We start from the raw sequence: 134,805 nt of genomic DNA on the forward strand, positions 1-134,805 counted from the left end.
GCAGTCAGCATCACGATCAGTTTTAGAACATTTCATCACCCTAGAAAGCAACCCCATCGCCATGAGCAGTCACCCCCCTCCCCCTCCCCAGCCCGACAACCACGAACCCACTGTCTGTCCCTGTGCATCTGCCTGTTTTGGATGTTTCCCATCAATGGAATCACACACGGTGTGTCCTTCTGTATCTGGCTTCTCTCACTGAGCATCGTGTTCTCAGGGTCCATCCACGTGGTAGCAAGGTCAGGGCTTCACCCCTTTTCCTGGCTGAGTGACGTTCCCATGTGTGGAGGGACCACATTTTCTTTATTCATTCACCCACTGATGGGCATTCGGGCTGTTCCACTTTTTGGCTGCTGTGCTGCTGTGAACATTGCAGTGGAAGTTTCTGTATGGACGTGAGTTTTCAGTTCTCTGCAGCACACACCTAGGACTGGCATTGCTGGGTCAGGTGGTCACTCTGTTTAACGTTTTGAGGAGCGGCTGCACCATTTCACCTCCTCACCAGTCCTGCCCAGGGTTCCACTTCCTCCTCTTGTTATTTTCTGCCCTTCTGATGAGGGCCATCGTGGTGGGTGTGAAGTGATGTCTCACTGTGGTTTCTGCCTGCCTTCCCCTGAGCATCTTCTCATGTGCTAATGTTATTTGCATGTCTTCTTTGGAGAAATGTGTTTTCAGATCCTTTGTCCATTTTTGTTTGTTTGTTTGTTTTTGCGGTACTTGGGCCTCTCACTGTTGTGGCCTCTCCCGTTGCGGAGCACAGGCTCTGGACGCGCAGGCTCAGCGGCCATGGCTCATGGGCCCAGCCACTCCAAGGCATGTGGGACCTTCCCAGACCGGGGCACGAACCCGTGTCCCCTGCATCGGCAGGCGGACTCTCAACCACTGCGCCACCAGGGAAGCCCTGTCCATTTTTTAATTGGGTTATTTGTCCTTTTTAAGAGTTGAGTTAAGGGACTTCCCTGGTGGTCCAGTGGTTAAGACTCTGCGCTCCCAATGCAGGGGGGCCGGGTTCCATCCCTGGTCAGGGAACTAGATCTCGCATTCCACAACTAAGAGCACACATGCGACAATGAAGATCCCGCAAGCCGCAATAAAAAAAAAAAGATCCTGCACGCCGCAACAAAGACCTCACGCACGGCAACAAAAATCCCCATGCCGGAGCCAAATAAATAAAAAAATTTTTTTTAACTTGAGTTAAAAAAAAAGTTGAGTTGTAAGTGTTCTTTATATATTCTAGATACAAGTCCCTTATCAGATACATGATTTACCAGTATTTTCTCCCATTCCTTGGGTTGTCTTTTCACTTTCTTCTCTGAAGCACAAAAGTTTTTAATTTTGATGAATTCCAATTTATCTGATTTTTTGTTGCTGTTGCTTGTGCTTTTGGTGACATATGTAAGATACCATTGCCTAGTCCAAGGTCACAAAGACTGCATACCCTGGTTTTGTTTGAAAGTATTTTGTCCTTTTTAGAAGTATTTGTTGTAAAACACAGGGACCTCATTGTAGGTGTTCCAGCCAAATACAGGACGGCCAGTTACATTTGAATCAGGTAAATGGTGATACTTTCCTTGCAAAACTGTGTTCAAACACTGCACGGGACACTTACACTAAGAAATTACTCATTCTCTGCCTCAAACTCAAACTTAACTGCTGTCCAGCTATTTTTATTTGCTAAATCTGGCAGCCTCACCCCAGGGGACACATCCCACCTGTTCACAGGGATCCCCATCGCCTCCCTCGATTCTTTTTTTTTTTTTTTTTTTAGGCTCTGGATGCGCAGGCTCAGCAGCCATGGCTCACGGGCCCAGCCGCTCCGCGGCATGTGGGATCTTCCCAGACCGGGGCACGAACCCGTGTCCCCTGCATCGGCAGGCGGACTCTCAACCACTGAGCCACCAGGGAAGCCCCCCCTCGATTCTTTTTAAATTTTTTGCACTATGGCAAACTACACATAAGTTGAGAAATTTACACTTCGAGCGTAAAGTTAAGGTCTTAACTCAAACTAGGAAGGACAGCTGGCCCCCGCCCGGTCTCGCAGGCCCCGCCTCGTTTCCTAGCAACAAAGCCTCGCCCCTGACCGCAGCGCGTGGCCCCCCGGGGTGGTCACGTGGCGCCGCCCATTCGCCTTCCGTAGCGCGAGTCAGCCGGGTCCGCGCGTGCGTACATGCGTTCGCGCGCGTGCGCAGGTGGTGGCCGACTCACCGTGCGCGCCCCCCCGCGACGCCGCCTGCGTGCGCGCGCCCGGCGGCTGTCCGGTTCTTATAGTGCCGCGAGCTGCGGTTGCGCGGGGACGGCGGGACGGCGGGACAGCGGGACATGGCGGCTGTGAGGCTCGTGGTGCTGGGACTCGTGCTGCTGAGCGCTCAGGGCGGCTTCGTGGCAGGTAAGGACCTTGGGGTGAGGGCGCGAAGCCTGCTGGTGGTCTGGCCTGGCTGGGGGCGGCCCGCTCTCTGCTCCAGGGGAGACCCCAGCCCGGGCGAGAGGGAGGAGAACCCGGCCGGTGGAGGGAGACCCAGCCCGGGGGGTGGGGAGGGAGACTCCGAGCTGAAGCCGAATTGCGCGAGGCAGCTTAGGAGGGACTTTCCTGCTCGGAGTGCTTGGGCGGGGGCCGCAGGGGAGCCCCCGGGCGCCCAGGCCCTGGCTGTCATCCAGGAGGTGGGCTATTATTCTCACGGGGCGCGGGCACCCAGGCACGTGACGGCCCCTGAGCCGGGTCGGCTTTCCGGCCGGAGGGATTGTCCTTCTTCCCGGGATTTAGGTCCCGTGTCTCGCTCTGGCTCTGCACTTGTCCCTGGAGTCGCCCGAACACTTAAACCCTTGTGGGGAGGCATACACTCTGCTTCCTTCGTTTTTGTCTGATTTCGGGGCCCAGAAGAAGGTGGAGGCTGGTCCACTCTCCTGTTTTTACAGAGATGGAAACAGAGGCCCCGGCCGGGAGGGGAGGTGTTCTAAGGTCACCGTGAGCTCTCCGGCTCAGAGCAGGAACTGTGGGGGGGGACTGTTTTTACAGACTCTCAAACGGATCTCCTCACGGGAGGGGCAGCCTGTTGGGTGGGCAGACGTGGTTTAGAGAATGCTCACAGCAAAATGGGTTAAGGCGTGCTTTTCTGGGAGAAAGCAGGGCAGCCTCTCTTTTGCCTGAAAGTGAGATTTTTTTTCCTGTATGGAGTACGACTTCCCGTTTGGTTCTGGGTTAACGATTTATAGTGACCAGCGTGTAGAGAACAAAGTGCAGACCAGCAGGGTCTGGGGCTCTTCCCCCAAGGGAGGGAGGAGCAGGTGGGCTCTGAGGGGGGTGGCAGCTGCCCTAGGGCATGGGAGGGGCTGCCCCTTAGAGAAGCTTCACCGGCTTACTGCTGACCTACTTTTAGATCTCTGTTCGCCTCTTTCTTTTGCCTCCTAATCAAAACGGCCATTTATTCACCGCCCTCTGGACAAGGCCCCTAGCAGGCAAGGTGAGTGCCTGGCAGCTTGAGCCCTTTAGACGCAGCCCTTGCTAGCCAGCGGGGAAGGAGGGCCCTCGGTGTTCTGCTGGGGGCACAGCTCCGATGCATCACCCTTGTCTGTGGGGTTGCTCTTACACACTCCCACCACGTGGGTGTGTGCAGTGGGTGGTCCTGGTTTATTTACGCTGAGTCTGAATACCCCTGGGGCTGTATCTGTGCCTTGTTCTCCTTTTTCACTTTCCACCTTTCCCAGGGACTCTGGGAAAGACCTGAAAGTCTGGGTCACCCGTCCTTTTTCTGCCTGGGGTGAGTGAGTTCGTGGCTGTGTTTGCCTTTCCTGGCCAGGTCGGCTCTCCAGAAACCTGCCTCAGGGGACTCTGCTGGAGCACGTGTCTTCGGCGCCCCCATCGCCTGAGGCCCCAGGATGGTCCTCCTGCTGGGAGAGCCCTGCTCTCCAGGCTGTGCAGGGCCCTGTGGTCCTGGCGGGGCTGGTGGGCAGGCACGGGCTTGCTAGCTGGGTCCCTCTCTGAGCCTCGGGTGAGGGGCCGGAGCCCCCGTCCCGCAGGATTAGAGGGGTGAGCAGCCCGGAGTTGGCCTCCCAGAGGCGGTCTCTCCTGGCCACCGCCTCGTCCCGAGAGCTCCCCCCAGGATGTGTACCCGAGGCCTGCCTGGCCCTGCGCCCCGCCCGGCCCGGCTGCCGAGTGGGCACAGAGGAGGGGTGGCTGTTTTTAGATGAAGGTGACTTTACTTGAGAACATGGGTTGCGGTCACATGGTCGGGAAGGAGGGTCAGGCACTCTCGGGTTCCCGGGGCTCTGCGAGGACCTGCCTGTGCACGGCCGGGGCCCCTGTGAGTTCTTGGGGTGCTGCCCCGGGCCTCCTGGGCACTGGGCGTGGCTGGGGGTTCTGGAGGGTGGGCTTTTCACCCTTTTTCCGTCACCGCACCCTGAGGAGCATTTTGAGGCATTCTTTCTAATGGCCCTGTCCCAGTGATCTGTCAGTGTCACAGATGTTACATCCCCTGTGGCAGCAGTCTCTGTGGTGGCCCTGGGGGCCACAACCCGGCACCCCCCTTGGAGTGACCTGGCCTGTTGAGGATGGGTGACCGGCATGTGGCAGGTCACTGGGGCGGATGGGCTGGCTCCCTTGCTGCATGTGTCCCTCTGGCCAGGACAGGGGTGTCGGCCTGTGGGGCCTCAGGCAGGGAGGGCTCTCCTGGGCGAGGCTGGCCAGCCCCTTGGCCTCTGCAGACACCTGGGAGGGGTGGAGCTGGGGCCCACCTCTGCCCCTCTCTGAGAGTTGAGGCTCCGCCCTGCTGCCGCCTGGAGGAGACCTGCGGGCATTCCTCTCTCCTCCAGGAGGCAGGGTGGGGCCTGGGTAAGACCTGCCTGAGCACCCCTGTCCAAGGCTCTAGGGTGCAGAGGCAGGCCCTGTTTGGGCGAAGCGCCGCCTCTGGCCTCACTTCCTGCCCTGACTCACCTCCCAGCTCTGTACGGAGCTGCTGGTTCTGCCGTCTTGGGAAATCTTGATGGAGAAATGCGGGTTTCCAGAGGCCTTTGGTGAAAGTGACGCAGAGGTCCAGCCTCACGCCCCTGTCTGCCTGTAACCGCCTGGCCTGAGGCCTGAGCGGCCAGTGGGCGGACGTGAAGGTCGGCCTGTGCCCGGGGCCTTGTGGCCAGCCAGGTGTGCTCTCCTACACGGCCGGTGTGCACACATGTGCCGCGTGTGTCTCTGCACCTACGTGTCCGTGCACACATGCGGGCACTGCTGCGGGTGTGCCCCTGGGAGCGGGGAGCACCTGGAGCGGCAGAGGGGCCTCCTTTGCTTCAGTCCCTGCTGGCCCGGACTTCTGAGATGTCCTGTCCCCTTTTAAAGAAAGAGCCAGCAGGTGGCCATAGGCGGGGAGGTGAGGACTGGAGGCTCAGGAAGAGGCCCCGCCAGGCCCTGCACGTGTTCTGTGCACAGGCTGGCCTTGGGTCCCGCCTCTTCCACCCGAGGGAGGCTGGCGTCCTCCAGACTGGAATGCAGCCGGGGCGCGGGGCCCTGCGTGCGGCCAGCCCACCCAGGACCTAACACACAGGCCCAGGCGGGATCTCAGACGCCCAGGGAGATGTGCGCTCTGCCCGCAGTCGTTCCAGAAAGCTGCCCAGCTGTGAAGTCTGCCCTGGGATTTGAGCTATAATTTTCTTAGCGGCTAAGGAGTCCATGAGGATGGGGGAGCCCGAGCAGGCTCTGCTGTCCTGTGCGGCCGGACACCATCTTCTCCTGCTGTCAGGACATCTTGCCTCTGGTTTGGATTATTGGGCATCAGCCGGAGGGTTCCTGGTGCCATGTCCAGCCGGGGCTCGTGACCTGCGATCATTCTGCTCAGCTTCATGTGCTTTGTCTGTGCTCACACAGTTGTGCTGTCAGAAGTCACCGTGTGAGCCCAGTGAGGAAGCGGGGGTCTGGGGTGGCGGCCTGCCCGGTGGGTATTGGGGCCCCGCGGCCTGGCTGCTTTCCTACTGGCTGAACTGTTCCAGTGCAGTCCTGGATTCTGCTTTCACCTGATTTTATGCCAGAGGGCTCTGGGCCGGCGCCCTCTGTGCCCAAGTCCTGTGAGCGTGGCCTTCTCCAAGGGTCGCCTCGGGTGCGTGGGTGTGGGTGATGTTCTGGAGAAACAGGTGCTTCCTGGTAGACACAACTGTGCCTTGGACCCGGCTTTATAAAGTCCCCACTGTCCCCAAGGACAGCTGCCCCGGGATCCCGGGTGGTTTGACAGGAGTATCCCCAGGACACCTGGTCCCAGCCCTGGGATAGGGCTCTGGTGTGGACATTCACTGAAGGTCAGCATCTGGAGGTGCGGCCTGACCCCCAGCAAAGGGGTCCTCATTCTGTTCTGCCGTCCTGGCCCCCTCCCTGAAAGCCCAGAGGTCTGGGGTCTCCTGCCCCCGGTCCCTGGAGAGGAGCCCTCCCCAGCTCAAGCCCCGTCTCCCGGCTCCAGAGCTGTCAGCGCACTTCTCACTGTCTGGTTCTAACTGGCTTCACATTTTGGTTCCTAAAGAGAAGGTCGTAACGAATGGGGAGGCTTGCCTGGTTGGAAGTTGAGCGGAAGGGTTGCTGGGAGTCACCCCAGCGTCCCAGGCAGGAGGACAGACTGTCATTTGTATGGAGGTTTGGGGCACATGCGGCCTTCTGAGAAGCAGGCACCTCCAGGACGGGGCCGCTGCAGCCCCCTGGCCCCCGTGGCCTGAGCACACCTGTCCCACCCACCCCGGTGGCCTTGCCTTGGTTGTGGGATAGAGGGGGAACATGCAAGACCACCCAGAGTGGGGGTGGTGACCTGGGCGGTGATGGACTTCAACTTTCCGAAAAGGCCTTTTGGGGCTGCGGGGCTGGACCCAGCAGTCGCTGCCCTGGTCCTTGTTCTGGGGCCGGGGTGGGCGCTGCTGCTGTTCCCACGTCCAGGGCCCAGCCAGTTAGGACAATTCCTGGCAGAATCCTGCCCCAGACCCCGAGGGGAGGGCCTTCCAGGAGCCCCATGCGGTTCTGAGGTCTGGGTACCAGCCCTGGCTTCTCTCCCTCTGGGGAGTTGGGGTTGGGAGAAGTGGCAGGCTCCTTGGGTTCTCCCCCGACACCGTTCTCTTCTCTTCTTTGGCTGCCCAGGGAGCACGATCCAGACTTCCGTAGATGTTGATGGCTCCAGAACCCGCCTCACATGCGCCTTGAATCACAGCACCACCGAGATCGTGGGCCACCGCTGGGTGAAGGGGGGCAAGGTGCTGAAGGAGGACGCGCTGCCTGGCCTGAGGACGGAGTACGAGTGAGTGAGGCTGCCCTAGCAGGAAAGGGCGGGGCCTGCCTGGTCTCCAGGGGCCTCTGACCAGCGAGTAAGGAGGTTGTAGTCGGTGGGCTGGCTCTGGACAGACGTTGGGAACGGGCTCAGACGGGGGTTTGGAGACGGCTGAGGCCTGGGATGCAGGGAGGGTCCAGTGGCTGCCAGACTTCACCACCCCCAAGACCCGTCTCTCCTTCCGGCACATTGGGGACCCCGGTCCCTGGCTCGCTGGGTTCTGAGCACCGCCGGGGCCACTGCGGAGCCTTGTCTGGGGGGAGGAGCGGCTCTGGAAGCCCAGGGCTCCTGGATGTGGGTGTGGGGTAAGCTGCCTGCCGCCCCTGCACCTCCTGGTCCCTCCTCCCTGGGGAGGCACCCCCCCGCCCCCGCCCGGCAGGGTTTGGACAGAAGCTTCTCGGCTCACACCCCGCTCACGGCGTCTGCCTGCAGCGTGGACTCGGACGACCGCTCGGGCCAGTACTCCTGCATCTTCCTTCCAGAGCATGCGGGCCGCACCGACCTGCAAGTGAACGGTGGGCTCCTGGGGGCCCCGGGCCTGAGGGGCTGGGGTGGAGGCGGGCAGGGCAGCTCCATCTCCGGCCCCGTGGCCCCCGGCGTCAGGCTCCAGCCCGCCCTCCTCCCCGCAGGGCCCCCCAGCGTCAAGGCGGTGAAGAAGTCGGAGCACGCCACCGAGGGGGAGACTGTGGTGCTGGCCTGCAAGTCGGACTCCTTCCCGCCCGTCACCGACTGGATGTGGTCCAAGATGACCGACTCTGGGGACCAGGCCATTGCTAACAGCTCCCAGAACAAGTTCTTCGTGGTCTCCTCAGAGACCAGGACGGAGCTGCATATCCCAGACCTGGACCTGAGCTCAGACCCCGGCAAGTATGTCTGCAACGGCACCAGCTCAGAGGGCGCTGGCCAGGCGGTCATCACGCTGCGCGTGCGCAACCGCTTTGCCGCCCTCTGGCCCTTCCTGGGCATCGTGGCCGAGGTGCTTGTGCTGGTCACCGTCATCTTCATCTACGAGAAGCGGCGGAAGCCGGACGAGGTCCTAGATGGTGAGCCGGCCCCACACACCCTCTGCTCCCCTCCTGGTGGGGGGACCCCTGGGGCCGGGGCCACTGTCCGGGAGTGTGGGCCTGAGGGTTAGCCCCCTTGGCCACCGTGTCCCAGGGCCTCCCCGGGGCACCTGCCCCCTTCCCTGGCTGGGGGTGTGTCGGCCCTTACGGCCTCACCTGCCCCTCTCTCGTCCTCACTGGGCTGCCAGCAGGCGTTCTCTGCTGTGAGTGCTCCTCCATTGGCTTGGTCTCCACCTGTGGAGGCTGCTTTGGGCCCAGGGTTGTGGCACCAAGCAAGCCCCTGGCCTTGTGTGATGGGGCCACTGGGCGTCTGCCCGTGGGCAGGGCTGGGGGTCAGGCAGGGCCCCCAGGTGCCCCTCACACTGAGACCCCAGACAGCTCACGTGAGGGTGTGTGTCCTGGGGCGGGCTGGCCCCCACATTGCAGTCGGGGAAGCTGAGGGCAGCGCCCCGCGGGATGGGGCCGCCCGGTGCGTGGCCTGGTGTGCAGACCGCCACTGACAGCCCGTCCTCCTCTCTTGCATGTGGCCGTGCACCTGCGCAGATGAGGACGCCGGCTCTGCTCCACTGTAAGTCCCTGCCTCGCTGGGGGCGGGCGGGTCGCTGGGCAGAGCTGGGAGGCATGAGGGTCAGCTGTCTGGTCCTCCTGTCACCAGGAAGAGCAGCGGGCACCACGTGAACGACAAAGACAAGAACGTTCGCCAGAGGAACTCCAGCTGAGAGGTGAGGGGAGGGGAGGGCGTGGGGGGAGGGGAGGGCGGGGGGCCGAGGGCGGGGCTCCTGCTCCTGAGGCTGGTCCAAGCTCCCCGCCCCTTCCCCCCCAAAACCCCGCAGGACCAGGAAGAGTCTGCAGGCGCCCATCCCAGCATTTGCACAACCCCGCGCCCTTTCCTCTTACAGAAACCCACCTGGCAAAAGCAAACCACGTTGTGCATTCAAATCACATGTTTTCTCACCTTTTTAAAGAAAAACTAAGCTAGGGTTTTCTGTGTGTAGAATTCTGCCCCTTAGGGGCTTTGCTTTTCTTTTTTAACCATCTCGTGAGCCCCCCAGGGGAGTCGTGAGGTTTGTGTGAGGCCCCTGCCGCCCCCACCACCCGTCCCCTCGCGTCCCCTGGGCTGTTGGTCTCCTGGTCTGGGTGTGGAGGACAGATGGCCCTTTTTCTGAGGCTCCCGCCCCAGGTCCACCTCCTGAGACTGCTCGGCTGTGTGGGGCTGGAGCCAAGTCCCTGCCCTTTGCAGAAGGTCCAGACGACGGAGCCGCGGCGCCAAGCATCCTGCCGTGAGAAGCCAGTGCTGTCGGGTCATTGCAGGTCTGAGCACGTGGCCGCCCTGAGGGCATCCCCCTCACCGCCGCCCTGTCCACACACCCAGGAAGAGGGTGTCTGCTGCTCTTCTCGGAGCAGGAGCCGCTGTGATGGGCCTCTCTCCCCACCCCACCTTCCTACTCCCCAATAAAGTCTGACCCCTCATCCTCTCCCGGCTCCTGTCTGCACCGAGCCTGGGTCTCACCAAGAAAGCTCGGGGGGGGGGGTTCAGCCGGTGAGGCGTAATGAGGTTAGGGTGCACGGGGGCTGGGTGACAGGTAAAGCCGGGAGTGGTGGACGGACCACTGCAGCAGGACTGGCTCTCCAGTTCTTCTAAGCCTGCTTCTGCCCTTCGAAGGGTATCTGGACAAAACCAGGGCAGCCTTCTGGTGGGCCCCCAGGTCGGGATGGGCGGCCATCAGCCACCGCTGCCAGGCCCCCAGCTGTCCTGGTCAGAACGCTCCCGGTGCCTTCGGTGGTCTGAGGGGTAGGTGAGCAGCTGGGGCCTCACTCTGGAGCTGGGAGTCTGTCCCGAGGCACATCTGGGGTGGGGGTGCGGCTGCCCCTCTTGGGACTCTAGCTGGGGGTGGGGGGCAGCCCAGAGAACCCCAGGAGCAGCTCTGCACCAGCCCCCGGGGGGAGAAGGGGGTTGCCTGCTTACCCAGCCTGCATTCTGGTAGCTGGGCCGAATGGGGGAGCATAGGTGGGGTTGAAGCGGGGGGTGGGGTGGGGGGGTGGAGCAGGAGGTCCTAGGAGGTGGGGCGGAGCCCTGGGACTCTGGGAAGTACCACCTAGGCCTCCCACTGCGCACACCTGGGGAAACAGTGCCAGAGGGGAAAGCGCTTGTCCAGGGTGACCCTTTTCCCACATCCGGGGCTGTGGTCACCCCATGTCCCCCTCTGGAGCCCTGCCAGACCTGCAGGTCTGGGTGAGGGTCTCAAGCCACCTGCTGGTCGGGGGAGGCAGGGGTCTCAGAGTGTTGGGCCAGCTCTTCCCAAATCTCCAGAGAAGCCAGAAATCTGGGCTTGAGTGAGGTCTGCATTTTTCAATGTTGGCAAAAACAAATCCCAACATACCAAAGCCTCAAAAATGGACAGACTTGGCCCACTGGCCACCGGTTCGAGGCCCAGTGGGTTCTGAGGTGGGACGGAGAGGACCTCTGCCCAGCAAATCCCACAGCCCCGGGATGCGGGGGGGCGTTTGGGGTGGACCAGTCTGCCCCCTGTCTGCTGACCAGGTGTGTCACAAAAGTCACTCGCAGGTCTGGTTTCCCTGAGTGCCCACGGGGAGAGTAGGGGTTCCTTTACGGGGGCTTTGCACCGCACAGCCTGGAGGAGGTGCCCTCCAGTTCACAGGAACTGAGGCCGCTGGTCCCCGAAGCCCTGGGGCTGGGGCTGGGGCTGGGGCTAGGGGCTGCGTCTGGCCAGCCATTCCCTCCAGCCACCACCAGAGGGCACCACATGCACACCCCTGAGGGCACTGGGGCCCGGGAAGTCTACAGAGGTCTTGGGATGCCCTGCCTGTCCTGCGTGCCCCCCAGCTGGATACGCTGGGTCCTCGGTCCTGGGCACCCACCATCTAAATTTCTCTGGTCCAAAGGATGTACATCCCTTCTTGTTCACTGGGTCACGTGGTTGGCACTGATGGTGTACATGGGTCCGGGGGTTCTGCCAGCACAGGAGGTGACGAGGCTGGTTCCTCTCTGGGGACGCTGCTGAGGCTGGGGCTCGATGTTGGAGGGCACGTGAGGGTGTCCCCTGCTCGGGGTCTGTGTGTGTCCCCACCTGCACCCCAGCTGGGGCTCCGCCCACCTTCCTGCTGCACCCATGGCGCTCACACACTTGGGGCTCGGGAACGACTGCTGGTTTCTTTGTCCGGACAGAAAGTGTGGGATTGTCCACAGGCAGCGCCTTGGGGGACAGGAGGGGGTGGCATGTGGTGTGGAGAGGGGACCAGGCCCCCAGAGAGGGACGCTGCTCACGTGTGCTTTTAGGAGAAGCCTGACCAGCAAACAGGGCCACTGGGCAGACGGCTCTGCATGTTTCCCTCACTGAGCATTTGATGAGCACTGGCAGTCTTCGGCCCCCTGTGCCACTGGGGGCTGTTATTGGCTGCAGCCGCTGGAGCTGCCTCAGTTTCCCCAGGGGCGGGACAGGAAGTCACCGGATCCAGTGAGATCATCTTTGGCAAACGCCTGGAGGCTCAGGAGCCGGGGTCTGTCTCGGGGTCCCAGTCGCTGAGGCAGAGGGGCAGGGCTGGGCGTGCCTTCCTTCTGGGGCACAGGCTGCCCACCCCTTCCCTGGGCCCACCGCCCTCCGGACTGGGAGCCCTTCGAGGACGGGGACGGGGCCTGCACTGGAGGCATCGGGGGCGCTTCCCAAGCTCCAGGCTCGTTCCTCCCCCACTCGGGGGCCCTGACGAAGAGCACGTCTGTTGCACACCAGGGGCACCCCCAAGGTCCCATGGCGGCTGGCAGCAAGAGAGGAATTTAGGGGTCTCGCCTGGCAGCAGGGGGGCAGAGGTGAGGAGGAATGGGCCAGAGGTGTGGACGGGTCCCTGACCCCACCCAGGGGGAGTGAGGTCCGCAAGGAAAGGAAATCCAAGGTTAGCCGAGGACCCCACCCTCATCGCACAGATGCCAGGAAACTCAGGCCTGGGTGAGGGGCTCCCCACGTAAGGTCACTCTCCAGTCGGGGCTGGACGCCAGTGCGCTGCCCGGTACTATGGTGCTCATGCAGACAGCCCAGATTGGGAGATGTCATCCCCCTTCCGAAGTCAGTGGCACATGTGGGCACTCAGGCCCGCCACACAAGGCTGAGGGGACAGTCAGTATTGCTCGAGTCTGGCCGTGAGTTTTTCAGGCAGCCCTCGGAGCTTAAACTCTGAGACCCCTCCCTGGTCCGGGGCCTGCCAAGACCCTGGCGTGGCTTTGTCTCCCTGGTCTCTAACTATTTTGCACTCAGAGGGCCTCCAAACTGTGGGCTCCAGGGCTTTGGACCTGGACCTGCCCCAGCTGAGCAGGAAACACGGGCCATGTGCTGAGGTGCTGAGAGGCTGGGGAGGGGAGCTGCGGGTGGGACAGCAGGGCAAAGGCCTCGGGCCAGGCCAGCTGGGCCTGCTGGAGGCCCCTGTGCCCAGAGCCCAGCGCTGGGGAGGAAGAGGTGGAGCAAACTGGGTGGGGAGGGACTGGGGCTTCCTTCCACGGGAAGTGGGAGTCCAGCAGCTTTGGGTAACAGACCGCTCACTGTGAACTGACTTCGGGTTTTATTCCTGTTTGCCCAGGCTTGTCCCCAGCCCACCCCACCCCCACCACCTCTGGGTCCTCATCTTCTACACCCCCACCCTCCAGGTCCTCAGTATCCCTTCTCCTCACACCAACCAGGCACCCTCCTACCTGAGGACCTTTGCACAGGCCACGACACCTGCCGGCCGCTCTGGGCTCCGTCCTCCCCTCAGGTCCTGGCTCTGACACCACCCACTCTGTGAGACTTCAGACATCCCCCCAACACCTCCTCATCCCCTGTTCCGGCTCAGGTTGAGCTCACCCCCTTCTAACGGACACTACAATGTCTGCTAAACATCACATCTGCTGTGTTGACTGTCACCCCACCAGGCTGGGGGCAGCCTGTTAGGTTCACTTCTGAATCCCAGCCCCCATCAGGTGCCTCATAAGTATTTAGTGAATGAATGAATGAATGAATGCTAAGACTGCTCTGGCCCAGGGCAAGTGGTGAGACAGGGTGGGAGGGACGGAGGCTGGTGGCAGCCTGGCCCAGGGTGGAGCCCATGTGTTGGGGAGGAGTCTTCAGGAGAGGGGCTGGGACCCTCTCCTCCTCTGTGACTTGCAGGTCCAGGCCAGGTCCCTGGGGGAGGGATGCCATTCTGCTTCTCCAGGCCTGGTGGGTCCTTGGGCTGGGCTGCTGGTCCACCCCGTCCCCGCTCTCAGCCGAGAGCTCTGGGGCTCTGGCGGCCTGCCTGGACTGACATCTTCCCAGGGCGAGCATGAAAGATCCCCCTTCAGCTGGAACACACATCTGCCTGGGCGGGCCACAGCCTGGCACTGCCAACTCTGCTGCTTGCCCAGCCTCTCTCACAGACTCACGGCAGACGGCAGCCCAGCCTGTCCACCCATCTGGCTGTGGGTCTGGCAGGGTCTGACTGAAGACACAGCAGAGGTGGCCCCTGGAAGGCCCCCCAGGGCTCAGGACAGCCTGCATGGGGACAGGAGATGGCCTGGCTCAGCCTGCCCATTGTTCAGATGGGCCCATCACTCAATGCCCTTGAGTCCCACCTACTGTGTGCAGGGACATGTCACATCACCCTCATGGTCCTGACCTCCAGGTGGGTGAAGTCACCCAATATGATGTCAGGCCTGAAAGTGCTAAGAAGGCCAGAGGGTCCCTGGAGGCCAGTGGTGGTCTTCAACCCCTCTCCCTGTTTCTCCAGGCCTTTCCTTATCTCTGCTCCCCGTCTCTCCTTTGTGCAGGACGCTCTGGTTGAGCTGGGGTGTGGAGCGGAGGCTGGGAAGAATCCTGGGCTTGTGGCCTATGTCACCTGACGCCAGGAATCACTCCCCAGCCTGGCTCTAGCCCCAGAAGCAGAGCCTCGAGTGTCTTCCCAGATCTGGGGGCCTAGGGGGTGGGGGCTGGCTGGAGCCTGAGCCCAAGGGGCAGAGAAATGGGGTAGCCCAACGGGGCTCACGTGGGCATCCGGTGGGAAGGGGTGGCAGACCCTGGGTCCCCCTGTGACCCTGGGCACTTCCCCACTTTAAAGCCCACCAGCCTTTTGGGAGAGCCCCCCCACACACACACTGTACTTTAGGGCCTTGTTTGAAGGTGGGGATCCTCAGCACCCTTGGGTGGCTCTTCCTATTGGCCCAATTCGGCCTCAGTTTCCTCATATGCAGGAGGTGGGGGAGAGGGGGCCACGGTGGCACCTGGAGACTCCTGGCCTGACCCCGCTTTGCTGCTCCCCACACAACACGTCTTTGTCGGGGTCTCAAGTGACAAAGCAAGTGCTCGTGTGGCCTTTTATTATGGAAATTCTCAAACCTATAGAAAGGATGGAGGCTAGTACGGGGGCGGCTCCACTTCTCCGAGCCCCAGCGTCAGTGGTTACCGCCCGCTGTGTCCTCTGGACAGAGGTGAATTGAAGCGCCAGGCGAAGGCCCCTCGTCAAGGTCGCGCGCGGAGGCGGTGACCTTGGGCGCGTCCCTCTTTTTCGCGGGCCTCAGTTTCCCCTTCTGGGACTACGCTTGATCGGGTCTCCGAGGCCTCGAGCCGCGTAACCTTGGGCCGTCCCAGAGCCGGCGGCCTCAGTTTCCCGGGCGCGGGACCCGTGCGGGGCGCGCCGGGAGTGTGCGCGGGCAGAGGAGGGGCTCCCGCCCCCTCCCCTCCCCCGCGGCCGCGGCTCCGCCCCTCGCGGCTCCGCCCCGCCCTCCCCCCGCCTCCCCCCCTCCCTCGGGCTCGGGCCGGCGGCGGCGGCGGCGGCTCCGCTCCGCACTGCCCGGCGCCGCCTCGCCATGGACGCGCGCGGGGGCGGCGGGCGGCCAGGGGAGAGCCCGGGCGCGACCCCCGCGCCGGGGCCGCCGCCGCCGCCGCCGCCGCCGCCGCCGCCGCCGCCGCCGCCGCCGCCCGCGCCCCCGCAGCAGCAGCCGCCGCCGCCCGCGCCCCCTCCGGGCCCCGGGCCGGCGCCCCCTCAGCAGGCGCCCCGGACCGAGGCGGCGCCCCCGGAGGCGGCGGACGAGGGCGGCCAGCGGGCCCGACTCCGCAGCCGAGACAGCTCGTGCGGCCGCCCGGGCACCCCGGGCGCGGCGAGCACGGCCAAGGGCAGCCCGAACGGCGAGTGCGGGCGCGGAGAGCCGCAGTGCAGCCCCGCGGGGCCCGAGGGCCCGGCGCGGGGGCCCAAGGTGTCGTTCTCGTGTCGCGGGGCGGCCGCGGGGCCCGCGCCGGAGCCGGGCGCTGGGTCGGGGCCGGTGGACGAGGCGGGCAGCGAGGAGGCGGGCCCGGCGGGGGAGTCGCGCGGCAGCCAGGCCAGCTTCATGCAGCGCCAGTTCGGCGCGCTCCTGCAGCCGGGTGTCAACAAGTTCTCGCTGCGGATGTTCGGCAGCCAGAAGGCCGTGGAGCGGGAGCAGGAGCGCGTCAAGTCGGCGGGGGCCTGGATCATCCACCCGTATAGCGACTTCAGGTACAGCCGTCCGGAGGGCCGGCCGGCCAGCGCGGAGGGGCACGGCGAGCGGACGCGCACAAGGGTCGGCCTGGGAGCGCTGTGAAGAGGGCGGGGCGGTGTGCCCCGCGGGTGACCTCGGGGCCCCTCGGTGACCTCGGGCGCGTCCGGGACCCGCCCCGGAATGACCTGGGCGCGCGAGGCGCCGCCCTTGGAGGAACACTGGGAGGCGCGCGCCCCCTCCCACGCAGCCTAACATTCCCCGCCCTTCGGGTGGGCGCATGTCACGGGCCGCAGGACCAGGGTCTGAGCGCGGAGGGGCGGAGAGGACGAATAGAGGGGATCGTGGGCGCCGGGGAGGCAGCGGAGCGGAAGGAAGGGCGCCCGGGAAGGACGCGCCCCGTAGAGGCTGGCGGAGAAAGGGTTAAGCGGACACGCCGGGTCCCAGGGTCTCCACCTGCGTCCCACGCCGCAGGGAGGCGCGTCTCGGGTCCCTGGGCCTCGGTATTGCGCAAGGAGGGGACACTGTTAGTGCTGGTGTCCCCCGGCTGTGTCTGCTCTGAGCCGCATCAGCTCCAGCGGCTGGGTGGTGTGCCCAGGTGTCAGTGGTGGTGATGTTGATGTGAATTCAGGCGGCTGATCTGTGGAAAGGCTCAGAGCAAGGCCCGGAGCAGGCTCAGCTGCGTGTGTTTGTGGTGTGCCCAGGTGTCAGTGGTTGTGTAGATGCTGATGTGAATTAAGCCAGTTGGTGCGTGGAAAAACCTCAGAGCAAGGCTGGAGCAGGGTCACGCCGCCGCGTATGTTTGCAGTTCCGTTCCCGGGTGAGCCCTGTGTGGCCTGGGAGTGTGAACGATGCATATCATTGCAGGCCGTGTGTGTGATCACGAACATGTGACTGCGGCGGGCGGGGGGCCGAGTGCTCTGGGGGGGTGTGTCTGCATGGCGGATCACTGGTGTGTGTTGGGGAGAGAGGGGGTGTGTGCATCAGCGGGCAGTGGGTGTGAGGTGATGTGTCCGTGACTGGGGTGTGTGAGTTGGGGTGCAGAGGGTCTCCCCAGGCCGCCGGGCCACCATCTCAGGGAGTGCACGGTTTCAGCACCACGGACAGCAGTCCAGCGGCCTCCGAATCCTATGACGCCGTGGGTCTCCCCTCCCTCAGGCCTGAGGTCGGATTCCTGGACCCCCAGAGCTGGGAAAGGGTAGCTGTGGGACTCTGCCTTTCCCTGGCCCCTCCATATCCCCTGTGCCTGACAACTGGGGAAACAGAGGCCCAGGGGCACACAACTCAGGAACGGAGGCTGGAAGAATGTCCAGGATTCCAGCTCCTAACCCCTCAGACCGTCCTGGGAGGGGAATGCAGCCTTGACCGGTGGCTTTGGGAGAGGCCAGGGGGCCCAGATGGGGTGCCTCTGGATGGTCCCGACCGGCATGGGGGCTCAGCACCCCTCTGCAGATGGTTCCAGTCTGTGAAATGGGGATGAACTTGACTTCCAGGGCTCCCTGGCCCACCTGGCCCCTCTGTGAATGGGGGCTAAAGCCAGCTGGCTGGAAAGGGACGTGGGGGCCATGTGGGCAGGGAGAGGTGGCTGCAGAAAGTAGCCATTCCTCTGTCCCCTCCAGCACATCCGCCTGCAGCATCCCCAGGGCTGTGGGTGGCCCTGGGCTTCCTCTCAGCTGCAGAGGGGGTGGGGGCTGCTGGGAGAAGGAGCTGGGCGTCCCCAGCCTTGTGTGCGTCCAGCACAGTTGCCCGTGGGTCCCTGGGCAGATACACTGTAAACTGGGGTGAGCAACGGGATGGGGGTGAGGGAGGGGTGAGTGAGGCCTGTAGCTGGGACTAGGTGAGCCAGTCAAAGTAAAAACCTTAAGACCCTGCCAAGCTGGGGTGCTGCGGGGCCTCTACAACCCCCCGCATTTTGGGAACCCTTCTAGACCCCTCGGATTCAGTATGGAGACAGACCCCCAAGCACATGATCGGAGAAGTGCTTCCTGAGTCCCTCTTGGGCCACAGCACCTTAAGAATATAGACCCAATCCTCATGTCAGATGTGAGGTGGCTGCCGCAGCTACCCCAAATTTACATGTGAGGAGAGGGGGTCACGGAGAGGTAAAGTCACTTGCCCAAAGCCACACAGCTAGTCCCTGGCAGAGCAGGGATTCATTCCCGGGCAGGCTGGCCCCTGAGTCTCCACTTTTGGACTGTCAGGCAAGCTGGCCCCTGGCCGTGTCCTGTCCAGGCCAAGAAGAAATGGGAGGAGAAGGGCATCCTGGGGATTGTTCAAGATAAGGGGGTTGCCCTGGGGGAGCCGTGGGCCATCTCTATGTTCGTGTGAGTGTTAGTTGTAAGACCCGTTCGTGGAGCAGTAGGGAGGGGCCTTTCTGGGTCTGCTTGTCCACACCTGGCTCCGTTTGTCCTCATGACCTGACGGTGCAGACACCATCCCTGTTGGTGCCCGGGTAAGCCCTGGACATGATTTAAAGGGAAACGGGGCCGTGAGACCAAGGCTTCTTCCCCAGCCCCAGGTCCTGCCCAGGGCCGCGGCATCTCCACTTTCTTGAGCTACAACTTTGCTCAAAGTGGCACGGCACCCATCTGGCACGGAGAACAGAACAATTCATGTTTGGTGAACTGGAACAGCCTTGGTCATGCCTAGCTCCTCGGGCCACATGGGCTTCCAGGCAGGGCAGGCATTTGCAGAGTCCTCGGGGAGCGGGGCTCTTGAGGAAGGTGACCGGACCGAGGCCGGAGGGGCAGGAGTGCATTGTCCGGGCCAGGCTGCAGAGGGGCTGGGGCAGTCTGCGGCGAGGCCTGCACCCCCTATGCATGGCCTGGAGTCCTCTCCGGGCTTCCCTGCCTCAGTTTCCCCAAATGCGTGGTGCACCCCATTCCTTTCGATCCGGTCGATGTCTGCACCGCCCATGCGTTCAGAAGTGGCCTTTTTTCCTTGATACGCTTACCTGCCTCTCCCCCCAACTCCATGGCGTCCTGGGGCCTGGCACGTCGCGGGTGGGGGGGGCCCAGGATGGTTTTGGGAACCCGCCGAGGGGCACACATGGGTGCAGGCAAGGCCAGTCAGGTTGTGAGCCCCGTTTCCTGGCAGCTTTGGAACAGCCCCAACCCTTTCTGAGGCGTGTCTTCACTTCTTCATGGGGCCATGAGTAACACTACAGCTGGTGCCCGGATACAGATGTTCTAGGAGCTTCCATGGGGGCGGGGGAGGGGAGAAGCATGTTCGAGGGACAGCAGGAAGGATTCAGGTTCAGGAGGGTTGGTTTTCCTTCTTTGCACCCTGAGGTCCATTTCTGAGTCAGAACAAGCATGAAGACCACCCCAGAGCAAAGCAGGGAGAGTGGCCAAGGGGCCTGCATGGTCACAGCCTGGGCCACTGCCTCCCGGAGGTCCTGGGGCCCTGGCAGGATCTTCTGCCCTGCCCCCAAAATGTATGAAGAAGAAATACAGTTAACTCCTTCACCTGGCCACCCCGGATTCTAGAGGCCAGAGAGAGGGGTTCGCGGGAAGGAGGAGAGCTCAGAGGGGAGGGCGTGGGTGGTGGTGCCCCAGGGAAGTAGGGCCCGGCTGCAACTCCCCACCGCCCGTTCTGGACAGTCCACTTTTTCTGCCACTTCCTCCACCTCCTTAGTTGGTGGTCACTTGGTGGTCAAGGCAGCCGTGGCCGTGTGGGAGCGTGGGCAGGTCTGGGGGGTAGAGGCTTCATGTCCCTAGAGAGAGTGTGGGCAAGTGGCTTCCCACGGCCTTTCATCCCGTTCCCGAGCCTGTAAGTGCTTCTGAGGTCTGACCTGAGTCTCTCCTGCTGCAGCTGCTGGATTTCAGTTCAATGTTCGCGAATTGTGTACCGCCGGGAGGCCTGGGTTGTGGGGAAAAGATAAGTGGGTCCTTTTCCTGGCCCTCAGCGGAGCTTAGACAAAGCCAGGACAGGTGGATGCTGACCTGTATCTGTGTGACATCCTGTGGGGTCCCTGAGGGCCTGGGGTGGTGGAGGGGCTGGCCTGAAGATCCAAGAGGGCTGGAGGACTTCTCCTGCCCCAGATGGCCCTACGGATTAGTGGGAGATCAGGATGCATCAGCTCATGAGAATAAACCCTGAATTATCCCAAGTTGGGGCAGTGGTGAGGGGCGGGGGCCAGAGTTTCCCCGGTTCTGAATCCAGCATGAAGGCACTCAGAGTGGGGGTTGGTGGACATGCCCTTTTCCCAGGTGGGAGGATTGAGGCCCAGGGCCCACCCACTGGGAGGAAGGACGCTCCATGGTCCCTGTGAGGGGTCAGGGGCCTGAGGTGGCCGAGGCCCCTCTCCTCGCTCCATTGGTTTCCTGCCAGAATTTGGAGTCTCTGGCCCCTGAATTCCCTGCTTTAAAAGCGTCACATCCCCACACCCCCTGTTTCAACATCCATGATCTGGGGGTTCAGGGGGACACTGGGGGGCCTTCCTTAGCTACCCACTTGCTCAGGACAGACCCTGCCTCACTTCCCCCATCAGCAAGCCCAACCCAAATGCAAAGAGCACAGGCTACCCCACTTCCTCCCTGGACGCCGTCCTCTGCCCTTTCCTTGCCTTCCGGCTGCCGGCAGGGGCATCTCAAGATTCATGTTCGTCCTTCTCACTTAAAACCCGCCATGGCCGTGGCCTCCACAGCCCTGCAGAGCCCGGCTCCCACACCCTCTCATCCCTTCTCACCTCCCTTCACACCCCTGCTCCAGCCCCAGGCCTCCCGGCCGCCCGGAAAGACAAACTCCATGCAGCCACGGGGCCTTTGCACTTGCCGGTTCATCCACCCGGGGTGCAGTGCCCGCACTCCGCCTAGCGGCCCTTCTCCATTATTCACCCACATGTCACTTCCTCTGAGAAGCCCTCCCAGCCCACCCTGGCTAAAGTGGCCCCTCTGAAGCATCCCACTCATTTATCTGTCTGTGTGGAACGCCTGTCTCCCCACTGGGCTGGGGGCCCTGAGGGAGGGCCGGGTCTGTCTGGTCGCCACGTGTCCCCCAGGCCTGCACACAGTCAGCCCCACAGTCTGCCCTGTCTTGGGATCACTCAGGCATCTTCCCCCGCAGGAGTCTCAGTTTCCCAATCCCTGACACCTGCCTGGGATCCGTAACTCACATCCGAGGGCTCAGGCCCTAATAATCCATCCCTAGCTCATCCTTAATCCCTGACCCCCCACTTCCCGGCCCCTAATCCCCTGGGATTTGCCCGATCCGATCCGTAATTCCTGGACTGCTTCCAGCCTGGTTCTTGGTTCTCTGACCCTGAAGGGAGGGAGCCGCTACCCTTGTTAACAGCGTCCCTGAGCAGCCACTTCAAGCTCCCAGGACACCCCTGCCCCTCGTCTGGCCCTGCCCTGCCTGGTCCTGGAAGAACAGGGCTGCTTGTCAGCTTCTGGAATTGGAGGGGCCCCAAGCACTGGAGACAGGAGGGTGACCGCATGGTCCTGAGCTCTGGCCCGGAGGCCTGGCCGCCTGGGTTCCGTCATTTCACCGCTTCCCACCTGGGTTTCTCCATCTGCGCAGAGAGGAGGGTCGGGGCAGCTGCTGGAGCGGGAGCTGGGCCCACGGGGGGTGCCCCGCTGACATCAGAGCCATGTGGGTGTGGCGCCCGGGAGAGGGTTCCGGGCTCTCCTGTCCACAGGGCACTGGGGGTTGTTGCCTCTGAGCCCCTGCTCCCCACCAGGAGTCCCGGCCTTGCTGGTCTCTCAGGGCCCAGTTCCTGTCCTGGCACAGGCAGGAAGCGGGGTCTGAGTGTTTCCCGATGGGGCCTGTTGTTTGTTAGGAAGGACTTTTCAATACGAGGTTTAATTACTGTCCCTGAAGGCCCTGGGTAGCTGAGGGCTGACTCAGGCCCCTGCAGGCCTCGACCCGGTCCCAGGGGTCTCTGGGGCAGCCTGATGCGGGAGGGGCTGCCGCGGTTGGGCAGAGGAAGCATTGTGGCTCAGAGAAGGAGAGTGATTAGTCCTGGGCTGCACAGCCCAAGGGGGCGGGCAGGGCGAGGAAAGGGGGTGCTGGGGAGAGGGACCTGGATCCTCTGCCCCAGGCCTCAGTTTCCCCTCCTCCTACCCAATTCCAGGAGGACCAAGGGCCACAGGCCTGGGGGCGGCAGGCTGGCTTTCAGGTCTTTGCACCCTTCCCTGGCTGGGCCACCTCTCTGGTCTGTCAGTGGGGAAGTGTGGTGCCTGCCCCCACGCCCCGCCCCCAGAACAAAAGGAGGGAACCTCTATGACAAGTCACCTGTGAAGGAGGAGGCCCTCCTCATCCTGGCCATTTACACTGTGGCTACCCCACCCTGGTAGTTTCTAGGCCCCCCTATTTAGATTGTTTCTAACCCCGCTCCTTGGTTTCTAGGCTCCTGTCCCTGGCCTTCAGTTACTTCTTCCTGCTTGCTTTGTCCTTGGGCGTGAGCCCTTCAGCGCCGGAGCTGGGGATTAGGACCAACCACTGCCGTGGACACTCTGGGGGTGGAGATGGGGAATAGGCAGGTGCGGCCCCTCAGTCAGGTTGGGGCTAGGTCCCTGGGGGTCTTGAGGATGAGTAGATGCCCCAGATCAGAAGTCTGAGCCCAACACCTTGTCTGGATTCAGGCAAAGGAAGGTCTTGAATTTGGAGCCGTCATTTGCCCTTAACACTCACCCCAGATCACGTCAACCCTTTCAGCTCTCAAGGTCTCCATCCCCACACCGAGGTGGGTTTCCCGGGCTCTCCCCATCACGGTTGGAGTCCCCATGGCCACTGGGAGAAGGCTCCAGTACATGTGGGCAGACAGAGCCGGGGGTGGGGGAGAACCTCAAAGCCTGCCACTCCCTGGGCTCCTCCCAGCCAGACAGAAGAGGAGACTGAGGTTCCCAGGGACTGGAGGGACTTGCCCAAGGCCACACCTGCCAGTGGGCGGGAGCCCAGGTCTGGCTGCTGTCACCACGGTCTTAGACATTGGGTCCATTCCAACCTTGGCTCTTGCAGACCATGCTGCTGTGAGCATCTTGTTACAAATCACTTTTCAATTTTTTTCTCTCCCTCTTGGATGATTTCCTTGGGCTCAGTTCCCCGAAGTGGAAGGCCTGGGTCACCCGGCAGGCACGGTGCTGTAGCTCTTCCCTCGGGGGGCTGCTCAGAACAGAGCCAATTCACAGTGAGTCCCCAAACAGGGAGCCCAGTGCGGCCACACCAGAGCGGAGTTTACGGCTTTCTGCTAATTTGGGAGAGTCCCTCCAGCCCCTGGGAACCTCAGTCTCTTCTTCTATCCATCCAGGAGGAGCCCAGGGAGCGGCAGGCTTTGAGGGTTCCCCCAGGCCTGTCCTGCCTACACATGCTAGAGCCTTCTCCAAGAGGACATGGGGACTCCAGCCATGATGGGGAGGGCGCCGGGCCTATGGGAGAGCCCTGGAAACCCACCGCGGGGTGGGCATTTCTCCCTGCACCGTGATGGGCAGAATCAGACGAATGACTCTTCAGAATTTGAGACCCTCCTTTGTCCAAATCTAGACAGGGAGTGTGGGCTTACACCCCGATCTGGGGCATCTACTCATCACTGAGACCCTGGGCCTCGGAGGTTTTCTCTTTATGTATATGTGTTAACAGAAATATAACAGTTAGCCTTTAACCATTTAAAAGTGTACAGTCAAGTGACATTAAATACATTCACAGTGTGCTGCAGCCATCCCCCTTATCACTCGCCAGAACTTTTCATCTTCCCAAACAGAAACTCCCCGGCCCCTACAGCCACAAACCCACTCTGTGTCTGTGGATCGGCCTGTCCTGGACGTTTCCCATCAATGGAGTCACACACCGTGGCTCCTTCTGTGTCTGGCTTCTCTCACTGAGCATCGTGGTCTCAGGGTCCACCGACATGGTAGCAAGTGTCGGGGCTTCTCTCCTTTCCGTGGCTGCATGACGCCCTGTGTGTGGACGGACACATGTGTTTGTATGTCCATTCACTGGTGGACACTCAGGTTGCTCCCACACTCTGGCCATTGTGAATCGTGCTGCCGTGGACACTGGTGCACAGGTGTCTCTTTGAGTCCCCACTTTTGAGTCCTTGGGTGAAGGCCCAGGAGTAGAATTGCGGGGCCACATGGTAACTCTAACTTTCTCAGGAACTGACAGGTTTCCCTTGGAGTGGTTTTGATTCCTATTTTATCAACTGCCGCAGGGATGGGCATCTCTCCATGTGGCCTTTGCTGCATCTGTCTGTCCTCATGGGTAAATGCTGGACTCAGAACACTGTGCCCGGCCGTTAATATTCCTCAAATGGACGGGCCTTTTTCTGGGAGCACAGAATTCCCGGGTGGAGTTTTGGAATTGACCTCCAGGACTTGTATCGGTCCTGGGCATATTTGGCCAGTCATCCCTTTTTCAGGCGTGTTTATCACATGAAACATCCAAGCCGTGGCCAAGTCCCATCCCTCAGGCTCTTCTGCCACCTGGCCCTGCGTTCTGCCGGGCAGGCCTTGGCTTCTCCCTTTCTCCCAGACGGCCTGGCACCCTGGCCTCTGCCCGGTCCCCAGCCCCCCCGGGTGCTTCTTGAAATGGATGGACAGCCAGTGCCCCCTGTTCAGCCTTCCGGTGCCCCACCGGGAAGTCCGGCCAGGGTGGGGGTCCTGCACCTGTATGTCAAACTGTGGATGTCCGGTGCCCACCTGGCACCTGCAGCCCCTGGCCGCCCAGCCACTCAACCCTCCTGGCTGCAGTTCCCACCCCCCACCCCCCCCCCCGCCCCTCCAGCTCCTCCGCTTGTCTGTCTCCCCCTCCTGGTTCGACCCTAGTGCTTTTTGGACGGCAGCCTTGTGCCAGGCACGTTGGGCCTTCTTGGTCCTGGGAAACATTTAGTCAATTTTTGAGCGGCCTCTTGGACTCTTCCAGGTCTCCGGTTTCTTCAAGGAGAGAAGGTCAGGCTGGGCCAGCGAGAGGGACCTGGGCTGGGGGAGCCCAGCCGGCAGTGGAGTGCTGTCTGGGGCTTGGGAGGGCTTCCTGGAGGCGGGGTCCACACTAGCCGGGGCCAAAGTCTCAGCTTTGCCGGAGGAGGCGAGCGCTGGGCTGGTCTTCAAAGGCGTATGCGCGCGTGGTGGGGCAGGCAGGCTCCGCGGAGGGCCCCGCGCAAAGGTGGAGGTGTGACCGCGTGACCGGCTGCACCTCGCCCCCAGGTTCTACTGGGACTTCACCATGCTGCTCTTCATGGTGGGAAACCTCATCATCATCCCTGTGGGCATCACCTTCTTCAAGGACGAGACCACGGCCCCGTGGATTGTGTTCAACGTGGTCTCGGACACATTCTTCCTCATGGACCTGGTGCTGAACTTCCGCACGGGCATCGTGATCGAGGACAACACGGAGATCATCCTGGACCCCGAGAAGATCAAGAAGAAGTACCTGCGCACGTGGTTCGTGGTAGACTTCGTGTCCTCCATCCCCGTGGACTACATCTTCCTCATCGTAGAGAAGGGCATCGACTCCGAGGTCTACAAGACGGCGCGCGCCCTGCGCATCGTGCGCTTCACCAAGATCCTCAGCCTGCTGCGCCTGCTCCGCCTGTCGCGCCTCATCCGCTACATCCACCAATGGGAGGAGGTGAGCACGGCTGCACGTTGGCGCAGGGGCGGGGCCATGGGCGTGGGCAGGGTTGTGATGAGCGACGCGGATGCAAGCGTGGGGTCTGTGGGGTCGTGATGGGCTGGAGCGGGTCTAGGATGTAGGGGCGCGGGGTTGTGATGGGCGAGGGTGTGGTGATGGGTGAGGATGCTGTGATGGGACCCGGCCATTGGCTGCAGGAGGGGGCAAGAAGGCACCAGGAACAAAAAGGCGGGGCCATGATGGGAGACTCTGGGCGGGGCTACCGGGGTCCAGGGGCATGGTCACAGTGAGAGGACAGGTGGGGATACTGGCAAACGAGTGGGGTCATTGGGTGGGGCACTGGGCGGAGTTACAGGGACTGCAGTGAGGGGCCTAGGAACCTTAGGGGTGGAACCTGGGCCTCGGGGCGGGGGGGCACGGGGAGTGGTCACTGGAGCTTGTACCCGGTGGAGGGTCGGGGGGGTCACAGGGAGCGCAGCATGGACGCTTGACGCATCCGCACCCCTCTCCTTCCTTCTACCCTGTAAGAGGCAGACTCCACAGCCCCGGTGGCAACGGGGAAACTGAGGCTCCGAGAAGCGAAATCACGCCCCTCTCCCCCAAGTTCAGACCCGCCTCTGGACTGAGTGTGACCTGATTCCTGAAGCCCGCGGCCACCACGCGGGCTCAGAGTCGCCGCCACTGTCCAGGACAGCAACTAGGCTCCAAGGCGGGGAGTGGGTGGGGACAAGGCTGCGGAAAGAGGCCGTGGTCCTGGGAGAGGGCAGTGGGCAGCCGGCCAGGCAGAGAGATTTGGGCGCCCGGGGCGGCAGGCCGGGCAGGGGGCCATGTGCTCTAGTCTAGGGTGCTTCATTACGTTGAAAGGCAACGGGTCTCACGGGAGCGGGGGCCCCACTGGCCGCGTGGGGGGCGTGGTGAGGTGGGGCGGCTCCTAAGGGGAGTGGGCCCTGCGGAGGGCTTCGTCCTCCTACTGCCCAGGTCGCAAGAGGCCATGGGCGGAGGCCTCTCCCTCGCACACCGTCCGCGGGACTCTCACGGGCGCCGCCCCACCCCCCAGATCTTCCACATGACCTATGACCTGGCCAGCGCAGTCATGCGCATCTGCAACCTCATCAGCATGATGCTGCTCCTGTGCCACTGGGACGGCTGCCTGCAGTTCCTAGTGCCGATGCTGCAGGACTTCCCGCGCAACTGCTGGGTCTCCATCAACGGCATGGTGGTGAGCCCCGAGCCCCCCGCCCCACATCCGCTCCCGGAGCGCATGGCGCCTGAAACACTCCTCTGGGGGTGAGCGCCCCTCTGGGCTGCTATCCGACTTCGAGCCTTGCCTTGCAGACCCCGGGACCATGGAGATCTTTGACCGTTTGAGGGCTATAGGACAGTTTCTGTCCCCCAGAGATCGCATCATCTGCTTACTGTGCTTTGCAATGCATTCCACTTTTTAATTTGCATACATGTATTTAAAAGACAGTTTTATATCATAGTCCTCAAATGGGAAGGTGGTATCATGGGCCGTGAGAAATAAAAATTGGAGACTCACAAGCACCTATTACTTCCTGGCTGAGATGCTGAGTGTTAAAAGCTTTCCTCCTGCACGTGAGGCACAGGGCAGGTGGGCGTTGACGGGCAGGAGCAGCGGAGGGAAAACCCGCGGGTGCCCACCCTGGCACCTGGCACAGCTGCCTGGCTGAGGCAGTTCATTGTCTGGCCGGACACCCAGGCATGTGGTCCTGTTTCCTGAACCGGGCCCGCTGCCCCCTCCCCTAACCAGGTCAGCTGAGGACTGGGAGGGGGCTCCTGGTCCTGCCTGATGCCTCCCCCCTCTCCGCCCCTCTGATCAGATGTCAGTGTTCCCAGCTCACTGTCTCTGGGGTCCCTGGAACTTTCCCATTCTCTTGGCCTCACAGACACTCGTCAGAGGCTGAAAAGTGGTGGGGGCTCCTGAGCCCCCAAGGCTAGACTCTGGCCCCCTCTGAGCCTCAGTTTCCCAGGACTGAAGTGGGGAGGCGGCTTCAGACCCACACCTGCTGCTGAGTTGCTGTGACGTGTGTGCACGCCATGTCAGCTGCCTGAGTCTCAGTTTCCCTTGGTTACCTCTGGAAGACACGGAGCTCACCACCTGGATGCCTGGGGGAGGACGGGCAGGCGGGGCCCTGGGGGGGGTGTGTGTCAAGGAGCTCCCTGGGGGCCGCGAGCGCCCACCCACCCGCCCGCCCACCCGTGGCCTTGCAGAACCACTCGTGGAGTGAGCTCTACTCCTTCGCGCTCTTCAAGGCCATGAGCCACATGCTGTGCATCGGGTACGGGCGGCAGGCGCCGGAGAGCATGACGGACATCTGGCTGACGATGCTGAGCATGATTGTGGGCGCCACCTGCTACGCCATGTTCATCGGCCACGCCACCGCCCTCATCCAGTCGCTGGACTCCTCGCGCCGCCAGTACCAGGAGAAGGTGAGACGGGGAGGCACCCCCGTGGGTCTGAGGGTCCACCCCACATCCCCCTAGCTCTGTGGAGGAAGGAGGTCTGGAGCCTGGAGGGGGGCAGGGAAGGAGGGGTTGAGGGAGACACAGGCCAAGGAAGGGGACAGGAGCCGGAGGGGTCCGAACAGGACAGGGCCAGTCCGAGGGGCATCAGGGGGCTCCGGGGTTGGGGGGAAAGGTCTCTGGGCCATCTCGGGAGGGGCTGGGGTGCTGGGGTTGCTCAAGGACACAGGGGAAGCCTCTGGGAGAGCAAGGATGTCCTGGCACTTGGCCTTGGTGGGGGAACCTCTGTGGAGCCAATCTGAGGGCTGTGGGCCGGGAAGGGCCAAGAGAGGGCGGGTGGGACCCCACAGGCCAGCCCTTTCTGGAGGTCAGCCTCAGGCTTCACTCTGCCTCAGTCTCCCCTCCCTAAGGCCAAGGGTGGCCTGGTCCCTGGGACATCGCCCCATTGGCCCTGCACTGCTATCCGATGGCTGGCCTTGGCCAGGCAGCCGCAACCTCCCAAGCAGTGCCCAGCAGTCGGGTCGGCTGGGTCAGCTGGGCCTGGTGCCAGGCACCCCGGCTGTCCGGAAGCCACCGGCCTCCCACCCAAACATAAGCTGGTGTCGCCACCCGCCTGCTGTCACGGGTTCCGCTAAGCTCAGGGCAGCTGTGGCCAGGCGGGGCTGGGGCGGAAGCGGGGCCAGGGCTCCCCTGAGGGTGCCATCCTGTGGACAGCAGGGCCTGGCACCCCTTCCTGGTGCCCACACCCGTACCCTGCTCAGGAGGAGCTGGGCTGATTTCTAGAAAGATCATTGGGGAGGGGAGCCAGGGCCACCAAAGGGTCTGGGACCTCTGGGGCGGGGGCCAGTCCAGCTCCCTCTAAGGGCTGGGGGTGGGGTGCTGGTGGGGGGGAAGGGTTGCCAGATGAAATTCAGGACGGGACTTCCCAGTGGTCCAGGGGTTAAGACTCCACGCTGCCACTGTAGGGGACACGGGTTCCACCCCTGGTAGGGAAAGTTCTGCATGCTGTGTGGTATGGCCCAAAAAAAGGAAATTCAGGACATAGCAATAACTTTTTTTTTTTTAATTCATTCATTCATTTTTGGCTACGTTGGGTCTTAGCTGCTACGCACGGGCTTTCTCTAGTTGCGGTGCGTGGGCTTCTCATTGCAGTGGCTTCTCTTGCTGTGCAGCGCGGGCTCTAGGTGCGCGGGCTCAGTAGTTGTGGCACACGGGCTTAGCTGCTCCACGGCATGTGGGATCTTCCTGGACCAGGGCTCGAATCCATGTCCCCTGCACTGGCAGGCGGATTCTTGACCACATCACCACCACGGAAGTCCCCTGCCCAGGATATTATGTGTCTGGGGCATTTTGGTCGTTTATCTGAAGTTCAGATTGCCCTGGGCATCTCGTATTGTGTTACTGTTAAGTCGAGGCCCACTCGGGGCGGGGGCTCGGGAGCGGCGGCCGCTGACCCGGGCCCCCCGCCCTGTTACAGTACAAGCAGGTGGAGCAGTACATGTCCTTCCACAAGCTGCCTGCTGACTTCCGCCAGAAGATCCATGACTACTACGAGCACCGCTACCAGGGCAAGATGTTCGACGAGGACAGCATCCTGGGCGAGCTCAATGGGCCCCTGCGGGAGGTGAGGTGGGGGTCCGCGTGTGGAGGAGGGTCCTGGGGGAGCCCCACGGGCCCCTGCAGGAGGTGAGGGGCGGGGTGCTCACTCCAGAGGCTCCAGGGAGGGTCCTTCCTGCCCCTCCCAGCTCCTGTTGTGGCCCACGGTTCTCGGTGTCCTTGGCTTGGGGACACATCACCCCGGCCTCTTCATCTTCACGTGGCCTGTTCCTGTGTCTCTGTGTACCCTCCTCTGTAAGGACACCAGCCACTGGGTTCAGCACGACCTCATCTTAACCAATCACACCTGCAAAGGCCCTATTTCCACATCTGGCCCCGTTCACACGTACCAGGGCTCAGGACTTCAGCGTATGATGGTGGTGGGTGGACAGTTCAACCCGTGACCCTCAGCAAGCAGTTACTGGGTGCCAGCTGTGTGCCCTGCCCTGTTTCCAGGGAGGTGGTGCCAGAGGGGAAGCTCTGGGAGGGACGGAGTGGGGAGGGGCTTGGGGCAACTCACAGAGGCAAGTGTGAGCCTGCGTGGCCCTGAGGAGGGAGAGGAACGGGCACTAGGGTTTCTTCTGAGGGTGGAGGTGCCTCCCAGCAGGCAAGCACTGTGGCTACCTGCACTGAAAATATTCGCTTGGTAATTATTTTCATTCATTCACTCATTTACAGACAGACACCTCACAGACCACAAAATGCATGAAATGCCGTGTGTCGAGTGTATTCAGAGTGGTGCCACCACTGCCGCCTAAGCCCACGGCCTGGCCTTCCCGGCCGCTCAGGACACCCGGCCCTCACTCCCCATTCCCCTCCCGCCAGCCCCTGGCGACCTGTGTTTGATCATTACTCAGGTGTTTACATAAAGTCAAATTTACAAATCCAGATATATTCAGAAAATGCCCATCTTCTGTCCTGTCCCTCTGCCCGGTTTCCTCCTGCTCTCTCCGTCCATTTTCTGCCTTTTTAACACAAAACAAAGGCGGGCAGGCCTCCGGGGTGTCGGTGCCTGGCGCTCCCTCTCCGGGTCGTTTGCTTTGCCGGAGGAGCTCGCGGCACAGGGCAGAGGCAAGGGTGGGGTCGGGGCCCTGCCGGTCTGTGCAGATTCCCCTCCGAGAGCGCCACGAGGGACACCCTGGAGACGGTCCCAAAACGCCGAGGTGAGAGGTGCACCCCTCAGGTGCGATTCTCTTATTTTCCTTCCATCAGGGGCTTATTTGCATTTCTCTTCCTGTAAACTGTTCATAACTTTTGCTTGTTTTCCTACAGAACTTTTGGTCTTTTTGTTGTTTTTATTTATTATTTATTTTTTAAAGATTGGGAGTGTTTTATTTATTTATTTTTGGCTGCGTTGGGTCTTCGATGCTGCATGCGGACTTTCTCTAGTTGTGGCTAGTGGGGGCTACTCTTCGTTGCAGTGCGCGGGCTTCTCATTGCGGTGGCTTCTCTTGTTGCAGAGCACGGGCTCTAGGCGTGCGGGCTTCAGCAGTTGTGGCTCTCGGGCTTAGCTGCTCTGTGGCCTGTGGGATCTTTCCGGACCAGGGCTCGAACCTGTGTCCCCTGCATTGGCAGGCAGACTCTTTTTTTTTTTTTTTTTTTTTTTTGCGGTATGCGGGCCTCTCACTGTTGTGGCCTCTCCCGTTGCGGAGCACAGGCTCCGGATGCGCAGGCTCAGCGGCCATAGCTCACGGGCCCAGCCGCTCTGCGGCATATGGGATCCTCCCGGACCAGGGCACGAACCCGTATCCCCTGCATCGGCAGGCGGACTCTCAACCACTGCGCCACCAGGGAGGCCCTGGCAGGCAGACTCTTAACGACTGCACCACCAGGGAAGTCCCTGGCCATTTGTCTTTAAAACTTGCTTACTGTGGTTTTTTTCCCCCACGTGTGGAATTTTTATGCCCTGTACATCAGGTGCTGCATGTATGCTTGCTGTACACAGTGAGTGTTCAATGTGTGCTTGTGTAACAGAGCGAGTGTAGTGTTCAGTGTTTGCCTTCTGTACACAGCAGGTGCTTAACACCTGACTGCTGTGCATAGTAGGTTCTCAATATCTACTGTCTGCGGACATCTGGCACACAATACATGCTCGCTGTATACAGCAGGTGCACAATACCTGCTTGCTGTACACACCCATGCTTTAGAGGAATTTGCCCACGTTTTCTTCTAATACTTGTAGAGTTTCATTATTGGCATGTAGACCCCCCTATGCCTTTGGAATTTATCGTGGAATCTGGCGTGAGGAAGGGATCCAGGCTCATCTGCTGTGTGGGGCTGAACCATCTGGCTCTGTCCCAAGACTTGGTGGGGGAGGGGCACCTTAAGCTGAAGTTCCCTCCTGCTTGGGTCTATTTCTGGACTTTTCATCTGTCCCATCAGCCTGTCTGCTGTGTGTGTGCCTGTATCGCGCAGAGGTTTGCGGTGTGCTTTGGTGTCTTAGAGGGCGAGTTCCCCCTCCCTGCTCTTCTTTGTCACAGGCTTCCTGCTACTTCTGCTCATTTGTTCTAAATGAACTTGACTAGCCCCGGTTATCGAGAAGCGAGCCGGGCAGCACTTCCACAGGGCTCTGTGAGCTGTATCCCTGCCCGGGGAGAATGGGTGTCTTCCATCTCGAAGATGGTGAGCAGTGCTCTCTGAGGACACAATGTGTTCAAGGCTCTTCTGTGCCTCTGGGAGGGTTTTCAACGTTTCCTCATATAGATTTGGCCATGTCTTGGTAAACTCGTGCCATGGCATCTTACTTAGCTCTTTATGTGGGTGGAAATGGGGTCTTCTCATCCATTATGTCTTCTTTGGAGTGGCTTTCGTTTGCATGTACAAAAGCTGTGGATTTTTTTTTTAATTATTTATTTTTGGCTGTGTTGGGTCTTTGTTGCTGCACACGGACTTTCTCTAGTTCAGGCGAGCGGGGCCTACTCTGTGCAGTGCACAGGCTTCTCATTGCGGTGGCTTCTCTCATTGCAGAGCATGGGCTCTAGGGCGCGCAGGCTTCAGTAGTTGTGGCATGCGGGCTCACTAGTGTGGCTCGTGGGCTCTAGAGCACAGGCTCAGTAGTTGTGGCACACGGGCTTAGTTGCTCTGAGGCATGTGGGATCTTCCCGGACCAGGACTCGAACCCGTGTCCCCTGCATTGGCAAGCGGACTCTTAACCACTGCGCCATCAGGGAAGCCTGATTTTCTTTTTAAGGTAAGCAAAGTGCCCCATCATTAGGGCACCCCCGATGGATGTTCCATCAAGTGAAATCTCCACATGACCCCCACCCAGATCAAATGTGGAGCATTTCCATCCCGCAGAAGCTTCTTTGCCAAGGATAACCGTCGTCCTGACTTCTACCACCGTGGATTCATTTTAAGGCTCTTGGTTTTCATGTTGGTTTTTTTAATCACTTGCTATTTTGACTAATTTCCCTTGTTACAGTTTTCCATTGACTCTTTTGGGTTTTTCAGGCAATTCCATTAATACAGATAGTAAAGAGACAGTTTTACTTTTTCCTTTCCAATTCTTACGTCTCCGAATGCTCTTCCGTGTCTAACTGCATAGGCCAGTGCTGCCAACACAGAGAGTTCAACAGTAGAGGATCTCGGGAATCTTTTCTTGATCCTCTCTTTGGTGGCAAAACCTCCAGTGTTTGCCTATTAAGATGCTGGCTTTCAGGCTAACGTGTTAAATCCCTTTCACAAACCGAAGGTCTGAGAGGTGCAACAGTCCCAAAGGTAGGGTGCGATGGAGGAGCGGCTGTGTGCCCTGCCGTCACCCCCACCTCCCACCCCTACAGGAGATTGTCAACTTCAACTGCCGGAAGCTGGTGGCCTCGATGCCACTGTTTGCCAACGCCGACCCCAACTTCGTCACGGCCATGCTGACCAAGCTCAAGTTCGAGGTCTTCCAGCCGGGTGACTACATCATCCGTGAGGGCACGGTTGGCAAGAAGATGTACTTCATCCAGCACGGGGTGGTCAGTGTGCTCACCAAGGGCAACAAGGAGATGAAGCTGTCAGACGGCTCCTACTTCGGGGGTGAGTGTCTGTGGGCAGGGGTGCCGGCGGCAGACGGAGGTCAGGGTGGGGAACCCAGGGGCAGGGGCGTGGCTGGCACGCGCAGCAGGAAGGCCCTGGGGCACGGGGAGGCTGGACTGCTCTGCTGGCTGGAAGGGCCTGGGGGACAGCTGGCTGGGGCCGCTGGGTGTGGCCCACCAGTGAGACGCTGCCCCGGGCTGCATGCAGAGATCTGCCTGCTGACGCGGGGCCGGCGCACGGCGAGCGTTCGGGCTGACACCTACTGCCGCCTCTACTCGCTGAGTGTGGACAACTTCAACGAGGTGCTGGAGGAGTACCCCATGATGCGGCGGGCCTTCGAGACGGTCGCCATCGACCGCCTGGACCGCATCGGTGAGTGGGCCCAGCGGTCAGCCTCAGTGGCTGTCGGGGGGGCCGCCTGAGGAGCGGGGTGGCATGGCCCAGCTGACCCTCAGGGCCCCTTCTGACCCCCAGACCAGATTCCTTGACCCACTTTCTCCCTTGGCCAAATACGACCCCAGTTTCCCAAGGATGGGGAAGTGGGTGTTTCTGCTCCCTAGGCAAATGTTTGAGCACCTACTGTGTGCCGGGAGGTGTAGATGTGGCCCACGAGGCTGAAGTGGTGGCCACCCTCAGGCTTGTCATGGAGGAGGGGATGTCGGGGGGGCTTCCTTGTGACTCCAAGTGGAGACCCAGATGGGTAGGCGTTGCCGGTAGAAAGACAGAGGCATGTTCTGGGAGTGGAGGCGGCATGTTCTGGGAGTGGAGACAGCATGTGCCAAGGCCCTGAGGTGGGAAAGAGGCCTGGAGTCCAGGGACTCAGGGAAGCTGGGAGGGAGGTGGGCATCAGGCACAGGAGGCCACAGGGCTGTAGAGGGAGGCGTTCAGGCTGTAGGTCAGAAGCACTGGGGAGCCATGGATGATCCTAGGTAGGGGAGGACCTGATCAGATGTGCACTTTATGAGGGTGGAGGAAGGAGAAATCTGGTGGCCTGGCCTGTGTGTGGGGCGGGTGGCTTTGGGTAAAGGGAGAGGTGGGCGGGCAGGGGGATCCTTAGAAATGGCTAAGGACTTGCTGAAGACTAGAGCAGGATTCAGAGAGGTAGAGGCCCTTGGTACTATGTGTGGGAATAAAGACAGCGAATGGCTAGAAAAGCAAAATGGGATGCGGTAGGGAAGAGTTAAGACTTCCCAGTACTCAGAAAGCACTCAAAATGTTTATAAGAGGCACTTAAAATTTTGCTCTGTACAGTATCTGCTTAGATGTGTTTGCTATATACAGTAGGCACTCAACCCATGCCTACTATGTACACGGTAGGCATTTAGCATGCCGGCCATATACAGGCAGGAGTCTGCGTGTGCTGCTTTTGCACCGTAAGTGTGTGATACCTGCGTGGTGTACACAGCAGGTGCACAATACATGCTTACTGTATACAGGAAGTGCTCCACACATGCTGGCAGGATTCGAGTGTCTCATACTTGCTTTGTGTGTGAAGCAGGTGCTTGATGTGTTTGTTTGCTACGCACAAAGGTGCTTGATTCATGCTTGCTGTATACGGTAGGTGTACAAGTTCAGCTTCCTTTACACAGCAGACACCTGGCACGTTTGCTGTATGCAGGAGGGGCTCCATTCGTGCTGGCTGTAGAGAGCAGGCACTAGATGCAGGCTTACTGCACGCAGAAGGCGCTCCACGCATGCGTGCAGTGCACGGCCGCAGGCACCTCTGACGCTCCCCCCCCCCCTAAACCAGGCAAGAAGAACTCCATCCTGCTGCACAAGGTGCAGCACGACCTCAACTCGGGCGTGTTCAACAACCAGGAGAACGCCATCATCCAGGAGATCGTCAAGTACGACCGTGAGATGGTGCAGCAGGCCGAGCTGGACCAGCGCGTCAGCCTCTTCCCGCCGCCGCCGCCGCCGCCGCCGCCGCAGGGCGCCTCGGCCATCGCCACGCTGCAGCAGGCCGTGGCCATGAGCTTCTGCCCGCAGGTGGCACGCCCACTCGTTGGGCCCCTGGCGCTCGGTTCGCCGCGCCTCGTGCGCCGCTTGCCCCCCGGGCCCGCGCCCACCGCTGCCTCGCCCGGGCCCGCGCCCGCTGCCAGCCCCCCGGGCGCGCCCTCCAGCCCCCGGGCACCGCGGACCTCGCCCTATGGCGGCGCGCCTGGCTCACCCGCTGCGCCCCGCGCCGGGCCCGCGCTGCCAGTGCGCCGCCTGAGCCGCGCCTCGCGCCCGCTGTCCGCCTCGCAGCCCTCGCTGCCCCACGGCGCACCCGGCCCCGGCCCCGGAGCCTCGGTGCGCCCGGCCAGCAGCTCCACGCCGCGCCTGGGGCCTGCGCCCGCCGCCCGGGCCGCAGCGCCCAGCCCGGACCGCAGGGACTCAGCCTCGCCCTCACCCTCGCCTGGCGCCACCAGCGGACCCGACCCGCTGGACTCCGCGCGCTCACGCCTCTCGTCCAACTTGTGACCCTTGCGCGCCGCCCTGTGGCCCAGCCAGGCCGGGGCGGGGCTGTCACTCAGACCAAAGCCATGCCATTGCGCAGCCCGGGCCGCCCGCCCCAGAAGCCATAGAGGAGACGTAGGTAGTTGTAGTCGGACGGGCGACCCGGGCCGGCGGGACACCCCCGCCAAGCCACCCATCGCCCTGAGCCCGCCCACATCGCCCCTGCCCCCGGCGGCCCCGCGCGGGCGAGGGGGCTCCCTTCACCTCGGTGCCTCAGTTCCCCCAACTGTGAAGCGGGGACAGGCCGGCCGGGGCCGAGGGGAGAGGGCCGTGGAGCCCCGCCCGCGCCCGCCCTCGCCCTCCAATGAGGATCTGTTTTTAAGTGCAATACTTCGCCCGCCGGCTTCCCGCTGCCCCCGTCGCGCTCACGCAATAACCAGCCTGGTCCCTGTCCACGCGCGTCCGCGGTGACCGCCCCGGAGTGGGCACACACCACTCCCTCCAGCGCCCCAGCGTGGGGGCGAGGCCGGGGGGTCCCTGCCGTCATGGTGAATGTACTGACAAGCCGAGGCAGCAGCGCCCACCGCACCCCCCACGCCCCACTGAGCCCCACGCCCCCATTCCGCGCAATAAACGACAGCATTGGCGCCCAGCCTGCCGCGTCTGATGGCTCTGCCTGGACCCAGTGCGCAGCCCGCCCTTCCCCGAGGCAAGCAGCCCCCATGTGGTGACAGACCTTTATTCACACTAAGGTACAGGGAGGCAGCACTGGCCGTCAGCTGAAGAAGTACGTGGAGTGCTTCACCTGCTCCAGGTTGAAGGTCCCTGCGGAGCAGAGCAGAAGGCTGGGGGCGGGCCCTGGGGAAGGCCCCGCCCCCAGCCCGGTGAGGGGCCATCCAGCCCCGGGCCTCACCTGCCTTGGGCACAGACAGCAGCGTGTCCATCAGCCTGGAGACCCAGATGCTCTTGGAGGCCCTGAAGGCAAAGGCGGGGTGGGGGTAAGGCCGGGGCGGCCTGGGGAGGGAGCGGCCTCTGCGGTGCTGGGCTGGGGGGGGCCTCACCTGGGGTCAGAGCAGAACCGCTTGATCAGGAACCTGGACAGGTTGTGGAGAATGGGCTGGCTGTGCAGACGGATGAACTGCTCGCGGCAGACCTGCGGCGGGGGGGTGGGGGGCGTCAGCAGCCAGGAACCAGGCCCAAGGGGCAGGGGGACCGGGCTTCCCCGGTCAGGAGGGGATAAGGTTGGGGGCGTGAGAGCCAGGGGTGTCCGCCCTAGTGGGGGTGGGCCTGCACCTGGTTCATGACCGCAACGTCAGCAGCGTGGGTCCAGAAGCAGTCGTGCACCGAGACGAAGGTCAGGCCCTTCCTGCGGCAGCAGTGAGGGGCCCCCGTGGAGAGGCCACGCCTTGAGGTCCCCTCCCTCACAATCCACACCCCCCCGCCACCCAGCACTGGCCCAGCTCTCACCTCAAGCCCCTCCCCACCGCTCAGCTGGGGGGGCCCACTGTCCAGTGACGCCCACTCTCCTCTCGCCCCTCACCCCTGCGCACTCCAGCAGCTGTCTGTGCGCCACACATGCCCCTCATCAGGCAAGTGACAAGTTCTCCTCTTAGGAAGAAGCCCCTTGGCCACCCTACCCCCAGCTGCCGCCCAACTGATTCTCAGCTTCCCATAGGGGATGGCTGAGGCTGGGCCCCCTTCCACCACAGGGCTCCATCCCAGGGGTCCCCAAGCCACCCCAGGGGGGCACAGGAAGAAGACAGAACTCCCACAGCAGTCTGGCTCAGTGCGCACGCCCCCCCGCCCCCCGCACAGGAGCAGCCGTTTCTAACAGGAACGTGAGAAACTAGACACCCTCTGCCTGCCCCGGCAGGGCCACACACATCAAGAGCAGGCCACACAGCAGGCTGGGCCTGGGGACCCTCCGAGGGCCAGCTTCACACTTGGAGCCCCTTCCCTGCCCAGTCAGCCGCATCCCAACCCCTCCCTGCCTCGAGGCCTGTTGCCTCCGGGGCACCAGGTCCCTCAGGCCCCCCACAGCTTCGGTCCTCGCCCGACCCCATCTCCAGCGGGTGGCACCCACCGCGGGGTCCCCAGCCCTGGTGCACCTGTAGCAGTGCAGGGCGGTGAGCATCATGTGCGAGGAGTCCAGCGAGTGGATGAAGTTGGGCGGGAAGCCGTTCTTCTGCTTCAGCGTGTTGGGCTTCCTGGGGGTGGGGTGCAAGGTGGGGGACCCTGGAGCCTCGGCTCGGCCCAACCCCAGTGGCCTCCCGGCCCAGGCGCCCTGGCCCCGCCCACCCGCCCCCCACCCCCGTGCACTCACTGGCTGGTGTCCACGCTGCTGCTGAAGGTGAGGCTCTGGAGCCCGCCTTTGATCTGCAGGGTAGGGGCGGCAGGGGCAGGGGGCGTTGAGTCCTGCCTGGTGCGGCGGGGGGCAGGGGCGGGGCAGGGGTGGGGCTGCACATACCATGACCTTGGAGTCACGGTGGTAGGGCTGGATGATGGGGATGCCCAGGGGCGTGACCCACTCCACGGCCGAGCCCGTGTGGGAGATGAGCCGGGCGCTCTCGGTCAGCCAGCGCTGCAGGGACGGACACCGGGCTCAGGGGGGCCGGGTTTGGGGAGCCACGGCCGAGGTGGGGGCAGGGGGAGGATGAGGCCTCACCTGGATGGACCGGGTGCCCGAGAACATCTCCTGCAGGCTGTTGAACACCTGGCGCACGAGGTAGTGAGAAGCCTCCCACACGAAGTCCTGGGGAGAGGGCGAGGGGAGGGCGTGGGCGGGGCCCAGGTTCTCTCCACGACGCCTGATGGCCCTGGGCCAGTGACCTCGCGCACTCTGAGGGGGTGGGCTCGCTCCCACGGGCCCCGCTGGAGGACCCCACGGTGGGCAGAGATAAGACCCTGTGTCAGGACCGCCTGCTGCCCAGCGGCCACCTGGTACAGGACAGTGGCCGGCAGGATCTGGAGTCTCGGCCCCGCGCACCTGGGGGAAGTCATGGATCTCCCGGAGGCGCTTCTCGATCTGCAGGCGGCCCCCGTAGCGGGTGACCCCGTACACCACGGTCATCACCGTCTGCTTGACCACCTTGCGGCTGATGAAACCCTCCAGCACCTGGGCCACCCGCACACCCTGTTCGGCATCCTGCCTGCGGAACACCTCCACCTGTTGGAGCGGGGGGGTCAGTGGGCAGGGCCCCGCCCACCCCAAAGCCTCCCAGCCCGAGGCTCCTTCTCTTCCCGTGAACCTCACCATTGCCCCCTCTGACACGTCCCCCAGGAACCCTGCCTGACTGCCGGGGCACGTGACAGTTGGCGGCCGCGGCAGTGGGGTCCACAGTACCCAGATGCTCGAAAGACAAGAGCCGGGTGGGTCTGGGGGATAAGAACAAGCGGGGGCGGGGTGGGTGCGCACCTGTGCAGCCACCTCACTGTACACGTCCTGCGGCAGGTCCGAGGGCAACAGGTTGACGGAGGCGGCCCCCACGCTGTCCCGGCCCAGGGCGGCGTAGTGCTGCAGGCCGTTACAGGAGCCATCCTGGGCGAGGGGTGGAGAGTGATGGAGAGTGAGGCGCAGGGAGCGAGGGGCGGGGCAAGGCGAGCTCCAGGCTTCCCCAGCTCCGCTCACGGCGAGCTCCCTGGACCTCCCACAACGACGGGCGGGCGTCAGCCCCCACGAAACGGAACCGAGGCACAGAAAGGGGCGGTGCGTGCCTGCACAAGCTGCTCACCGTGGGAACACCATCCTGTGCAGAGTGGGATGGGCAGGTGCCGGACACCCGTGCCATCCCTCGGCACCTCAGCCCGAGCGACACCTTTGGCAGGGGCCCACAAGGGCAGGGCACGCTCCACACCGGAGTGCCCCAGCTCACCTGGTGAACCGGGAAGTGGGAGACATAGGCGGTGGGGTCGGGGGCACGCACCGCCCGGGCGACCTCCATGCAGCAGGCCAGGGCTTGCCAGGGCTCGTCTGCCTCCATCCACCACTTGCGGCCCTGCAGGAAGCAGCCGGCTGGGTGAGGCCAGGCCCGGTGGGGTCAGAGCCAGCCTGGGGGTACTTCCTGGGCGGGCCCAGGTGGCGTGGGGACAGGCGTGGAGAGAGGACAGGAGTGATAGACCAGGGAGGGACCAGCCTGGAGGGAGGCCTACTGTGGCATGGGAGGCTGCCGACGGCCCAGGACAGAAGGAAAGACAAGCAGAAGGGTGCCTGGGAAGAAGCAGGGGGTGGGGGGTGCCTGCATGGGTCTGAAGTGGGTGCCGCGGTGGCCAGGAGAGCCAGACGGTCAGGGGTCAGGGGTCAGAGCCCAGCTGCTGTCCTCCCCACGCCACCCACCGTCATGGGCCGGTCCGCCGAGTCCAGGATGTCCTCCATCAGCTCGTCCGCATAGTCCCGGCGTGCCTGCAGCGACTCGCGCTTCTTGAGCCCCGTGAGGTTGACCAGGTGGATCTTGAGCCAGTCAAGGCCGTGGGGGCCGAGTGGGCGGCCCTGGGCGAACTCCAGCAGTGCGCGGGCCAGGTCGCTGCCCAGGTGGTTGAAATGCGGTGAGCAGGGATAGGTCCGGCCGCGGAAGTCCATGTTGTGTGGCAGCCAGAAGACGCGGTGCCGCAGGTGCTGGGCCAGCGACAGGCGGTACAGTGCATCGGCGCGCAGGCTCTGCATCTCCCGTGCCACCTTCAGGCGCCGGGCCAGCTCCCGCCGCATCTCAGCCTTTTCAGCGGGCGAGACCTCGGGCAGCAAGCAGCGCTTGGGAGCCTGACGGCCCTCGGGTGGCCGGGGGGCCTCGGAGGGCGGGGCGGGCACACCCAGGCGAGGGCAGCCCTTGTCAGTGAAGAGCTCCAGCACCAGGTCCAGCACGCGCCCGTTGACCCGCCAGGCACAGTTGCCCAGCTGGGTGAGGGCATCCAGGGCGCCGTGCAGCTCGGTAGGCGGGCAGCGCTCCAGCAGGAGCTGGTGCTGCTGGCTGCCCTCCACCGAGCGCATCATCTTGGTGGGGCTCAGCAGGAAGGCGCCCGAGTGGGGCGACGTCCAGGGCAGTGGTGGGCACAGCATGGGCACGTCCGTCGACTCAAAGGTCAGTGTGCGCTCCGCCGCCGTCTCCAGCAGCTGCGTGAAGGCCGGGTGAGGCTTCAGGATCCCGATCTGGGGGCGGGCAGGTGGAGAAGGTCAGGGGGCTGCCCCAAAGGCAGTGGAGGAGGGCCCTGGGGTCCCCTCAGATGCCCCAACCCTGAGACCAGGTCCGGGGCCACAGCAGAATTCTGGCAGGATCCCACCATGGCCCAGGGGCCCTGCACCACCCGGAGCCCGTGGCCTCCTCGCAGGCCTGTCCCCACAGTGGCCCACCTGGCGGAAGCTGCGGAAGGAGTACACGTGGTAGAGCACAGGGATGAGCGTGCCAGGGCTCCGGGGCGCTGCCAGGCTGCTGGGCATCTGCGCGGCCCGCACCAGCACCTCCGCCAGCTGCTTGCCCAGCTGCACCACCACTGACATGGGCCAGGGCTGCTCGTGCGGGGCCTCAGGCACCCCCAGTGCCTCCCAATGCTGCCGTGGCAGGCAAGGTTCCGCCACCTGCGAGTGGGAGGGTGGCTCAGGGGGATGAGGGTCTGGGTGCAGAGCTGGAGACCCCCACCCACCCCCAGGGAGGGGTGAGCTGACTGCTATCCCAGGGTTAGTTGAGGAAAATGAGGTGGAGTCTGGGGGCAAATCCGGCCGCCTCAGGAAAGGGGAGAGGAGAGAGGGGAGGGGCCTTCCGCTCAACGCCTGCGTTTCCCCACCCAGGCTCCCTGGGCCTCACCTGGGTGTCGGAGGCCAGCAGGTGCAGGTACTTGGAGTAGCGCTGCTCCAGTTCCTGCACCTCGTTTCTGAGCTGCTTCCTCTTGAAGACGCGCAGACCCAGCTCGTGCGCCAGGAAGAGAAGTGACTCTCCCTGCGCAGGCAGCGCCTGCAGGGTCTGGAGGGCAGTGAGCGCCATGAGCCCCGCACTCCGTGTGGAACCCGCAGGCACACCCACAGCAGCCCTTCCCCCCAGCCCCGCGTGCACCTGCAGCAGCATCCCCACGACGTCCTTCTCACTGAGCAGGCACAGGTACGGGAAGAGCGAGAGGCGGCCTTCTCGAGCAGCGTGGGCCTCGCTCTCCTTGGTCTCCTGCAGCTCCCGGTACAGCGCCGTCCTCCATCGGGCGCGCAGGCCTGCCAGGGTCTTCCGCTGGGGGGAGGGGGCACACAAGGAGTCATCACCGTGCCCACCCAACCCTGCAGCCCGCGAGGCCCCAGCCCTACACCTGGCAGTGCCTGGCTCAGTGCGGGGGTGGTGGGGGTTGCCGTGCAGCCGGCCTCCCCCACGCGACCCTGCCCAGGCAGGGGACGCCCAGCTCGGCCGGAGCAGACCACCCCCCAGCCCCTTACCGCATGCAGGACCTCCTTGGTCAGCAGTGGAACCTTCTCCACGGACTCCACGGTGACGGTGGTGGCCATCTCCATGCGAAGCTGCTGTCGGAAGAGGCCCTGCAGCTCCTTCAGGGACAAGTGCAGCCTCGGGTAGGACACAGCGGGATCCTGCTGGTGGCAACAGGCTGGTGGTGAGGTTCTGGTGCCTGACCTCTCGACCTGAGTCCCACAGGGTTCCAGCCACACCCGAGGTCAAGAAGAGCAGCTGCCCACCCTACATGTGCCGGGACCCCCACCCGCCCCCCTGGTAGAATCAGTCATTTTCCCAAGTCTCCTGAAAATCATCCATCCTTAACGCTGGGGGGAGAGCAGGGCCCAGGATAGTAAGACAACGATGCTGGTGTAACAGCATCTGCTGGCCTTGCCAGGCGGGCAGGATGCCCAGGAAGACAGTGCAAGTCCCCGGATGCTGCTGTTTTCTCTTTAAACTTGCAGCTGTGTGAATGTGTGACCCTTCCAAAAATAGATAAATTAAAAATAACAAAACCCAACACACTGAGAATCCAAAACATTACATCTACACAAAGACCTGTCCACAGCCACAGCAGCACGGTTCACGATGCTTAAAAACTAGAAATGACCGAAGTGTCCGTCAACAGATGATGGATAAACACAATGTGGTCCCTCCACACACGGGAACATCACTCAACCCTGAGAAGGGGTGAAAGCCCTGACACTCGCTACAGCGTGGATGGACCCCCAGAACATGATGCTCAGTGAGAGAAGCCAGACACAGAAGGACACACAGGGTGTGATTCCATTGATGGGAAACGTCCAGAACAGGCAGATCCACAGAGAGTTAGTGGCTAGTGGTTGTCAGGGGCTGGCGGGGGGGTGGGAATGGGGACTGACTGCTGATGGGGACGGGCTTCCTTTTGGGATAATGGAATGTTCTGGAATTACAGAGATCAATATACTAAAAAAAAAAAAAAATACTGAATTACACTTTAAAAGGTGAACTGTAGACTAGGAGAATTATGTCCCAGTAAAAAGAAAAGACCCAGTGCCTCAAGATGTCACACTCCGCTCCACCCTGGGAGGCGGGTGCAGCCTCGCCCGCTGCCTGCCGCCTGCGGAGTTAGCTGTCCAGTCTTAGGGAGGGCACATAGGCCCTGCGACACCCCGACGCCCGGCCCACGGCTGCATCGCCACGTGGAAACCGAGGACGGTGCGGCATGGGCCCCCCACAGCAGCCTCCCTCCTGCCAGAATGGGGTCGGGTGGGGCCGACCCCACCAGGAGAGACGGGGAGGGGCCGAGGCGCCCGGAGACGACACACACCCCCGCCCCCCGCCCCCGGCAGGTGCCAGGCCACAGGCCCCAGCTCACCTTGGCGTAGATCTCCCGGAGCAGCGGCGAGGTGTTGAGCTGGGGCGGGGGCACAGGCGGCCGCGGAGGGGTGAAGGCGGGCTTGGCCTTGCGCACAGCCCGCAGGAGCTCAGCCCTCTCTTCGGCGCTCAGCGGCACAGCCGTGAAGAGCCCCTGCAGCTGTAGCCCGTCCTGCGTCATCTGCTTCAGGCACCTGCAGGGCACACACACCCGGCTCATAGCACCAGTGCCCGGGGAGCCCCAGAGACCCCAGCCCCCAGCTCAGCCAGGCCACCCCACAACGACCCACCCACCTTCGGATGGTGCCAGCATCCTGGTCCAGGCGCCCCATGCACTGCAGGGCGGCCGCGTAGGACCGCAGGTCCGGGGCGAGGCCGGCGTCTTTCAACATGAAGAACACGTACATCAGCTCTTTGAAGGAGCCCTGGGGGAACCAAGCGGGGTGAGGGCCTGCGGAGGGGCCGGGTGTGGGCGGAAGGGCAGCCCCAGCTTGGCCCACAGTGCTCCCTGCTGCCCGCCCGCTCCTCTACCCAGTTTCCCGACGACCAGGCCTCCTTCCTCCACACAGGCCTCCCGGCTAACTTCCCCTGCGGTTTTTCCTCCAGCCCACTGGTGGCTCAGGAGAGATGCCACAGACCCTTCCAGAGAGAGGCACTCCCAGCACCCCGCCATGTGTCCTGCACCCTGTCTGAGAGGTGCTGCCACCCCAGACCACGTGCCAGCAACTGGGTCCTAGGTGACTGTCTGCACGGCCCGGCGTTGGGGGGGAAGGGGGTGCTGCTCAGGCCGGTAGTCACCAACCACAGCGGCCACTTAGCTTAGTTTAAATGAAATACTCGCTTCAGCAGCGACAGGAGGCTGGAGCAGATGAGGAGCACTGGCAAAGTCACAGAAAGGCCTACCAGATGCTGCTGGTCCAGATTCAGCCCATCTATCCTACCTCTAAACACTCACAGCAGGAGGACTTCCCTGGTGGTGCAGTGGTTAAGAATCCGCCCCCCAATGCAGGGGACACAGGTTCGAGCCCTGGTCCCGGAAGATCCCACATGCCGCGGAGCAACTAAGCCTGTGCGCCACAACTACTGAGCCTGAGCTCTAGATCCCGTGAGCCACAACTAAGACCTGATGCAGCCAAATAAATAAATAAAAAGTGGAAACAACTTTTATTAAAAAAAAAGAAAAGAAAAACTCACAGTAATGTCACCACCACCATGAAAACATGCATTCGAACCTTCACAGTGTTAAACACACACATGGGGTTGGAGCCCTGGATTACAGCCCTCACTCCTCCCAAGATGGGAAACCCGAGGCTCAGAGGGAAGGGAGGGGTGTGGCCACGGGGAGCACGTGGCAGAACGGGACTAAACTCAGGTCTGGGTGGCAGCCAGGCCTGCCCGACATAGGCTGGCTGCCTAGGGCCCCCCAAACTCACATCCACCTGGAACCTCAGAAAAGGGCCTTATTTGGAAACTGGGTTCCTGCAGGTGCAGTTAGGATGAGGTCACACCGGAGGAGGCCGTGTGACCACTGAGGCAGAGATCAGAGGGACGCAGCCACAGCCCAAGGGACATCGCAGACCCAGGAGCTGGCACAGGCGCGAAGCACCCTCCCCTGGAGCCTCCAGAGGGAGTGGGGCCCTGCCACGCCCTGACCTCGGACGTCTGGCCGCTGGGACTAAAAGAAAACAAACTTCTGCTACTTTAAGCCTCCCAGTTTGTTCGGCAGCCCCAGGAAGCTCATCTAATCAGAAATATGCTGCCGTAACAGTACGCTTTGTTGGGGGGACGCCGGAGGCCAGAGACCTGGGAAGGCAGACTAACTCCTGGAACTGAGTGCCCTCCTGCAAAGACAATGCAGGCAAGAAGCCCCCTGTGACTGTCGCCGTGGAGCCCTTGGGAGCCTCCCAGCGCTATCAGGCGGCTCTGGGCCGCGTTCTGTGCGTGAGTCCGCACAGCCAAGTCCCTGCCGCCAACCTGCCTTAGCGAGTTGCACCTGCGTCTTCACACAGCTGTTTCCCTTGTTTGCCCGGCACTAATGCTTTCCCTGCTGCTCCTCAAATGAGGCCACAGACCCACGGGAGGGAGGGTGTTGGGGAAGTTTTCACCACAAGGGCACTTAAGCAACACTCCTAAGCAGCCACAGGTCAGAGGAGAAATCGCAGGTGAAAACAGAAGACGTGGGAGAGGGAAGCAGCGAAAGCCGTTCCCACAGGGAAATTCACAGCGGTGAATGTCTGCATTAAAAAGAAGGATCCTACCTAGGAAACTCGAGACAAGAACAAGCTAGATGGAAAGCACTGAGCTCGCAGCCCCGAGGAGGGTCTGCAGCGCCCCTCGCACCAGAGCCGTGGTCAAGTAACCAGAAGGAAATGCTCTGAACCAGAGCACAGCTTCTTCCTGCCCTTTTGGTCATTTTCACACTTTGCTTTGAAGGCCACGTGTGACTCATAATCGACAAGCCTAAAGAATTATTAAAACAATAAAAGACAAAGGCCTGAGCCCTGGGGCTAAAAGACAAGGGTTCGAATCTAAGTGCCCCCAAGTTGGCTTCTGCCCCTGACCCCGGGGCACTCGCTCCCTGGGCCCAGCCACTCACCTGGCGAGCCCAGCCGAGCATGACCATGTTGTACATGGAGAGTGTGAGCAGCCGCTGCTGCTGAGACTTGCTGTGGTGGGTGACCAGCACGTGGTGGGCCAGGGGCAGGTGGCCCGTGAGCAGGCAGCACTCAAAGAAGGACAGGAGCCTCTGCTGCTGGCTCTCCAGCCGCGGCTTGGGGCCTCTGTCCGCCGGAGCCGCTGCCGCCTCGCCGTTCAGCCTCTGCGGGGCCTCCTGCAGCAGCTGTGCCAGCTGCTCCTCCCACGGGTTCTGGGGCGTCCCCTGCTCCCAGTGCTGCAGCTGGCTTGCCAGCTTCCTGCTCAGCAGCCGGGGCTCCAAGCGCAGATGCTTTTGCCAGGCCACCTTCTCCACATGCTTCTGCAGCTTCCCCTCCAGCCGCTGCTTGCGCTTCTCCATCAGCCGCTGATCGTTGTCCAGTTTCTGTGCCCAGCGGCTGTTGAGCATGGGGGCGGCCCCCGCGGCCCCTGCCTGGGCCTGCCTGGGTGGCTGGGTGCCGCCAGCCTCCGGGGCTCGAGCCATGGCCACCCTCTTGGCCACCCTCTTCACCGTCACCTCTGCCACGCCCTTGGCCTGCAGCTGCCGCACCCGCGCCTTGAGCACTGTGGGGCAGAGGGCGAGACGTCAGGGGACCCCACTGCCCAGGAGGCGAGAGACCTCAGCCCTGTGTGTCTGCTGACCACCGCAAACGTCCCTAGACTTACCTCGTCGGCCACGCATGCCCCGCCCACCCAACCAGTACCCATCCACCCGAGCCACTCGAACCCAACGACCCAAACAGGCTCCCAGTGTTGCCCACAACCTGCCTCTCTGCGTCTTCCCCCACCCCCCCAAGCTCTGTCCTTCCCAGCCTGACCAAAAGTCACAGGTCGTCTGCGACTCCCCCCGCTACATGCAGCCCGTGAGCGCCTCCTCAGGGCTCTGCCTTCAAAATCCACCGGGGTGCCCTCCCTGCCCCTCCCAACCCCACTCCATCCGTAATGGCCTCAGGGCCTTTGCACGTGCCATTACACCACCCCACCCCACCCCGCCCCCCCCCCCCCACACACAGACAATTCACAGCCCGCCGCTGCCCTGTGCCACTTCACGGACAGTCAGCTCTCAGGACCTGGGGCAGTTCTGTTCTACAGAGTTTCAGGCCACTGAGCTGGTGAACAGGGAACCACCACTCCCAGGCAAACATGGGGCTCCTGAAAGCCCGTGGTCATATGTCCACCAACAGGTCCACACATAACCCTGTCTTGTGAGTTCTCATCTGAGATATCTTATTTCCTATGTATTGCTGATTTACTAACATTGAACTCACAGCCAACACTTCTACAACTCACCCCTCAACAAAGCTTGTCGAACATGCAGATTTTCTACAAAAGGCATGTCACAGCCCCCTTGAGCTGAGGAAACTAGACAGCACCCCAGCACACGCCTGGAGCCATTTTAAACTGCAGAACCACCAACGAATAGCACACAATGCAAAAACGTGGCACTAGATACACCCTGAAAAGGATGCCTGTTGACAGGGCGTCGCCCGGCTCCACCTCAGCTGGGAAGGTGTACATCGGCTTTGGGGTTACAAGTTCAGCTGGTAGGAGACTTTGCAAACAGAATCCGCGAACGTGAGGACCAAGGGTATCCATCTCCTGCCTGCGCCTGTCTCACTACAACATCGGCCCCAGAGAGAGCTGGCCCAGAGCAGAAACACAGGCGCGGCCCTGGCCTCAGTGACCGGAGACTCAGCAGACCCTTTCTGCACGTGCGGGAGACTGTCCAGCAGCAAAGCATCGGGCAGGACATGCGGCAGAAGCAGGATGTGGGCACAGGTTTCCCTCGGAGGCGGCCACATCCGAGCCACCTGGGGGGGTGACCCGAGACAAGCAGGTGCAAAGCTCCTGATGCCAGAAGCCGAGGAGGTAGGCAAAGGCCCGGAGGTCTGTGGCCCTCAGTGGGGGTCTGGAGATTATTCTGTGACAGAGGAAACAGTTGGACGGTTCAAGGCTGGGTAGTGAGATGAAGTGATTCAGATTTCCAGACCCTGGGCTTAGCTTTAAAATCATGAGATGGGTGAGAAACGAAAGAAGGTTGCTCTGGAAGCGCATGGGACCTGTGGCTTCACATCTGCGTGTTTGGGGTTTTCTGAAATTAGGTGTTGTTTTTCAAAGCCTCCCCCACCCCACTCCTGGCTGCTGGCCACACACTGGATGAGGGACAGGAGGGGAAGCAGGAGGCACTGGACATCTGGGAAGGAGAGGACAGTGAGGTGGCGAGAAGGACAGATGCCCCCCACTTGCTACAGAGGCCGCCAGGACCTGGCTGTCCGTCCCAGGTGACAATGACCACGACCAGACCCCATCATGCGCCCAAGCCCAGGAAGCTGAGCCAGGACCACTGAGCTTGGTCAGGTCATAGCTCAAAGCCCAGCTCTGCACGTGCAGCGGTGTGTGGCCTTGAGCCAGTCTCTCAAGCCACAGATCTGGGCCTCGACTGTCTCATCTGGAAAGGGGGAGCCCCTGCTGGGACGAGGGAACTACAAGAGCTCGCTGTGTACAGCACTCGCTTCACCGTGTGGGCCCTCGGACCACCAGAGAGCGGGACCCCATGAGTCACCCCACCTTACAGACTGACATCCCTTCTCACCGGGGTCCCTGTGGGGAACCAGGGAGGCGGCTCCCAGCAGCGCTGCCGACGGGGGAACAGCGAGGAAGGGGCTTCAGGCCCCAAACCTCGGGGGTCAGGCTCACCCTCCAGCAGCTCGGCATGGCCCCAGTCCTTCCGGCGGTCCTGCTCACAAGGGCTGGCAGTCGAGCTCCTCTTACGGCCCCAGACGCCACCAAGGGCCCCTGCAGGAGAGACCAGGGAGGCTGAAGGAGGCGGGCATCAGGGGTGGGGGAGGGAGGGCCCTGACAGGGTCAGGAATGGCAGGATCCGGGGCAAAGGAACCCTAAAGGCAGTGGGAACTGTCAGTGGTCACCGGTCTCACACTGGAAAGAAACTAACAGGACAAAAGTGAAGGGGCACCACGGGCAAAGGAACAAAGAAAACTGGGGCGTGGGGTGGAGGATAAAAGGTTCGTCGAACTAAGTTACAGACAATTCAAAGGTTAAAAACCCTAAACCGTAAATAGTGGGTCATGGGGCTCCAAAAGAAATCAAGGGTCGAAGATCAAAGTGCCCCGCCGACCCCTGTCCGGAGAGTGGGCCAAGGGCGAGTGAAAGCGGGGTCGAGTCACTGGGTTCCCCAGAACTCCCAAGAGCAAAGGGCCAAGGGTCGGAGAGAGCTGGATCCCGAGGGTCGAGAAGCCAAAGGTCACGGCCGCGGGTGGGGGGCAGGGAAGCGGTCCCGGGACTCCCCTTCATTACCTTCCTCGGCCAGGAGGCCGGGGGGTCCCGCCGGCCACAGGGCCCTCCCGAACCCCGCCGCGCCGCGGCCCCAGCGCACAGCGGACATGCCGCCAGCACACGGAACCACCGCGCCGCCGCAACGCACCTGCGCCGCCCGCGCCCGCCGGGAGTTGTAGTCCTAAGGCCTACGGGGGCCGCGAAGGGACTACGCGCCTGGAGAGCGCGGGAGGAACCACAATTCCCAGGGGGCAGCGGGGCGCCGGAGGCGGGGGGGACATGCGCCAGTGGCACCCGCTGAGTGGCTGTTCCCTGTCGAGGCGGGGCGGGACAGAGCCGTTGCTTGGGCAACACTGCGAGAATCTAAGCCATCTTTGGGAGGACCCGGAACCTGGGTTTTGTTGTTGTTGTTGTTTAAGGAATAGTTGCCAAATAATTAGGACAGCGTTCTGCAATTTAGAGATTCCTATCCGCGATCTTCATTGATCCAAAGATAGCTCTGGGGAGGGAACTATTACTATCTCCGGTTTATTGTGGAGGAAGCTGAGGTTCAGAGAGGTCAATCAAGTTCCCCAAAGACACACAGCACGAATGTCAGAGAGACTGGAGTGAAGGCCCACATCCGTCTGACTCAAAGCCACAGAGCCAACGGTCAGCTGGGTCATTGTGTTTCCTGGACATTTCCCTCATTCACTCTTTCTGGCCTAAGTTTACCCACTAGTTCCCAAGGCCAGGGACGGAGTGGGGCAGAGAGCACAGACTCACCTCTAACTAAGTTGATTTGATGACAAGTGGAATGAAAGAATCCCTGGAGCCTGGAGCATCTCAACCCTGGTCTCCAGGGAGATCCCACTCAGGAGTAAGCAGGGCCAGAACTTTAGAATCAGACCTGGAAGGCATGCCTCACCTTATCATTCAGTTGGGGAAACTGAGGTCAGGGGAGGGAGCGTCTGCTCTGGGATCGGCTGGTATGTGAAGGATGAGAATAGGCACACATGGTGTAACTGCGCTCCAGGCAGCAATCAAAGCGAGTGCAAAGGCCTGAGAGGCAGGAATAACTGTGGAAAGTTGGAATTCGAGCAGTGTTTGGGAGAGAGGAAGCAGAGACGAAGGTGGAAGGGTGCTCAGGGGCCAGACCACGGCGGGCCTTAGGGGCCTCAGCTCAAGCTGCCACCTGTCCCCAGTTGCTCGGACTTCAATCTCCCCACTACCCAGAGTGGAGGCCGGACCTGTACTGTGGAAGGGCCAGACTCCTAGGTCTGGACGCCTCTCAACAGCACATTCCAGACGCAGATGCCCACGTGGGCCTGTGAACCGTGATGCCACCAGCTGGGAATGTTTTCAACAGACAGCAGCATCCTCCCGAAACCGCCCCAATCCACCCCAAGATGCCCTGGGGGGCCGTGACCTCAGACCTGGCTCACATCTAGGGTCTCCTTCCTGGCCTGGTGGGGGAGGGGGTCACTGAATCAGCTGGCCCTGCCCCCGCTCAAGATCTAGAGACATCCCCTCGTATCCCTGTAGGCTGGCAGAGCCAGGAGCCTGGGCTGGAAGCCAAGACTTCTGAATTCTTTTTTTTTTTTTTTTTTTTGGTCTCTCCCGTTGCGGAGCACAGGCTCCGGACACGCAGGCTCAGCGGCCATGGCTCACGGGCCCAGCCGCTCCGCGGCATGTGGGATCTTCCCGGACCGGGGCATGAACCCGTGTCCCCTGCATCGGCAGGCGGACTCTCAACCACTGCGCCACCAGGGAAGCCCGACTTCTGAATTCTTTTGCCTCAGTTTCCTCTTCTAGTCTCTGGGACATCAGATTCCCTAAACCAGTATCTCCCCAAGAGCTGGATCCTGGATCTTGGCGGTGAGGAAGCCACTCTCCTTTCAGTCCCTGCTCAAACACAGGCGGTCTCGCTTGGTGCCACCTGCGTGTTACCCCTGTCTCAGCTCCCGGGCTGGGGTCCTGCCAATCGGAGACTTTTGTCACATGGTCTCTTCTCTTTGTATTTCTTCTTACAGCTTATTGTCAATGTGTCAACGTATGGCACTGGTTTTCCACTCCTGATGGGGATATCAAATTTCCTTGTAAAACTTAAGCATGAAAATATGAATAACACACGAGACAAGTGGGGACCGATGTCCTTAAGAGGGGGTCATGGCGTCGAGACGTTGGGGTTTGGGCAAGACTGTGTTTCAGAAGCTGTTCGCGTGTGCTGGGTTCTTCCCCAAAACTTTTCACCCAAATTGAACCAAGAGATGATCAGATGCACTTAGGCTGTGGGACATTCTGTGAGACTACAGAAGTGTTGGGGGGAGGTGAGGGATAAACTGGGAGACTGGGATGGACATACACACACTACCATATATAAAACAGATAACTAGTAAAGACCTACCATGTAGCACAGGGAACTCTACTCAGTACTCTGAGTAGTGTACCTACTCAGAGTAGGAGTAGGTACACTACTCCTATATGGGAAAAGAATCTAGAAAAGAGTGGATATATGTATATGCATAGCTGATTCTGTTTGCTCTACACCTGAAACTAACACAGCATTGTAAATCAATTATACTCCAATAAAAAATTAATAATAAAAAAAGGAGACGTGTTGAGGAAGGCAAGGAATGCTCTCTAAATGGAAAGACACGGCATCAGATTCCTGGGGCCACAGTAACAAACGACCACAAACTTGGTGCCCTAACAACAGAAATTAATTCTCTCATATTTCTGGAGACAAGACATCCAAAATTAGTATCACTGGGATGAAATCAGGGTGTGGACAGAGCCGTGCCCCATCCGGAGGCTCCCGGGGAGGGTCCTTACTGCCTCTTCCAGCTTCTGGGACTCCAGGTGTCCTGGGCTTGTGGCCGTGTCCCTCCCGTCTCTGCCTTCGCATTCACGTGGCCTCTCCTCTGTGTCCGTGTCTCTCATAAGGGTACTTGTGACTGCATTTAGGGCCCCTAGGATGATCTCATTTGAAAATCTTAATGTAATGGCAGCTGCCAAGACTCTTTATCCAAATAAGGTGAGATTCACAGGTTCTGGGGATTAGAATGTGGACACATGTTTGTGGGTCTTTATTCAGCCAATCAGAGACAAAGAGAACAGAAAGCACTGCATGTGCCCTACCCAGGTTTGGGATGAGAAAAAAATGTATTCAAGGACATAACGGTGACAAGAGGGGGCATTTGAGCGTGGATGAGGGATGAGGTTGCCGCTTGGCTATGACGGAGGACCTTGCCATTAGAAGACTCGTCCGGGAATTCCCTGGCGGTCCAGTGGTTAAGACTCCGCGATTTCACCGCCGAGGGTCCGGGTTTGATCCCTAGTCGGTGAAATGTGATCCCCAGCCGCATGGCACAGCCAAAAAAAAAAAAAAAATACTCGTCCGACCATTTCTGAGGCTGCCTCTCAAATACTCACGTACATAAAAAGACCACACGTGTGTATTTTTCAGGTAGAACATGAACAGTGCACACATCAAGAATACAGTTCACGGGACTTCCCTGGCGGTCCAGTTGTTAAGACTCTGCATATCCAATGCAGGGGGCACGGTTCCATCCCTGGTCAGGGAACTAAGATCCCACAGGCCACGTGGGCACGGCCAAAAAAAAAAAGATAGAAAGAATACAGTTCAATTAATTTTTCAGGACACAGGGGTGTTCCAAAGAACACCCAGCCCCTGAAACCCCCTCACGTCCCCTATCATTGCCCCTGAGGGCGACACCCATCAGACAGTTCACACCGTGGGTTGGTTTTCCAGAATGTCCCATAGACGACATCTATTGTGTCTGACTGCTTCTCCTCATTCTGTCTGAGAGTCATCCACTTTGTTGTGTATTCAGTGGGTTACTCTTTTTCGTGGCTGCATAGTACTCCCCCGTGAGTTTGCTGCAGTGTATCTACCCATCCTCCAGCTGACGGAAATCAAAAATAATATGTAGAATTGGGGACTCCCGGAACAGGGCGTTCATTGTGCTGTTCTCACAACTTGTCTGTAGGCTTGACGTCTTCCAGAAAACCACAGTGAGATACCGCTGTACCCAACTAGGATGGCTGCAATCAAAACGATGGCCAATCACAGCTGCTGGTGAAGAGGTGGGAACACTGGAGCCCTCGTGCACGGCTGGTGAGAATGTGAGATGGGGCAGCTGCTGTGGAAGACGTTCTGGCAGCTCCTCAAAAAGCCAACCATAGAATCACCACGTGACCCAGCAGTTCCACTCTTGGATATATACATGAGAGAAATGGCGACTTATATTCACACTTAAACTCGTACACACACATCCACAGTAGCATGATTCACGACAGCCAAAAGGCAGCAACAACCACGTGTCCATCGATAGATGATGGATAAACAGAATATGGTCCCTCCACACACGGGAGCATCGCTCAGCCATGCGAAGGGGTGAAGCACTGACACTTGATATAATGTGGATGGAAGTTGAACACGATGCTCAGTGAGAGAAGCCAGACACAGAAGGACACAAAGGGTGTGAGTCCATTGATGCAAAACGTCCAGAACAGGCAAATCCACAGAGACAGAGAGTAGATTCGTGGTTGTCAGGGGCTGGGGAAGGGATGAGGGCAACTGCTGATGGGGACGGGGCTTCTCTTTGGGGTGATGGAATGTTCTGGAACTAGACAGAGGTAAGCGTTGACAACTCTGTACTGAAAGCACTAATTGCACAGTTTCCTGGGTGAACTGGGTGGCATGTGAATTATATTTCAGTGAAGCTGTTGTGAAAAGCACCTGGGGCGCAGCTGTCTTCTCAGGCGTGGGTCCCCTCCGGTCATACAGGGCCTTGGATTTTGTCCTCCTGGCAGGTGGGGTGGGGACAGTCTATGAAGGGAAGACCAAGCTTCTAGCTGGCGGGACGTGGAGGTGTTTCTCCTAGTACCCAGTGAGGTCGTGGATTATCTCATTCCATCCTTCCAGCCTTCCCTCTCCTGGCCTATTTTCCACAGGAGGAGGCAAGGCTTGGGGAGGTGATGCCAGCAGGCCAGTCCCCTGGGTGCTGGCCTCAGGGTTCTGAGTGTGGGGAGACAGTCCGGGCTGGACCCCTATCTCAGTCCTGGGGTCCTGGGCTTGGATGTCTGCTACACCCCATGCGTGGCCCTCCTGGGGCCAGGAAGATGGATCAGGGAATCCCCGGAGCCACCAGAAAGGCATCCGGGCGACACCGTCCAGCTGGACCGGTTGGCCCTCCAGCAGTCCATCAGGGCAGGTTGTCACCTTGTCCTCACCCCGGTGCTATTTAAAGGTGCCGCCTGCATCCATGGCTGTAGAACTGAGCCGCCAGGAGCCAAAAGGCAGGGAGCCCTGGGATGTGTCCTGTGTGGGGCCTTGGGGAAATCCCTGCCCCTCCTGGGCCTTGGCTTCCCCACCTGTCAATGATGTCGCTTGGCTCTGAGTCTGTGAAGGTTTACTGCACTGACCTCGCAGGGCCCAGGGCACTGGGTGGGTGTGTCTGTAACAGGGCGGCTCCATTCCTACACCTTGGACATGCAGAGACGGATGCTGGGGACGGGGTGCTGGCCTTGGTCATCATTCCGGTCCCCATCAGCTGGCCTCAGACATGCCCAACTGTCCATCCTCCCATCGGCCACCTTCCTGTCCAACACCTGTGTGCACAGCATATGCTCCAACAGTTCACCTGGCCCTCCACCCACACTTTCCCCCAGGCCCACCCCTCAGCGAAGCCGCATGCCCCCTGGGCCTGGCTCTCAGGAAGCTCCAGTTGGAAGGGTAGACAAGCCCCCCGGGGCATTCCCCTGTCCAGGGGCCTGGCTGGCATGGACAGGCACTCGGGCCAGAACTTCCTCTGGCCCCTGGGCAGCTCCGTCTCTCCCTGGCTCTCTGGCTCTCACACATCTGTCTGTCTCTGTCTCTGTCTCAGCCATCTCCGCCTGTGCAGTCTCATAGACTCTGTCCCTCCATCTTAGTCTCTGTCTATCTCTGCCTCTCAGTCTCTTGTCTCTTTGTCTTTGTCTTTCTCTGTTTCTGGTTCTTTTTCTTTTTTTTTTACCCTTTTAAAAAATTGATGTGTAGTTAATTTACAGTGTTGTGTTAGTTTCAGGCGTACTGCAAAGTGATTCAGTTATACATATATATCTATTCTTTTTTGGATTCTTTTCCATTATAGGTTATTACAAGACCTGTGCTGTACACCTGGCTCTGTCTTTATATCTCTGGCTCTGGCTCTGTCTCTCCCTCTCTCTGGCTCTGACTCCCGCCGTGTCTCTGTGGCCCGCCTCTCTCACACTCACACTCCCGCAGCCCCTGCAGGCCAATCTGGCTACTCACGGACAAGCACCGCCCTCCCCGTTCCGCAAGGCAAACAAACACTCGTGGAGACCTGAGTGTTTTCCCGAATGGGCCCCACCCCTGTACTGGCCCCACCCCCGTGGGGAGTCATCCCGCCCCCTGCGGCTCTGGCCCCGCCCCCCAGGAGCCGCATTGGCCTGTCCCAGACTCTGCAGAGCGGTCAGGCCGCCCTGACCACGGCCCCGCCCCGCATCCCGACCCACCCACTGTGGCTCTGGCCCCGCCCCCGAGGCGCCCTATTGGCCCCGCCGGGCACTCTGCCCCCCATCTCGCAATGGCAGAGCCGCGGACGCGCGCGGGGAGACAAGAGCAGGCGGCGGCGAGCGGGGCGCGGGGCCATACGCGGCCGCCTGTGGCTGGGCCTGGCGTGGCTACTGCTGGCACGGGCGCCCGGCGCCGCGGGTACCCCGAACAGTCCGCGGAGACCGTGCAGCTACACGCATCTGGAGGGCGACGTGCGCTGGCGGCGCCTCTTCTCCTCCACCCACTTCTTCCTGTGTGTGGAACCCAGCGGCCACGTGCAGGGCACCCTCTGGCGCGACAGCCCTGACAGTGAGTAGCCGGGGGCGCTGCGTGGGGGCAGGGGTACAGGGCAAATAGGCGGACAATAACAGCAAAGGCAGCAGTAGTAGCAGCAGTGAGCTGGGCCCTCTCTCACTTGAGGGAGGGTCCGGAGGCTTCTCTGGCTGCGTGGCGTCAGCCAAGTCATTTCCTGACTGGGGCCTCAGTTTCCTCAACTGTAAAATGGGGTCCAACCCACTTGGAAGGAGGGTTGGACAGTTGGGATGAAGGTCACAGGGGAAGCTCCCAGCTCCGGGCCTGGCTCAGCAGAAGGGTCTTTGTGAGATAGTTGAGGTTGGGGTCACGGGACCCATTTACAGAGGGGAAGTTAAGGCTCCCGGAAGGGCCCCCGTGGGCCCAGTACATAATGAGATGGGGGCAGAGCTGGGTCTGAACTCTGAACTCCCCACCCTGCAAAACAAAACTCAGGACCTGCCGGAGTTGGGGACCCCTCTATGTCTTCCTAGACACCCATTTGGCAGATGAGGAAACTGAGGCACAGAGAGGGCAAATTACCTGCCTGAGGTGGGAGGTGGGGGCATGGAGCTAGGGCTCCAAAGTGCCCAGAACCTCATCGAGTTGGAGTCATAGCTCTGCTGCCCTGCCCAGCAAACAGTAGGTGCTCAGTAAGTGTGGAATGTATGAGGCAAGAAGAGATGAAGGGACAAAGAAGGAGAAGGAGGAGGTTGGTGATAAGTGGGAGACCAGGGTGGTTGGTGACCCCAGGCCTGTCTCAGTCTCCCCACATTTTTTTTTTTTTTTTTTTGTGGTACGTGGGCCTCTCACTGTTGTGGCCTCTCCCGCTGCAAAGCACAGGCTCTGGACGCGCAGGCTCAGCGGCCATGGCTCACGGGCCCAGCCGCTCCACGGCATGTGGGATCCTCCCGGACCGGGGCACGAACCCGCGTCCCCTGCATCGGCAGGCGGACTCTCAACCACTGCGCCACCAGGGAAGCCCTCCCCACATTTTTGAGGCCGGGCAGGGGAGCGGGGGAGCCAAGCCATTGCCGGCCACTGCCTGAATCACCACCATCAGGGCAAATAATCACCCCTGCTCTTCCCACCTGCTTTCATCTGGGGCTCTCAAGGCCCTCATTAGGCTAACTGGACGAGGGCAAGGACAGGGGGAGTGGCTGGGCCGGTTGCTCAGTGGTGGGCCTGGCCAGGAAGGGTGGCCTTGGGCTGGGGGTGAGGTCTGGCTCTGCTGGGTGACCTGGGACAGTCACTGCTTCTCTCTGAGCCTCGGTTTCCCCATCTGGGCAGCGATAAGGGTGACAATGAGGAGGTGGGCTTGAGTTGAGCCTCATAAAGAAGGAGCTGGCCGTGCACAAGAGGAGCTGAGTGCCTGACCCAGGAACTAGCAGGTGCAAATGTCCTATGTCACATGAGGTGAGCTGCCCGTCACCTGAGGCATCCAAGTCCAGACTGAACACCAGAGGGCAAGGCCTTGACTCCAGATTAGGCCCCAGTGCCTGGGTGTGGCTCAGAGAGTGTGGGCTGGGGCTTGTCCCCCAGCTCTGCTTCACTGGATAGGAAACGGCTCAGATGGGGCAGGGCTTGCCCAGGGTCATCCATCCACAGACAGGGACCGAGAAACTGGCTCTGCCACTTCTCAGGCCTCAGTTTTCCCCTGGGGGAAGTGGGCACGGTCCACACCTCCCTCCTGGGGCTGCTGTGTGGGCTTGGTGGGATACAATGCCTGGCATACAGTTGGCACTCAAGCAGTGTTAGCGGGTATCACTGACCTGAACACACTGCTTTAAACACCCTGTGTCCCACCCCCAGGCCGTTGCCTGGGCCGTACCTCCTGTCTGGAATTGTCTCCCCCATAACAGGACACGGCCGTGGCTAGCTGAGCTGTCAGGTTCATTGCCGGGGGTCTGCATCTGATAGCAGCAGCTCACCTGGCAGGCACTCACCTCCTCTGGCTTGGTTTTCTCATCCGTGACTAACGGGGCCCTCCCCTGGGCTCCCCATTTCCCTCCAGAGAAAAGCCTGAGCTCTCCCCAGTGACTTCCCCCGACCCATCAGGGCCAGTCCTGCCTCAGGCCTTCCCCCTGGCCTGGTGTCCTTCCTCCACCGCCCCGTCACTCCCAAGGCCTCGGGACAGATGCGGGCAGGACCTGCGTGGTCCCTGGTGCGTCCCCACGCCCAGCACAGGGCCAGGAGCACGGTAGGTACTTAGGGAATGTTCCCCACACGAATGAATGAATGAAGAGCGGGATGGGTGGGCGAGCGGGTGGTGGGCGGGCCCTGACCCAGCCCCTCCCCGCAGGCGTCTTCTTCGAGATGCGCTCCATCCGCGTGGGCGTCGTGGCGCTCAAGGCCGTGAACACCGGCTTTTACGTGGCCACGAACCGCCGCGGCCGCCACTCCCGGTCGGTGAGTGCAAGTGCGCGGGGCGGGCTGGGGTGCGTGGGGCGCGCGCCGGTGGGGGCGTGTCCAGGGGCGTGCCCAGGGCCGCTCACAGCCCGCCCCGAAGCGGGTCTGCGCTACGTTCCGGGAGCGCATCGAGGAGTACGGCTACAACACCTAAGAGTCCGTGCCCTGGCGCCACCACGGCCGGCCCATGTTCCTGGCGTTGGACGGGCGGGGGGCCCCGAGGCGCGGAGTCCGCACGCAGACACCACCCGTCCACGCACTTCCTGCCCGTCCTGGTCTCCTGAGGCCCAGGATCCATGAGTGACGGCTGGACCGAGATTCTAGGAGGCGCGCGAGCCGGGAGGGCGACTGAAGACCGAGGCCGGGGAAGGCCCGGTCCGGGCGAGCCCGTGCCTGGTTACTCACTGGTTTCACATGCGTTGAGCGCCTGCTGTGCTGGGCACTGGGGACACCGCCGGACCCCACAGACGCGGCCGGCCCTCAGGGAGCCCCTGAGTCTGAGGGGACACTGAGCTGAGCAGGGGCCATAGGAGTCCAGTCACAAGCTGGAGGGCAGGGAGGCTTCGAAAAAAGCACCTGCCAGGCTGGAGACGGGGACTCGGCCACGCGGGGGCCAGGTCTGGGAGGGCACTCCAGGCCGGGCACAGCCAAGCAAAGGCTTGGACCTGGGAACTCATTGGGGTGCCTGAGGCAGCGAGGTGAGGGAGGCTGGGGGACACCGACCCGCCATAGACTGGCAGGGCCTGGTCCTGGGCCTCCGAGCACGTGTCACCTCCCGGGGCAGAGGGGACTTCGTAGGTGGGATTAAGCTAAGGTCCCTGAGACGGGGACGACCCTGGATTTCCCGAAGGGCCCAGTGTCATCCCAGGGTCCTTATAAGAGGGAGGTGGGAGGGTCAGAGGCAGAGAGAGACGGGAAATGCTGCGCTGCTGGCTGTGAGGATGCAGGAGGGGCCACAAGCCAGGGATGCGGCGCCTCTGGAAGCTGGAAAAGGCGGAACCAATGCTGCCCTGGAGCCTCGGGAAGGACCCGCCCTGCCCACGCCTGCATTTAGCCCCTAAAATGCAAATTGTGACCCCAGGACTGAGATGATAAGCGTGTTGTTTTAAGTCACCAGGTTTTGGTGAGTTGTCACAGCTGCCCTTGGAGACACGAACACGGTGTCCTCAGAGCCCCTCAGATCCGGCAGGGTGTACAGGCTGGGGTGGGGGTGGGGTGCGATCAGCCTCCTGGGGGTTTATCTTCCTCCGAGTTGCAGGGGTGGAGCCAAGAGGGTGCAGGGGAGGCTCCCACCCCTCCCAGCAGCCACCTTCCACTTCAGAGACGGAAGACCAATATGGGGGGCACTTCCCAGGGCACAGGCTGGACGCTCACTGGCCGAGGCAGCCATGTGACCCTGATGGGGGACAGCCTGTGGATGACACGCCAGCCGCGGGGGCTCGGCCAGCTCACCTCCCCGGCCCAGAGCTGCGCCCCCCGACGCACACAAGTAACACGCCAACCACCTGCTTTTCTTTCTAAGTAGATGTATTTTTAAATAGCTTTCAAGATACACATATTTTCTCCTTTAAAAAACGTCTGTCAGAGCAGTTTCATCCTTGTTTTGCTGGTCGTCCTGGTGGTCCCGGGCCACCGAACTTGGAGTGGGGTGCAACGGCCTGTCCACGCAGTTGGGACCCCAACCGAGCGACTCCACCCTGTCTCTCCACAGATCATGCAGGGCCGCGAGTGAGCTCAAACGTCCATTTATTTCAAACCAGTAATAATTTAAAATTATAAAAACCTTTCTGCCGTCGAACACGTAGAGGGTGAGGTCAGAGACAAACAGGAAGGGAGTCAAACACCCGGGGCGGCATGTGCCCAGCCCGGCCCGGCCCGTCCCTGGGGAGGCCGGGCTCCCTCCACAGCCGGGAGGGGCGGGTCCTCCAAGCCTGTGCCGCGGTGGGCCCGGCGGCACCGCAGTCCGTGGGCGCAAGGGGTGCGGGGGGGGGGGGGGGGGGGGCGGCGCCGCGGCGTCCGCAGTCCCAGCCCGCGGCCCGGTGCTCACCCTGGGGGCCGGCCGGGACGCTCAGGAGCTGCTGGTCGGGTTCTCGTTACCGGGCGAGCTGGAGGAGGAGGACGAGGAGGAGGAGAAGCTCACGCCTGCCAGGCCCGGGGGGTCGGTGGCCGTGTTCTGTCCTGTGAGGCTCTTTCGGCAGACGGGGCAGCTGTCGTGCTTTACGGGGACAGAGGGGAGAGGGGAGCCGTTCAGAGGCGGGCGGGGCGGGGAGGGTCCCGGGCCGGCCCGCCACTCACCTGCTCTAGCCAGGGCACGATGCAGCCGTCGTGGAAGAGGTGGTTGCAGGGCAGCTGCCGCACGCGCTCACCCAACCCGTAGTCATCCTTGCACACGGGGCACTCCAGCCCGGAGCCTGTGGGAATGGGCAGGCCGCGGGGCTCTCAGGGGGGCTTCTCTGCAGCCCCCGCCAAAGGTGTCCCAGGGGATGGAGGGCACACTGGCCTCCGGACCGCTGAGAAAGCTGGGTGCGGGCACGTACCTACGTGCTCCTCGGTCACGGGGATGGTGGGGAGGGCCTGGATTTTCTCTTTGTCTGCGGGTGGGGGACCCGTGTTTTCAAACTGATTGAGGAGCTGAAAGACAAGAGGCCAGAGTGCCGGGAGCTTGTTGGCGGGCGGGCAGAGCCCTCGCCCCATGGGGCTCTGAAATGCAAGGCTGGGTTACCTGCAAAAGCACCGAGGCCCCGTTTGTCCGGGCCCGACCCCCTCGAGGGTCAGAGGTCAGCTGCCCCCAGGAGGCCCAGCCCCGGGCTTCTGCCCACTCTTCTGCTCATCTAGTGAGCGTCCCTTCACAGCTGGGGCCGGCAGCACCTCCCAGGGCCGAGGCACCTCCCTAAATCCTCGCGCGGCTACAACCAGGGGACCGGGCGCCAGTGACAAAATACTCAGTGGAAGGCCCCAAGGTGGTCACGTCCCCACCTCACAAGTGCCACCAGGGACGTGGACGTGGGAGACGACACCCCGTCCTCCAGGGAACATGGGCCTGTAAAGTCGTCGTGCCCAGTGCCAGCCCCAGGGAGGCCCCTGTACCTGTGTGATGATCGCATCCAGGCCGTTGGCCCCCCAGGCGTAGTCCATTGGGTTTGAATGCAGGACGCCCCTGGGCAAAGAAGTCTGGGGTTCAAGTGGCAGAGGGGCCGGACAGGGCACAGGGGGACCCCCCCCACCTACTCACCAGGGGCCCAGGCCCAGGTTGGGGATGGTGGCTGGGGTGATGATGCCGTTGACCAGCTGCTGGATGATCCTGGAACAGAGCAGCCAGGCCCAAGGTTAGCGACCTCCCAGGGAGGGGCCAGCGTCAAGGGGCTGGCTTTTCAACTGGTAATAATAAGAACCAAACACGAAAGGTGCCCAAAGGCAGGGTCTCCTTGAGGCCTGCATGGCGCCTGTCAATGCACGACTGCATCCAACTCTCATTTTGCAAACTGGGGAAAGCACCGTGGGGGATCCCAGGGGCTTGAGGAACCGTGGGATCAGCCCGGCTGTTCGTGGCGGCCCTGAAACGTGCCGGCTGAGGTCACAGTGAGCCAGGCTGTGTCCTGAGCTGGACAGGCCTCGGCCTACCTGCAGTCAAGTTCCATCTACAAAGACCCACGAAAGCTCAGCCCCGTCTCCCGCAGGGCTGGGACAGGCCTACTAGGTCCTCCAGTCCTCACGATCCCGCACACGGGAGGGGCAGGGACACCAGACACCGCACACCGCTGCTCGCCTGCACCCGGGACGGCTCGTCTGGGCGTGGACCTGCGCATCTCAGCAGATGAAGATGCCCACGGGGCGGAGGCCCCTCTGAGAAGGATGATGGGGGGGCGGGGGGGGGGCAGACAGGCAGTGGGCACACAGCTCCTCGGGCCAGCCGGACCCACTGGGGAACCGCCCTGCCCAGGGGACGGCCCCTGAGCCAGCACCCACACCTCTGTGCCCACAGAACCTCCTGGAAGGATAGCTGGCTGCTCTGCCTGAGCGGGGTGGGGTGGGCTCGAAGCCCGGAGCGTCCCGCCCGCGGCCGCCCCCGGGCCCCCTCACCCTTCCAGCGTGGGGACGCCTTCATGCCGGCCGGTGGTCCGCCTCGCGGTGAGGCGGGCGCGGGGCTGCCGGGCGCCATACCGGTGCCGGGAGTGCTGCTCTCTCTCCCGCCGGCTCTCGGGGTCCCTGCCGTCGTCGGCCTGTGCCCCGGGGGGGAAGGTGGGAATCTCGAAGCTGTCGTCAAAGATGCCGAAAGCAAAGTGCCCGTAGCCCTGCGGCAGCGTGAACAGGGGCTGGTCCACGTTCTGCGGAGAGGAGGGCCGTGACCGCGTGGATGGGGGCGCGGAGGGGGGGGCGGGGAGAGAGGCCACCGCTCACCGCTCACCTCGAACGGCTGCCGGCTCTGGTCCGCGGGGGCTGTGGAGGGGGCCGAGCCGTTCTCTGCACTCCTGGGAGGACAGGCGCCGTCAGCAGCGGGACAAAGGCGGGACCCCCGTACCCATGGGCCTCAGGCCGCCTTCCGCAGCCCCTGCCCAGGGCCCAAGGCAGGAGGCTGAGGAAACTAAGGGTGGGGGTCCAGCCCACCCCCCACCCAGGTCTAGCCGCCGGCCCTCATCACGGCCCCCCATCCCCCTTACCAGGTTCGGCCAGCGCACCCTCGGGCCGAGGGTCTGTGCCGGGGGCAGCCTTACCTGGTCTCTTCCGGAAGCTCCTCGATAAAGCCAGACTCGCATCTTGGACAGATGTAATCCTGCAGGAGGAGAGGGCAGCGAGTGTGATCTCGGGGCTGAGGTAGGGCCTGCATGGGCGTCATCTCAAGGCCCTGGGCGGGAACCCGCCAGGTCCGGCCGGGCCGCCCCGGGCAGGGCTGGCGCACAGATGCCCTTGCCCGTGGCTACACTCTCCGATACTCCCCTCGCAGGTGGGCTCCAAGCTCTCTGGTGGCCTCCTCGACCTCCCATGTCCCCGAGTCCATCAGCCAGTGCTCCCCACAGTGACAGAAGTCACAGTTTCGGGGCCTCCAGTCAGCCGCATCCATCAACAAGCTAGCTGACATGGGTTCAGCGAACTCTCCCAACTTGGGGGACACGAGAATGTTCTGTGACACCCTCACCCACACACGCACAAAAAGGAGGGCTGGGAGAGTGACTAGCGGGGCTCCAGGACTATCTGGGCCTCGGAACAGATCCGCTCCCAGGAAGGTGGCCACTGAGGGTGGGAGGCACCACCCAGGCAGAGGGACCGGCCTGCGGAACATTCTGGCAGCCCCAGCACGCAGCCCATGACACCAGGCTGGAGCTTGACTCCATCCACACCGGCCACCTGCCCTCCCAGCCCTCGCTTTCCCCAGGCCGGACAGCCAGCGGGCAGAGACCATGATGTTCCAAGGAAGCGGAGAGGGGGACCCGCCCCAGGGACGGCAAGACGTCTGAGCACCAAAGCCGCCACTCAGGCCCAGAACCGGGCCCAGGCCACACGTCCCAAAGTCACACAAACAGGGAGCTGAGCCGCGAGCGTGAGGTCCTTCCACCCGAGGCCAGCCGCGTACCCACGGGGAGAGGCATGGTTCCCGGGAGCAGAGGGCACCGCTGGCCTTGCCACCCTCTGCGGGAAGCGACGCCGGGGTGCAGCGGGCATGGCCCACCCTGCGGACGGCGGGACCACCACGGTGCATACCGTGTCCCCCCACCTGCCCCGCTCCAGAAAGCAAAGGGAGGTCGAGGATCAGAGGACACTGTCTGAGCCACGGGGAGGGCGGCTGGAGCTGCACAGGTGATGGGGACTTGTATCCAGAATACCTACAGAACTCTCACAATTCAACAACAAAAAGACAAAAACCCTGGTTAAAAAACGGCCAGAGAGAATGGTAGTGTGATGAACTGGAAGATTGGGATTGACATACATACACTAATATGTATCAAATGGATAACTAATAAGAACCTGCTGCATAAAAAAATAAATAAAATTCAAAACTTCAAAAAAAAAAAAAAAAAGGACAGAGGATCAGAACAGACATTTCTCCCAAGATAGACAAGTGGCAACAAGCCAAGAACAGACACACAACACAGGCAACAGGGAAACACAACCCGAAACCAGCGGGACACACTTTTCACCTGCCCGGACAGCTGGACCCACAAAGCCGGCAAGGACCAGTGCAGGGAGGAGCTGGAGAAATCGGAGCCCCTCCACGGCCGGTGGGGGCATGAGACGGGGCAGCGTCCTCGGAAAACAGTCAGTCACCCCACGGCCCTGATTCCACTGCCAGGCGCCCACCAGGGGCAACGGAGACACACGTCCACAGCAGCCCAAGGCGGACACAACCTAAGTGTCCACCAGTGGATGACGGATAAACACCACATGGTCCCTCCACACACAGGAGCATCACGCAGCCACGTAAAGGGAGGAAGCCTCGACACTCACTACCACGTGGACGGACCCTGAGAACACGATGCTCAGTAAGAGAAGCCAGACACAGAAGGACACACAGTGTGTGATTCCATTGATGGGAAACGTCCAGAACAGGCCAATCCACAGACACAGGGAGTGGACTAGTGGCTGTCAGGGGCTGGGGTGACAGCTGATGGGCACAAGGCTTCTGTTTGGGGTGACGGAATGTTCTGGACTTGGACAGAGGTGACTGCTGGCTTCAGGACTCTGAGTGGACTGAACACACCAACGTGTACGCTTTAAATGGGTGGAGTGTATCGCAATAACGCTGAGCCAGAAATGACAGGGATGGCAGCGCTCTGCCCTCCTGAGCAGGGGCGAGGGGCCCAGGGGAGGCTCCCCTAAACAGTAAGTGGCCACGACAGTTGTCACTGGCGTGGGATTTCCAGGGCCAGCGGGGACATCACTCAGGGGCTCCTCCTAAGGCCCCCCAGCCAGCCCTCAACCTGTTGTTTATTTCAACGTTTCACAGGGTGCAAAACGTGGCCACAGGAGGCTCTGTGATGGGTGACCTGGTGACCAGGGTTCTCACCCCCTCCGGGAGCCCCCGGGGGGAGGGCAATGGACACAGGCAAACGTGGCTGCAGGTGAGTCTGTGGTGACCGAGGTTAGGAAGCTGGGAACCAGACGGCCCCTGAACACAAGCTCACAGCCAAGCTAGGACTCTGGCCTGCCCACACCACCAGGGTCTGACCTGGCTCAGCAGGCAGGTCCAGAACCTCACTGGAGCCTGGCAGAACCCCCGTGAGAAGCGTCTCTCTCTCTCCTGGGGACCCTGCCTGCCCCAGGCCCGCACCCTGCCCCAGGGTGAGCCCAGAAGAGCCAGGGCGGGGCCGTCGCCACACCCTGCTGGAGATCGGGCACCCCCTCTTCCACTCTTGAGGCTCGCCACTGCTCCTGGGTGCCTGAGAGCCTGTCACCTCGCCATTCTCTGGGGTCCCTGTGTCTCCCTGAACCCAAGTGCTCCCCACCTCACCTTGCAGCCCCTGAACAACCCAGCCCGGCCACGCCCACTCCCAGCTCCACCCATCTCTGGGCCTCTGCCATCCCCTGTCCCCTGTCCCCTGTGTCCCCTCGATCCGAGCAGATATCTACCTGGCTTGCTCCCTCTTGGAAGCTGGGTCTGCTCAAACATCACCTCCCGGCTGCAAGCCTCGGTCTCCCCATCTGCAAACGGAGGGTGGCCTCAACCCCAGGCTCTGGAATCCGGCAGCCGCGGCTGTCCTGCGGCTCAGTGCTGGCTGTGGTCAGGCCCTGCTCTGCGCCCTCCACCCTCGGAGAGCCCCACGCCCTGAGACTGAGTGGCCTGACTGAGCAGCGATCGCCCCGCACCCAGTGATTCAGGCAGGGCCCCGGGTTCTGCTCGCAGGCGGTGGGGAAGGCCCAGACCCTGGTCTTCCCATGCTCTCCTCCAAGGGCGTGTCCCTGAGATTTTCATTACATCACTGTGTAATAAAGGCGGTGGAAACCCCAGGATGGAGTGCTCACCCCCCACAGGGCAGGGCCTGTCTCCCTCGGCAGGACCCTAGCTCGTGAGCACCTGTTCCTAGCCAAAGACTCCTCGTGTTGAGGAGATGGCCGGCAAGGGGCCATCCTGTCATCATCACCACGGCAACAGCGGCCGACTGGCAGACAGCGAGACAGCAAGTGCTACATCTACTGAGCGTTTGCTCCCTGTGCTCGGCCAGCTGGGGCCCTCAGAGACAGGCCTCACCCTTCACGCGCCCCTTCACACCACGTGCAGACCCAGGGTCCCCGGCCAGGCGCGTGTGGTGAAGCCGGGGACGATGAGGTGGGAGCTGGAGAGACGCTGGCCTTGGCGGGCCCAGGGCCCCCAGAAAGGGTTGGGGCACAGAGCTGCAGGGGATATGTGAGCTCAGGTCCAGACACAGACGTGATGAGACTCCCCACGCCCCTGCAGCCCCTCGTGCTCCCAGCCTGGGCTCACCAGCCCCCAGGGGCAACCCTCCTCAGATGTCACTGGGCCCAGGGGCCCACCCAGACCCCGTGGGCAAGTGCTCCCACCCCACAGCACTCTCTTCTGCGTCTTAGCAGCTGCCCCGCAAAGCGCATTCACGCTCCTCTGTCGCCCCCAGCGTCTGTGAGCCCCACGCATGCTGCTGAATGCCGGGGTGCTGCACCGTCCCAGGGCCTCGCATCACCTGCCTGGGGCCCGCTGAGTGCCGGCAAGCTCCCATCGGTGTGACACGCGGGGCCACCCTGCCGGGGGTGCGCCTCACTTCAGCCTCCAACGGCGCCGGGAGGCTTGGAGGTGCAGCCGGGGAGCCCCACGGTGTGGCTCTGTCTGGCGCCCCTCGTCCAGCCACCCCTCCGGGGCTCAGCCCCCTGCTGCATCCCCAGACTCCCGCCCTGCGCTGCACCGGCTGTCTCTGGAGCAGCCGTTGGGTCGGCCCCGTGGGGCAGCCCTCATCTCTGGGCCCCTGGGTCTCAACTCCAGGCCTGGGGCTGAGCCTCCCTGGGCCTCAGCAGCAGCGGGAAAATGGGCGCCCTCGGCAGCAGCGGGGAAAATGGGCGCCCTCGGCAGAGGCACAGCACACCGCCGGGCGGGCGGGGGCCCGGCCTGCTCCCCAGCGGCTCTGTGTGGAGGACTAGGTAGGTGCAGGTGCGTAATGCTGGGGAAGCACACGGGCCTTCTCTCCTCACCCTGATGGCCCTCCGAGGCAGCTGCCAGGTCCTGTCCCCGTCCTCCGACCCTGCTCAGGGACACTTCTGAGAGGAAGGCAGGGGCCATCCACAGGACAGCAGGCCTCAACGAGGCCACCCGTGGTGGTGGGCTGAACCCCAAACGCCACCTGGTCCACCCACCCGCGGGCCCCGCCCGCGGACGCCCCATGTCCACCTCGTCCCCGGTGCTCCCGTTTCCTGGGGGAATCGAGTCTGGGCCTGCGCACCTGCGCAGAGGCCTCCGGGTCGGCCAGCCGGTCCGGTTCCTGCTCCCACACGCCCGCTCCAGGCAGGCACCAGCCTCCCCGGCTTCCCGGGCCCCCCCTGCCCTTGCGCGCCCGTCAAGCACAGGGGTGCCCTCGCCAACCCATCTGACAGGCGAGGAGACCGAGGCCCAGGGCGTCTGGGCTGCTGGGAGGAAGCCGGCGGGCAGAGGGCCACGACAGCAGGTCAGGAGGAGCAGCTCAACACCAGCCGGCGTCTCACTGCACACCAACCTAGGGCCAATTTCACGTGAACAGAAGTCCGTGCTGGCGGGGGGCAGGGGGTGGTGGTGGTGGCGGGAAGCGCGATTGCTGGCGGGGAACTTCCAACGTCACCACGTTAAGAGCCCACCTTCCTGCCCCTGAGAACACCAAGTGCGCCCCTTACTCATAAACAGACACCCACTCTACTGGGCCTCTTCGAATCCCGTCCCAAACCCCACGCCGGTCCCCTCCCTGCCATTATTTGAGCTTAACAGAATTTACCAACGTTCCCGATCAAATATTTGCCAATCGCTTGTTCAGCGTTGGCTCCCTATAAACTGGGAGGGCAAAGGTCATGGCTACCTTGTCACCGCTGGATCCTGTGACTAGAAAAAACCTCGCTAGCCCAGTGACAGTCGGAAAAGGTCAGGGTCCTTCTCGGCCAGGACCCGGGCCCCAGGCTGGCCCCAGGACGGGAGGCCAGAACAGCTAGCAACACAGACTGCTCGGCCCCAGGCTTCCCGATGGCTCTGGACAGGCCACTCTGGGGTAAGCCTGAGACCCAGGGCCTGTCCGGGGCTCACAACAGCTGCGAGGGGCTGCGTGCAGCTCCTTCAGGCTGGGGACTGTCCTGCGACCAGCCCCTTCCTGCCAGTTGAGAAAACCAGACCCATTGCTGGGGCGCGCAGGGAGCCGGAAGAGGCAGGAGGAGGACTTCTTCCGGGACGCTGGAGTGGGAGAGTGGGGCAAGTCTCAGCTCCTCAAGTCTGCTCATGCACCCAGGGTTTCGATTTATGCCCCCCCGCCAAGCCCCTTGCCTCTGGAAGCCACACCACCTCTCCCCTTTCTCTCCTCCTGGGCCCAGGCACTCCTCTCCGCTCCAAACCCTGACTCTAGCTCACTCTCCTCTGAAGCTGGGATAATGTCCACCAACTCCTCCTGCCTCCCCCGGGGAAGCCCACAGCTGCAAAGGCAGGACTAAGAGGCTGGCTCTAAAATCAACCAGGTGACCAAGGAGAGCTGGTGCTCTATCAATCGTTGCCACCTGCAGCTCCTTCCCCTGGGCACCGCCCGCTTCTTGCTCCCCGAGAGCTAGCCGAGCGGCAAATGCCGGGAGCGGGGCCGCCCTGGGGCGCCGTGCCTTCAGTCTTCCACCCGTGCAGCGGGGGAGGGTCGGCCGGGAGCGGGGGCACTGATCCCATCCTGGACCTACCGACTCGGAACTTCCGGGCTGAGGGGTCTGGAAACCGAGCCTTTCACGAGCAGCCCTCCCGCGGCCTCCACCCGGGCGAGGACGCAGGGCCCACCTGGGTGCAGGCCCCCACCCCCGGGAGGCAGAAGAACGCAGGCTCGGGCCGCCGTCGGGCCCGGGAGAGCGGCGACTCCCTCCCACGAGGCGCCCGCGGCGCCGACCGCGCTCGTGGCCGGCGTCGTTCCCTCCCGGCCGCCAGCCCCGCTGCGCCACCAGGGCCGCCCGCTTCCGGGCCCTCCGCGGGGACCTCAGTTTCCCCGTCCGAGCCAGCTCGCCTCAGGCTGAGGCAAAGGCCCCCGCCCGCCCGGCCTGGGCCTCACCGGCAGGCGCGGCACGATCTCGACCGAGCAGCAGTGGCAGAAGTACCGTCCGGGCTGCGGTGACGCCTCGGCCATGGCCACCGCCGCCTCCTCCGCGCCGCCCGCCCCCCGCGCGGCACGCGCCGCCCGCCACCGGCCGTTTGCTGCTCCCTCGCCGGCCGACGCTCCCGCGCACGCTCACGCAAGGCACGCAGGGCACGCACGGCGTGAGACAGGGCAGGGCGGTGGAAGCGGGGCAGACGGCGCACGCGGCGGGCGGTGGCCCGGGCGACGGTGGCTGCCGAGGGGCAAACTAGGTGCGGGCGCAGGGCCGGGGCGGGGCCAGGCTGTGGGGATGGCAGAGGGGGGCGGGTCCTGAGGGGGCGAGGCCGAGTACCCTTGGCAAACCTGGATCAGGGCCCGGGGTGGGGTTGGGGCGGGGCCGAAGACTGCGGGGAAGGCCGAAGGCGGGTCTTGGGCGGGGCCGAGCCCCTCCTCTTCTACAAATCTAGAAAGGTCCCCGCTTCCCTCATTATTTCTCTTATTGCCAAGTCCCACCTTTCTCTCACCTTTCTGTCCTCACTGTTCCTGGGACGCTCCTGAGCGCTCTCCCCTCCGGACGTTTGCACTGGCTGTGCCCCTACCCGGTGCACCGTTCCCAAGACACCTGCGTGGCTTCCTAACCCACGCGTTTCAAGTCTTTGCTCAAATGTCCATCTATTGAGGCGCCCTCCGCAATAGCACTTATTTCTGCCTGATAAACTGTAGGGTCAGCTCCACCGCAGAAGGGATTTTTGTATCTTGTTCCCGGCTGGACTCAGAACAGTGCCTGGCACACAGGCAATCGATAAACATTCGTTGAATGCATACAGACAGGAGACCCATTCCTGAATCAAGGAGGGCTGCCCTCCCATGCCTCAGTGTGGCACATGGGATAAGAGAGTCTGAGGCTTGCCAGGTATGGCCTTGTTTCCATGATGCCTTCGGGCGAGAAGAGGACAGAAAACCTAAACCCCCCCAAAAATTAATCAGCAGGCCAGGGTCATTTCTGAGGTTAGTTCCAGGCCAATCATGCACTTATTTCTTTATCCACTCGACAAACTTTCACTGAGCTCCTGTAGTATGCCAGAGCCTTTGCTGGGTGCAAGGACACAGCAGGGGCAATCACAGACTCATCAGGCAATAAAAGTGGTTTTCTGAAGTACTCCATGTCTGGAGGAGACAGAGCTGGTTGCAGATGCCCCCCAGCCCCGTGAGGTTGAGCCGGAGGATGAGTCCCTAGGGTAGCCTTGGTTCAGCCTGGGGAGACAGACAGGACTTCCCAGGGGAGAGGACATTGGAGCCAGGGCTTTGAAGAACGAATAGGAGTTGGTTGGAGTTGCGCTTCCTGCTGAAGGGAGCATTGGAGCACGAGTGTCAAGGAATTACAAATTGGAGCCTGTGTATAAAGGACCTTGAATGTCAAGAGACTAGGAACAGGGATTTGTCTGCCAGCCGCCATTTTGTACCCCTCAAGGCTCAGTGATTCCAAGCCATTCCTGCTCTGACCACCAGAGAGCGCCCCAACCCTGTTGCTGGGAAACCAGGCAACACCCACCCGCCCCGTCCCCCAGGATGGGCCTTTTGCCTCAGGCCGTTAATGCCTCGCCCTGGGCTTGTTTCACAGCAAAGACATATATTCATTCATTCATCCTGCAGAAGTTTGTTTTTTTGGTGTGGGTTTTTTTGGTTTTTTTGTTTGTTTGTTTTGCCGCGCAGCTTGTGGAGTCTTAACTCTCCAACCAGGGATTGAACCCTGGGCCCTCAGCAGTGAGAGCACGTAGTCCTAACCACTAGACTGCCAGGGAATTCCCCATCCTGCAGAAGTTTATGAGGTACTGCCCAAGAGGCCTTGGAGTCAGCGGGCATGCGTTCAAATCCCACCAAGTCACACTGGTTCTGTGGTCCTGGGCAACTCACTTAACCTCTCTGGGCAGGTGGCAGAAACTGCCTCTTAGGGTTGTGAGATTGGATTAGGCTTGGGGCACCTGTGGGTACCCAAAACACCTCCTCACTGGGCCCTGCTGCCTGCCCTGAGTTATCTGCCCCTCTCCCATCCCTCCCCAGCCCAGTCTCATTCGCCCCCATTGGTGGGCCAATCTGTATCCCACCTCAGGGCATTTGCCTGGTCATGCCCTCTGCTGGGAGTGTCATTCCTACCTTCCCTTCTCTTTACCTGCTTCTCATGAGGCTGTCCCGACCCTGTCCTGGGGGACATCTCCTGCTGCACCCGGCTGCCCAGTGCCTTCTTCCCTCTCCCCCCGCCACGGCCACTCTTGGATCCAGGAGTTATCAGTGGTGTCTCCCAATATGTGAAGCCAATACCCTGCATATAGTAGGTGCTCAATAGCACCTCAGTGCCAGGCCCACGCAGGGTGCTGGGGATACAGTGGGAACAAGAATATGGGGTTTTGTATATTATAAAACTAAGAGCTCAGGATGTGCCAGGCCTGAAATTTAATCCTCATACAAACACCATGATGTAGGAAAAATGAAGACTCCCATTTTACAGATGAGGAGACTGAGGCTCAAACATGGTCATATAGCAGACTCCACCATTGGACCTCTGGATCTGGGCTACTTGCCTTGCTGGTCACCCTGGGACTGGGGCATCTGAATTCAAGAAATCGGGCCACTGTCTGCGTGTGATCCAGTGTTCCTGAGGTTCTCAGGCCTCAGGCATCCATTTGTGACTGGTGGCCACCTTGCTGCTGCCACTGATGGGACAGATTTGTGAGGGGTGCCCTGGCCACCCCAGGGCTCTCTGATTGCGGGGTGCAGTGAGACACAGGTGCCTCCTGATAGGTTCTCAGCATTTTCTTGAAAAGTCTTTGAAAGTGGATTATGAGGTAACCCCTCAGGACAGAACCATGTCACCCCCCCCAAGTCACTGACTTGGGTTCAAATCAAGCCTCTGGGAGGGACCTTTGGAGGCTTTGGAGCTGGAGAAAGCAGTGCTGTTACCCACCTTGCAGGCAGGTCACCACTCCACCAGGCATTATTTCAACAGGTATGAGTACACTGCTATCTGCTCATGCATTTTTGGGTTTGCTTTTTATTCTTTTATTTAAATATTTTCTTATGTCCTTTTTTTCTTTTTATTTATATTTGTTGGTTTGTGGTTTTTATTTCTATTTTTTCATTTGCTTTTTTTAATTAGTTAATTTATTTTTGACTGCATTGGGTCTTCGTTGCTGCGCGCGGGCTTTCTCTAGTTGCGGCGAGCGGAGGCTACTCTTTGTTGCAGTGTGCAGGCCTCTCACTGCGGTGGCTTCTCTTGTTGCGGAGCACAGGCTCTAGGTGTGCGGGCTTCAGTAGTTGTGGCACGTGGGCTCAGTAGTTGTGGCTCGCAGGCTCTAGAGTGCAGGCTCAGTAGTTGTGGCGCACGGGCTTAGTTGGTCCACAGCATGTGGGATCTTCCCGGACCAGGGCGCGAACCCGTATTCCCTGCTTTGGCAGGCGGATTCTTAACAACTGCGCCACCAGGGAAGCCCCATTTGCTTTTTTGTTTGTTTGTTTTTTATTTCTGTTGATACTTTTTGAGTTGTGCTTTTTCCTCTTTTTTTCACTTTTTAATTCATATGTTTTAGTTTGTGGAATGGGTTTTTTAACTTTATTTTTGATTTGTTGGTTTGGAGATATAAACACACACAGTAATTCCTCAGAGTTCTGTTCTAATGGCCTGACGTGGACCCCTGAGTCACCCATACCCAGACCAGGACCCAGGACCCTGCAGCCCCAGAACCTCCGATATTCCCCAAGCTATTCCCCAGGAGGGTAGTCACCATCATGTTAGATCCAACTTCCTTCATTTCTACCTGCTCAAAGAATCTTTCAGGAATAAGCCGTCAGAACAGGGACGGGGAAGCCAGTGGGGGAGATGGATGCCTCCATTCTCTCTCTCCTGATGAATGTCCCTTGAGTGCTGCTCAAAAGTTGTTATTTTAAACAATTTCTAACTTGCAGAAAAGTTTCAAGAATAATACAAAGGGCCCCGCGCGTCCTTGACCCAGACGCCCCAGTGGTTAACATTTTTCGCTCTCTCTCTGTGTCTGTGTGGAATTTCAGGCAACGTTACTGCCCCCACGCCCCTTTATCCCAAACACGACCAGGCCTACTTCCAAAAGCAGGCCTCTCTCTTACCTGAACCAGTAGCACGTTTACCAAATTGGGTAATCAGCTTTCAGGGCTTTACCAAGGCTGCCCCACCCCCACCCCCACCCCCGGAAAAGGGGGTGGGGTCCCTCCACCTCTCAGCCTGTCAGGGACGGAGACCACCATGCAATCCCTCAATCAAGATGCTGGTGGAGGATCGACTGTGTGCTAGGAGCAAGAACACAGCCGGGATGCAGCAACAAATGTCTGCGAAACTAGCCACGCACTCAACAATACTGAGCGCCGTGATGCGCAGAATAAAGGCCCCCAAATACGTCTGATTTCAGCCCAGTAAGACTCCTGTCGGACTCCTGATCTCCAGAAGTAATAAATGTGTGCTGTTTTCAGCAGCTAAATTTACGGCACTTTGTTAAAGCAGCAAACAGGAAACTCATACGTCAAGCTATACTGGGTCTCCTCCAGACACAGGCCGCATTTGTGAGTTTCCTTGAAACCCCACCCCCAACAGGCCATTGGCCAGTGCTGGATCACATGGTTGTGCCTGACAGCTCGTCAACTCTGCTCAACCAATCAGAATTCACCTCTGGGCTGAGGGCGGGCCCTACCTTCTGCCGCAAACGTGGCCGCCAGATTCCTGCGTAAAAATCTCGTTGTCCCCTGTAGGGAAGGGGATGGGGTGGGGACATTCGGGGTTATCGTGGTAAAGTAGCTGCGGGAAGGGGTATGAATTGAGCAGGCCCAGAAACAAGGGCTTCAAACCCAGGCCGGCAAGCCTGGACTCCATCCGGGGGCTATGGGGAGCCGTGGGTGGCGTTTGGAGCAGGGACCGTGCGTATGATGGGAGCGTTATAATGCCCAGCTCTGTTCAGAGATCTCCCATGCTATCTGCCATGGCCGAGTCTTAAGTGCTGCCTTGGTTATCATCGTATGCCCCACTAGGGAACAAGCAAGGCCTTGCTTCCCACAGCTTGGAGCGCTTCACGTCTAGTCCAAGGGCTGCAGATGCTAAGTTCATATGGAGTCTATCACAAGCATTCTTCTGGCTTGAGTAATATGGGATCGGGTGACCCTGAGCGTTCTGGACCAGGCCATGACCTGCATCCTGGACGCAGTGGCACATCAGGGTGTGTGTGTGATTCCTACAGCCCCTGCAGAACCCCCTGCTCTGGATTCTAAAGGCTCCGCTTGAATAAAATGTAAACGGGCTTATTGTAAGCTGGTTTTGTCCACAGCAAGTGACAGAAACGCCTCTTAAACCAGCTTTATCTAATTGGGGAGGCGGAGTTCAGGCACAGCTGGATCCAGGACCTCCAAAAACAGCACAGGGCATTGCTGCTGCCTCTCTTGGCTCAGTGTCCCACTGCGCCGGCCTCTCCCTGGCCATTGGCAGGAGCAACCTGCAGCTCCAGGCTCACACCCCTCTAGCTCAGGCAAGAAGTGGGTGTCCCTTTCCCAGCAAAAGTCTCAGAGCTGACTCTTCCTGGTTTGCTGAATGTCTGACGATTCTAAGTGGTTGGGCCTTGGTTGGTGCCCACTCTTGGGGACATTTGAGCTGGGAGTGCAGGAGATGATCCCCCAAAGGAAAATCTGGTGCTGGAACTGGAGCAGGGATGCCAGCCACAACCTGGGGGCTCATCCTGATTGCTCAGGGCTCAGCACATGGGTCCTGGAACCTTGCTTACCTGGTATTGACTCCATTCTCAACCTTGTGGGGCTTTGTAACGCCCCCACCCGAAAGTCACTTTCCTTCCTCCAGCCTCAGTTTCCCTCTCTGTAAAATGGACGCCTGCCTCACAGCATTGTGGGGAATGGCAAAATACTTACCCATTCTTAATTAATAAGAATCTCTGCACCATGTCATGCCCCTACCATGCACCAGGCATTGTCCCTGGTGTCCTGGCTGAAATCTGCAGTACTGGGATCTGTGCCCATTTTACAGATGAGAGAATGGAGGCATGGAGATGTCACATGTGGCTTGGCCAGAGTGGCACAGACTGCACTGGGCTTCCACCAGATGCCTCCTTCTCCCTCCAGACCTCAGTCACCTCCTTGGAAACCTTCCTGCTCCTAGGGTCTCTGTCCTGCGACCGTTTTCCACCAGTGCTCACTCCCTCGTTTGTCTCCAGCCAGGCAGGGACCATATCACTGCGACACTGAACCCCTTTGTATTAGCTGCTGTCACAAATCGACACAAACTTGGGGCCTTGAAACAACACAAATTTTTCTCTTCTAGTTCTGGAGGTCAGAAGTCCAACATGGGTTTCTCTGAGCTAATATCAAGGTACTGACAGAGCTGCATTCCTTTCTGGAGACTCCAGGGGAGAATCTGTTCCTTGCCTTTTCCAGCTTCTAGAGGCTGCCCACATTCCTTGGCCGGAGGCCCCCTCCTCCCTCTTTAAAGCCAAAAACAGCAGATCAAGTCCTTCTCATGTTGCATCTCTCCAACCACGGTGGGGAAGCTCCCCACTTTCAAGGATCCTGTGATGACACTGGGCCCACCTGGATAGCCCAGGATCATCTCCCATCCCAAGGACCTCAACTTAATCCTATCTGCAAAGTCCTTTTGCCATGGGAGGTGACATATTCACAGGATCCAGGGACCCACATGTCTCAGGGGGCTGTATTCGGGCTTTCTCTTACTTGTAGCACACACAGACCATGACTTCTTTTCCCATCCCCCCTTCCCTCCCCCACTGTTCAATCTAACAATGTAAATGTCCTCCTCTTCTGAGAAGTCTGCCTTGATCTCCCCAGGCTGGGTCAGGTACAGCATCCTCCATCATAGCTCTGTTTATGTTGGACTGTCACTGTCGGTTTCCCTGGGGTGGTGAGCAGGGACCTAGGGGAGTCATGATGGGTATGGGCTAGGGAGGAACCTTATGGCAGGCGCCTGGGGTAGGAAGCAGGCTGCAGGCTGGGTCGGGGTGGTGAGGAGGGCACAAATGGGAGATACTCAGAAGAGGGCTCCCCAAAGAGGGCCATGACTTGTTTGAGGTCACCCAGTGCAGAGCCTCTGGGTTGGGGAGACACGCCAGGCTGGGGAGCAGAAGGCCACTGGCCGCTGGCCTCGGTTTCGAACCCACGCCAGGCTGACAATGGCCCTTTTATTTGCACAGCCCAGGACGGGGTGGCTGAGCCATGGTAGGGTCAGGTCTCAGCCAAGGTCACCCTGTCTAGCCCCCGCACACCCTTGCTGAGAACACAGGGTCTCATTCCTGCCCCATTTCCCAACCAGGGGAGAATCTCCTTGGACTGTCAGAGGCCAAGACCAGGTCGAGACAGCTGGGTGCCCTCCCTCAGTGCTGCTAGGAAGTAATGTGGCCCTTGGCACTGGCCTGGGGACACGGGTCAGGCTGGGCAGCTAAGGTGGAGTAAGTGGTCTGGGCATGGTGTCGGCCAGCAGCAGATCTCGTGCATGCAGAGGAAGGGCTGTGCCTTCAGGGATCCTGTTTCTACACCCAGGGTAGGGGCAGATGCAGGGATGGGGGACGATGAGGCATAGGTGGCCCTGGGAGATAACCAATTGCCCTCAATCATTTTTGGTTTTTTCCTAAAAGCATTTTCCACTCTTTAAAGTTATATATTAGTTTGTTTTTCTATGTATTTTCTTGTCTATGACTCTGACAAACCATGAGCTCAGCGAGGACAGGACTGGGTCTGCCTTGGTCAACCTGAGGCTCCAGCACCCCCAAAAGTTCCCTGCTACCAGCAGATTGTCACTAATTAGTTCCCAGAAGCACAAACACAGAGGGGCTGCACAGGACCCATGAGCCTGCTGGGGTGCCCTAACAATTGGGGAGGCCCCCAAGATCGAAGAGATCAGCTCCAAAATAGGAAAAGCAGGGCCTTCCCTGTTGGCGCAGTGGTTGAGAGTCCACCTGCCGATGCAGGGGACACGGGTTCGTGCCCCGGTCTGGGAAGATCCCACATGACGCGGAGCGGCTGGGCCCGTGAGCCATGGCCGCTGAGCCTGCGCGTCCGGAGCCTGTGCTCCACAACGGGAGAGGCCACAACAGTGAGAGTCCCGCGTACCACAAAAAAAAAAAAAAAAAAAAAAATTGGAAAAGCATCCTGCTGCACTGAGGCCCCAGCGGACTCAGTGCTTCCCAGGCCCACGCTGATGTGGCCATCATAAATTGTGGAAAACCCAGGATTCCAGGATGTCCCAGGACAGGGAGCACTGACCCGTGGAGGAGAGAAGCCAGCAGGTTGTTGATGTGGCCTGGGGGCACGGTTTGCAAAGGCCTGGGGTGTTTGGTGCAATCTCACCTGTGAGGGGCAAAGGCCAGGCACAGTGGGCACTGTATAAATCTTGTGGTATGATTATTGCTGTCAGCGATGTTGTCAGGACCATCGTGTCTCTGGGGTCTCTCTGCCACACCTCTCTGCCTCTGTTTCCCACCCCACCAGCCTCCGCATCCCCCCACGCGCTCACACCCAGCCGTGCCCACCGGCTCCAGCGGCCAAGTGGCCGGGCGGATGGCCGGGGGGTGTGATTAGGGAACTGGCTGGGGCTGAGGTCCCCGGGTGTGTGGGCGTGTAGGGACAGGGAGGACAGGCCAGGAGTCCAGAGCACACTGGGGCCACCCCAGCGACCACATGCAGACCACGACGCGCACGGATCCGCAGACGCGCTCCCCTTGGGTCACCGGCCAGTCCCCCAAACGCACGGCGACACCTCGAACTCACAGCCACCAGCCCGGCTCCCAGGTCGTGCCCCCGCCCCCCACCAGCTGCCGCCCACATCGCGCGCGACACTGCCCCGCGCCCCGCCCCGGCCGTCCCGCCCCGCCCCGCCCCGCCCGCAGCCCGCGGGACCTTTATAGGGCGCGCCGGCCGCGCGCTGGAAGTGGTGCCGCCGCCGCCCTCCCTGCAGCCCGCCCGCCCGCCGCCCGCCCGCCGCCCGCGCGTCCGACGCGGGGGCTGCCGCCGTGTCTGCGTCCGCCATGCGTCCCGGGGCGCCGGGGCCACTGTGGCCGCTGCCCTGGGGGGCCCTAGCGTGGGCCGTGGGCTTCGTTGGCTCCGTGGGCTCTGGGGACCCCGCGCCCGGTGAGTGGGGCGGCCGGAAGGGGCGGGCGAGGCGAGCCACCCACGTGGGCCTACCCGGAATGCGGGCCTGGGGGCGAGGTCGGGGGGCGCGGCGGCGGTGGCAGCTGGGGGCAGAGAGCGGTGACCCTTGGTGACCCGTGGCCACTGCAGGTTGAATCTGGGAGGGCTTGAGGCTCTCCTCCCCCAGCCCCAAAAGGCCCAAAGGAGGGTCACCAGGAGGTCAGGAGAGCAGATGTGACTCCTTCACAATTTATTTATCAATAATCTAGTCACAAGAGCTGCTGACAGTTATTGGGCGCCTAGCGTCTGCCTCTTCCGTCCTGGAATCCACGCAACAGCCCAGTAGTGTGGGCACTCTTCTGCCCGGTTTCCAGGTGGGGAAACTGAGGCACAGGGTCACACAGCTTGTAAGTGGCAAAGCGGGGATTTGAACCTCGACCATCCGGGTGCCGATGCTCCAGAAAGGCAGGGCTGGGTGGCTGGACTCAGGACCTCCAGCTGGGGTCTCAGATTTTCCCTGGGTCTGGTTCAGGCAGACAGGTCATTGGAATCTCACACCTGCCACTTGCGGAGGTGCCGGGGAAGTCACATCCCCACTCCTGGCCTCAGTTTCCCCTTTTATACGGGGTGCCAATATGCTGGCTTCCCAGAGCTGGTCCCTGGGAGGCGCTCAGCACAGAGCCTGGGAGCTCCATGGAATGGGGGCCGTGGCCACCCCCATCCCCACTTAACGGTGCAGAAACCGAGGGCCATCTGCCCCCCACCGCACGCTGCAGCCCCACCCCAGCCCCGCAGTGAGGGGAGAGCCAAGCCCCCTCCCCGAAGGCCGCGTCCCCGGGGAGACAGTGAGCTCATGCGAGGGGAATGTTCCCGAGTTGGAGTGAGTAAGAGGCGGGCCAGGCGAGGGGGGGCTGCCGGGCGAGGGGGCTCCGCGTGCCCTCGGGCGCTGTCTAGACAGAGGGCAGAGGCGGGAGAGGCAGCTCCAGGGCCTGCTGACCCTGACACGTCCAGCTCCAGGCGTTTGCCTGCTCAGGCAGGATGCCAGGCCCGGGCTGGGGGCCTGGACCCAGGGGGGAGAGGTTCCCAGGGGGGGATGGGGTGGGGGCTGGAGCAGTGTTGGGGCTGGAGCCCAGAGAGGAAGGGTCCCCAGAGAATCTTCAGCCAGGGTGGGGACAACTGTGCGGTTCTCTGCCCCTCCTTCCCAGGTCAGGGGCAGATTATCCCCTCCATAATTACTGAGCACCGACTGTATGCATCGCCATGGGCCGGCAGCTGGCTGGAAGGCCAAGGCCTGGGTGTGGGGAGGGGCACCGGAGGGCGCCTCTGGCCACGTGGGAACTGGCCCGCTTGTCCGCAGGTGGTGTCTGCTGGCTCCAGCAGGGCCGAGAGGCCACCTGCAGCCTGGTGCTGAGGACGGACGTGAGCCAGGCTGAGTGCTGTGCGTCTGGTAACATCGACACCGCCTGGTCCAACTTCACGCACCCAGGGAACAAGATCAGCCTCCTGGGCTTCCTGGGCCTCGTCCACTGCCTCCCCTGCAAAGGTGAGACCCTGGGTGTCGGCTGCAGGCCAGGGTCACTGTGTTCTGAGGCGGGACAGCCGAGAGTGAGCCCCCCGTCTTGGGGGCAGGCAGAAGCTTGAGGCTGCCGGCACAGGGATCCCAGGCTCAGAGAGGGGTTGCAGGCCTTCAGGCTCCCAGCTTAGCCACCTGCAGGTGAGGATTCAGGAAGCTCCAAGGAGTCCCCAGTTTGGATTCCAGCCTCTAGGCCCTTGCTCACGAGGAGCCCTCTGCCAGGGTGGCCTTTCCCACCTGCACTGCACCTGGTGGATGTGCTCACACCTAGCTCCTGGGAAGGTGGATTCTCCCTGACTGGCCATTAGGGTTTGTGACCCCACACTCAGTGTTCCCAAACACTTATCTGCCCTTGACCCCACAGATTCCAGGGTCTGGGGTTGGGCTTAGCTGTGGTTAAACAGCTGCATGTTTAACAAGCATGTGCCTCTGCACCATGCTCTGCAAAATGCTGCCTCCCCCATCCCATCAGACTAGGGGCTCTTTGAAGGCAGAATGAGTGAATGACTAAGTCAAGACATCGTCTCTGCCCTGGAGAAGGGGATGGGGACTTTCCCAGCCCCCTGTGCAAGGCTGAACCTGCAAGGACCCAGAGGGCACAGGGGGGCATGAGTTGAAGGAGGTGGGCTCTAGAGCCAGGGTGCTGGCGGATGATTAGGAGTTCGCCAGCTGGAGAAAGCATGGGGGAGAGCATCAGCAGAAACCATGGCCTGGGATCAGACCCTGGTGGGTGGGGTCAGGACAGGGGCACAGGGAGGAGGCTGGAGCTGAGGGCTGCAGACCTGCAGGCCAAACTGAGGAGCCTGACTGGCTGCTGGGATGTGATTAATCCCAGATCAGCCTGGCTGGGTGGTCCTAGACTCAACTGCCATGTGCCCTGGCTCCCTCCAGAAGCCCCTCTGGCTTCTGGGAGGAGGACAGACTTCAAAAAGTGCCTGGCCTGGGTATGAGATGGTCCAGGACCCCCTCCCCCCCACCTTGTCTGGCCTTGGGGACAGGAACTCAGCTCTGCCACTTCTGTTCTTGCTTGCGTGAAGCCACCCTGGGGAGCGTTTCCAGATGTGCACGTGGGCGGGCAGCATGGGAGGTGCCCAGGTGCAGCCCACATGCCCTGGCATGGGGACATGGGGCAAGCCAGCTAGTCTCTTAGGAGCATCCATCATTTTCTGCTCACCCTGTAAGGTGGGTTTCCCCATCAGCCCCACTTTACACACAGGGAAACAGGCTGAAACATCAACTCGAGCTCAGAGACGGCCCTCCAGACCCACAAGCCACAGAGCTGGGGGGTCCATCGGGTTCGGCCTGGAGTTCTCACGCCGAAGTACCCTGGCTGTCTCCAACTCACAGCTGTGACCGTTTCCCCCTTTTGTAAAATGACGACAAAACGGCACCACCTTGTGGGGGCAGATGGGAGGCTGCACTGGGCCTGGGAGGCCAGAAGCAGCCGTTAGCCGGTCCTGAGTGGGGGCGGGGATCTCAGAGAGAGACTTGTTTCCCTACCTGAGAAATGGGGCTGCGGGGGGCGGTGACCCCTGGTTCGGAGGGCTCGGGCTGTGGGAGGCCCCCTCCTCAGGAAATGAGCCTCAGACCAGGCCGACGCCCCGCCCTCCCTGACACCTCCTCCGGGGAGGTCCTGGCAGGCACAGGGAACAGACGCTGCCCGTCCTCCCCATACCCGCGCCTGGACGGGGTGGAGCCCCCAGCTCCCCCCGCGGGCTGACGCAGCCGGTCCCCCGCCGGCCTTCCCAGAAACGCGCGTAAATCAGGGAACAGACGTCAGCCCGAGCGGGTGGCCCAGCTGCGAAGCGAGAGCTGGACCGGGGACGGAAGCCCGTTCCTCCCGGACCCCCAGATTCCGGGCAGAGACCCCCCTCCCACCCACACAGAAGCCCGCCCCAGGAGCAGCGTCGAGTCCGGGTCCACCCGGGCCGTGGCTGAATCTCGTCCCTAACGGTCCCGCCCCCAGACCCCCAAATCAGTCTCCTCCCCTGTGGGCCCCGACTCCGGACCGCCCATCACTCCGGCCCGGCCTCTATCCCTCGGAACAGGAGGCGAGGGCGCGGGGGTCTCTGAGGACCTCCGGCCTCGGCCATGCGCCCCAGCCCACACGTGTGTGTCCTCTGTCCACAGATTCGTGCGAGGGCGTGGAGTGCGGCCCAGGCAAGGCCTGCCGCATGCTGGGGGGCCGTCCGCGCTGCGAGTGCGCGCCCGACTGTTCGGGGCTCCCAGCGCGCCTTCAGGTCTGCGGCTCGGACGGCGCCACCTACCGCGACGAGTGCGAATTGCGCGCCGCGCGCTGCCGCGCCCACCCAGACCTGCGCGTCATGTACCGGGGCCGCTGCCGCAGTACGTAGGGGCGGGGCCTGGGGGAGGGGCGGGGCCACCGGGCCTGAGCATCCTGTAAGAGGCCGCTGCCGCAGCGCGTGGGGGCGGGGTCGTGGCAGGAAGGGGCAGGGTCTGCAATCCAGGGTGTCCTATTATGTCTTACGGATTTGGGCGTGCTAGGCGGGGTGGCACCCCACCCACCAGCCCTGCTCCCAGGCCTTGTGCTAGGCGGGGCTTAGATGGGAGCTCGTGGGCGGGGCCTAGTGAAGGGAGTCTATTGTCCCGCCAGAGTGTCACTGGATTAAGTCTTTTGTGGGGTCATGAATGAGAAAGAGTTGGGTGCAGGTTTGGAAAGGGGGGTTCTGGGGCTCATATGGGGTGAGAGATACGAGTGTGTGAGTCAGAGAAGCTGACTGGTGCAATCAAAGGGGGGAGGGATTGAGGGTGGATCTGGAGTGTGGGCGCGGTTCGTGGAAGGGGTGTGGCTTCTGGTGCAACAAGGGGGCCGCGTCTGAGGGTGGGACCCTGAGGGCGGGCTCGCGGCGGGGGCGGGGCCTGTGGCCCAGGTTAGGAGGAGCGCCCCTGACCCTCCCCGACGCCCCACCTGCAGAATCGTGCGCGCACGTTGTGTGCCTGCGGCCGCAGTCATGCGTGGTGGACCAGACTGGCAGCGCGCACTGCGTCGTGTGCCGCGCGGCGCCCTGCCCCGCGCCCTCCAGCCCCGGCCAGGAGCTCTGTGGCAACAACAACGTCACCTACATGTCTTCGTGCCACCTCCGCCAGGCCACCTGCTTCCTGGGCCGCTCCATTGGCGTGCGCCACCCGGGCAGTTGTGCAGGTGCGGCGAGGGGCGGGGAGCAGCGGCGGGGTCTAGCCCGCAGCCCCTCTCCGCGCCCGCATTTCTCTTTTGGTCCCTCCCACTCTGCAGGCACCCTCGAGCCGCTAGATGCTGAGTCGGAGGAGGAGGAGGAGGAGGAGGAGGAGAACTTTGTGTGAGCCTGAGGGACCGGCCTGGGCCTGGCGTTCAGGGCAACCCCGTTTTATTTATTGCCACAGCGGAGTCTAATTTATGTCCCACGGACACTCCTCAGAGCCTGGACCGGGACCATTTTGGGAGCCCTGTTGCCCGCCCCCGGCGATATCTTGGAAGGAGGCCTGGGAGCAGGGCTGGTGGGTGGGGTGCCACCCCAGGCCTAGGTACCCTGCTGCCCAGGAGGACCCCACGCTTCTGCTTCCTCGGGGATAACTCTATTACTTGTCGCTGCCACCGAGAGGGCTGGGGATTTCCTGCCAGCAATTAATGAAGAGGCACCCTGGCCTCTATTGATAGAACAGGGACCAGGGGGTGAGAGGGGGTCCACGGCCTGCGTGTGTATAGATGAGCGTCAGAACATGCCCAGACCCCAGACAGGCCAAGGAAGCAACCACTGTCCCCCACCAGCCCCAGGGTAACCAAGGGGCTTACCTTCCCTCTCCCTCCAGCTCCCAGTGTGTTCTGTGAAGGCCCCTGAGAAAAGCCCAGCTTGTCCCCAGGGACAGGGTGCCATCTGGGCCTCTGGACACAGGACTTGGGCATGGAGAGGTCGTATCTGCCCAGAACAGGGCACCTTGTCCGGTGGTGCCCGGTCCACTTAGGGTGGGACCCGGTGGGGTCCCTGCTCACCCACTGGCCCAGGATGGAGTATAGACACCAAGACCCACTGCACACCTGGCATCCTGGAGCTGTGTGTTTGAGGGGCACCCCAGTGCCTACTGCCCCGTGCACAGGTGAGGTCCAGACCCGGGATCCTCTGTCCCCCGCATCCTGCCCTGGCCACGCCTCTAAGCCCAGTTCCCAGCTGAACCCTCCCTGCCTGCCAGCTGGGTTCCTTCCATCTTCCTGGCCTGTTGTTCTTTGTCACCTCCTTGTGCCTGTGTGTAGACTGGAGGTTCAGACTGGGGTGGGGGCCCAGCGGGGCAGGAGCCCAGCTCCCCGAGTTTGGAGCAAGGAGCACAGGCCAGTGGGGCTCGTCCGTGTCCTTCCCAGCCTCCAGGAAGTGCCTTACCTGTGACACCTGGAAAAGTGCCCTTGAGCAGTGGGTTCGCCCGAGCCCCCGACAAGGCAACCTCCCCCGCCCTGGGGGTCCTGCCTCGCCTGCCAAAGAAATAAACACTGAAAAAGCCACTTTGGATGTCCAGGCCTCGTTTTGCCTGCCACCTCTCTGAGCCTCTGTGCCCCCCACTTTGGTAGGGGGTTACCAGCCTGGGTTCTGGGGTGCTGTGATGCTGGTGCATAGGGTGTTCTGGAAGCATCCAGAGCAGAGACACAGGTGTGTGTCCTTGGGGCGGCCACTGCCCGACTCGGGGCCTCAGTGTCCACTTTCAGGAGGTAGGCGGCAGCCGAGGTAGAACTGGGGCAGGTGGGGTGAGGGTGGGTGGGAGAGTCTTGGCCTTTCTGGGGCAGGGGAGGGGAAGAGGGGGGTCAAGATGGCTTAGGGAAGCGCCAAGAGGCCACCTGGTTTAGGGTCCAGAAACGGAGGCCTGGCCTGGAAGGGTTGGAGGTACCATAGTGACACTAACACAATCAGTAAAAGTACCAGCTGGGGCTCGCCCAGCCTTGCCGCCAGCCGGGCACCGTTCGCTCAAAGCGCTTTTCAGAGGGTGAGGACAGGCTTCACTTTTCAGAGGGTGAGCCAGGCCACCCTGAGGACCAGAGACCCTACCCTCTCCCGGCCTCGGTTTCCCCATCTGTGGGTACGGTTGGCTGGAGGGCAGAGGAGTGGCGGTCCAGGTAGGGGCCAAGGTGGGGAGGCCATCCCAAGCTCGGGCTATGAGGCGGGGTGGGAAACTCCAGAGGGGTCAGCGCGGGGAGGGTGTGGGAGGGTGGAGAGGGGCCCAGGTCCTATGGCTCAAGGTCCCTCTGGGAGGGAGTGGTGAAACTGGACCCTCGGCCACGCTGAGGCCAAGGAGAAGCTCAAAGACGTGCTTGGGCCTTGGAGGCAGACCATCGTGTCTGGTGAGCCAGTTAACACTTTATTGTGTTATTTTGCCCTTTTTGTTTGGAACTGATTCCCCCCATCCCACCTGCCACCCCACACACACCAGGCTTCCTGGGGTTTGGGGGCCCATGGACCCTCTGCCCCAGCCACGGAATTTTCCAGGCCGGAGCTAACCTCATCTTGTGCACCCGGCGCTGCTGTGGTTCAGGCAACTCCTGCTGGAACCCCAGTGGTCCTGGGTGGGGGGCTGGGCTGGGGGCCATGCGGGCCCCCCCGAACCACGTCCCAGATCCAGGTCACGAAGGCGGACACCAGTGTGTACACGTCGGGGGTCTTGGGGTCGCCGCACCAGAGGCCAGAGAAGGAGACGAGGCCATGGGCCCGATTTCTGCAAACCAGGGGCCCCCCAGAGTCTGCCTGGAGGTGGAGGCAAAGGTGAGGCCAGGGGTCCCTCTCTGGGCCTCACTTTCCTTGAAGGAGCTCTTACGGGTGAATCTGAGAAGGACCCCCCCGCCTCAAAATCCTTCCATGGCTCCCTAGAGCTTTTACAGCAAAGACTAAGCTCCTCACCTCAGCCTTTAAGGCCTGGAGGATCCAGCCCCCACCCACCTGTCTGCCCTCCTCTTCCCCGACTCCCTTGGTTCCAGCCATGCCAGCCTGCCTTGCTCTTCCTGCAGCAAACCAAGTTCCAACCTCTAGGCTTTTGCATATTCTTGAGACCCGTTACTGCCCCCTGCTGGACACTGCTTGTATAAATACACAAGTTGGCCGCACCTTGTGCAGTGCACAACTTGTGCAGCTGTACACAGCAGCCCTGTGACTGGTCTCTCTGCCTGGCATGCCTCCCCTCAGATCTTCTCAAGGCCCCTCCAACTCTCAGAAGTACTTTCCTCAGAGAGACCTCCCGGAATACTCACCCTAAAACTCCTTCTTCCTCCTCTTCCCTCACCTCCCCACACCTATCACCCTAATTGTCACCTGGAATCAGCTCTGACCCTAAGAAGTAAGTCCTATTTGTGTGACAGTTTTACAGATGGAGAAATTGAGGTCCCGAGAAGTGAGGTGACTTTTCCAAGACCACACATCTGGGAAGTGGCTCAGTCTGGACGTGGACCCAGGCAGTTGGGCTCCAGAATCTGAACCACTGCACTCTCGTGGCTGGAACAAAAGACACCCCCCCACACACACACACACCTGGGCTGAGTTTCTTCCTTGGCACCAGGGCCAAATTTGCCATTAATCCATACAAGGGCTTAGGAGCAGGAGCTTCTTCCTTGAGATCTGGACCCTGCTTTTTTTTTTTTTTTTTTTTGACACTGCTTTTAAAGACACAAATCCATAACTCTTTGTGCAGTGCGCAACCTGCACAGCCATACATGGCAGCCCTGTGACCCTGGGCAACTCCGTGCCCTTCCAGGGCCTTAGGCGAAGCCCATCTGGTCAAAGGTGAGCTGGGACTTAGTTCCCAAGGCTCTGCCCAGCTCTGACCCTCTCTGTGGGCCTCAGTTTCCCCCACGTTGTAAGCAGACAGGACAGAGACTGAGTGTCTCACCGAGCAGAAGCCACGTCGGTGGCGGTCCCCACTGCGGGTGCAGAGCATGGCAGGGCTCAGCTGCCCCCTCCAGGAGCTGTTGCAGATGTCCAGGCCCAGCACGCGGACCTCGGCCTCCATCAACACAGGCGGCAGATCCTCGAAGTCGGACACGGAGCCCCAGCCGGCCACCTTGCACCGTGCCCCGGCCCTGGGTGGCCTCCGTGGCAGCCCCAGCAGCCCCACTGCAGGACCCAGGATGGCAGAGCTGTTCAGCTGTAGGGGGAGCCCTGAGGTTAGGTCCCCCCACCACAGCCACCCACCACTGCTTCTGCCTGTTTACCTTTCTGGGTTTCTTCTTGGCCTCATGGAGAGAAGTCAGTGGAAGCCGTCATTAGGCTGTCAGAAGACCCTGCCATTTTTGCCACCATGCGCCACCGCCCATCAGGCCTCTACTGCCTCAGACCAGGACTCTGGTCTTCCCCAGCCTCCAGGCCTCCAGTCTCACCCCCTCAGCTGCCCAAAGGGTCTTTCTATCGAGCCTCTCCTTCCCTGCTCTGAGCACGGGTGCTCACAGGATCCCAACAGCAGATTTTAAACAAATCAGGCCATCATGGGGGCCCGGGGATCCGCGTCTGGGCCTCGTCCCCTGCGCAGCGTCTCACCTGCAGCAGACAGATGTCACTGGTGTGGGTGGCCGGATGGTAGTCGGGGTGCATGAAGACAGCCGAGATGCTGAACACCTGCTGCGTGGCCTCTGCAGTGTGCAGGTCATGGGCTCCTAGCACCACCAGGCCCGTTTGGGGGTCTCTGCGGGGTGGGGAGGGCGGTTGTGAGCGAGGCTGGGGTGAGGGCCGCCCGGCACGGGACTGGGTCTCTCCCCACCTGCCAAGCAAATCCATGTCATCCTCACGCCAGCCCGTGATAATAAGTGTCACATTTATTACCATTCCACCTCAATTATGGTATTAACTCCAATCACAGCAATATTAATTTAATTTAGTTTTTTTTTGGCCACGCCGCGTGACCTGCAGGATCCTAGTTACCCTACCAGGGATTGAACTCACTCCCCCTGCAGAGAGAGCATGAAGCCCTAACGACTGCACCACCAGGGAATTCCCACTGCAGTACTTTTTAAAAAAATTTATTTATTTTTGGCTGCATTGGGTCTTCGTTGCTGCGCTCGGGCTTTCTCTAGTTTCAGCAAGCAAGGGCTACACTTCGTTGCGGTGCCCGTGGGCTTCTCATTGTGGTGGCTTCCCTTGTTGTGGAGCACGGGCTCTAGGCACGCGGGCTCAGTAGTTGTGGCTCGCGGGCTCAGTAGTTGTGGCTCGTGGGTTCTAGAGCGCAGGCTCAGTAGTTGTGGCGCACGGGCTTAGTTGCTCCGCGGCATGTGGGATTTTCCCGGACCAGGGCTTGAACCCATGTCCCCTGCATTGGCAGGCAGATTCTTAACCACTGCGCCACCAGGGAAGCCCCTGCAATATTAATTTTAATACTTATTATAAAAATATATTTAGAATGAATATAATACTCATTATATTTATTCTAATTCCCACCTCAATTATAGTATTGCCTCCAATAATTTCAATATGAATGTTAGTAATCGTTATAACAATAAACTCAGGACAAGCGTAACGGTTATAACATCGGCTTATGGTCACGGCTGCTGCTCGTTCCCTACTTCTCCTGCCGCCCCCCCCATCCCTGGTAAACTCCCCCGGCTGAGAGGCCTGTCTGCACGAGTCCTCGCCCCGCCCACACCAGGGCACCCCCTCATCCTGGCTCACCTGTCACTGAAGCAGTGGGCGGCCGACACAACCCAGCGGGTCTGCAGCAGGAAGCCCCCGCAGTGGTGCTGGCCCTGGAAACTCACGGACGCCATGTAGGGCCGGGAGTGGGGGGTCACCTTGTGGCCCCCGATGATTCGGGACGCCCAGGAGCCTGCAGGCAGGGTGGGCAGCGAGTCAGGGACAGGGCAGTATGGGGTAGGGGTCAGGCTGGGCAGGGAAAGAGGCAGAGATAGACAGACACAGAGGTGCCCAGAGAAGGCCGTGGAGTTTGCCGGGAGAGGGGCCGGGTGCACTAAAACCTGGGCCCCGGCCTGGCCGAGACCCCATCTGGGCCTCCTGCCCGCCTCCCAGCTGAGACACGAGAGGAACAGCCATGCAGGGGGCTGAGTAACTGACCACGTGGTGCTACCTGGAGCTTCCGGGGTGGGGCCCCCGTACGGGGTTCTGATGGGCTTGGTTGGGCTACTCGGGGGTCCTCACCTGGGGGCCTCATGGGCAGCATCAGGATGGCGGTCACAGTCAGCAGCAGGCAGTCCCAGCTCCCCTCCCCGGGCCTCATGGCTGCTGCAGGTCGGCCTCTCCCTGGAGAGCTCTGCGTGCTGTGGTCCACCCAACGGCCTGGAAATGGGGAACTGGGCTGTGGCCTGTGGTCAGAAACCCCACCAGCCCCAGTTCTGAGCCAGTACTTCGGAAAGCCTGATGATCCTCCTGCATCGGGGTTGTTGATGATAATTGTAATGGCACGGGAAGCCAAGAGCCAGGGCAGTGGAGTGGGCACGGGGTCTCTGGGGGGCTCCTGGCTCTGCCAAGACATGTGACCCCAGAGGTCCCTTATGCGTGCCATGCCCTGGTTTACCCAGCATCTCCCAGGTACGCAGTCGGCAGCACAACAGCCGTCGCTGCCCCTCAGGGCTGGGGACCAGCTCTCCAGCTGAAGGGGGTCCGGATCCAGCCCTGCCCGTCACTGCCTCAAACCTCAGTTTCCCCATCTTCAACCCCAGCCTCCAGAAAGACTTGTGACTCTGCTGCCTTTGTTGCATGTATTGAGGTATTGAGTGCCTACGGTATTACCAGCCTCCGGTAAGTGCTGGAGATGGAACACAATGTAACAAAGGCACCCACCCTCACGGTGCTGGTGTTTCTCGGGGTTGGGGGTATAGATGAGGTGATCTGGGTTCATGGCTGAAGCACAGGCTCTGGTGGCCAGAGAACAGCAAGCTTGTCAGGTCAGTTCAGGGCCTTGAAGGCAGGGTCTTCTCCTGTGGGTACCGGGCAGCCATGCAGGCTTCAGAGAAGGGAAGGGGCAGCAGGGCCTTGGTGAGGGGCCACACACAGGGGACACACAGATCAGAGCCCCTGTGCTGCCTTGCGGAGGCTTTGCTGAGACCCCGTGCCCGCCCGCCCGCCATCAGTCACTACGGTGGAGACACAGAGGGACATCTGGGAGGCAGGGGACCCCACACAGCATGGAGGAGAGCGACTGGGGCTGGGAGTAGCCCTGTGCGGAGAGGGGGCCAGTGTCACAGGAGGGGGGACGGAGGCTCAGTGGCCTCTGCTCACGGCAGGCTCACCCCACACACGCCTTGGGGGCACAGAGGGTACCTTGCCAGAACTCAGTGCCCAGCCCGGAGGACCAGGGTGGCCTCTATCAGTGCCAGGGCGGGGGAGGATGGTCCTCCCAGCCCATCACTCAGCATTGCGACAAGGGTGTGAGGGCGTGGGGTGGACGGAGAAGGTGAGGTGGAGCTGGAGGTGGGAGAGACCCAGTGGCAGAGACATGGAAGAGGGGCAGAGACAGAGAGATAGACACAGAGACAGAAGGAGACAGAGAGATAGAGGCAGGACAGGACTCCAACATGGGTCTCACGGGGCTAAATGCAGGCGTGGGCAGGGCTGGTCCTTCCGGAGGCTCCAGGGCAGCATTGGTTCCCGCCTTTTCCAGCTTCTAGAGGCGCCGCATCCCTGGCTCGCGGCCCCTCCTGCATCCTCACGGCCAGCAGCGCAGCATCACCCGTCTCTCTCTGCCTCTGACCCTCCCGCCTCCCTCTTATAAGGGCCTTGTGATGACGCTGGGCCCCCGGGAATCCAGAGTCGTCCCCATCTCTCTTAACTCAATCCCACCTGCAAAGTCCCTTCTGCCCCATCAGGTGACATGCCTACAGGTCCCAGGACCAGGACGGGGAGGCTGTGGGGCTGTATTTAGCCAACCTCAGTACCCTGTGTTAATTAGTTTGCTATGTTGTTATCACACCCATTTCACAGACAAGGAAACTGAGGCACAGCCTTGAAAGCGGCAGGGTGGGGGTAGAACCAGCTGGTTTGGAAGGAACCAGCCATGCTGGCATGCAGACTCCTAGATCTCAGCCCGGCGAGGCCCACTGATCAGGTAAGAGAACGGCATTCTAAGCCACTAAGTTTGCAGTGATGTATTACTGCAGCTGCAGGAAACCATCAGGGCCTGAACATGGAGGAAAGTGGGAAACGTCCATGCGAAAGTCGTTTCCGGGGTCTCGGCCAGAGCTGGACCCCACATTTCCCTCGGAAGTCAATGCAGGTGGTAGCGGATGATTCTTTGGGAGACTTTGGTGGCTCCTGTCCACTCTGGCTCCCTGGGGCTGTCCTGTCTTGTCTGCGCCCCAAGGCCTCAGTCACTTCCCCCAGCCACACGCCCCTGGGGGTCGGTATTACCCAAAGCTGCAGATGTGTGGAACTCATGCAGTCCTAGAGCAAACCAAGGCTGTCGGTACTGTTTCTGTCCCCATATTACTCATGGGGAAACAGAGGCACAGAAAGTTTAAGTACTTTGACTAAGGCTGCACAACGAGGGAGAAATGGGGCTAGGGTTGCAGCCTCAGGCCAGCTCCTGTTGCCTCTGCCGGGGGCCGATTCTTCCCACAGCCTGTTGCATTTCCTTCTTGTCTGGTGAGCAGTTGTGAAACCAGCAACTGTCCTTCAAGGATCCAAGTAACCAAGTCCTGAGGAACGGACTGTGTGGAGCTCAGTGTTTCCACTTTCCAAACTGAAGCCCAGAGAGGGGAGCTTGGCTGGTCTGGGGCTGCACAGCAGATGGTCTTGAACCCAGAACTCTGGGCCTGTCATCTTTGAAGGGTCTTTCCACGGAGGATTTGGGTGGCTTTCCAAGGCAGAGCAACTCAACAATAATAATGCTGCTGCTGATGACGATGATAATAATAGCTCCCTTTACTGAACTCTTACTTTTGTTATTGATTTGTTGGAGCTCTTTACATATTGAGGAGATTAGCTCACAGTTCCTGAGCATCTGAGTGGGGTATGCATGCAGTCAGTGCTCATCACCCAGCCCTGAGTGAGGCATGCAGTCGGTGCTCAGAAAGTGCACAGCCTCTTCCCTAGTCCAAAGCAGCAGCAGAGGTTCAAGAAGTCAGGAAAGGTTATGGGGCTTGGTCAGGAGCCCCTGAGAATTTGAGAAAAGCTCAAAATCTTCCCAGGAAACCCCTCAGACTCAGTGTTGCAGCCCAGGGACCCCACCCCACTTGGCCCCTGTGTGCCTCAGTGTCCTCATCTGTGAATAGGGTTGGTCCTTGGAATGGGGCATAGGCCTGGCAGGTGTCAGCTGGTGATGCTTTTCCTTACACCCCACACTTTACTTTTTAACCTTGTTAACTCACATTCCAAGGAAATCACTTCTTTCTTTCTTTCTTTCTTTCTTTTTATATTTTATTATTTTTTGGCTGTGCTGCACAGCATGTGTGATCTTAGTTCCCCGACCAGGTATCAAACCCGTGCCCCCTGCAATGGAAGCACAGAGTCTTAACCATTGGACCGCCAGGGAAGTCCCAGGTTCTTATTTCTTGAGTGGACGGCACTGCCTTAAGAGTAAACAGACCGGGACTTCCCTCGTGGCATAGTCGTTAAGAATCAGCCTGCCATAGGTATAGCTGATTCACTTTGTTATACAGCAGAAAATAACACAACATTGTGAAGCAATTATACTCCAATAAAGATGTTAAAAAAAAAAAAAAAAAGAATCCACCTGCCAATGCAGGGAACATGGGTTTGATCCCTGGTTCAGGAAGATCCCACACGTCGCGGAGCAACTAAGCCCGTGTGCCACAACTACTGAGCCTGTGCTCTAGGGCCCGCGAGCCACAACTACTGAGCCTGCGTGCCTAGAGCCCGTGCTCTGCAACAAGAGAAGCCACTGCAGTGGGAAACCCACGCACTGCAACAAAGAGTACCCCCACTCACCACAACTAGAGAAAGCTCATGTGCAGCAACGAAGACCCAACACAGCCAAAAATTAAAAAGAAAAAAAACCAAACCAAAAAAAAAAAAAAAAAAAAGGAAGCAAATAAATCTCTTAAAAAAAAAAAAAAAGAATGAACAGCCCAATCCAACAGCATCCTGCATCCCAGCCAGGTTCACTCTGGATGCCAGCCCTGGCCAGTGTGGGGTGGTGACAGACACCACTGACCTTCACAGACTTTCTCCTGGACCCGCATCCAAAGGCCTGGCAGAGAACGGAGGAAGCAACAAGTAGGTGTGAGCGGCTGGCACGTGGGGGCCCTGAGCAAGCCCATTCCACGGATGGGTGAACTGAGGTGGCGGGCAGAGCATCACCACTGCTGTCCACCTCGTCTGCCCTTGCAGCTTCCAGGATTTCCACAGGGGGAGGATGGGGGTGGGGATGCGGCTTGGCCACTGTTGTCTGGGCCTCGGTCTCCTCCTCTGGGAAACAGGTGACCCCAGAGCATCTCTGAGGGTGTGGCAAGATCTCAGCGGGGGGCTGGGTGCCCTGGGCACCCCTCGTCTGCAAACTGGACGCCAGTGCCACCCTTCCTGCGGGGAACGTCAAAGGAGATGGAGGGAGGTATGCAGCCCTTCATTCCATGAGTGTTTATTGAGTGCCTGCTGTGTGCGGGCACTACATGCGTGCGGGGGGGTGGGGGGAGCAGGGGACACAGCAGCAGGAGGACACAGACCCCTGCCCTGGTGGAGAGACAGTGAATTGACATAGTCTGCAGCAGCATTAAGTGGGGAAAGAGTGACCGGAGTCGGCAAGAAGCACAGGGAGGGAGTAGGATTTTAGGGCAAGAAGGAAACCCAGGAACCCTGGTAGAGTGAGGAGGGGAATCCAGGAGGAGTGCCCAGCAGGTGGGTGCAGAGAAGCTGTCTGGACAGCCCAGCGGGGTGTGCGGCAGGGGCAAGGGAAGGAAGGGTGCTTCCAGTGTTCACCTGGGCCTCGAGAGCCAGACTGCAGGGCACTGGGGAGCCATAGAAGGTGCTTGAGCAGGGCGGGTGGCGGTGGATCCTCTGGTGAGAGTGGAGAGGAGAGAGGAGGTGGGGAGATGGGGAGGCTGTGGTTGAGCTGGAGTGGGGGACACAAGGCCTGAGCTAGAGTCATGGCTGGGAGAGGTGAGGGGGTTTCCGACTCAGGGACAGGGGAGGAGCGGGCTCTTGGGCCCCACACAGAGCCCAGTGTCAGACCCCCCTGGAGTCCAAGCGCCCAGAGGATGTCCGGAAGCAGCCGGAGCTGCTGTAAATAAAGGTTTTTTTTTTTTTCAAATAAATTTTATTTATTTATTTTATATTTACTTTTGACTGCGTTGGGTCTTGGGTGCTGCACACGGGCTTTCTCTAGTTGCAGTGGGCAGGGACTACTCTTCGTTGCGGTGCGCGGGCTTCTCATTGCGGTGGCTTCTCTTGTTGCAGAGCACAGGCTCTAGGCACGCGAGCTTCAGTAGTTGTGGCACGCAGGCTCAGTAGTTGTGGCTCGTGGGTTCTAGAGCGCAGGCTCAGTAGTTCTGGCGCACGGGCTTAGTTGGTCTGCGGCATGTGGGATCTTCCTGCACCAGGGATCGAACCAGTGCCTCCTACATTGGCAGGCGGATTCTTAACCACTGCGCCACCAGGGAAGTCCCTATAACTAAAGTTTTATTGGCACATGGCCACACGATGTGGCCATGTACTGCCTCTGGCCGCTTTTGCGCTGCAATGGCAGAGCTGAGTCCTTGCCACAGAGAGCGGCCGGCCCGCGATGTTGAAAATATTTACTATCTGGCCCTTTACAGAAAAAGTTTGCCAACCCCTGAGTGAGTGTATGCAGGGCCCTGTTTCAAGTCCTTCGTGTATGTTCGCTCCGTCAACCCTTCCAGCAGCCCTAGGAGGTAGGGAAGTGAGGCTCAGAGAGGTTAAGAAACAGACCCAGCATCACACAGCACCTACAGAGCTGAGCTGGAACTGGAACCCAGGCCCCCTGATGTTTCTGAGCCTTTTTCTTTGTTCTGTTTGCTAATTATCTCATCGTTTTCCTGCTAAATGGGTACATGTTCATTGTAAAAGGAGGGTGCAAAGGCCTGTGAGAGGAAAGGCAGCCACGCCCTCCCCCCAGTCTGGGGTGCATTGTGCCCCATTTTTCTCCAGAGCTCATCCAAGCCTCTTTCCCTTTACACACCCATTTACTGAGCACCAGCTGAGCAGAACAGTTTTACAAAAACCCGAAGGGCTTTGGAAGAACCTCCCTCTCTGCAACCCCCTTTCCCCACCCCATGGAGTAAGTGTGTTGGGGGCTCGGTGGCTAGTGTCCTTCTAAGAACACGTTGGTGGGGACAGATCCTGCCTCCCCCCTGCTCTGTGGGGTCTGCACAGATGAAGGATCCAAGATGGACTACAGGGAATCGAGGGGACGGTAGGGGAGCGAGTCGGCTCTTTCTGCTGCCTGCACCTGCTCCCTACCCTGGGGAGCCCCCCCTCTAGCCCAAGCTGGGCCTTACTCCAAACTCCAACCTGGGCATCCAGCTGCCCGACCAAGGCCCCCTTGACATCTCCCAGGCCCCGTTCATGTCCGCATGTCCTTCTAGGAGCTCAGGCTGGAGAGGGGAACCCCGATGCCTGTCATCCCTCATCCCACCCCGTAGCAATCCTGCAGCCTCCCCCTTCAAGATCCATGCAGAATCCACCTGATTCTCACCCGGGTTCAGCCTCTGCCATGTCCCTGGGGGCCCCAGTTCAGCCTTTTCTGGCCCCCAAGCCCCCCCCCCGCCCCCTTAGCCCCTTTTCATCCACTCCCCACCTGGCAGCCCGAGCGGCCTTCACAAACATAAACCGGGGTGACCCCTCTCCTGCTCTAAACTCGGCTGTGGCTCCCCAGTGCCCTCAAGACAAAGTTCTCCCTGCCCCCTCTACAGACCCCTCTCATTCTGAGCACGCAGGCCTGTTTGCCCCATGGGAGCAGATTCAATTCCTTAACCCTCATCCAACTGTACGGCCATCCCCAGAGCCCAGCCAGTGCTCAGAAGACCAGCAATTGCTCTATTATGATTATTTCTCCTCAAACGGACCTGCCTCAGTCCCACCGCCGGCTTTTTGCGCTTGCAGTGCCCGCTACCCTGATGCTCTTCCCCAGATTCTCCCGCAGACAGTCTGCGGGTCCTTCCGTCCGCATCACGGTCGTGGTCCTCGGAGCGGCCTCCTGGACTTCCCCCGGGCTATTTGTCCCCATTCGCTCCCCCTCCGGACCAGGAGCCGGGGAGGGGTGGGATGGATGGCGGCCAGGCTGCGTCCCAGGCCGACTCCGGACTGGCTCGGCCGGAGAATCAGCCCCGCGCCGAGATGGAATGAATGGGTCGGAGCGGCCAGAGGTTCCGGCGGGCTGGGCGGAACGGCGCCTGGCGACCGGGGCGCGGCGGCGGCGGCGGCCGGCAGGAGGCGCAGGCGGGCGGCGGCAGGAGGCGGGAGCCGGCGGGAGGGGGCGCGAGCGAAACGCGGCGGCGGCGGCGCGCGCGCCCAGCCCACCCCCCGCGCCCGCCGTCGCGCGGACAATAAACAGCCGCGCGCGGGGCGATGCCCGCGCCGGTGCCGCCGCCCCCGCGCCGTTCTGCCCAGGCCGCCAGGCCTTAGCCCGCCGGCCCGCCGGCCCTCCCCGCGCGCCCCCGCCGCCCGGCCTTGCGGACCCACGGACCTCGGCGGGGAGATGGAGTGAGTAACGCGCTCGGGCCGGGGGCGCCGGGGAGGCTGAGGCCCCCAATCCCGCCGCCACCGCGCGGGCAGGGAGGTGGCACGGGGCTTCCGGGATCCCCGCTCAGCCCGGGAGGGACTCGGGCTGGGTCGTGCCCGCCCCAGGCCTCCCCACGATTCGGCCCCGGCGGCCCACGGGTTCCTGGGGACTCGGGCGGCAGCGGCTGGGGGCGGCCCGGGACGCGCGCGCGGGTGGAGAGAGGATGCGCTGTGTCTCCGCCCGCGCTCGGCCCGCGCCCCCGGGGCAGGCCCTCGTCCACTTGGGACGATGGGGGGACCCCTCCTCACTGCCCCGGCCGGCCGTGAGCTTACTCCCCCACCCCCAGCCTGAGCTCGCCGTGCCCTGCACCCTGGATGCGCACCGGCCGGTCCTCCCTCGCCTGGCTGCCCTCCCCAAGGGCCTCAAGTGCTGTCCGGAGCCCCTGCTAAGGCGGGGATCCACCCGCCCGAAGTCCCGGCTTGTAGGGGTGCTTTTCTCCAGGCTTCCCGGTCTGGGATGTGTGTGAGACCAGAGGTCCAGGTGCTTTCCAACAGGGGAGCTTGGGTCTCATGTCTTCCTGGGGAAAGTGTCCCCCGAGGTGGGGCCCCAAATGATGTAGCCGGGGCCCCAAATGATGTAGCCAAGAGCCCGCTGGCCCGGGTGCGAATGCGGTGGGCAGCCTGGGTCTGGGGGCTTGGGTGAGGAGCTGCCGGGCAGCCGGTCCTGCACCAGCAGGTGCCCAGTGAGTGTGCCTGGTCGCTTCCACGCAGGTCCTCTCTTCCTGGCGTCAGGGCATCCCCCCACACCCCCACTCCCACAGGTGGATGCAGGGAGGTTGTGGAGTGCGTTTACGTGGGCAGGGGGCTGGGAAGGGGGTGTCTGGTGTCCCGCAGCCCACCTACCCTGTCCCAGGGCCAGCAGCTGCCCCACTGTGGGCTGGGTCCCCACCCTGCCTGGGGCCGGACATGGAGGTCCAGCCAGCCCACCCGGCTCGGCTCCTCTGCCCTTCCCACTGGGTGTGTTTTCTGAGCCTGCAACTTTCCTCCAGGGATTCACCCGTGACCCGCCACACCCTCAGCTGGGTGGGAGCCGCAGCCTCCTGCCCGCCCCCCTCCCAGGAAGGCGACACCCTATGTCCTCTGCTTTTGAAAACCCAGACAAAGGCCCAGCCCGGCCCCGGGAGCCCAGCCAGGGGCTCAGGGGAGCTGGGGCCCAGACCAGTCTGCTGCGTTCCCCTCACTTGTTTATCTGCTCTTGGGGCCCAAGGGGACGCCTGTGGGCCTGCCCACAACAGGCCCTAGGCAGGGTGTGGCCCCGGGGAGGGGGCTGCCTGGGGGAGGAGGGGTGAAGAGGGAGGAAACGCCCACTCAGAGCAGAGGAGTGAGATATTCCGGATGGACCCCATTGTTTCCTTTCCAGCCCCCCTTTCATTCTCGATGAGCTTATGGAGGCCCAGAGAGGGGCAGCCGCTGGCCCACGGTCACACAGCACACCGAGGGCCCCCGGGTGCTTGCTGCCCTGCCCCCAGGCCTTCTTGGTCATGGGTCAGATATGGTTCTGTGGGGTCCCCCGTTAGGCGGATCACTGGCTTTTCTGGGTGCAGGCGTGGGACAGGACTTGGTGTTAACCGCTTAAATAGCCGTGCGAGATCGCCTGTCCCCAGCAATCGGGGTGACGATGGGTGGGGAGAGGCTCCATCTGGTGCCGCCCTACGTGAACACCTGCCCAGGCTCTTCGTCCTTCTCCACGAGGGCAGAGCAGGCTCCAGGCACGGAGGCAGCAGCCGCTAGGACGTAATCGTCCACCTCCTTCGGTTTCCATGGATTTTGCCATCACGGGAGATGGTGGCAGCTTATGGTGGTGCTGGAAAGTTTCTTTTAAAAAGACGTTTACGACTTTGACAATTTTTCGTTAATTTAAGGATTAAACGAATTTTCATTAACTTAAGAATGAAAGGATTCTTACAAGGCCCAGTGTGGGCGCTGGGTGGTGCTCCGAATGTGGGACAAGGGTGGGGCCTGGGTGGGGGATCTGGAGCTGGGTGCATCGTGCTATGGGGAGGATTTGCTGTGTGGCCCCAGGTGAGGGTGAGGTGCTGCTCCTCTGGGACCCTCAGGCCCCGGCTAGTAAAATAAAAGATATTTTAGCTGGGAGCTGCCACCTCAGATGTCCAAACCCCTCTCCTGGGTGAGGGGAAGGCTCGGACCCTGGGGCAGAGCAGGAAAGCAGAGTTGGGTCGGGACCTTCCCAGAGCCCTGACCGCCCTGAGGCCTGGACAGTTTCAAGGAGAACATCTCAATTGGGTGCTAAGTGGGTTCTTAATGCTGCTTTCACGCTTGCGAATCTCCCTTTAATGAGAAGCAGAACCAGTTAAAAGGCAGCAGTAGCCAGTGGTAATTGAACTTAATAAAAAGTTTTTATTTTCATCTTTTTTTTTTTTTAATGTTTTTACTCTGATGTGTGTGGCAGTGGCTTCTGGTTTTCTTAGTCTGGGTAACGATGTAACTTTGTTTCCTTTGAAAACAAAGGGGTTGGATTTAGACAGTGAGTGGATTTGAAGGGAAGGGACAAGCAGCTAATACTAGAGGTGGTGGCAGGAATGCGGGAAGGTGGTCTGAGAAGTGCAGGTGTGATTTAGTTACTTAACAGTCATTGAGCACTTGCCGTATACCAGGCCCTGTTCTGAGTGCTTTGTCCACGTGGGGAAACTGAGGCACAGAGAGGTGACACGACATGCCTGAGGCCACACAGCCAGAAAGGGGTGATGTTGGCATTTGCTATTGGGCCATCCTCTTAGGTGCCAGGAAAGGCTGGGGAGGGGGTCTTTGCACATTCCTGTATCCAGGGGCTGTGGGCTGGGGGGCTCCTAGGTATTCCGACATCAGCTTGTTAGCCTGGTTGGCTGGCTGGGCTACATAGAATGTGGCCTTTGTTGTGGTCTGGGCTCCTGGGGCCATCTGCCCTTGCATCCACCCCAGGGACCCCTTCTGTGACTGCTGACTTGGGAGTGGGGCATGGAGAGGGGGTTTCTCACCCCCCATGGGCCTCGGTCATGCCACCCCCCTTCTCTGGGCTTCACTTTTCTCATCTGATGAATGGAGACACGAGCCCACCCAGGCCCCTCCTGGGTGGGGTGCAGCTAGGGGAGGGTGGGTGCTGTAGGGATTGGGCCCTGTTAGGACCACTCACAGCTCTGTCCCAGCCCTATGGGGAGGGCCCATCTTCAAGGGCTTCAGGTTTTGATGCAGGAAAGTGGGTTGATTTTCTTAAAGAGTATCACGTCACCTTTTTCCAAGTCTGGGACCCTATTCCCTCCATCCTATCTCTACCCAGGAAGCCTGTCATCTGTTTTGGGTTTTTGTTTGTTTGTTTGGTTGGTTTTGGCCACAACGTGCAGCTTGCAGGATCTTAGTTCCTCAACCAGGGATCAAACCTGGGGCCCGGCAGTGAAAGGGCCGAGTCCTAACCACTGTCCCACAAGGGAATTTCCTCATCTGTTCATTTAAGAAACACTCCCTGCTGATCACCCTAGCCCTGTGCAGGGTCAGAGGGGTCTGGGTCTGGAGGAGCCCATGGAGGGTCTTCTCTGAGGTGTGCGGAAGGTTTCCTGTCCATTCTGTCATGGACCTTTTCTGAGAAATATATTTAAGGGTTTACCCAGGCAGGCAGAAGGGTGTTCCTGGTGCAGAGACTGGTCTGTGCAAAGGACCAGACATGGGAACGTGTTGGGAGAAGGCAGTGTTCCTTGGTTTGTGCTCTTGGGGCTAGGTCCTTCTGGGCCTACAGTGCCCAGCTGGGGAGCCACAGGGAGCCATGGATGGTATCTGAGCAGGGGAGGAGTGAGGTTCTTACCCAGGCACCAGAAAGAGGCTCTGGCAGCAGAGGGGCCAGAGCAGGGAGAAGCAAGTCAGAACTCAGCCTGGACAGGGACAGTGGGAGCAGCTTGGGGAGAAAAGCCAGAGCCGGGGGAGGGGTGGCAGGACCCGAGGTCTGGGTCGGCGTAGACTGACTTCAGAACTTTGTGGTGGTCAGAGCTGCCTACAGGGACGGTGGCCTGGTCAGGGCAAGATGGCCCAGCCCCTGTATGTGCTGGGAGGCTAGAGTGCACCCTGGCCATGCTTCAGAGGGGTCTCCATGCAGCACGAGATGGCTGAGTGGAGGTCATGGTGTCTGAGGAGTGGAGAACTGGGCTGTGGTATCTGTCTCCTGCCTGACAGGTTTCAAGCAGAAACTCAGGGCAAGTCAGAGCGCATCACTGGAACAGTCTGGACTGGGCCAGGTATTGGGAGGCGAAGCCCAAGCCAGGCCCCGTGGTGGGCAAGATACATGAGGACCAGAGTGAGGGCAGGCCTGGGAGCCCAGCCTGGGTGGTGGGGGGAGGGCAGCTGGCTTGGCGGGAGGCTTCTAGTAACACCTGTCAGGGAGCGGGCAGGTGATGACCAGGTCAGTTTGTGTTCAGATCCTTCTGACCCTGGAGAGCCTCAGGGCATGGCTGGCAGGGCCTTACAATGCCCCGTGGGGTGGGCAGGACCCCAGCTCTGGCCCCAGCAAGGCCCTTGGTGAGAGGGCCAGCATTTCTGCTGTATCTGTGTATATTTTTATTCTTACCAGCTTTTTTGAGATATCATTCACACACCACACAATCCACCTATTTAAAGTGTACAAGTCAGTGTTTTTCAGTGCATTCACAGAGTTGTACAGCCATCACTGCTAATTCCAGAATGTTCCATCACCTCTAGAAAACCCCGTCCCCATCAGCAGTCACTCCCCACCCCCTCCCCAGCCCCTGACAACCAGGAACCCACTCTCTGTCTCTAGACTGGCCTGTTCTGGACGTTTCCCATCAATGGAATCACACGCTGCGTGTCCTTCTGTGTCTGGCTTCTCTCACTGAGCATCGTGTTCTCAGGGTCCATCCACGTTGTAGCGAGTGTCAGGGCTTCACCCGTTTTCAGGGCTGAGTGATGCTCCGTGTGTGGAGGGACCACATTGTGTTTATCCATCATCCGTTGATGGGCATTTGGGTCGCTTTATATATTAATTTGTAAGTCACGTCCGAGGTGGTTGGGGCTTGTCCTCTGTCCTTCCTTGGATGTGAGGCACCCAGGTCCTGTTTTAGATAAATGTAAGATGTGCCAGTGAGTTTCTTTAAAAAAAAGGAAGTGATCACAGGACAGATGGTCCCCGGGGGTGGCAGGAATGTGACAAGGGTGGGGAACCCCTAGGTGGGTTCCCCCACTGGAAATGGAAGGACCCTAATTGATGTGCTGGCCCAGTGGACATTTATTGAGTACTTGCTGTGTACCAACTGCTGGGGACACGGCAGGGACAAAAAGAGACAGTCACTGTCATTGTGGAGAAATCAACAAAATAAGTTAAATGATTAGGTGTTTCCTGATGGTGAGGGCTAGGGGGCGGTGTTGGGAGATGCTGGGGTTCATGAGGGTCAGAGGAGGCCTGAGTGAGGAGGTGACATCTGAAGACAGGCCCATCAGTGAGCCCCTTTGAGACCTGGCAGAGAAGTGCCCCAGGCCTGGGGACACGGTCAGTGCAAAGGCCCTGAGGTGGTGGGAGCAGCGGAGTGAGGGGTGGGAGGGACCTTGGGTCTTTGGGGCTGGTCTCTGCTGCTGGATTTGCCTGAAGCCTGAGAAGGGCCCCCATTCATTCCCTGCTGCCCTATCCTGTTGTGAGGGCCCAGGGCAGGGTCCAGCTCCCCCCTCCCCATCCCAGGTTAATAGGCAACAAGATTTGCTCCCCTGGGTCTGGGACCTGCTCCGACCTTGGTCCCCACCATGGGGGTGGAGATGTGTCTCTGCCTTGAAGCTTGTAGAAAGCCCATGCCTCATGGGCTGTTCACCTCACTAGTGACAGCAGTGTTCCCGGGGGCCCACCTGCGCTGAGTGCCGAGGGGCTTCGAGAAGGGGAATTCCTTCCTGATGAGGGGAGAGACCTAGGAAGGCTTCCTGAAAGAGGCAGCTGTGTTTGAGCTGAGATTGGAGGTGGAGGAGAGAAGGGGGAAGGCAGGGAACTGGGGAAGGGTGAGGGACAAACACAGGGGCTTGAACTGCGTGCTGAGAGGCTGAGGTTCACTCAGGGTGACAGGACTGCGGGAGGGTCTGGAGCGAGGAAGGTGCTGGCGCTTAGGAGGAACCCAGGCTGGGGCTGGGAACCAGCCTCCCCCCACTCCATCCCCCACCCAATGGGGGAAGGGGCCGCTGGGTTCCCTCTCACCCCCCACCCCCCGCACCGCGTGACTCTGCCTCCCTCCCACCCCCCCACCTGTGGCCAAGGTCGTTGTCAGCTGTTTCCTTTCAGTCAGCACAGGAATGTTCCAGCGCTGGGCTCCTTGCCTGTCTGGGCTGGGACCCTCTCATTCCTGCTGGAGCTGCCCAGGAGTGGGCTCTGGAAAGACAAGTGTCACCCCCACACACACACCGGCCTCCCACCTCCCGGCCTCCCACCTCCGGCCCCGGTCTGTCCTGCCGGCTGGGTGACCTTGAGCCGGTTGTGTAACCTCTCTGGGCCTTCAAAAAATAAACGCCTGCAATGCTGAGGCCTCTGCCTGGCTCGCTGGGTTTGGGTCTCATTAGCTCATCTCCTGGAGCAGGATTATCTCACACGCTCCCAGCCGACACCCTCGCTGAGTCCTGAGCCGCCCACAAGGCTGCTCGAGCCCAGAATTTTCTCCATGCTCCATAAAAATAATCGCGCAAGGACCAGACACCTGCGCGTGCTGATGGTGGGCGTCCTGACGGAGGGCATGTCCCTCCACCAGCAGCTGCGAGCTGTGGCCCATCGCCCAGAGGAGCCAGTGGAGGCTCAGAGACGCCTGTGACTTGCCCCGGGTCACACAGCCAGCGGAGGCAGCCGCCGTGCTGCTCTAAACCCTCCCCATGCGTTTTAGCCAAAACTCAGCTTCTGCGCCCAGCTTGTGAAATCTTTTGTAATCTGGTCTCTGCTTCCCTCACTGAGCCCAAGTGAGCATCTCAACCACCCCACTGACCACCCCTACCCCCGCCAGACCTCAGGGAGACCCTGTGCTCCGTGTGCCCGACCCTGCCTGGGTCCAGGTCCCCACTTCACCATTTAGATGCTTTAGTCCATTCATTGATAAAACAGCCATAATTATCCCACGTGCCTCACAGAATCTTCAGGAGATTGGACACTTAGCAAATGTGTACAGACCCCGCTCCTCCCCAGACTCAGTTTTCCCTTCTGTAAAGTGGGGCTGAGACCCGCCTACAGAAGATGGTTAGCGCTGGGGAAGGTGTTCCTATTGTATTGCTGTTTTATTAGGGTTCCATCGTCCTATTTTGGGTTTTTTTGTTGTTTGTTTTTGTTTTTTGCGGTACGTGGGCCTCTCACTGTTGTGGCCTCTCCCGTGGCGGAGCACAGGCTCCAGACGCGCAGGCTCAGCGGCCATGGCTCACGGACCCAGCCGCTCCGCGGCATGTGGGATCTTCCCAGACCGGGGCACGAACCTGCGTCCCCTGCATCGGCAGGCGGACTCTCAACCACTGTGCCACCAGGGAAGCCCCTATTTTGTTTTATTTTTCGGATTTATGATGCTGAGCATTATCTTCACTTGACCGTGGCTGCCTCACGCCGAGGGCGGGTTCAGACCCTTCTCGGGTAGAAGCCCCTCCCTGGGCAGATGCACCTAAAACCAGAACGGGGAGCCCTCCCTCCTGCAGCAGGGGTTGGGTAGACCCTGTTATCCATCCAAGCCCCACCCTGTTTAGGCAGCCCCTGACGCCCGAGCCCGGCAGCCCCTCAGCCCCCCAGAGCCGGGCTGGGGACGGGAGATGCTTGGCGCCGGCCCCACCCCCGCGCGCCTGCAGGCCTCGGCGTTGCCATGGGGATGGCGCGGTTGCCAGGGCGACCGCCTCCCGTGGGCCCAGCCATCCATCACCAGAGGCGGCGGCCGCGCCCCGGGCGGCTCTGGCGCCCCCAGGCCTCGGGAAGGGCACCTGAGTGGGGCTCACAGCCTGCGGCCCTCGGGCTGTCTGGGCTGAGACAGCCAGGCGGATGGGGAGGGATAGAAATTCTCTGCCTGGTCCGGCGCCTCTTCATCGTGTGCCCGCCTGACCTTCCCCTGCCCTGGCTTGGCCCGGCAGAGACTGGCCGCCCTAGCGAGGACACTGCCCGCCTTGTCTCCAGCCTGGAGAGCTGGCCTCACAGCCATCCCTGTGTCCCTGTGTCTGGCCTGAATGGCCACCTGCCTGTCAGGGTGGGGACCTGGCATTAGGTGGCTTGGTAGCTCTGCCCGCCACGGCCCTATTTGCACTGGGGTCTCAGCTGCTATGCCCCCTCCCCCAACTCTGCCTCCTGCTTGAGTGGGTCCCTGGAGGCCACGCTGGGGCTAGGAAAGGGGAAGCCCTGTGGTGTGGCCTGGAGCTGGGCAGTTGTAGTTCGAATCCCAGCTCTCACTTCCTAGCTGTGTGACTTTGGGCAAGTGACTCGCCCTCTGTGGGCCTCAGTTTCCAGCTATGGGAAGCGTATAGCAGACAGAGGGAACATCAAGTGCAAAGGCCCTGAGGTAGGGATGAACTTGGTGCAGGGCAGGCACAGCCAGCAGGTCCTGGTGGCTGGAACAGAGTGAGCGGGAGGGAGAGTGGAGGGCGCCAGGGCAGGGAAGTGGGTGCTGGCTGGGCCTTGTGGTGTTTCGCAAAGGGTGGTGGGAGCCTGGGGGACTTGAGAGCAGGAGAGCGACTGGTTTGGATTCTCATTTGGAGAAGCTGCCTCTGGCTGTGGGCTGTCAGGGGACAGGGAGGTGGCAGGTGATGGTGGAGGCCTGGGCTGCGGTGGGAAGTGTGGCGTCTGCAAGAATTGAGGAAACAGGCCTGTGTGGGGAGCTCAGGGGGTGGCACCCTGCCGGCGTCACACAGGGTGACGGGGCAGACCTAGAAATCCAGCTGGCCTGGCCCTTCAGGAAGGGCATCTGAGCCAGATAGCTGGATCAAGCCTTTCTTGAACTCCACCCAGATGAACCCGGCCTCCCTGAGGAAGGACGGGGGAAACTGCAGAGGGTGCAGCTGGTGCTGCTGGGCCCCTGGGAGGGGAGGAGGTGCCTTCTTGGGAGGGAGGAGCTGGGTGGGGTCACCTGGCTGGGGCGTGGGAGCCCGATGACTTCACCGGTCTCAGCAAGGCCAGGAAACCACCGAACCTGAGTGGGGCGGGTGGCTGGGGCACTGCAGCCCGGGATGGATGTCCACCTGGCAGCCGCCCTGGGCGGGGTGGGGGCGGGGGCTTGAGTCGGGGTAGACCCCGAGCGCTCTGCGACTTGGGGCCTGTTTCCCTTCTGAGCCACAGGGGGCGGGGGACATACAGGAGCGTCCGGAGCTGGGGTGTGCAGATGGAGAAACCGAGGCCCAGACCCACAGGGTCTGTGGAGGCCTCGGGGTGGCCCTGATACAAGGCCAAGGAGTGGGCGGGGCCCAAAACACGGTCTGTAATTTCAGTGCCGTGCCCGTGAAGATAAGGGGCTCAGGGCAAATGGGGGGACAGGTGGGGGGTTGTGGCTCCCACTGCTCAGAACCCCTTCGTGCCCGCCAGGCCCTCCCCCATGAGACGGGGCCTCCAAGAGTGGCCCTGTGGTCACTGGGGATTTGAGGCAGACGGTCCCAAAGCCCCCCGCTTGGGCTCGAGACCCTCCGCCCCCCACCGACCTTTTGCATTGTCACAGCGGCCCTGGAAGCGTGAGGTTATTCTGAGGCCCGTTGTAGAGGATGTTCTGGGCTTCAGGGGTCCGAGCATTTCACTGCACCTACTGTGTGCAGCTTCCAGACTGGAGACTGTGGGAAGGGAAGTGTCAGGTTCTGAAAGCTCCTCTTCCCCCACCAGGTGGGGAGGGGGGATACGGGAGAGCAGGGAGGAGGGGCAGGGATGACTCAACCTCCAGGTCCTGGGCCTCCTGCTGGCCCCTTGCCCCCACAGAAGGCCCCAGATCCTCAACAGCATGAAGTCCTGTCCCTTTAAGGGCACCTGACATTTATCCAGCTCCTACTGCATACCAGTTTAAGGCTAAAACTGCACTGGATGGGCTCTCAGAAAACATGGATGGGGCAATTCCCTGGTGGTCCGGTGGTTAGGACTCAGCACTTTCACTGCCAGGGTCCAGGTTCAATTCATGGTCAGGGAACTAAGATCGCGCGAGCTGTGTGGCGCGGCAAAAAATCAAACAAACAAAACGTGGGTGGGATGAGAAGGGAGTCTGGGGTTAAATTTCAGCTTTGCTTCTTTTTTGCTGTGTGTTGTTTTTTTTTTTTGCGGTACGCGGGCCTCTCACTGTTGTGGCCTCTCCCGTTGTGGAGCACAGGCTCTGGACGCGCAGGCTCAGCGGCCATGGCTCACGGGCTCAGCCGCTCCGCGGCATGTGGGATCTTCCCTGTCCGGGGCACAAACCCGTGCCCCCTGCATCGGCAGGCGGACTCTCAACCACTGTGCCACCAGGGAATCCCCCTGCTGTGTGTTTTTGGGAGGCTCACAGCTCTCTCTGGGCCTTTGGAGTCCTGGGAGACTCCAGGTGAGGCGAGTGTGAGAAGCCCCAGAAATCCCAGGACAGCATGGAGGACTTTGCCAGCCAAAGATTGTGGGGTGGGGCTTCAGGGTCCTTCCTCCCCGAAGTGTCCCTCCCAGGGCTGGAGAATGTTGAGGCTGAGGAGGGGCCGGCCTTGGTCAGGCTCTCCGTCTGAGCAGAAAGGTGATACTGCTCTTCCTGATACACTCTTCTCCAGGCTTTGATTCCCAGGGAACTCCTATGAATCCTCAGAAGCCCAGCTTCAATGCCTTCTCCTTCTCAAGCCCTTCCTAGGTCTCTAGACTGGGCCTCACTCCTCCTGTCCCTTGGCCCTGCCCCGAGGGGTGGCAGGAGGGTTTGTTGGGAGAATTAATGCAGGAATAAGGCTGCTTGGAGGGGACTTCCGTGGTGGTCTGGTGGTTGGGACTCCCTCTTCCAATTGATGAGTGGAATATTTATAAATGGAATGGAATATTTATAAATGGAATATTTCCTGCCATATCAATAAACAAAGGATGTTATAGTCATCAACGATTGCAACCCTCCAACGTGAGCTGGTGAGCCCTCAGGAAACTCAGGGCTAAAAAGAATACCTGCCGGGCTTCCAGGTGGCGCAGTGGTTGAGAGTCCGCCTGCCAATGCAGGAGACACGGGTTCGTGCCCCGGTCCAGGAAGATCCCACATGCCGCGGAGTGGCTGGGCCCGTGAGCCGTGGTCGCTGAGCCTGCACGTCTGGAGCCTGTGCTCCAGAACGGGAGAGGCCACAGCAGTGAGAGGCCCGCGTACTGCAAAAAAAAAAAAAAAAAAAAAGAACACTTGCCATCTAGCAGCCATCAGACTGCAGCCATTCCCTGCGGTGAGCCCTGAGGAAACTCAGGATGTGTCAGGACACTGGCCCCAGAGAGCTGAGGTGCACATCAAAGGAATGGTTTCAGTGAGCCCAGACTCTTGCATCTTCCCATACATGGAAAAGCGCTAAATTCCTTCACTTGAGATATCTGGTTTTCTTTATCTTTTATTTTTTTAAAGGTTATTTTATGACATATAGGTTTTTTTTTAATTTATTTTTGGCTGCATTGGGTCTTCGTTGCTGCGCGCGGGCTTTTTCTAGTGGCGCGAGCGGCGGCTACTCTTCGTTGCGGTGCGTGGGCTCTATGTGCGTGGGCTCAGTAGTTGTGGTGCACAGGCTAAGTTGCTCCGCGACATGTGGGATCTTCCCGGACCAGGGCTCGAACCCGTGACCCCTGCATTGGCAGGTGGGTTCTTAACCACTGTGTCACCAGGGAAGTCCTGGTTTTCTGTAATTAACTATAAACTTTTGACGTTCCCGACTACCTGCCCTTTGTTGCAAAACTCCTAGATGTCCTGGCTCCCCGCCTCGCCTCCTCGGAGCCGTTTCTCAGAGTTATCTGAAGCGCTGTCTCCCAGGCTGCAGTCCTCATTTTGCCCCAAATAAAACTTAACTCGCAGAGCTTCCCTGGTGGCGCAGTGGTTGAGAGTCCGCCTGCCGATGCAGGGGACACGGGTTCGTTCCCTGGTCCGGGAAGACCCCACATGCCGTGGAGTGGCTGGGCCCGTGAGCCATGGCCGCTGAGCCTGCGCGTCCGGAGCCTGTGCTCTGCCACGGGAGAGGCCACAACAGTGAGAGGCCCACGTACCGCAAAAAAAAAAATTGCAACTCTCACGTTGTGCATATATATTTTTTTAAGTCAACATGATGCAAGGGGTGAGGGTTCCATCCCTGGTTGGGGAACTAAGATCCCACATACCTCCTGGCCAAAAAACCAAAACATAAAACAGAAGCAATATTGTAACAAATTCAATAAAGACTTAAAAAAAAAAAAAAAAGGCTGCAGGGAGAGGAGGCTGGTGCCTCTGAGTGGGGTGGGTAATGGCCCTATGCCGCGGATGGGAAACTCTGGCTCACCCAGCAGGAAGACACAGGGTGGGGATTGGAACTGGATCTGCCAAAAGCAGGGTTGGGGTGGACCCCCTACCTCACTTGACCTTTTCTGTCCCCCCAGGGTCCTGGCGGCAGAGACCACGTCCCAGCAGGAGCGGCTCCAGGCCATTGCAGTGAGTTTTTCCTGGTCCAGAGGATGGTGTGGCCAGTGGGGGGAGGCTGGGGGGACCTGGGGTCTCAGGGGCTCCCCACACCCAGCCTGGGGCTCCAGGACACAGAACCCCAGTGTAGAGTGGGAAACTTGAGTGCCTGCTGGCACTTCCCCACAAAATGAAAATGTCGAGAACCCCTTAGTGCTCAGAATGTGGACTCAGGCCGAGAGCCCTCTCAGAGCCCCTGGGCAGCCCACCTGCAGGAGGGAGACCGAGCTGGCATGTGGTAGGACCTCAACCTTATGCCAAGGTCGGCGGGGGGAAGGTGGGGGGACAAGCTGGGGGGAGGTGGAGGGGGACAGGAGGGGGGCAGGTAGATGGCACAGGCTGGGCCATAGGTGGGGGGGCCGGTGGGGTGCCATTTACAGAAAAAGCGGGATCCGTGTGGGCAAAGCCTGGGCATTTGTGGGGTCTCCGCGCCCCACGCCCGCCTTGACCGCATGGTCCGTCTGGCAGGAGAAGCGGCGGAGGCAGGCGGAGATCGAGAACAGGCGCCGGCAGCTGGAGGACGACCGGAGACAGCTGCAGCACCTGAAGGTCTGGGCGGAGCCTCGGCCAGGGAGGGGGCGGCAGCGTCCAGGGACCCCGGCCTCGGCCGGAGCAGGGGGGCAGGAAGGCTGAGGTGACCCCTATCCTGATCCCAGTCCTGACTCAGACCCTAACCTGACCCCCACCTCAACCTGACCCCAGCCCCGACCCTGACTTTGACCTTGGTCCCCACTGTCCCAGTCCAAGGCGCTGCGGGAACGCTGGCTGCTGGCGGGGACGCCGTCCTCAGCCTCGGAGGGGGACGAGGACATGAGGAGACAGATGCAGGAGGACGAGCAGAAGGCGCGGCTGCTGGAAGAATCCATCTCCAGGTGGGTGGGGCCGCGGCAGCCGCGGAGGGCTCGGTGAGATGCCGGAGGAGTGGGATCCACCCGCGGGCCCCTGTGCCTGGGGGGAGGGGGCGCTGTGGGGGGAGCCTCCCGCCCAGGCTCGGGGAGGGGGTTGCTGCCCGTGTGACCCCTCCTCCTCTCCACCCCGCAGCGGGCAGGTGAGGAGGCAGGGCGATGGTGCGCCTCTGAGCGTGGGAGATGCGGCCTCCCCCAGGGCTTCCTGGCGCCAGCCCAGCTGGCTCTTCCCGGCGCTGATGGAGCCACGGAGGCACTGCAGCTGGGCCTGCAGGAAGCCGGGGGAGGGGGCAGGCCGGGGAAAGTGACCATCGCCCCGGGCTGGGACAAAAGGCCCTGAGGAGTTTCCGGGCAGGCGGGCTGGTGGGCCGGCGGCCGCCCAGGCTCAGCTCCCGGGGCAGCGGGGTCAGGCGGAGGGAAGTGACAGCCAAAATTCCAGTGGCCAAAATCCCAGTGTCCGCTGGGCCAGGGAAGGCCCTAAAGGCATGGGCCAGCCCTCCAGCCAGCGGACGCTGAGGCAGGCCCCACAGTGGGGACCTCGGGATCCTGTCTGGATGTGTTTGATCTGGAAGAAAGTGGGAGAGTATTGGCTGGGATTCCCCTCCCCAGGCCTCCGTTTTCCCACCTGTGACCTGTTTGCCCAGACGGAGGCGGGGCTGAAATGGGCCCGGGAGAGATGGTAGGGACTGAGCAGGCAGAAGGCACTTGCGGGTGGGATGGAAGGTCGATGGGAATCACCGGCCACGGGGGACTGGGCCAGGTGGTCTCCTGCCCCTCCCACCCTGCTGGGTATAGCCCTGTACCAGGGGAGGGCCTCCCCTTGAGCCCTACTGTGTGGCTGGCTTTCGGGGGCCTTGGCTTTCTTCCTGCCAGGGCAACCCACTCCTCAGGTGGTTCCATCACCTGCATTTTGCCCGCTCAGTGTCCCCACTGGACACCTCCTCCCGGAAGCCCTCCAGGCTGACCCCAGCTGTGTCCAGCCTGCCAACCTGGGCTCACTTTGTTAGGGGGCTGCAGACGCACCCGCGGTCTGTCCTGAGTCTTCAAGGAGAACGTGTCCCCGGGTGCTGAGTGCCTTTAATGTCTGCAGCTCAGGCAGGTGATGCTTCAGGCCGGATTGAATATGCCTGTCTTGTTTTCACTGGGTTTATGTGCACCATTATCTTCTAATACTTGGAAAGTGACATGGTTTTTCCAGTTTCCCTGGAGAGATGAGGATTCTTGTAAAAATAAATGTATTTGAGTGGAAAAAAGGAGAGTCTGTTGAAAGCAAAAAGAGGAGTAAGCAGTGGCACGGGCGGTGCAGGGATCCGGGGACCGGCCGGCCCCTGGGTTCGGGTCCCGGCTCTGCGGCCTGCTGGCACTGCTCCAGGCCTCCATTTCCCCTCCCACACGCGGGAAGGAGAACACCTCGCAAGGTCGTTAGAAAACATCCAAGTTAAGGAAGCCCTTCTGGGACGTGCCGGGCGGTGCTGGGCACCGTAAGTGCCCAGCAGGGTGGTCACCTCGTGCGCCGTCCCCAGGCTGGAGCAGGAGATCGAGGAGCTGGAGAACGCGGATGCACTGCCGGCCGCCGCCAGGGAGAGCCCGGCAGCTGCGAGCCCTGCCCGCAGCCCTGTCCCCGCCCCGGCCCCACGCCCCGCCCAGGAGGACCAGAGGGCCGAGGCTGTGCTGAATTCTCAGCAGGTAAGAGGTTCCCGGGGCGCCGCCCTGATGGCCCAGATCCAGACACCCTCACTGCCTCTGGGGCTGTGGCCAGTGGTGCATCCAAATCCCAGCCTGGCCACTTCCCAGCTGTGTGACCTGCATGCTTTGCTTTGCCTCCCTGGGCCTCAGTTTCCCTGCCGTGCGGGGGCGTCATGGGGGGTCAGTGGGTCAGTGGAAAACCAGCGTTTCACGGCTAAAGGGTCTCTCCCTGCTTGTCATCCTTCTCACGTTCATGAGCACTGCAGGCATCACCTGTCTAATCCCCATGACAGCCCTTTCAGGTGCGAGCAGCGTCCCCATTAGATGGAAGACAAAGACTGAGGCCCAGGGAATTCCCTGGCAGTCCAGTGCAGCGCTTCCACTGCAGGGGGCACGGGTTCGATCCCTGGTCAGGGAACTAAGATCCCGCACGCCATGTGGTGCAGCCAAAAAAAATAAAATAAAAAAATAAAAGACTGAGGCCCAGAGGGGTTGAGAGACTGGCTCAAGGCCGCACAGCTGAGGAGTGGTCTTCACTGGGCTCAGCCATTGATTTCAGGGTGTGACATCCGACCAGGTTCAGGTGAAACCAGACCCTGGAACTCTGGACCCCGAGCTTGTGGTTGCCACAGTATGTTAAGGCAAATGTAGAAGTCTCCCAACCACCTTTGTTGTCTTCAGGACTCAGGGGGCTGTGGGACACGCCTCCTCTCCCCCCATCCACCCTTGTTACCCCCACCCCAGATGAGCTGCAGCTGGGGAGACATCCCTGCTGTGTGCCCCAGTCCTTCTCCAGCTGCTGCTCTGATAGCTTCAGTCTGGAGCCTACAGCCCCTGCCCTCACTGTTTCCCAAGGCTTGGTTGGGGCAGACCAAGAGGATGTCGACCCAGGCCCTGGCTTCCCTGAGCTGTTGCTGAGTGGGCAGATGGGCATGATCAGGCAACTGCAAACACAGGAAGGTGGTCGGACCTATTGTGGGGGAGCATGGGGTGCTGTGGAGTCCCCAGTGAGGTGTCTGATTCATGGGAGGGCTGGACAGGCTTCCCAGAGATGGGTTTTGAGGGTTGAGTAGGAGTTCTCCAGGCTCGGATTCAAGTTGAGAGGGGGCTTTCCGTGAGGTTGATTGAGCACAGACTGCGTGCTGGAGTGGTTTCTGCCCTCACGATGCCCACCTCCTGGCTAGGTAAGTAACATGGTAACCTGAGGGACAGTCCAGGATGGGGGCGGGGAGCCATCTTTAGGTTGGGTGGTCAGGGGGCTGAGCGAGCAGCCAGCCAAGTGGAAATCCAGGAAGGGCCTTCGAAGCCGAGGGACACTGCTCATAGAACAGCGAGGAGGCCAGGGACGCTGGCCAGGGGTGGGAGGAGGCAGGAGGGGCCGGTGGGTAGGTCTCCGCCGGCACAAGCCCTGGGGCTCACCAGGAAGGGTTGGACTTTGTTCTGGGAGCTCTGGGAGCCCCAGGAGGCTTCTGAGCAGGCTGGGACCTTTCTGGCTGTCACAGGCTAGGGCAGGGTGGGGGATCGGTCCAGGAGGAGACAGCCCCTCTGATGGGGTCACCGCTCAGCCAGGCCCTCCCCAGGCTCCAGCCTCGGCAGGTGGGACACTGGTCATGTGGGAGGGGGCGCCGGCACCCTTGACCTCTCCGTTCTTTCTTGCAGGCCCCGGTGGGCACGCCCAAAGGTACGTCTTCCGGAAGGGGCGGGCCGGGCCCCGGTGCCCTCTGCTGGCCAGATGGGGGATGGCAGGCAAGGGAGGGTGACTTTAAGGTGCTATTGTTGCTAGAAAGTAAAAATAATAGCACAATGACTCGCATTGTCACTGTTCTCAGCGAGCCCCGACTTTGAGCCGGCCCAGGGCCCCTTAATATCATTTCATCGAATTTTCACAACATCTCTGGGTGGGGCTGCTGCAGCACCCGTGTTACAGGTGAGGAAGCTGGCTTTGCCGGGGCGTGTCTGGCTGAGGTCTTAGCCCTGTGGTGGGTCCATCCTGTCCACGCGGGGCGCCTGGCCTTGGCCGGCCCTGCCCCTATTCCACACCCACTTACTCTGGGCTCCAGGGCAGGTGGGTGGGCTTCAGTTTTCGCATCTGTAAAACGGGATTGGTGGGGCTGAGAAATCAGGGTCCTGGCTGTCCTGGAGATAGTGCACTATTTAAAAGGACAAGGGTCCTGGGACTTCCCTGGCGGTCCAGTGGTTAGGACTCGGCACTTTCACTGATGGAGCCCGGGTTCAGTCCCTGGTCAGGGAACTAAGATCCTGCAAGCTGCGTGGCATGGCCTTAAAAAATAAATACATAAAATAAAATGTAAAATAAAATAAAAAGACAAGGGTCCCACACACACAGATGCGGAAGACTACCGTCCAGGAAACAAAGAAATAAGCCCAAAGTTTGAACTCTGGCACCCATTTTACGCCCTCCCCCCCAGATTTATTGTGGGTGTATAGTGTACACATCGACAAACACGTCACATGTACACATGACATTTAAGTACATACAGTTAGCTGTAACCGTTTATTAACTATATTACTAAGTCTATTAAATTTCTTTAACATGTTATATTTTAAAATATATATTGAGCGTCTCTATTTCTGTGTGTAAAGCATGGAAAGAGCGCCACCAGCCAGGATTGGAGGTGGTAGCCAGAAGTGTCTTTGGCCTGATTTGTCATGAGTTAATTATTCATGGGGAGAGAATGTCTCCTTGTCTTACTGTGGAATTAAAAATTAATAATTAAAAAAAAATCCATGCAGGCTTCTCAGGGATTTTGTGAAAATCATTTGGGTCAAAGAGATGGGCAACGGACTGTGGGGCTGAAGTGTGTTTTCTTTTGGGGGAGCGATTCCATGTGTGCTCGGGGGTTCTGGGCATGCACACATGTGCGGAGGGGTCCAGGTGCGTGCACGTGTTAGGGGGAGGATCCAGGTATCTGGGTGAGTGTGTGGGAGGGTGGTCTAAGTGTCTGGGGGTGTCTCCACATGCCTGAGGGTGTCCACGTGTCTGGGGTGTGTCCATGTGCCTGGGGGGAGTCCATGTATCTGGGGGGTGTTCACATGTCTTGCAGGGGGGGAAATCTGTGTGTTTTCTCATCTGAATCTTTCTCTCTCTCTCTTCCCTTTGCCCCCCAAGCAGAGAAGCGAATCTCCAACACCCCCCTGAGGACGGTTGAAGGCTCCACCATGATGAAGGCAGGTGGGTTGGCCCCAGGCTCAGACCCATGTCCAGCCACTGTCCTGGGCTGAGTGTCAGCCCTGGGGGGGCCAGGTCAGGGGGCCAGGTCGGATGCAGACGCACCCTCAGCAATATCTGGTGGGGGCTGTGGTTATGGGGGGGCAGCTGGACCAAGGCCGCAGCTCTGAGCCTGGGTGGGGCCGGGCGCCCCCTCTGCTTTGGCACATCCGTCACAAGCCAGCTCAGCTTCCCCGAGAAGATGGGCCCCCTCGCATGGCGTTTCTAACCTGACGCCCCTCCTGGCTTCCATCCCCCAACCTTGCAGCTCGCTCCCGGGGCCCGGGAGGAGGGAGGCGGGCACAGGCTCACACGCTCACTGCAAACCTTCCCTCCCTTCATCATCCTCGGCCCACCTTGGGAGAGGGAGTGAGCACCCTGTCCCTGGAAGTAACCAAGCAGGGCAGAGTCAGAATTAGTGCTCAGCACTCTACAAGGTCAGGTTCACATCCCTGCTTGATCACATGACGGCTGGCACCGGGTTGGGGGGGGATTGTAGTGACCTCGTGCCCAGGGCCCAGCACAAACCCAGTAACAAGAGTGACCAGAAGTCACGACGAACGGCAGAACCTTGTTGCTTCTGTCCCCGAGGTTAGTTTGGAGGCACAGAACCAAGGAGGGCAGTGAAGACCAGGGCGTGACGACACCGGGGGCGGCTGACAGAAGGGGGTGTGCCAGTTAGAGCAGCCCTGCCCAAGCTCAAAGCCAGAGGCCCCCAGCCGGTGACCCTGAGCAGTGCACAGCCTGTCCAACTGTACGTCTGATGGTGGGGTGTCAGGCTTCAGAGGGATGTGGGATTACAGAGCATCCTTCACCCACTTATTCATTCTATGGTGCTTGCTGAGCACCTGCTGTGAGCCAGGCAGGAGAGACGCAGCCAGGAGAGCAGGGGTTCTGATGGCAGTGAAAGCCTGTATGGTTAACTTACAGAGAGGATACAGCAGAGCACGGGGAGCTGGAGAGGGAACAATTGAATTAAAGGGCTCAGGGGAGGCCTGACTTAGGAGGTGACATTTGAACAAGGACTCGAAGTGAGGGGGCGAGGCACGCAGGTGGGGCGGAGGTCACACCAGGAGGAGGCACCGCCAGGGCAAAGGCTCTGGGACAGCACTGCGCCTGGCCTAGCGGGTGGGAAGGGCCGCGGGGAGGCCAGTGCTGGTTGGAGCAGCCTGAGTGAGGCGGGGAGGGGGAGGAGGGGACGGGGCGGGTCAGGACATGCAGGGCCAGGGGTGGGGTGGGGCGTGGCGTGGGGCCCTCAGGGCGCCCCGCTGGGTTCTCACAGGCGCCCCCAGGCGGCTTCGGGGAGAACAGGCCGTGGGCGGCGGCGGCGATAGGGTGGAGGGGACGGCGGGGGTCCGGGAGGGGTGGGGGGGCGTGAAGGTGGGGCGTAAATGATGGAGGATGGCGGGTTATTGTGTGGGGGGTGGGGGGATGATGGCGAGGGATGGTGGGGGGAAATGGTAGGGGTGGCGGGGAGGGGAAAGGATGGTGGGGGGATGAAGGGAAGGGATGGATGAAGGAGGAAATGGTGGGGCAGATGGTCCAGGAGGACGGTGGGGGCATGCTGTGGGGGACAGGGGAGATGCGAGAGGGCTGGGGAATGGTGGGGTGAAGGTGGTGGGGAATAGTGGGGGCGGATGCAGCTCTCCCCCGCTCCCCGCGCAGGGGCTGCGGAGGCACGAAAAGTGGGCGGGTTCTGGGAGTCCTGAAGGCAGCACCCGGGAATTTGCAGATGGACCGAGGAACGGGTATGGGAGTGGTGAGAGAGGGAGGAGGGAGAACGGAGGTGTCCTTGTGAGGAATGGGAAGACCTGGGAGGGGCAGGTGGGGAGGGGTCTTGGCCGTGGTGATGTGGGGCCCTTCATGGAGGCGGGCTGGGGACCCCAGGCAGACGATGTCTGCAGAACGGGGGCAGATGCTGGCTGTTGAGCGGTGGCCTTAACGGGTTGTGACTGCATTCCTGTCCAGAGGGCATCATCCCCTCTCCACAGTGGAGCAGGTGAGAATATCGATATATCAGTGGTCGACTTAGACGTGCAGCACAGAGAATGCGGCAGTCCAGAACATTGCGAGACGCGAGCTTGCTCACCCGCGTTCCAGTCCTGGCTGGAGTGGACCAGGGACGCCCCCGAGTCACTGGGACAGTTCAAGGCTTTGCAGACGGGGCGGGGTGGCCGGGATGTCCTCGGATCCCGAGCACAGGAATTCAGACCCCTCGCCCACGGGACTGGGGAGCTAGGGAAGGATGCTGAGCTGGGGGGGACCGCGTCGAGGGCACCCGCTGCTTGGCTCTGCGCTGCCGGCTCCCCTTCCTGGCTTGGCTGCAGCCCGGCGGGGGGCACATGGGCAGGTGGGCCGCGGCGTGACCCGTGCCTCTCGTGCCAGCCATGTACTCGGTGGAGATCACGGTGGAGAAGGACAAGGTGACAGGGGAGACCCGGGTGCTGTCCAGCACCACCGTGCTCCCCCGGGAGCACCTCCCTCAGGGCATCAAGGTCTACGAGGACGAGACCAAAGGTACGCGCCCCTCCCCCGCCCCGCCACCGCCCCGCCACCGCCCCGCCAGGCTCCATCCAAGAACCCACCTGGAGGCGTGGCCAGCGCCAGGCTGGGCTGGGGAGGAGAATCCTGAGTGGCGCCTGCTGTTCTGGGTGCTTCCCAGCCAGAGGGCCCAGCCCTTCAACCCCAGTTTCACAGATAACTCAGTTAAATAATTACTGTTGTAATAAAGACTACAAAAAACCCCCCAGAGGTGCAGAGGGGGCCGAGTGAGGGTCCAGCAGTGCGGGGAGGGGGCAGAGGAGGTGAGAAGGTGCACAGTGGGCGTAGGGGAGCAGTGCGCCTGGTGAGGACACAGCATGTGCAAAGGCCCTGAGGTGGGATGGAGTTTGCTGGACTGGGGAATCAGAGGAGCCCATGCGGCTGATGCGGAGTGTGGGGGGGATGGTGAGCCTTGGCGGGGGTGGCAGGGGCCACGGTGCTGAGACCTGGTTTGGTTTTTAGGGTTCCCTCTAACGGCTGGGAGGGGAGTAAGCTGTGGGAAATACCCACAAGGAAGCTAGGAACAGCAGGAGAGGGCAGCTTTGGCAAAAGCTCCTGAGTGCCTGCCTCTCTCTATATATAATTCACAGAACGTAAAATTCACTTTTTTTTTTAAACTAAGGAAAACTTTCCTTTAAACTGTGAAATCTGTCAGAATTTAGACAGCCATCTCATAAACATTTTGGCATTTAAACTTCTGTTTATTTTCGGCATGACCTGCCTGGGGAGGGGAAATTTGGGGCAACATTTGCTATGATGCCAGGAATAGAAGCAAACCCACCTTAGTAATGATAACATTTTAAGAAGGTGTTAAAAGTACATGTGAAGTCAAGGCAAACATTTGCTTTCTTCAGGACATGGGGTCCCCAGAGCTGATCCCTTGAGTCAAGTATAAAATTAGCACAGCTCAGCCTCAGGGTCCATTAGTAAGTCTGTAAATGCTGCCCTCATGAGAATATGGAATTTGGAGATAGAGGATGCAGGACACCCATACAATTCAGTATACAACTCAGTGGGTTTTGGAATATTCACCATGTTGTACACCCTCACTAGCTGATTCCAGAACATTTCTGTTCCCCAAATAGAAACCCCATCCCTGTCCCATCCCCACCATGGCAACCACGAATCCACTCTCCATCTATGTATTTGCCTGTTCTGGACGTTTCCCATCTATGGAATAACACACTGTGTGGCTTTTTGTGTCTGGCTTCTCTTATTGAGCATCACGTTTTCAGGGTTCATCCATGTTTATATTTTATGGCCGAGTAATATTCCAGTGTATGGATGGACCCCATTTTGTTTATCCAGTCATCAGTTGATGGACGTTTGGAATGTTTCCACCTTTTGGTTTTATGCTATACAAGTTTTTGTGGGGGCGTATGTTTTCACTTCTCTTGGGTGATACCTAGGCGTGGAATTGCTGGGTCACGTGGGGACTCTAGGTTTAACCATTTGAGGAACTGCTGGGGTGTTTTCCACAGTGGCTGCACCATTTTACTTTCCCACCAGCCGTGCATTAGGGTTCCAGTTTCTCCACATCCTCAACAACCCTTATTATTGACCATTTTTAAATTATTATTATCGCCATGCTAGTGGGTGTGAAGTGGTATCTCACTGTGGTTTTGATTCCCAAAGCCTCGTGTTCTTAGAGGTTCAGACCTCTGGGATATCCAGGATGCTATTAAAGGGGTCTTGTCACAGCCCAGCTCTGCTGTAATTTGGGGGCATCGACCCAAGTAGAATCCCAGCTCCAGTTCTCATGAGCTGTGTGGTTCTGGGCACGTCCCAACTGCCCCATTTCCTGGACAAGGATGAGACCGCGCAGGGCCAAGGGGCAGAGATGTCTGTGCTCACAGAAGGTCCTCACCTTGGCCACTGAGCCCTGCCTGGCCCAACCCCTGGGGATTCAGGACCCGCCAGACTGGACTCTGGTTGCTTAGCAATGGGAAGGTGATCCATTTCCATGGCAGCCAAGGGCTCGGATTCCTACCTTGGGGCAGTGGCCAGTGGGAAATACCTAGCTTGGGTCTGTGTGACCTGGGCACACCCCACCCTCTGGGCCTCCAGCCCAAAGTCACTGCAAGGCCTTGATGCATGGACGCCCCTCCCCAGGGATTTGGAAACTGAGAGTGGAAAGCACTTTCCTTCTGGCCAGAAGCCAGAAACTGGCCAACCCTGACCCTTGGCCCGGGAGGAGGCGAGTCCCTGGGGCTTCCAGTGTGTCCCTCTCTCCATGCTAAGCAGCTGGGCAGCTGTGTTTCTAGAAGGGCTGTGATCTGGGGCTGGCGTCAGACCACAGCTGGGACTCCTCCCGGGTGCTGAAGTCTGGTCCTCAGAGACTGTAACACAGGTTAGAAAATGACACATCAGGGGGACACGGATGACAAAAGCCGGAGAGATTGGAAAATACACTTAACAAGCTTGACTGCACATACAAAACTCTGCCCAATGGAGAATACACGTTCTTTTCAAACAAGGGTGGAGCATTTTCAGAAAGTGACCATGTCCTGTTACAAGGTTGTATCTTACACTGTTTTCCTGGACCACAGTCACCCACTCCCCCAAATTTAAAAACACTCTTCTAAATAAATCTTGGCTTAAAGAGGTAATCAATCAAAATGGAAGTTATAAGATATTTACACTTGAAACAGAATGACATAATGTAATCCATGAACTGCAGCTGAAACAGAACTCAGAGGAAAATGTATAGCCTTTGGGGCATTTACTAGAAAACAAGAAAGATGGGTGAATGAACTAAACTTTAATTCAAGATCATCCACATGAGCTCAGGGAAGGAGGAAATCAGAATCCCTGCAAATCCTCATGAAAGGAATGCCTAGTCTGGGAGAAAGAGCAGGGTCCAGCCGCAGCCAGCTGTGTGACGTTGGGCCAGTTAACTACCCTTCTCTGAACTCCATTTTCTCCGTCTTTGCAATGGAAACAAACAGACCTACTTTGCAAGGTAATCACCTGGGAGCAAGTTGACTAGGGAATATGGAAATGCTTCAAACTGCGAGACAATAAAATCCCAATTCATTTATTCTTTCTTGGTTTCTAACACATGCTTTTGTGCCTATAAATTTTCCTCTGTGCACCAATTTGCCTGTGCCCACAGATTCCCATAGGAGCTTTAATTGTCAGTTGGTTCTAAAGGTGTAATTTAGTTTGTGATTCCCCTTTAGCCTAGAGGTGGCTCTTAGCCTTGCCAGGCCTTCCCTCCTGTCCGGGAACCAGCTCACTCTCTCTTTCTCTCCCCCCACATGCCAGTGGTCCACGCCGTGGACGGCACGGCGGAGAATGGGATTCACCCACTGAGCTCCTCTGAGGTGGACGAACTCATCCACAAGGCGGACGAGGTCACGCTGAGTGAGGCAGGGTCTGTGGCCGGGTCAGCAGAGCCCCGGGGGCCGTCGGAGGAGGCCGTCCGGACCACGCCATCCAGGCGGGAGATCACTGGAGTTCAGGCCCAGCCTGGCGAGGCCACGTCAGGCCCTCCCGGCATCCAGCCGGGCCAGGAGCCCCCAGTCACCATGATCTTCATGGGCTACCAGAATGTGGAGGATGAGGCCGAGACCCAGAAGGTTCTGGGCTTGCAGGACACCATCACCGCAGAGCTGGTGGTCATCGAGGACGCGGCCGAGCCCAAGGAGCCTGCCCCGCCCAACGGCAGTGCGGCCGAGCCCCCTGCCACCGAGGGCTCCAGGGAAGAGAACCAGGTGGGGCTCGAGGCCCCTGCCAGCGACCCCCAGGACCTCGACGTGAAGAAGCAGCGCTGTAAATGCTGCTCCATTATGTGACCCACCCGGCCCCCCAGACCCCGGCCCCACCCTCCACACCAGACACCCACACAGCCCAGCCCTCCTGGCGCCCGTCCACCCTCCACCCACAATCACGGGCCCAGGACATGCTGTGTTTTCACACGTTCCTTCTGAGTTTTCTTTCACCGGAAAGAGAGGGACAGGGGTTCCCCCCTCCCGTCACCGCCCCCACACCCTAAACCACTGAGCCGTGTACCCACGCCTGGTAGGAGAGACACGGACACACCCGCTTCTCCCCAAACGAGGGCCCCCCCCATGTCACGGCAGCTCCACAGATGCGGCTCTTGCCCACAGCGGTCCTGGCTGGTGTGACCTGGAGCCTCAAAGCGGCCCCAGGCCAGCCCACCTCCCTCTGGGCCTCCTGCCTGTGCCTTCCTGCCACCTCCAATGAGGTCCCTGAGGGGACACCCTGCCGGAGAGGGGTCCCGGGAACCAGGGGTTCTGGGGGCCTTCTCTGTCTCCACTCAGCCTCTGGAAGTGGGGGGGTTCCCTGGCCAAGGCGCTGGGTCCAGATCTCGGGCAGTTGGGGTGAGGCTGTGCCTCTTTGGGGAGCCCAAGCTCGAGGTCTTGGAATGGAGTATGGGCCCCGCTGGACACCCCAGCCTGATGTGCCCCTCCCCGCAATGCTCTATGTGGGCGCAGCCAGTGGACGATGCAACCTGGGAAGGGGGAGCCCTGAGGATATGCCACCCACTTAGGAGGGGCGTGACCGCTGTGCTCTCTTCTGGCTGGGCTGGGCCGGGGGTCTTCGAGCTGCCTCCTGCACAAGGCAGGGCCACGTGAGCCCCTTTATGTCCTGAGCTCCCACCCCCTCTGGGCCCTCCTTCCTCCTGGTGCTAATTCAGGGACCCTGGGGGACCGCCCCTGGCCTGGCCCCTTCTCCAGCCTGCTTGGACCAGGGTCCTGGGTCTCCCCACCCATACCCCAGAGATCAGGCCCACCGCCAGCTCTGCTGGGCTTGGCTCATCCTGGGCAGTGGAGGGGGGGCACATCACCTGGGACAGGGAGCTTCCCCTGGGTTGCAGCTGGAGACCCCCATTTGCTGCCCAGCCTGATGTGCACTTGCCCCCCTCTCACTGGAAGGGGTGAGGGGTGAGGGGCTCCCCTCCTGGGGGCAGCTGACACCTAGATGTACAGACACATCTCCCTGGTTGCAGCCACACTCGTCCCCAGAGGCACATTAGTGCACATGCTCACAGGCCCTCTCGTGTGGGCTGTGGATAACCAGGCCCCATCTCGGCCCCTCCCCTAGGGACCTGCAGCCTGGTGCCCAAGGCCCCGGCCGCCCCCCACCTCAGCAGGGTGGGTGCAGGGGCCGTCCTGGACCGCAGCCTGGGTCCCCATCTCGGCCCTGCCCCTGGGTGGCTGGGATGAGAGGCCCTCTCTGAGGTGACTCTGAGCAGTGGCCATGGAACCCCCCCTTTCTCCTCGAGTCCACCTGAGTCCTCGAGCTGTGAGCCTCCGCTGAAGTGCCCTTGCTTCCCGCTCTGCTTTCGATGTGTGATGAGGCCCCAATGTTCTTGACTTTCCCAGAGACGCAAATAAACAGTGTGAACAGCCCCAGGGCCTAGAGTTCTTGGATTTCACCTGGGGGAGGGTACGGCCAGGCCAGGGGGTAGGGCGCCGCTGGTGTAAGGCTCACAGAGCCCAAGGAGCTGGTTTCTCCTGTCTGCGGCCCACACATCCCTCAGACTCAACCCAGTGCTGTGGGTGAGGGAGTTGGTGGAGTCCCCACCTGCACCTGTGGGCATCTGAGTTGCACCTGGGCAGGTAAGGCCTGGAGGTAAGGGGGCAGCTTCCGGTGGCAGGCCTTCCTTTCTGTTTCCTGTGGAGCCCTCGGGTTCCACACCTGGTCCACTCCATCCTTTGGCTTTGAGGCTGCCCCTTGCTGGGCTCACAGCCCCCCAGGAGACAGACACCCCTAAGCTCTGCCGAGAAGTCAGTCCCTGGGAAATGGGTGGGGACATGGGGAGGAAGCATTTATGGGGGCTGCCACCCCTGCTTCTATCTCACTATGTGATCTGGGTGGGAGGAGTGGCTGCTCCCTCTGGGCCTTGGTTTGCCCACCTGTACAGTGGGCTGTGTGAACCCTGAGGGGGAGGCCACCCCAGTCTGGGAACAGGAGAGTGAGTCCTCACTTTCATAGTGCCCCCCAACATGCTGGATGACCCAGTCTCTGCCTTTTCCCCCCATGAGCAGCCCTGCCAGATTTGGAGCTGGGGGGGCCCATTGGATGGAAGAAGAGACTGAGGTTCAGAGGGGTCCCACAGTCAGCCAAGGGGCAGGTCAGGACAGAGCCCTAGCCCAGGGGATGGAAGCCCCATCCACTGTGTCCCCTCCCCCGTTGACTGACCACTGTGCCCAGTGGCCTGACTTTCCCGCAGACACTGGGCTCCATGACTCTGGCAGGTCCTCTGCAACTCAACCAAGAATCAGGACAGCCAAGCACCTGGGACACCCACCACCGTTTTCGAGCCTCCGTGCCTCCCTCTGTCAGTGGGGCCTGGGCCCTGCCCATCCCAACGCTTTCTGGCGCCTTTATGTCCTCATTTGGCCCTTTATGTAGAAGTGGGCTGGGGGCATCTCCCAGCCCTGTGATGTCCCCATTTCCCGGAGGAGGAAACAGAGGCTCAGAATGGGTAAGTGGGATTTGAACCCAGGCCCAGCTGAACGCCCCCAGAGACTAGGAAGCTGGGCTGGTCTCAGAAAGGAGCTCTCTGGGGAAATGGCCCCAAAGGGTGGGTTAAGCCAGGTGGCACAGTGGGGGTTTGGACTTGAACACCCCCCCCACCCCGCCTCTGAGAAACAGCAGCTGGTTCGTGGACCAGCCATGTGACCCCAGGCAAGGGACAGCCCCTCTCTGAGCTATGCTGAGAGGTGGTGGGAAAGCCAGAGGGCAGCTGGAAGGTTTCTGGGTGAGTTCTGGCTGCAACTTTGTGGGCTGGGGGCCCCTGGGGCCCGAGGCCATGCATCGTGGGCGTGGCGCCTGCCCTCTACTCTGTGGTGTCGTCTTTCTCCTCCTCCTCTGGACTTTGTTTCTTGAGCCCAGGTGGGGCCTGGGAGGAGGGGGTGCACCTGCTTCACGGGGCGGGGCTGTGTCCCCTGGCAACCTGGGGCAGGGCAGGGCTGGGAGGCCCCTGTGCAGTCCGTCACAGAGTCAGAGCCAGGCTTGGAGGCTGCTGGGGCTCAGAGCCGAGAGGTGAGTCTGGGGAAATGGGGGGACAGGATGGATGCAATGCTTGGGCGGGCGGGGGTCCTGAGTGGGGTGGGCTCTGCTTTTGGCATGGGGGTTTGTGTGCCAGCGGTACCATCTGCTCACCGGCGGGGCCTTCAGGGTACAGGGAGGGAGCCCCCAGCCCCACCCTCAGCCCCCTCCAGACTCAGTGGGGTCCCAGGGGCTGGCAGGGGCCTCCCCTCGCTCTGTACCCGCTGGCTGGCTCTGAGGCCAGGTCTGTGCCCTTCCCACGCTGCACCCGCCCAGGGAAGCAGCGGCCCATCCCTGAACCTTGCCAGGTCCCCAGTCTCCACCCCGGGCTTCAGGACCCCAAATCCAAGGGGCCTTGATCTCCGACCCTCTAAGTGAGGGGCCTGATTGGCACCCCCAGGGCCAGAGGCACAGGGCCCCCCACTGGTTCTGGGAATTCTGGAGGTTTCTGGGGAGACGCTTAGCACCAGCCAGAGCCCTGCTTGGGGAGGCCTCGAACAGCCTACAACTCTCCCGTGGGATCGGAGGGCTCATAGGAGGGGGCTCATGGGGGGGGGAGGGGCAGTCAGCGTGGGGAGGTGTCCAGCCTCTGGGAGGGCAGCTGGGATCCTGTGGGGCCAGCTCAGAGACTTGGCCCAGTGTCCAGGTGTGTCCAAGGGTTGGGGCTCTGCCAGCCAGGGTCCTGGAGACTGTAGCCCCGAGTGACGGAAGAAGAAGTCCAGGAGCCCATCCCTGCTGTGGGGCCTGCCCTGTCTGAGCCCCAGGCCCCTCCAGCAGGCCTTTGCCCAAGGGCGGGAGGCCAGTTGCGGTGATGAGGAAGCAGGTGTGTGGCACCAGGGACCATAAACCCAGTTTCAGTTTTGGTATCAACAGGGTACAGAGTTGGGGCTGGGGAGGAGCCATCCAGGGGGGCTTCCTGGAGGAGGAGGTGGTGACTACCTGGCTTCAGAACCTGTTGCTCTGTCACTCCCTGGTGTGACCCCTCTCTGGGCCTCGGTTTCCTCTGCTATATGTTGGGGACAAGAATGGTCCCCTCGTCACAGACTCTTAGGAGAGGCAAAAAAGCTGCCGGTGTGAGATGCCCAATTATGAGGAGCCCCACCAGGAGCTGGGAGGCTCTGAGCGCTATTACTACTCATTTGCACAGAGTCCACAAGGCCTCCAAGAGGGCGTTTCTCCCCTAGGGTTTCTCTGCGCCAGGCACCCACTCAGGCCTTCTTGCTCTTCCCCACACCCGGCGGTGGGATCAGCAAGGTCCCACTTTACAGACAGGGAGACAGAGGCTTTTCAAGAGGGAATGCCTGCCCCAAGGTCACTTTGAGATCAGTGGTGGATCCAGGTATAAATAATAACATCAGCCACTGCCGTGAAAGCATTTATCGAGCGCTTACTGTATACCAGGGACAGGGTGCCAAGTCTGCATGGCAGCCCTTCGTGGTGGCAGCTGCGTGCTCTGGACTCTACCTACTGTCCAGGTGTGGACACTGAGGTCGGAAGGGAGACTTGCCCAAGGACGCAGGCGAGGGGGACTCCACCCCACTGACCTCAGTGAATCACCCAGAAGGAATGGGCTGAGGAAGGAGTGGTCCCCCACACTGCCCCACCCACCGGGAGACTTGACACCCTCTGGGCGTGCGGTTCTTTTTCCCGGAATGTGGCTTATAAATCCTGCTGGGTGAGCCTCTGGCCACGCACTAGGCCAATGGGCAAAGGGTTCTGCGTCAGTCCTGCCACACCTGCCCTCCGAGGGGAGTTGCAGGGCGCGGGGACCAGACCTGACATCCAGGGTGGGCTGAGGCTGGAGGGGTGGCCTGGAGGGGCAGCCGGGTCTGGGCTAGAATGAGCCCAAACCCTGGGCCCTGAGCACCCAGAGTGAGAGTCAGCCACTGTGTACCTGCTGTGTACCAGACTCCGGGCTGCGGGAGGCGGTGCTCACCTGGCCCACTGGGAGGGAGAGAGGGTCCTGGCTGATGGCTTCAGGTGGGAAGTGACAGGCCTTAAATATAACCTTCTCCCTTCAAAGATATGTGCACCCCCAGCCACTTTCGTCATTGGGACAGAGGCTCAGTCCTCTGGGCTGGGATTTATTACCCAAGCCTGCTTGTTTTTTAATATTGTTTTCTTAATTATAGTTTCAATATCTGAAAGACTGCGTGATGCTGCATGAGGTGTAACATGTTCCCCATGATCCATTTTATGTGCTTGATGCCCCTTTTCCAGTTCAGGGAGGGTCTGCGTTTTTCTTTTTAAAACCATGTTTAGCTTTTACAAGCAAGTTGGTGTAAAAATGCAGCGATGGACCCAATAGCTCTCGTGGCACCAGGGGGCCAAGGCCGGGGACCATGGTTGCTTGAGGAGTTGAGTTCCTTTCCTCAGCTGTAAAAAGGTGGCGCCACACTGTGCCGGGATGGGTACACACGGGATGATCAGGCCACGGGTTCCGAGGGTGGGGACAATCTGGGGCGGGGGGCTCCCCGGAGGAGGTGTCCTGTAGGCTGTAGCTAAGAAGGCTGTGGAGGAACAGAAATAAGGGCCCTTCTGGCACAGGGAGGAGGAAGAGGGTCAACCTTGGGGTCTGGTGCCTGCAGAGTTTGGGGGTTTGGCCTGAGGCCGGATGGCGGTCTTGAGAGCCCTGGGCAGGGTGTGAGGGTGCCAGGAGTCACAGAGGTGTGAGAGCAGGTGCCGGGGCCTTCACGGCGGCTCCTGGAGCTGTGCTCAGAGGGAGCCGGGACTCTTGGGAGGGGGGCTGGGCCCCCTGGAGCACTGGGTCAGGGTGTCGCCCGGCCCAGCGGGACAAGGTCCAAGGCGCTCCTTAGCCCAGCCTGGTTTTATGGTGCTGAGGAGGAGGGTTGTCTGGGATGGGACAAGGTGTCCTGCTGGACAGGTGCAGGAGAGAGAACCAGGATGTGGGACCCTGCCCATCACCACCCCTCTCTGGGTCTCAGTTTCCCCGCTTGACATCCCCAAGAGAGGGGCAGACCCACTGGGCTCATCTGTAAATGTCAGATGGAAAAAAATCACAGAAGGAACCTCAGGGTGTGTGTGTGCCCTGGGAGAGAGGCTGTCCAAGGGTGGCCCTGGGTCTGGAAGCGGTGAACTGGGTGGGAGGCTCACCCGGCAGGGTGTGCAGTATCCGGCAGAGGAGGTGGGAGGGGTGCCTGCAAATGTTAGACACACAGGGACCGAGTTGTTGGGTCAGTACAGGGACACCTAGGGATTCAGGTGTGGCTGGATCCAGGAGCTCAAACAATGTTTTTAGGATGCTGCGTTGGGATTGGGAGTGCTCTTAAGCAAGGTGCATCCACAAGAGGACACATATCGCCCCCCAACAGCTCTCGGCCTCATCCAACCAGCCTAATAAGCCCAGCGGGAAGAGGGTCCAATTTTCCACGTTAATTGCAAAGACCCAGGATTTCACGTCATTGGCCAGGTTAGGTCCCATGTCCATCCCTGAAGCAATCACAGAGGCCACAGTGTAGAATGTTCTGATTGTCAGGGCTGGGTCACCTACCCTTCCCTGGGTCAATCACAGAGGCCACTTGGCCAGGACTTTGCCCGTGAAGGGAGTGGTATTGCACCTCCCCCCGGGTGCTCTGACCTGGTGACTGACATGTCTTTCTCTTCCCTCAGTGAGCCCAGATCATCTCCACCCTGGGATCCTCTGGTGGGCAGAAACCCGCAGACATGGACCGAGTGACCAGATACCCCATCTTCAGCATCCCCCACTCACCCCGTGTGGCCGGCAAGACCTTCAAAGGCGACACCAGCTACTCGTTTGAGCTGGTGGGCGTGGGGTCCGTGGCCAGAGGCTGGGGCCAGGATGAGCCAGTGGCATGGCCTGCTGACCACGAGGCCTCTCTGGAAACGGTGCAGATGGGGACATCCCTCAGCCTGCGTGGCTTCCCCGGCCGGCTGGCCCCACGGCTGCCCTGCCCAGAGGATGATGAGGAGATGGAGGTGAAGGCCTACCACCTGGAGGCCAGGGACACCCTGCCCTCACGGCCACGTGACCTGGAGTGGGAGCGCCGGGTGGTCATTCAGGACCAGGCGGTCAGGAAGAGCGGCACGGTGGCCATGCTCCATGGCACCCCTGACCACGGGGAGCCCAGGAGCCCCGGCCGACCGCAGTCCATGCCCCTGGAGGAGAACATGATCGACACAGAGCAGATCGACTTCCTGGCAGCCAGGCGGCAGTTCATGAGCCTGGAGCAGACGAGCTCTCCACCCGGGGTGGCCCATGCCCGTGCGGGGGTTCCTCAGGACCCCCCACCCGGGGTGGCCCAGATTCCCCCAGCTGGGGCCAGCCAGGCCTCCAAGGCCCTGAACGGGCCACCCCTGGTCAATGGGTGTGTCGTCCCAGTCAAGCCTGAGGCAAAGGAGGTGGTCACGGAAGAGAAGAGGGTCCACGGTTTGCCCACCAGGCCTGGTGCCCAAGCCTTGGACGACCCTGGTTCCTGGTCCCAAGAGGGGTCCCCAGAACCCGCCAAGGAGACGCCCATTGAGCGGGAGATCCGGCTGGCTCAGAAGCGGGAGGCAGACCTCCGGGAGCAGCGGGGACTGCAACGGGCGGCCAGCCAGCAGGAGCTGCTGGAGATCCCGGCCAGGCCGCTGCTGAGCAAGGCGAGCCTGGCCGCAGCCCCGCGGCCGCACAGGGGGCGCCCATCGCTCTATGTGCAGCGGGATATGGCCCAGGAGTCGCAGCGCGAGGAGGACCACCGTCGGGAGGGCCTGCAGCTGGGCCGGGCGTCCACATCCGACTGGTTCTCCGAAGGCCCCCAGCCCATTCTCAGGAGAGTCCACAGCTCAGACTCCATCCTCAGCCTGACCCCAGATGCCAGTGCAGCCAGCCCCACACCAGAGGTGAGGAAGGTGAACCGCATCCCACCTGATGCCTACCTGAGCCCCCGGATGCCCCCGGGAGAATCCCCAGCCTTCCACACCTACCGCAAGCCCAGCGGTCTCTCTGCTGATGAGGCCAGGCCTGTGGGCTCTCCGAAGGCCACAGGGTCTCAGAGGCATCCCTCGGGATCCTCTGCAAAACCTTCAAGCACAAAGCAGGAGCCTCCCCGGGGACCCCTGCGTGCCAACAGGGGTGTCGTGCGATGGGAGTACTTCCTCCTGCGTCCCCTGAGGTTCGGGGTCCTGGATGAGCCTGAGAAAGCTGAGGCCCCCCGAGTGTGGGGCTGGGAGGTGGCTGGGGCACCGGCACTGAGGCTACAGAAGTCCCAGTCGTCAGAGCTGCTGGAGAGGGAGGTGGAGAGTGTCCTGCGCCGGGAACGGGAGGTGGCTGACGAGCGGCGGAGCGCTCTGTACCCTGAGGTCTTCTCCCCACCTCCGGACGACTGCTGTGACCTAGATTCCAGGAGCTCCTCCGGCGCATCTGGTGAGGCAGGGTCCTGGGAAGGGCTGCTTTGCTCAGAGTCTCAAAGGTTGGAGCAGAGGAGGGTGGCATGAGGAGTGTGAGGATGGCAGGAGAGGCTAGGGGTGGGGGGACATCTGGGGGACTTTGTCTACTACCCCAGTTGGTCTGTCTGCTTAAGCAGTAGCTTTTGGAGAAATAACTTTGCCTTGGGTTTTTTGCTTTATGCATTTGGACACTTTGTTGTTAGGTGCATAAAGGTTTACAGATGTCCTAGCCTCTTGGTCAACTGCTCCTTTTTGTCAAGGTAAAATATCCCCCGTGTGACTTTTAATGTTTTTCTCCTTGTATGGCCAGCTCATCTGTGGATCCAGTTTCTCCTGACTGGCTATTTCGGTCAATCTGTCTATCAGCTTTTGCAACCTGCTGTCTGCTCTGTCTGTCCATTCACCCATCTCCTTAACTGGTCCAGCCTCTTAGCCAGACTCTGTGTCTCTTGGACTGGGGTCTGACAAATTTTCTGCCCTCAGGAGACTCTGGGATCCTCCCTGATGCCCTTTCCTTCCTCCCCCACCCCAGGCATCACAGGCAGCTACTCGGTGTCTGAGTCACACTTTTTCACCCCCATCCACCTGCACTCGGGCCTGATGTGGACGGCAGAGGCCTCAGCTGAGGACGCTCCTAGGGAGAGAAAGAAGAATGAACAGTGGGTGAGTCTCGAGCCCTGCCATGCACTTGGAGGCCTGGCCAAGGTCTGACACTCCCTATTAGGGCCAGGGAAGGTGAAGCAAGGCTCAAGTGTGACCTGGGTTTGACACCTGCCTCCCTCACTGCCCTGCCAGTGACTGTGCCCCTGTGTCCCCCACACATGTGGTGCACAGTGGGTAAACTGGGCCTCTCTTCATGTCTGGGCCACATAAGCAGGGTCCCCACCATGAGGTTGTCCCCCTGAGCCAAAGGCTGAGAGCCAGCTTTGCTTGGAGGAGGAGAGCTGTGGCAATCTATGAAAATCATCCTTGTTATTTTCAGGCGTTTATTACCATCATTGTTATTTCTGATTATTATCCACACCTCATGAGGGATGTCTCAGAGCTCGACTTCCCTGGATATCTTCTTGATTGATAGTGTGTGCCTGAGGTGGATTTTTCTGTGACATGCTTTTTTTTTTTTTTTTTCCTGCGGTACGCGGGCCTCTCACTGTCGTGGCCTCTCCCGTTGCGGAGCACAGGCTCCGGACGCGCAGGCTCAGCAGCCATGGCTCAGGGGCCCAGCCGCTCCGCGATATGTGGGATCTTCCCGGACCGGGGCACGAACCCGTGTCCGCTGCATCAGCAGGCGGACTCTCAACCACTGCACCACCAGGGAAGCCCCGTGACCTGCTTTTGATGCCTGTCACGAGCACAGATCGTGGAAAGAGTTTCCATGTGCCGCCTCTTTGCCAGATGGTTTTGGGGCTGACTTGGCCCAAGACAGGGGCATTTTCTTTGAGGGAGGCATTTCATCTGAGACATGTAGAAGGCCAGCTACCTCTGTGGATTTGTGGAATACATTCGTGACCCTCTTTGAGCTGAGTCCAAAATGCCAGACTCGGGCATTTCCCTGCTGTGGAGCTCAGCATGAGTTAACACATTCCTTGGCACTATTACTAAGAAGTAGAGGGTCTGGAACAGAGGAGGGGATGGTCCTGCTTTACCCCTGCTCTAGGCCTCTCCTATGGGTTAGCAGTGAGGGGAGCTGTTTTGGGGGCGTTAGGACCCTGATGGGGACTTCGTGCCTCCTCTTGCAGGTCTTGGGGGCCACACGGGTAACCCGCCACAAGAACTCCATGGCGGAGTGCTGGGAAACCCGGATCTACGCCAGCGAGGATGAGGATTGAGCCTGGGGCCGGACGCCCACCCGCTGCCCTGCCCTGCCCTGCCCTGGCCCCGTGGGAACTGCGGACCGTCCTGAGCCCCCGCCTTAGGACATAGGTTCCTGTTTAAATCCAGATCCGAGAACCACAAATCTCATGCTGCCAAGGCCAAGGTGGATGCACTTTTGGGCTTGAGGGTTTTCTTTTCCACTTTTCTTTTCCTGCAGAAATCGTTGTGCTTTCTGGGTCTAAAGCTGGGGATGACTCCTTCTGACCCTATGATGTTGCCAAATGCTCCTGGGTCCGGGGAAGAAGGAGACCAAATCCCCCACCTCCAGATGTAATTGTTCCCGCTAGTCTGAGAGGGGAGACGCTCGACCCCTTCCGCTGGGACCTCCCGATCTAACAAGGGAGACCTGCCCTGCTCCAGCCCTGGGAAGCCTCCAGTCTGAGGGCCAGCCCCGGGCAGAGAAAAAGGGCTCGACTTGGGGTCTGAAGGGGGTCCTTCTATCCCCCCATGAAATAAAGCGGCTGCGGGCCCATCCCCTGCCTGGTGTGGTCGGCCGCCCTGGACCTCTCCCTCCCCCTCTGCCTGCTTCACTTCTCTGGGGGATGTCACTGCCCCCAGGGCTGCTGCTTCCTGCCTCCGCCCCTGCCCCACCCAGGCTGTCCCCCACATCCCTGAGTGTGGCATACAGAAGGTGCTCAAGCAGTGCTTGTTCAGTGAGTGAGTGACCGTCTCAGTTCTCCCACGTGGCCCGTCAGTCATGCTCAGAGCACTTACTAAGCGCTTGCTGAGTCCCCAGCCCTTCTGGCTTCAGGGGCAGTTGGAGGGGTCTTTAGTTAGGCTCTGCGTGTGTACCAGGGGCACAACCCCCGCAGAGAAGATCATTCTGGGCAAGGCCATGGGAAGCGGACTCAAACCTGGCTCTGCTGCCCCTCTGTGTGGCCAAGGGGCCCCCCCACCTGCCCTGCCTCTGTTTCCCCCCACACACCCATGGGGATGGGGATGGGACCCCTGGCCTTGACCCCGACGGCAGCCCCCTCCTCCCACCAGCCTGGGCCTCCAGAGGCTAGGAGCAACTGGTGGCACCCAGCCAGCAGGGCCCGTCCCCTCCTGCTGCCCCCGGCCCCTCTCCTCCTTAAAACTCCTTCCCCTGCAGTCACCGCAGGGAAAACAGCCACAGCTATTCTAAGAGCTGCATCTTGAAAGCGGCCCACGTGGGCCAGGGAGGATCTGTGGCCTGAAATAGCCGAGGCTGCGGGTCTCCAAGGGCGCCCGGGGCAGGGGTAGCTGAGGTCGAGGGGGGCTGCTTCGGGCAGAACAGGCTGAGGAAGGAGGGCATCTGTCCTCAGGGGGAGCACCTGGGCCCGGCAGCATGCCCCTCGGTGGCCAAGGTCAGCTCTTCTCTGGGGTTCTAGCCCCAGGAATCAAATGTGGGCCCCCGCCCTTCAGGAAAGAAGTTTTGGGGCTTTAGATACAACCTGCCTGAGTCTCGCCAGGTCCTCCCCCATGTCCCACCACATCCTCACCCTGGTGTCCATGGGTCGGTCCCCCTGGTCCCCCTGCTCTGAGGATGTGAGTCTCCTGGGGTGACTGCAACAAGTCATTGTGAACAGGGGGCTTAAACCAGCACAGATTGGTTCTCTGACAGTCCTGGAGGTCAGGAGTCTGACTCGGGTCTCACGGGGCTAAATCCAGGCGAGGGCAGGGCCGATCCTTCTGGAGTCTCCAGCGGAGCATCGGTTCCCACCTTTTCCAGCTTCCAGAGGCGCCGCATCCCTGGCTCGCGGCCCCTCCTGCATCCTCACAGCCAGCAGCGCAGCATCTCCCGTCTCTCTCTGCCTCTGACCCTCCCGCCTCCCTCTTATAAGGACCCTGGGATGACGCTGGGCCCCCGGGAATTCAGGGTCCTCCCCATCTCAGGGGCCTTAATCCCACCTGCAAAGTCTCCTCTGCCCCATGACACGTCTGCAGTTCCCGGGACCAGGACGGGGACGTCATGGGGCCGTTATTCTGCTGACCAGACACAGAAGGACACACACTGTCTGATTCCACTCACAGGAGGTCCTGGAGGAGTCAGATCCATAGAGGCAGGAAGTAGATGGTGGGGGCCAGGGGCCAGGGGAAGGG

General features: G+C 60.7%; 9 protein-coding genes and 1 long non-coding RNA gene across 19 annotated transcripts; 7 read left to right on the forward strand and 3 right to left on the reverse strand.

The window, feature by feature from the left end:
* The first annotated feature begins 2,260 nt into the window (after nt 1–2,260).
* On the forward strand, nt 2,261–9,819 carry BSG (basigin (Ok blood group)). 3 transcript variants are annotated; one of them, XM_079703632.1, is made up of 7 exons: nt 2,261–2,386; nt 7,094–7,250; nt 7,713–7,795; nt 7,910–8,323; nt 8,888–8,912; nt 9,000–9,066; nt 9,178–9,819. In XM_079703632.1, the coding sequence occupies exons 1-6, from the start codon at nt 2,320–2,322 to the stop codon at nt 9,061–9,063; spliced, it is 810 nt and encodes a 269-aa protein (XP_079559758.1). In that variant the 5' UTR covers nt 2,261–2,319; the 3' UTR covers nt 9,064–9,066; nt 9,178–9,819. The 3 variants fall into 3 exon arrangements, with proteins under 3 accessions (XP_079559758.1, XP_079559759.1, XP_079559757.1); XM_079703633.1 differs by having other exon boundaries at nt 9,512–9,819; XM_079703631.1 differs by having other exon boundaries at nt 9,585–9,819.
* A 5,351-nt stretch (nt 9,820–15,170) lies between these two features.
* Nucleotides 15,171–35,948, forward strand: HCN2 (hyperpolarization activated cyclic nucleotide gated potassium and sodium channel 2; the record flags this gene model as incomplete). The annotated part of the gene is made up of 8 exons (XM_079701774.1): nt 15,171–15,835; nt 24,959–25,382; nt 26,443–26,604; nt 27,618–27,836; nt 29,347–29,493; nt 33,245–33,485; nt 33,693–33,857; nt 35,236–35,948. 8 exons carry the CDS (start codon nt 15,171–15,173, stop codon nt 35,946–35,948), a joined length of 2,736 nt encoding a protein of 911 aa, XP_079557900.1.
* A 701-nt stretch (nt 35,949–36,649) lies between these two features.
* POLRMT (RNA polymerase mitochondrial) lies at nt 36,650–49,751 on the reverse strand (the record flags this gene model as incomplete). Its single annotated transcript, XM_079702875.1, has 21 exons — nt 36,650–36,749; nt 36,838–36,899; nt 36,986–37,077; nt 37,218–37,290; nt 38,033–38,131; nt 38,248–38,300; nt 38,392–38,505; nt 38,590–38,676; nt 38,911–39,090; nt 39,340–39,462; nt 39,797–39,919; nt 40,258–41,064; nt 41,266–41,490; nt 41,717–41,872; nt 41,963–42,127; nt 42,328–42,480; nt 43,698–43,890; nt 43,991–44,121; nt 46,293–46,912; nt 49,046–49,144; nt 49,664–49,751. The coding sequence occupies 21 exons, from the start codon at nt 49,749–49,751 to the stop codon at nt 36,700–36,702; spliced, it is 3,693 nt and encodes a 1,230-aa protein (XP_079559001.1). The 3' UTR covers nt 36,650–36,699.
* A 6,257-nt stretch (nt 49,752–56,008) lies between these two features.
* Nucleotides 56,009–59,188, forward strand: FGF22 (fibroblast growth factor 22; the record flags this gene model as incomplete). The annotated part of the gene is given in 5 exon segments (XM_079701433.1): nt 56,009–56,513; nt 58,798–58,904; nt 58,993–59,055; nt 59,059–59,138; nt 59,140–59,188. Coding segments are annotated over 5 exon segments (804 nt in total).
* A 1,231-nt stretch (nt 59,189–60,419) lies between these two features.
* On the reverse strand, nt 60,420–70,220 carry RNF126 (ring finger protein 126). 4 transcript variants are annotated; one of them, XM_079702230.1, is made up of 10 exons: nt 70,097–70,220; nt 63,617–63,675; nt 63,310–63,373; nt 62,985–63,229; nt 62,137–62,205; nt 61,992–62,061; nt 61,442–61,535; nt 61,200–61,315; nt 60,952–61,119; nt 60,420–60,691 (listed from the first exon to the last, which is right to left on the reverse strand). In XM_079702230.1, the coding sequence occupies exons 1-9, from the start codon at nt 70,169–70,171 to the stop codon at nt 60,973–60,975; spliced, it is 939 nt and encodes a 312-aa protein (XP_079558356.1). In that variant the 5' UTR covers nt 70,172–70,220; the 3' UTR covers nt 60,420–60,691; nt 60,952–60,972. The 4 variants fall into 4 exon arrangements, with proteins under 4 accessions (XP_079558356.1, XP_079558358.1, XP_079558357.1 ...); XM_079702232.1 differs by having other exon boundaries at nt 60,420–61,119; nt 62,985–63,124; XM_079702231.1 differs by having other exon boundaries at nt 60,420–61,119; nt 62,985–63,196.
* An 8,956-nt stretch (nt 70,221–79,176) lies between these two features.
* On the forward strand, nt 79,177–84,173 carry FSTL3 (follistatin like 3; the record flags this gene model as incomplete). 2 transcript variants are annotated; one of them, XM_079704105.1, is made up of 5 exons in its annotated part: nt 79,177–79,279; nt 80,637–80,822; nt 82,983–83,198; nt 83,788–84,015; nt 84,106–84,173. In XM_079704105.1, 5 exons carry the CDS (start codon nt 79,177–79,179, stop codon nt 84,171–84,173), a joined length of 801 nt encoding a protein of 266 aa, XP_079560231.1. The 2 variants fall into 2 exon arrangements, with proteins under 2 accessions (XP_079560231.1, XP_079560230.1); XM_079704104.1 differs by having other exon boundaries at nt 83,788–84,173.
* Nucleotides 84,174–84,478: 305 nt separating this feature from the next.
* On the forward strand, nt 84,479–85,341 carry LOC307052479. The gene is made up of 2 exons (XR_013810863.1): nt 84,479–84,944; nt 85,204–85,341. It is a non-coding gene; the product is annotated as an uncharacterized lncRNA (long non-coding RNA).
* Nucleotides 85,342–86,359: 1,018 nt separating this feature from the next.
* PRSS57 (serine protease 57) lies at nt 86,360–90,038 on the reverse strand (the record flags this gene model as incomplete). Its single annotated transcript, XM_079702849.1, has 5 exons — nt 86,360–86,572; nt 87,708–87,962; nt 88,352–88,496; nt 89,477–89,630; nt 89,960–90,038. 5 exons carry the CDS (start codon nt 90,036–90,038, stop codon nt 86,360–86,362), a joined length of 846 nt encoding a protein of 281 aa, XP_079558975.1.
* A 7,195-nt stretch (nt 90,039–97,233) lies between these two features.
* Nucleotides 97,234–123,815, forward strand: PALM (paralemmin). Of its 4 annotated transcripts, XM_079703191.1 has the most exons (9): nt 97,234–97,435; nt 109,998–110,049; nt 110,545–110,625; nt 110,818–110,948; nt 112,505–112,667; nt 114,327–114,348; nt 115,801–115,860; nt 118,282–118,413; nt 121,705–123,815. In XM_079703191.1, the coding sequence occupies exons 1-9, from the start codon at nt 97,431–97,433 to the stop codon at nt 122,232–122,234; spliced, it is 1,176 nt and encodes a 391-aa protein (XP_079559317.1). In that variant the 5' UTR covers nt 97,234–97,430; the 3' UTR covers nt 122,235–123,815. The 4 variants fall into 4 exon arrangements, with proteins under 4 accessions (XP_079559317.1, XP_079559316.1, XP_079559318.1 ...); XM_079703190.1 differs by lacking the exon at nt 97,234–97,435 and having other exon boundaries at nt 109,818–110,049; XM_079703192.1 differs by lacking the exons at nt 97,234–97,435; nt 118,282–118,413 and having other exon boundaries at nt 109,818–110,049; nt 115,798–115,860.
* A 5,310-nt stretch (nt 123,816–129,125) lies between these two features.
* Nucleotides 129,126–133,051, forward strand: MISP (mitotic spindle positioning). The gene is made up of 3 exons (XM_079702974.1): nt 129,126–130,843; nt 131,399–131,529; nt 132,606–133,051. The coding sequence occupies exons 1-3, from the start codon at nt 129,145–129,147 to the stop codon at nt 132,693–132,695; spliced, it is 1,920 nt and encodes a 639-aa protein (XP_079559100.1). The 5' UTR covers nt 129,126–129,144; the 3' UTR covers nt 132,696–133,051.
* The last annotated feature ends 1,754 nt before the right edge of the window (nt 133,052–134,805 follow it).

Source organism: Hyperoodon ampullatus, assembly GCF_949752795.1.
Source record: "Hyperoodon ampullatus genome assembly, chromosome: 4".
Lineage (NCBI taxonomy): Eukaryota > Metazoa > Chordata > Mammalia > Artiodactyla > Ziphiidae > Hyperoodon > Hyperoodon ampullatus.

Bases quoted from the DNA above. Each gene is read 5' to 3' on its own strand.
- BSG (XM_079703632.1), top strand. From the start codon at position 2,320: ATGGCGGCTGTGAGGCTCGTGGTGCTGGGACTCGTGCTGCTGAGCGCT. The intron at 7,251-7,712 runs GTGAGTGAGGCT...GTCTGCCTGCAG, and splicing joins GGCCTGAGGACGGAGTACGA to CGTGGACTCGGACGACCGCT. The intron at 7,796-7,909 runs GTGGGCTCCTGG...TCCTCCCCGCAG, and splicing joins CACCGACCTGCAAGTGAACG to GGCCCCCCAGCGTCAAGGCG.
- RNF126 (XM_079702230.1), bottom strand. From the start codon at position 70,171: ATGGCCGAGGCGTCACCGCAGCCCGGACGGTACTTCTGCCACTGCTGC. The intron at 63,374-63,616 runs GTAAGGCTGCCC...CTGTCCTCCCAG, and splicing joins GAGCTTCCGGAAGAGACCAG to GAGTGCAGAGAACGGCTCGG. The intron at 62,206-62,984 runs GTGAGGGGGCCC...GCTCTGTTCCAG, and splicing joins GGCGTCCCCACGCTGGAAGG to GATCATCCAGCAGCTGGTCA.
- PALM (XM_079703190.1), top strand. From the start codon at position 109,873: ATGCCGCGGATGGGAAACTCTGGCTCACCCAGCAGGAAGACACAGGGT. The intron at 110,949-112,504 runs GTGGGTGGGGCC...CGCCGTCCCCAG, and splicing joins CTGGAAGAATCCATCTCCAG to GCTGGAGCAGGAGATCGAGG. The intron at 112,668-114,326 runs GTAAGAGGTTCC...TCTTTCTTGCAG, and splicing joins CTGTGCTGAATTCTCAGCAG to GCCCCGGTGGGCACGCCCAA.
- MISP (XM_079702974.1), top strand. From the start codon at position 129,145: ATGGACCGAGTGACCAGATACCCCATCTTCAGCATCCCCCACTCACCC. The intron at 130,844-131,398 runs GTGAGGCAGGGT...CCCCCACCCCAG, and splicing joins GAGCTCCTCCGGCGCATCTG to GCATCACAGGCAGCTACTCG. The intron at 131,530-132,605 runs GTGAGTCTCGAG...CTCCTCTTGCAG, and splicing joins GAAAGAAGAATGAACAGTGG to GTCTTGGGGGCCACACGGGT.